At 49.1% G+C, this 139,570-nt stretch overlaps 6 protein-coding genes and 1 pseudogene across 11 annotated transcripts; 1 reads left to right on the top strand and 6 right to left on the bottom strand.

Annotated features, from left to right (window-relative positions):
- Positions 1–338: 338 nt before the first annotated feature.
- CMTM3 (CKLF like MARVEL transmembrane domain containing 3) lies at positions 339–6,872 on the bottom strand. Of its 2 annotated transcripts, none has more exons than XM_055305983.1 (5): positions 6,600–6,872; positions 4,000–4,155; positions 3,074–3,169; positions 2,565–2,685; positions 339–1,174 (listed from the first exon to the last, which is right to left on the bottom strand). In XM_055305983.1, the coding sequence occupies exons 1-5, from the start codon at positions 6,753–6,755 to the stop codon at positions 1,146–1,148; spliced, it is 558 nt and encodes a 185-aa protein (XP_055161958.1). In that variant the 5' UTR covers positions 6,756–6,872; the 3' UTR covers positions 339–1,145. The 2 variants fall into 2 exon arrangements, with proteins under 2 accessions (XP_055161958.1, XP_055161960.1); XM_055305985.1 differs by lacking the exon at positions 6,600–6,872 and adding an exon at positions 4,675–5,462.
- A 13,074-nt stretch (positions 6,873–19,946) lies between these two features.
- Positions 19,947–37,479, bottom strand: CMTM2 (CKLF like MARVEL transmembrane domain containing 2). Its single transcript, XM_055304778.1, has 5 exons — positions 37,467–37,479; positions 37,192–37,391; positions 36,892–37,068; positions 20,830–20,931; positions 19,947–20,401 (listed from the first exon to the last, which is right to left on the bottom strand). Exons 1-5 carry the CDS (start codon positions 37,477–37,479, stop codon positions 20,174–20,176), a joined length of 720 nt encoding a protein of 239 aa, XP_055160753.1. The 3' UTR covers positions 19,947–20,173.
- A 777-nt stretch (positions 37,480–38,256) lies between these two features.
- LOC129497479 (CKLF-like MARVEL transmembrane domain-containing protein 2) lies at positions 38,257–51,127 on the bottom strand. Its single transcript, XM_055306389.1, has 4 exons — positions 50,170–51,127; positions 47,472–47,630; positions 40,943–41,041; positions 38,257–39,165 (listed from the first exon to the last, which is right to left on the bottom strand). The coding sequence occupies exons 1-4, from the start codon at positions 50,626–50,628 to the stop codon at positions 38,701–38,703; spliced, it is 1,182 nt and encodes a 393-aa protein (XP_055162364.1). The 5' UTR covers positions 50,629–51,127; the 3' UTR covers positions 38,257–38,700.
- Positions 51,128–51,137: 10 nt separating this feature from the next.
- On the bottom strand, positions 51,138–68,209 carry LOC129497481 (chemokine-like factor). Of its 2 annotated transcripts, XM_055306390.1 has the most exons (4): positions 68,082–68,209; positions 64,516–64,674; positions 57,815–57,910; positions 51,138–51,293 (listed from the first exon to the last, which is right to left on the bottom strand). In XM_055306390.1, the coding sequence occupies exons 1-4, from the start codon at positions 68,157–68,159 to the stop codon at positions 51,177–51,179; spliced, it is 450 nt and encodes a 149-aa protein (XP_055162365.1). In that variant the 5' UTR covers positions 68,160–68,209; the 3' UTR covers positions 51,138–51,176. The 2 variants fall into 2 exon arrangements, with proteins under 2 accessions (XP_055162365.1, XP_055162366.1); XM_055306391.1 differs by lacking the exon at positions 64,516–64,674.
- LOC129497480 (cyclin-C-like) lies at positions 61,219–64,281 on the bottom strand (annotated as a pseudogene).
- A 2,596-nt stretch (positions 68,210–70,805) lies between the features above and the next one.
- Positions 70,806–101,316, top strand: TK2 (thymidine kinase 2). Of its 4 annotated transcripts, XR_008661991.1 has the most exons (11): positions 71,247–71,730; positions 71,894–71,931; positions 75,808–75,882; positions 79,656–79,709; positions 82,555–82,644; positions 84,914–84,987; positions 94,223–94,311; positions 94,879–94,958; positions 97,359–97,439; positions 97,809–97,921; positions 98,763–101,316. XR_008661991.1 is itself a non-coding variant. In XM_055306759.1 (10 exons), exons 1-10 carry the CDS (start codon positions 70,806–70,808, stop codon positions 98,859–98,861), a joined length of 795 nt encoding a protein of 264 aa, XP_055162734.1. In that variant the 3' UTR covers positions 98,862–101,313. The 4 variants fall into 4 exon arrangements, 3 of the variants coding, with proteins under 3 accessions (XP_055162734.1, XP_055162733.1, XP_055162735.1); XM_055306759.1 differs by lacking the exons at positions 71,247–71,730; positions 97,809–97,921 and adding an exon at positions 70,806–70,920 and having other exon boundaries at positions 98,763–101,313; XM_055306758.1 differs by lacking the exon at positions 97,809–97,921 and having other exon boundaries at positions 71,254–71,730; positions 98,763–101,309.
- Positions 101,317–119,870: 18,554 nt separating this feature from the next.
- Positions 119,871–129,424, bottom strand: BEAN1 (brain expressed associated with NEDD4 1). The gene is made up of 4 exons (XM_055304777.1): positions 129,415–129,424; positions 127,852–128,109; positions 121,226–121,376; positions 119,871–120,280 (listed from the first exon to the last, which is right to left on the bottom strand). Exons 1-4 carry the CDS (start codon positions 129,422–129,424, stop codon positions 119,941–119,943), a joined length of 759 nt encoding a protein of 252 aa, XP_055160752.1. The 3' UTR covers positions 119,871–119,940.
- Between the last annotated feature and the right edge of the window lie 10,146 nt (positions 129,425–139,570).

Below are 139,570 nucleotides of genomic sequence, written 5' to 3'. Positions count from 1 at the left end.
CCCGAGGCCCCCGTGCGGCCAGCGCCCGACCACGAGAGCCCCGGGTTCCGGCTGCCTCAGGGGGGCCGTGGACTGATCCTGACACCCCAGTGAGAGGCTCCCGAGCCCCTCAGGGGCTGTGGGGACCTGGCAAGTCCCCGAACCTTCTGTTCGTTTCCTGGGCCGTGACACGGGGTTGTGAGGAGCGGGTGCTCCCGTGCGGCAGACGCTCGGGGTGCCTGGGTGGCACAAGGCGCACGGCCGCTGAACCGGAGCGGTCGGGACGCCCCGCGGACAGGGCCGCGCTGCGCAGGCCTGGAGCGCGCCGCCTGGGGCTGAGGGTTCTCAGACACGTACGCTGCAAGCACATAGTCTGGTTTAATCCACTGTGGCTTTTACATGCAAGAGACGAACAAAGGTCACAGATGCCCAAGACACAGGGCCAGGTGAGGCCTTTTGGGTCACAGAAAGTGTCATGTAAAAAACTACTTTTGTGTAAAAAAAAAAAAAAATTACATAAAGTTACAAAATCCCGTTGAACATACACACACAGCACACGCCCTTGGGGGCACACAGAAGGCACATCGGGCCCCTTGCCTGCCGGGGGGCCCCGGGGAAAGAGGGTGCGGCCGGGCCTGCCGGGCCACCCAGAAGGCTGTCAGCGAGTTCACGGTTAGGCACATGGGTCTGCGCCCCGGTGAGCCAACCTACAGCTGCCCCGTCCCCGAGATGTGGCTCCGGAGCGTGACAGGCGCCTGTTAGGGGTGCCGTGGGAGCAAAGGTCGGTTTTCTCCCTGTTGCAAAGTAAAGCGGGAACTGGTGCTCCCTGAAGGAACTCTCGGAAGGATGGTTCTCGACAAAGTGCCTGGCACGAGTGGGACACCAAATGCAAACGAGAATCCTTGGGGCCCAGCAGGTTGGCCCGGGGTGGCTTCTAGTGCGTGCCCCCCCCCCCCGGGTGCTCCCTGCGACGGAGGTGCAGGCTCCATCCACTCTGTCCCCTTGTGCTTATTTTTGGCAGAGCGCTTACAAGGCTTCAGGTCCGTGGCAGACACGAGGACACGTGGCCCGACGTGCACGACACCCCGGGTGCCGCGTTCAGCAGCGCATCGTGTGCCTGGCACCGGGTGGCCAGCAGCTCCCACTGCTGAAGGCTCCGACGCCCCTCAGTCGGAGTCAGAGTCGGAATTCTCTTCTGGAAGGAAGACAAAGGGGATGCTTGACGGGAGTTTCTAGGCCCGGGTGCCCAGGGAGACCGGCTGGGTTTCCAGCTGGAGCCCCGGGCCGGGACCCCGCATGGGCAGCCGCCGTCACCTCCAGGGCACGGCCACGCAGAAGGGGTGCCCACGTGCCCTTGCTCTAGCCTCTCCCAGGTCTCCCTGGGCTGTTCTCCCCTGGGGGTGTCAGCGTGGCAAATCCACACCCCAAACCCTGCCGCAATTCAGCAGGGCACAGTGGGCACAGCCATTATTCTGGGACAAGAAAGTCAAATATGCTCGAAAATCAGGAATCCTCTCTTCAGCCACCTTAGAGTTTCAATCCCCTTGGCCTGAATCCTAATTTTATATGGTGATCAGACACATTTTATGATGTTCAGGGCCTACCTAAGGTGTGACTCAAGGGCTCCTCGAAGCCCAGCACCCCAGAGTACTCTGTAGAGCCTTCTGGAGGAGGAACAGCATTCAAGTCGCTAACCCTCTCGCTCCAGCCGCAGTGCCAACTGCTATTTTCAGGGAGGGACCCCCCTTCCCTGGCCAACCCCTGACTCTTGGAGCCCCAGTCAATCCTCATACTGTTGGGGTCACGGGTGAGCTCTGAGAGCCTCCATAAACCCTGACCCCCTAGCCCTGTGCCGAGGGCTAGACTGGTGGGATTTTGTGGTTTTGCTGTATTCATTCTAACACATGAGCTAGGAATCATTTTACCACCAAAAAAAAAAAAAAAAAAATTCTATCTCCAAATATTAAAGCCCACAATATTCAAATACATGTCTGCACTGCCACTTCCTACTTGCTGACTGGTTATCTCGAAGAACGCAAGGCAGGCAACAAAGGCCTGGGGAAAATGTCTAGGGACGTTAAACCTAGGGTTGGTCCAAGTCCAGGACGGGGAGAGAGGAGCCTCATATTTTTAGCAGAAGGATGGTTTCTGCTGGCTCATAAATCTGAGTTTGCTGGCGCCGTGGAGAAGGGTGGGAGCTTGGTTCTCTGGCCCCTGAGCCATGGGCCCAGGACGCTGGGCAGGTGTCATGGGGGGTCAGGGCACGAGATCAGGGCAGGTGGCCACTCTGCAGCCCAGCGACTGGCTGCCTTGGGGGCTCATCCGGGAAGGTCCCACTGAGGAAGAGGTGCTAGGCCTGCCCTCAGCTTGCCCTTCCTGGAGAGGCAGAGGCCCCGGGAAGCCAGCTGGCTGCATGATCCGTGCCCCGTGAAGGGACGGACAACGCTTCCTGCCCTCCTGGGGGAGGACGTGCTCCTCCAGCTTCAAACTGGCTAAGTATCCCTGGGGGCGGGGGGAAGGGTCCCCAGCAACAGCCCTGGGTCGGCAAGCCGGGTCCCCGGGGAAAAAGCGGGGTGGCCACCCACCTTCCGCCTTGTCGGCCGTGTTCTCTTCCGCGGAGTCCCCTTCTTTGAGGAATTTGGCCACGTCGTTAAAGATCAGGTAGAAATCAACGGCAAACACGATGGTGGCAAAGAAGCCGAACACCTGTGGGACGGGACAGGGCGCATGGCACCCATCACGGGGAGCTGGGAGTCTCTGGGCCGAGGGCCCGGGACAGGCAGGGAAGCCGCCGCCCCACTTGACCGGCTGAACAGGCGGGACGGACGAGCACAGCCGCCTCCCAGGACCGGCAAGTAGGAAACTGCACTGTCGCCTTGGTGGGCAAGCAGCCCCCCAACCCGGGGCCCACTGACGCTCTGCTCAGGGACTCTGCAGTTGTGGAGACCTGCGTGCAAGTCCAAGGGCCTATGCGGGGACAGACTCTGCCCCAGACACTGAGTGTCCAAAGGGCATCTGGGGCTCCACCAGGGGTGGGGTGACCTTGAGGGGGCATCGCTGGGCAACCCCTTCCAGGGCTCGGGGGGCTACTCACCCCAGCTGCTTTGGAAGCCGCGTCTGAGTACTTGGCGACAGCCGTGATGGAGATGGCGAAGTAGATGAGAGCCGCAGTGACACAGCGCAGGAAGTCCTGGGGAGGGGGGGCGTGGTCACTGCCCTGGGCTCCCGGGACTGGGGCACAGCAGAGCACTCCCCGGACCCGCAGCTCTGGCATCCCCCGGGCTCCCGGCCTGTCCTGGCCCCACCGCACTCCCTGACCCTTCTCCACCCGTTCCTGCCCCTGCCCGGGTGTCCCCGGAGGCTGCCCTGTGCCCGGTCCAAGTGGCCGTGCCCTGTCTGGTGGACAACAGGACGTGGGCCAGGCTGCAGCTTGGCCTGTGGCTTCGCCCACATGCAGGGCTCCCTTTTTGGTGAGAAAGACGTTGAAAACCGGGTCACCTGCCGCCGGCTGGCTCTCCGAAGGGCCTCGCCGTGCCACAGACTTGCGGCAGGTCCATTTACGTGACCTGGTTTCTGCTCACCTGTCCCCAGACACGGGGACACAGTGCAGCTCATCAGGACGTGTACTGGATACGAAGTCACGAGACCAGGGTTCAATCGCAGCGTTTTTGTCCCTCCTCAGAGCAGTCTGAGGTGGGGTTTTGAGGGCTCCCAGGGGACCAGGCAAGTTGCCAGATGGCTGAAGTCTGGCTAAGCCCTGCTAGCCCTGGGTTAGCCTGTCCTGCTCCGGTGGAAAGGGCTAGAATGCCCGCGGCTGAGAGCACCAGCGCCACCTGGTGGCCAGGGCCAGGACGCCGGCTGGGGCTCCCGGCGCGGGGAAGGGGGGCTGCGAGGTGAGGCAGCCTGCGGGGGGCACAGGGCCGCTGAGAGCCGCCGCCTGCAGCTGCAAACAGTACCCCCCGCGCTGAAGGGCGACGGCCCCAGCGCAGCCACCCCCTCCGGCCCGGGGCGCGGCCTCACCATCATGGGCCAGCACAAGCCCTGCCACTTGTCATTCAGCTGCATGGCATCAGCGAAGAGGAAGTAGAGGGCCAGGAGGAACTCCAGCAGAGGCGCTGCCAGGAAGGCGGATGCCGAGGATGCCACATAGCAGACAAAGGTGATGAACGAGAGGCCCTGCAGGTGAGGGAAGGAAAGTCACACCCCTCGCACGCCCGCCCCCAGGGCTCTGCATCCAGGGACAGAGGCTGTGCCAGCAGGGGAGGTGACCCGCCCAAGGTCCTGCAACTGCCAGGATTGGAACCCTGTCCCGGGCCCTGGCTCACACCTGTGCTGCCCCCGGTGCCCCTGGGCACGGCTCTGCACCCTGACCCTATGCGGGGCCACCCCCCTCCAAGCCCCAGCTCCCCACATGCGCCCAGCCCCCCAGGAGGCTGCACCCCAGCCCCCACCCCAGCAGGCTCTCCGCAGAATCCATCCAACCCAGATGGGGCCCAACAGGGCAAATCAAACGTCTCAAAGGCGGCGCCCTGAGCAGGAACCAGTTTCTACAAATTACACCCAACACCCAAGAATGTGAATTTTAGCTGAAACACAGCTTACGAATTTTGAACTTTAATGACACGCGTGCTGAAGTGTTCGGAGTCGCAAGGTGCCCGTGCGGGCAATTTATCCTGCATCAAACACTAAACCGACCTGGTGCCCAGACAGATGCGTGAGATAAAGCAAATCCGACAACATGTTCACAACTGTGCGATCCAGGCGGTGGGTGTTGGGGCCTTAGCAGTGTAACTCTGAGTTTTCTACAGGTTTGCCAATTTCCCCAGGAGGAACAAGGCCTCCTGGGAGGGGAGTGTTCACTGAGGCTTCAGGCCCTGGGCCTACTCGCCCAGCCCTGCAGCCCTGCAGCTCCCCGCCCCCCCCAAGGGCCGGCTTCCGCACTCGGTGGGTGGGCACCGATGCCCCACAATGCTGCGGCCCTGGGGGTGTCCGCTGCAGGGCAGGACAGACCAAGATGGGGGGCTGTCCCCTGGCCAGGGCCCGCTGAGGCTCGGGGCGGCCTCGCAGCCACCTGTGCACAGGTGCTGCTCACGGCCCACTTGGCAGACGAGAAGCTGAGGCGCAGGCAGTGAAGTGGCTGCCCAGCGCCCTGGCGACAGGCATGTGGCCTCAGGGCTGGCTGACAAGTGGCCCTGCCCGAGTGTGGGCCGTCTTGCGTCCTGATTTGTCACCGTGGCTGAGTAGCTTGAGGGGGCTCAGGGGGCCCCGCAGGGACTCCTGGGTGCCCCACAGGAAACACTGTGGCTGCTTAGACAAATGAGCCGCAGAGATCCCAGAGAGTCCCCAGGGCACCCGAATCTGTCTTGAACAAGCCCACGGGGGTAGCTGAGTTCAACTCAACAGATGGGAAATTGAGGCACAGAGAGGGGCCTCCAGGGAGAGCCAGGCCGTGGGACCCTGACCCAGCCCCCCGCCGGGCTCCTGCTGTGCCTCCTCCACAGGGGCCCCTCTGCTGCCCTTCCCCTTCCTGCCTGCCACCCCCAAAGCCAGATTCTGAGGAGCCCCCCCACGCCTGCTCCCCCATTCCCTGACTCCTTGTGGCTGCTTCCTCCCCTTTCCTGTCCCGGTCAGCCTCCCCCTCTCAGGCCTGGAGCAGCCAGGGGTGACCAGCGTGGCTCCCCTGGGGTCAGCCCTGAGCCGTTCTCCCCCCCCCTCGTTCTCCCCCCCCCCACTCGTGGGACCGCCTAGATCTGGATTCCTGACTCCTGTGGGCTGAGGGGCGCTGGGGCTTAAGGCTTCTCTGCAAAAGCGCTTCCCATCAACCTCTGGGCAGGGCGGGGGCGGCCAACCAGAGGTGACCCCCCGGAGTGTGGCCTCACCTGGGGGTTGGGCAGGCGCCGGGCCGTGACCTCCAGGCTGACCCGAGGGGCAGGAGTGGCAGCCAGGTCCCCTCCTGCCCGCGCCAAGGGCAGGTGTGGGCAGAAGCCTCCTTCCTCTGATGCCCCTCTCACCCTTGCTGTCACCCAGCCCGCGAGTGGCCCACCTGTCAAGTCCCCCAGGCTCCGGGCCTCAGCCTTCTTGTCCGCAAAGTGGGAATAACGACGGCCTAGGAGTCTCCCGAGGGCTCCTCCGCACCTCGCCCCCCCGCGCCGCCCCGCCCGCCCCCTCCCTGCCCGAGGCCCAGCACCAGCCCCGCCGCGCGCGGCGTCCCCGAGACAAAGGCCTGTCGGGCCGGGGTGGGGGTTGCGGGCAGGAGGCCGGCGGGGCGGGGGCGGGGGCGGGGCGGGGCGGCGGGATCGCGGCGGGGAGGGCCGCGGAGGGGGATGAAGTCACCGCCGGGCCGCCCCCGGCCCCCGTTCCCCGGCCCGCGGCCCCCGGGAGGGCTCTGCTCGCGCCCCCGCCGTGCGTGCGGCCTCACCCGACCCGGGGCCCTTCCCAGTCCCCCGGCCCCCGCCCCGCAGCCCGCGCCCAGAGCCGCCCAGGCCCACCGGCTCCTCCCGGGCGCAGCCGGGGTCGGCGGGCGGGGGGCGGCGCGGGGTTGGGGAGCGGGGGGCCGGGGTCGCGCCCCCGCCGCCCGCGAGCTGCCCCGCTCGGCCCCGACGGCGCCCGCCCGCACTCACCGACTCGGCCAGCAGGAGGCGGCCTTTGCGCGAGCAGAGGAAGGCGCGCGCGGGCAGGAGGGCGCGGAGCCCGGGCCCCGGGGCGCCGGCGGGGGGGCGGCGGGCGCGCGGCGGGGCGGCGGGGGCCGGGGCGGGCTCCTGGTCCGGGGGCCACATGGCGGCGGCCGCAGGGAGCCCGGCGCCGCCCCGCGCCCTCAGCCCGCGCCCCGGAGGGAAGCGGAAACGCCGGCCGCGCGGAAGGAGGCGAAGGCGAAGGCGAGGCGGGGGCGCGGGGCGCACCCCCTCCCCCTGCCCCGCCCCTCCCCGCCCCGCCCGCCGCGGCCCCCCTCCGCGCCCCGCGCCCTCTTCCGCCCGCCTTCCTCCTCCTCCTGCCCCCGCCCCGCGCCGCCCGGCGCCTCCTCGCGCCCCCCGCACCGGCCCCCAGCCCCGCCCGGCGCCCCGAGGCCGCCTTTCTGCCGCCCCTGAACGCCCCGTCGGGGCCCCGTCTGCCCGCCTGGAGCGGGGTGTGCCCTCGCCGCGGCGCCGCCTCCTGCCCGCGTCCCCGCGCGTGTCCGGGGCCCGGGAGCCTCGGCGCCCCAGGGCGAGCCCCCCCGTCGGGGCCTCCTGCGCCTCGGACCACGGCGCCCGCCCCCTTCTCCCCGGGCCACGCCTCCCGCCCCGCCCGCTGGCCTCGGGACCCGCAGCCCGGGCGCCCTGGGCTCCCTCAACCCGGAGACTCCCGCCGTCCATCCTTCCCGCCAGGATCCGAGACCGGGGGTGCCCGCCCTCCCCGCCCCCCGCCCGCGCCAGCGGTCCGGCCTCCTCATCTTCGCCCTCGAGTTTTCTTTGTTTTCTTTGTTTCTGTTCACGTCTCACCACCGCCAGGGCCTCCGCTGGGTCCCCGAGTGCTCCCCCCCCCCCCCCCCCCCGCGCTGCTATGACGGTGTCTTTAAGAGGCTGCTCTGCTTCCTCGTGCAGCCAGAAGGAGGCTTAAGGTCTCCATCATGATCATCTCCATTTCCCTTAGGCCTCAAACCTTGGGAGTTTCCATCTTGCCCGGAGTCTTGGTAGAGAGACTAAAAACATACCCCCTTGGTGTCCTCTGTCCCTGTGTCTCCCACTCGCAGACCTTCTTACAGTTTCGTGAACAAACCATGCTCCCTTCCCACTATAGGGGCCTACGGGGCCTACGGGGGCCCGCTTTCTGGAATGCTCTTCTCCACCTGGTTCTCTGATGAACCTCTTTTTTTATGTGATCATCCTCAAAAAAGATTCTGATGGCTTCTCCTACTGGGTAAGAGGCCTTCATTCACTCACTCATTTATTCAGCAGCAGGGCTAGAAAGACTGGCATTGGCAGGATGTAAGGAAGCCTCAGCTTAATTTGTGGGGAGTGGGTAACAATGTGTCCAGAGAATCCCCAATAAGATGATTCCCAGTAATAGATGTCTGACTGGTTTAAAGGGTTGCAGGGAGCCTTTGTGGAAGAAAGGACTGAGCAAAGGATGGTGGGGAACCAGGCCCTGGTGTTTGGAGCTTACTCTAGATCCCCTGGGCGGAGGCCAGGTGAGGGTTAGAACAGAGGACAACCTGATGTTGATCGGCGTTAATGAAATCATGGCTCAAAATTGGAACTCCATAAATAGGAAGCAACCCAATTTTTTTAATAGGTCAAAGTTTTGAACACACAATCCAACAAAGGTATGTGAACGTCCAGTGAGCACAGGAAACAATATTCAATATCATTAGACATCTAGGAATGCAAATTAAAGCCACTGTGAGATACTGTTTTACACTCATTAAAATGGCTTCATAAAAGAGGGCTCTACCATTGAAGTGCTGGTGAGGATATGGAGCACCTGGAACTCTCACACACCCCCGATGGCGGTGGGAGTGATGACCTCCACTGTGGAAGACAGTGTTGCGGTTTCTTAAAATGCTAAATAAAGACATAGCGCGTGACCCGGATATTTTACTTGTAGGCATTTGCTCAAGAGAAATGAAAGTACAAGCCTTTGCAAAGGACTGGATGTGAGCTTTCACAGCCAGCTCTGTTGTTGTTGTTTTTTTTTAATTATTTATTTATTTATGATAGTCACACAGAGAGAGAGAGAGAGGCAGAGACACAGGCAGAGGGAGAAGCAGGCTCCATGCACTGGGAGCCCGACGTGGGATTCGATCCCGGGTCTCCAGGATCGCGCCCTGGGCCAAAGGCAGGCGCCAAACTGCTGCGCCACCCAGGGATCCCCAGCTCTGTTTTTAATAGCTCACACTGCACACCGCCCAGTGGTTCATTACAGCTGAGAGGATTACACCCTGGGCCGAAGGCGGCACCAAACCGCTAAGCCACCTGGGCTGCCCAAACAACCCTCTGTATTCTTTTCTTTCTTTCTTTCTTTCTTCTTCTTCTTTCTTTCTTTCTTTCTTTCTTTTCTTTCTTTCTTTCTTCTCTTTCTTCTCTTTCTTTCTTTCTTTCTCTTCTTTCTTTCTTTCTTTTTCTTTCTTTTCTTTCTAGATTTTATTTTTTTGAGAGAGAGAGCCAGAGAGAGAGCACGAGTGGAGAGGAGGGGCAGAGGGAGGAGCAGACTCCCCACTGAGCAGAGAGCCTGCAATCCAGGGCTTGATCCCAAGTCTCTGGGATCATGACCTGAAACAAAGGCAGACAGTTAACCAACTAAGCCACCAGACATTTTCTTCTTCTTCTTCTCTTCCTCCTCCCCCTCCTATTTTTTTTTTTAGGACTTTTTCATTTATTTGAGAGAGAGAAAGAAAGAGAGAGAGAGGGGAAGTGCGTGATTGAGCAGGAGCTAGGAGAGAGGTATAGGGAGAATCTTCAGCAGACTTCCCCGAGTGTCGAGCTCACCACAGGGCTTGATCTCTGGACCCTGCAACCATCACCAAACTGAAACTTGTGTGATGCTTAACCGACTGTGCCACCCAGGCACCCCTATATTTACCTTCTGTTGCTTGATGTATTGACTTACTAAAAGAGGTATATTAAAACTTCACTAAAGTTTTTTTTTTAAGTTTTAGTTTTATTACTTTTCCTTGGATTTCTAATAGTCTTTTTTATTGTTAGATGAACAAAAGCTAACATTTTTAAATTTTGTTTTTTTAATTTATTTTTTATTTTTAAAAGGTTTTTATTTATTTATTTGACAGAGAGCAAGAGCACAAGCAGGAGGAGTGGGAGGAAACAGGGAGCCTTATGTGGGGCTTGATCCCAGGACCCTGGGATCATGACCTGAGCTGAAGGCAGTTGCTTAACCTACTGAATCACCAGGTGCCCTCGTATTTTGTTTTGTTTTGTTTCTTTTAATATTTATTTATTTATTTATTTATTTATTTATTTATTTATTTATTTATTTATGACAGAGAGGTTGAGGAGGGGCAGAGGGAGAGAGAGAATCCCAAGCAGACTCCCCATGGAGTGTGGAGCCCACTGAGGGGCTTGATCTCACAGCCCTGAGATCACCATCTGAGCAGAAACCAAGAGTTGGAGGCTCATCTGACTGAGCCGTCCAGGTGCCCCAAAAGTTAACATGCGTTTTGTTCAGTAGAGTGTAGCAATGGAGAGCATAAATACTGGGTTTAAATCCTGGTTCTATTGCTTTCCTAACTTCTCTGTCCTCAGTTTCTCCATGCACAAAGTGACAATAATAAAATTACCTAAGTCATAGAATTATTGTAAGGATTATATGAGTTAGTATATAAAAATATCTTAGAGCAATGCCCAGCAAAAGAAAAAAATAGAATAATGCCTGGTGTATATTTTTATTAAGTATCATTTTAACATCTCTGTTGTCCCTAGTGAAAGCCTTGAGCTTTGAATTCTATTTAATTTAATATTAATTTTACCACACCCACTTTCTTTTTTATGGCTTTTATATTGCACATGTTGTTTATGCTTTTCTCATATAAGCATCTAATGCTATAAATATCTAAGTACTATTTTTGTTTCATCTTATAAATTTTGATATGTTGTATTTTCATTTTTGTTTACTTCCAAATATTTTCTAATTTCTCCCAAGATTTTATCTTTGAACTGCAGATTATTTGGCAGTATATTGTTTAATTTTTAAACATTTGGAGGTTTTCCAGTCATCTTTCTGTTATTGATTTCCAGTTTAATTCCATTATGGTCAGAGATTATGTATGATAATGTATGATTTTAATTATTTTAAATTTAGGGACATTTGTCTTATGATTCAGGATATGGCCCATCTTGATGAATGCTCTCTGTGCACTTGAAAAGAAAGTGTATTTATTGAGTGAAGTGTTTTATAAATGTCACTTAGATCCAGTTGATTGGTGGCAGTATTTCTTTTATATCCTTGCTGGTTGTCTCTGTGCTTGTTCTACCAATTACTGAGAGAGAAAAAATGATGTCTTCAACAATATGTATAGATTTATCCATTTTTCTCTTCAGAGTTCTATCAGTTTTTGCTTTATGCATTTAGAGGCTCTGCTATTAGGAACATCTAGCATTGTTGTATTGTCATAGGATAAATTATTTTTTCATTACGTGGTGTCTCTTTTATCCCTGGAGATTATCTTTGTATGATATTAGTATAACTATTCCAGTTTTCTTTTAATATTTTCATGGAATATATTTTTCTATTATTTTATTTCTAATATACCTATACCATTATTTTAAAGTAGGTTTCCTGCAGATAATTGGGTCTTTAAAAAAAAATCCATCTAACAATCTATGTATTTTAATTAGTTTGTATAGACCATTTATATTTAGTGTAGTTATTTGTATATTTGGATTTAGGTCTACAATTTTGTTTTGTTTGTTCTGTTTTTGTTCATCTCTTCTGCCTTCTTTTGGATTATTTATTTTTTATTTTATTTTATTTTTTTAGTATTCTAACATATATTGAGTTTTTTACTCTCTTGGTACAATTTGGTACAGTGTTTTCCATAGGGATTACTATATACATGCTAACTTTTCAGTCTACTTAGAATTAATATTTTACCACTACAAATGCCATACAGAAACCCGAACATCATATAGGTCATTTTATCCTCCTGGCTTCATGCTGTAGCTGTTACATACATTACATCTACCTATGCTGGAAATCCCATCAGATAATGTTAAGGTTTTTTTTTTTTTTTTTTAGAATTTATTTTTTAAGATTTTATTTATTCATGAGAGACACAGAGAGAGGCAGAGAGACAGGCAGAGGGAGAAGCATGCTCCATGTAGGGAGCCTGACATGGGACTTGATCCCGGGTCTCCAGGATCAGGCCCTGGGCCAAAGGCAGGCACTAAACCGCTGAGCCACCCAGGGATCCCTAATGTTAAGATTTTTGCTTTCATTGTCCACAATAGCCAAACTGTGGAAGGAGCCTCGATGTCCATCGACAGATGAATGGATAAAGAAGATGTGGTCTATATATACAATGGAATATTACTCAGCCATTAAAAAGAATGAATACCTACCATTTGCTTTGAAGTGGATGGAACTGGAGGGTATTACGCTGAGTGAAGTAAGTCAATTGGAGGTGGACAATCATTATATGGTTTCACTCACACAGGGAATATAAGAAATAGTGAAAGGGATTATACGGGAAAGGAGGGAAAATGAGTGGGAAAAATTAGAGAGGGTGACAAAACATGAAAGACTCCTAACTCTGGGGAACAAACAAAGGGTGGTGGAAGGGGAGGCAGGCAGGGGGATGGGGTGACTGGGTGATGGGCACTGAGGGGGGCACTTGACAGGATGAGCACTGTCATCCTGTTTGCAAATTGAACTTCAATTAAAAAATATATATATAAATATAAAAAACATGTTTGCTTTCAAACATCAAACATATTTTAAAGAACTTGAGAAGAATATACTATTTGTCCAGATATTTACTATTTTTTCCAGTTTTATTGAGACATAATTGACATATAATAATAATTGACATATAAGTTTAAGGTGTAGAGCGTGAGGAGATGACTTATATGTATTGTGAAGTGATTAACACAGTTAAGTTTAGTTAACATCCATCATCAAATACAAATTTGTGATGGAAACTTTTAGGATTTACTTCTTTATCAGCTTTTAAATATGCTATATAGCGGTGTTAACTATATTTATAATGCTATACATTATATTTCCAGTAGTTATTTTTCTTATAACTGGAAGTTTGTACCTTTTGACTACCTTCATCTAATTCCCCCTCCCTCCACCTCTTGCCTTTGGTAACAACATATGTAATCTCATTTTCTATGAGTTTCACTTTTTCTTTTAGATTCTGCATTTATGTGAAATCATACAGTATTTGTTTTCTTTTTTTTTCAGTATTTGTTTTCTCTAAATTATTTCACTTAGCATAATGCCCCCCATCTTGCCACAAATGGTAGGTTTTCTTTTTTAAGGCTGAGTAATATTCCATTGTGTATATATGTCATATTTTCTTTATCCATTCATCCATTGATGGACACTTATATTATTTCCATATCTTGGCTATTGTAAATAATGCTGTAATGAATTTAGGGGTGCAGATATCTCTTCAACAGGATGTTTTTGTTTCCTTTGGATATATGCTCAGAAGTAGGATTGTTGGATCATATAGTAGTTCTTTTTTTCATATAGTAGTTCTGTTTTTAATTTTTAAGATATTTATTTACTGTTTATGTTGCTCATCCTTTATCCTTGAAATAACATATTTCCTTCTAGTATAATTTCTCTACCATCTAAAGAACTTCCTTTGGCACTTCTTTCATAGCAGATCTACTGGCAATGTGTTCTCTTAGTTTTCCTCTTTTTTTTTAAGATTTCTTTATTTTAGAGAGAGTGAGAGCTGGGGGGGGCAGCGGGGGTGGGCAGAGGGAGAGAGAGAATCTCAAGCAGACTCCCTGCTGAGTTCAGAGGCCAATATGAGGCTCAATCTCGTGACCCTGAGATCATTACCTGAGCCAAAATCAAGACCTAGATGCTTAACAAACTGAGCCACCCAGGCATTCCAGTTTTCTTCTTTTTGAGAATGTCTTTTTTTTTTAAGCCTCTGTTAATGAAGGGTATTTTTACTGCGTATAGAATTCTGAGTTTGATGGTTCTTTTCTTTTCTCTTTTCAAGATTTATTTTATTTTACAGAAAGAGAGAAAACATAAGCAAGAGGGGCAGAGGGAGAAGAAAGAATCTGAAGCAGGGTCCACACTGAGTGCAGAGCCCAATGCAGGTCTTGATCTCACAACCTGAGATTACAACCTGAGCCAAAACCAAAAGTTAGACAATTAATCAACAGCACTACCCAGGTGCCCTGACAGTTATTTTCTTTTAACACTTGAAAACAGCCACTTCTTTCTGGGCTCCCAGGTCTGATGAGAAATTCTCAGTTATTAAAATTGTTACATCATTTTTCTCTAGGTACTATCAATATTTTTTTCTTCATCTTAGTTTTCAGAAATTTGATTAGAATGTACCCAGGTATGAATTTTTTGTTTCTTCTGTTTGAAATTTACTGATTTTTTTTTTTTTTTAGATTTCTTATTTAAAAATTTACTGAATTTCAGGGCAGCCTGGGTGGCTCAGCAGTTTAGCACCGCCTTCAGCCCAGGGTGTGATCCTGGAGTCCCGGGATCGAGTCCCACATCGGGCTCCCTGCATGGAGCCTGCTTCTCCCTCTGCCTGTCTCTGCCCCACCCCCTCTCTCTCTCGAATAAATAATCTTTTTTTTTAAAAGTAAAAAATAAAAATAAAAATTTACTGAATTTCTTGAATCTGTAAACTTATGCCTTGCTAATTTGGAGAAATTGTCAGCCATCATTTCTTCAAAAAGTTTTTGTGCCACACTCTTACTCCACTCCTTGTGGGAATCCAGTGATATATAGACCTTTTGGTATTGTCTCTGAACTTCCCAAGGTTCTGTTCATTTTTTTCAGTCTTATTACTCTTTTGTTGAATATTGATAATATCTATTCATCTGTGAAGTTCACTAACTCCTTCTTCTGTCATTTCCATTCTGCTATTAAGCACATCCAGTGAGATTTGTATTTTGATTATTGTATTTGGTTCTAAAATTCCATTTGATTTTTATATCTTGTATTTCTCCACTAAGACTTTCTATCCATTTATTTCACTTATTCTTAGAGCAGGATTATAATATTCTCTTTCAAGTTTTTGTCTAATCATCTAACAAACATTTGTGTTATTTTTGGGATTGTTATCTATTGACTATCTTTCCTGTCATAAAATGTTGAGATTTTTCTACTTCTGAGTACATCAAGTAATTATTGGTTGTATCTTGGACATTTTTTTTATTGTTTTATTTACAATAGTCACACAGAGAGAGAGAGAGGCAGAGACACAGGCAGAGGGAGAAGCAGGCTCCATGCACCGGGAGCCCGACGTGGGATTCGATCCCGGGTCTCCAGGATCGTACCCTGGGCCAAAGGCAGGCGCCAAACCGCTGCGCCACCCAGGGATCCCATATCTTGGACATTTTTAATATTATACTATGAATTCTGGATTTGTTTAATTCCTATAGAGAGCCCTGGTTTTGTTGTTTTTAAGCAGGCAATCAACTGGTTAGATTTAGATCACAATATCCTACCCACCATTGAACTGTGGCTCCAATGTCAGTTCAGTCTTGAAAAACTTTGCAGTGCTATCTGGGATAAATCCCACTTGGTCATGGCGTATAATAATTTTGATATGCTGTTAGAGTTGGTTTGCTAATATTTTGTTGAGGATTTTTACATCTATAGTCAAAACAAATACTGGTATATAGTTTTCCTTTTTGTGATATCTTTATCTAGCTTTGGTATCAGGGTAATGCTGGCCCCATAAAATGAGTTAGGAAGTGTTCCTTTGTCTTCTCTTTTTTGGAAGAGTCTGAGAAGGGTTGGTATTAGTTCTTTTTTAAAAGTTTGGTGGAATTCACCAGTGAAGCTATCTAGTACTGGACTTTTATTTGTTGGGAGGTTTTGGTTACTATTTTGATCTTTTGAGATTTTCTATTTCTTCTTGAGTCAGTTTAGGTAATTTGTGTGTTTCTAGTGTGTATGTCCATTTCATCTAATTTTTCGGCATACAACTATTATAGAGTTATCTTGTAATTCTTTTTAATTTCTCTATCATCAGTAGTTATGTTCTTTCAGTTCTGACTTTAGTCCCAAAGGACTATTCATCTTGTTGATATTTTCAAAGAACTAACTTTTGAATTTGTTGATTATTATTTTTCTGCTCTAATCTCTGTTGTTTCCTTTCTTCTCCTAGATTTGGGTTTAGTTTGGTCTTTTACTGGTTCCTCAAGGTGTAAAGTTAGGTTATTGGTTTGAAATCTTTCTTTCTTTTGAAGATAGGCATTTACAGCTGTACATTTCTGAGCACTGCTCTTTGCTGCATATCCTAAGTTTTAGTGTGTTGTGTTTTAGTTTCTTTTTTTAAAATATTTTTTTAAATTTTTATTTATTTATGATAGGCACACAGTGAGAGAGAGAGAGAGGCAGAGACACAGGCAGAGGGAGAAGCAGGCTCCATGCACCGGAGCCCGACGTGGGATTCGATCCCGGATCTCCAGGATCGCGCCCTGGGCCAAAGGCAGGCGCCAAACCACTGCGCCACCCAGGGATCCCTGTGTTTTAGTTTCATTCACCGTATTTTCTAATTTCTTTTTCTGATTTCTTCTTTGACCCATTGCTTGTTTTCCACATATTTGTCAGTTTTCCAGATTTCCTTCTGCTATTCATTTTTAGCTTCATTCCATTGTGATGAAAGCAGATACTGTGTATGATTTCAGCGTTATTAAATTTGAAACTTGGTTTCTTGGTTTGTGTCCTAATGTCTGGTCTTACAGACTGTTTCATATGCACTTGGGAAGAACATGTATTCTGCTGTTGTTGAGTGTAATGTTCAACATACATCTGTTAGGAGTAGATGGTTTATAGTGTTGTTCAAATCCTCTATATCCTTACTGACGTCCTGTCCAGATATCCATCGTTGTTGTAGCGCTATTCTGATCTGTTCTGTGTGTGCCCAAGTGTTCAATCTGAGACCTGGGTCATGGGCATTCCCTGGGGTCAGATCCATGCATCCACTGCTTGGGGGGTGTCCCAGGAGTTCATCTACAGCTCGATGGGATCTTTCTCTTGAGATCTTTCCTTTTCATGGTTTCCTTGACACTTTTAAGTTCTGAGGGGTCCTATATAAAGCTTGTTTAGTTTCTCTTTTTCTTTTAAAGGTTTTATTTAGTTGAGAAAGAGGGAGAGTACAAGTGGGGAGGAGGATCAGAGGGAGAGAGAGAAGTAGACTTCCCACTGAGCAGGGAGCCCAATGCAGGGTTCAATCCCAGGACCCTGAGATTATGACCTGAGCTGAGGGCAGAGGCTTAAATGACTGAGCCACCCAGGTGCCCCTCTGTACTCTATTTCATATTTCCTGCCACTGCTTTGGATACAGAGAGAAGAGATCAAGGGATTTTCTCCATACTCTTGGGACCATGGTTCTTCTGGTCAGAGAAGAAGCTTTCTATATCTTGGAGTTTGAATTTCTGCTTGTTTGGCTGCTTCTATCACTGCCATTGGATGCTGTGGTGTTGTCTGGAGGCTGGGGTAGAAAAGAATGGTAAAAATGGTAAAAAACAAAACCCCAGGGAATTATCCCATTCTTCCTCATCTACAAGGGCTCTGTTTCTTGTTTCTTGGGCTAGTGTGTTAGTCACCTTGGGCTGCCATAACAAAACACCACAGACTGGGTGGCCTGAACAACCAGAATTTATTTTCTCACAGTTCCCTAGGCTGGCAGTTTTAGAGGTACCAGTACATTTGGTTTCTGGTGAGAGCTCTCTTCTTAGCTTGTCAAAGGTCACTTTGTGTCTTTATATGACCTTTCCTCTGTGCACTTGTATAGAGAGAATGTAAATGAGCTGCTGTCTGATGTCTTATAAAGACACTAACCCTATTGGGTGAGGGTCCCACCCATATGATCTCGTTTAACCTTAATTTTAAATTTAAAAAAATTTCTAATGTTTTTAAAGTAGGCTTCATGCCCAGTGTAGAGCCCAATGTGGGACTCGATCTCATGACCCTGAGATCATGACCTGAGCCCAAACCAAGGGTTGGTTGCTTAACTGACTGTGCCACCCAGGTGCATCCCCCCAACCTTTTAAAAAAAGATGTCTTAAAAGTGAGGGGAGCAGAAGGAGAGTCAGTGCAGAGCCCAACATGGGGCTCAATCTCACAACCCTGAGATCACGATGTAAGCTGAACCAAGAGTAGGCCACTCAACCATGCCACCCAAGTACCCCTTCCTTGTCTTCTAATATCCAGGTGGCCTTTGATGTTTGGTTTTGTTCTCATGTCTATAATATCTTTGTGCTGTTTCTCTTGTTCTGAAAGCTTTTAGGATTTCCTCTTTATCTTTCAAATTGGTGTATTTTACCAAGCAATGTGGACTTTTCCATATCACTGTCCCTTCTGTTAAATTTTAAAATTTCTCATAATCCCTCCTCCTCCTCCCCCACTAAGAACTGTTGTTAAGTTATTGTCTTCTTTACAGTTTTTAAGCACACAGTATCCATCTTTACTCTGAATGTGCTAGTTAGGATTTTTCAGGATCTGCATTTTGACCAGATCCATAGGGGATGCATTCTCTACTAGCATATACTCACCTGATATAGTTTTGCTCCAAAGAAGCATCCTCCTGAAATCTCTGGTGACTACAGCCCTGTCCCAGGATCCCCTTCTCATCAGGACAGGTGGCTGCATCAAGTTGCACTCCATACCCAGCCCAGTCCCATGGCACCCTTCTCTGTCTGGATGTGGAGAACCTCTGCCTGCCCGGAGAGCCGCTTCCAGGGATTGAGAGGAATGGCCACACAAAGGAGTTCAGCAAGTTCTACCCTTTTCCATTAGATTCTGAACACAGTCCTGTTTAGCTTACATTTTTAAATAAAATTTACCATATGATGAAATAGACAGATGTATACAGTTGCTTTGACAAATGTATACACCTGTGTGACCACTTCCCCTAGTGAAAATAATCAACTTTCTCATACCCTTAGGCCCCTTTGTAATCGGTCCTCAAGCTCTACCTCTTTAGGCAACCAGTGTGTCCATTTCTTTCACTGTATTTTTCCCTGTTCTTGAACTTCATAGAAATAGAATCATAGGGCATGTCCTTCTTTTGTGTCTGCCTTCTTTCACTCAATATAATGAGAGTCGTCATTATGAATCTTTTATTTTTATCATTATTCATCATCATGCTGTTTCAATATTCATGTTCTTATTGCTGAGTTGTATTCCATTTTGTGAATGTAGTAGCACAGTTTACCTCCTTTTGAACATTTAGGCTCTTTTTTGCCTTTTGGCTATGATGAACATTCTAGTCCACCATTCCTCTTGGCTTCGTACCTAGGAGAGGACTTTCAGGTCACACGGCAGGACAGGGTGCACTTTTGAGTTTTTCTCTACAAGGTACTTCCCTCTAGTTGCCCCCACATTGTGACTCATCCTGCCCAGCCCACAGGGGGTACTGTGGGGGCTACAGAGGGAGTATGACTAGAGGGGTGGGGGCCATCCAAGCTCATGCTTTGCCTGCTCCCCACACCCCAAACGCCATGCTGCATCCTCTTCCCAGGCTCACTTTCTGCTCTGCAGCAGCCGAGTATGTGATCTCCTGGAGGAGTAGACCCTGCCACTTCAGGGATGCCCTGTGGAGCTCAGGGCAAAGGCCCGAGTCAGGACCGTGGCTCCCAAGGCCCAGTTGAGCCTTTCAGCCTGTTCCTCACCTCGTTCCTGGCTGGGCTGGGGGGTGCCTTGTTACTTCTCATCTCCTGCCCTACACCTGTCTCCTCTAGCTCCTCATGCATCAGTTTGGGACCTTGTTTTCTTTCCTCTCATGAGTATGACCCTTCTTCGGCCACATGGCTGGTCTGTTCAGTGAGCCTGGGGCCTTCACTGAGGCCTGCGTGTGGGAACTGTGGCTCCAACGCCCAGTTGAGCCTGACTCAGGGCTTATGTTCAGGTCCTTACTGGGGGAGATACCGCAGGTCCCAGAGGCCTGGCTCCCTCAGGCCTTCCTGTGCCCATGCCGCCTGACTCCCACTCTAGGAGGCCCTGAGCCCTGAGGGGATGATACCGCCTCTTTGCCCTCCTCCCGAATGGACCTCAAATGAGCACCCATGCTAAAGTGCAAAGAGTAAGGAAGGCCAACAGCCTATTTTTCTCATAGCGACTACCTGGGTGTTCTCAAAAAATGGAAAATAAAAATATCAATATGAACAAAATGTTCATTTTGTTTTCCAGTCTCATGTTTTCCTCTGGCCCTTTTGGCTGGTCACTGTTGACAGCCGCTGTCACCCACACCTCCGGTCCCCCACACCTTGTGTGCCCTGTGGCCTGCAGGCGGCCTGAGAGGCCCAGCTCCGGTCTTGCCCTCTGCATCAAAACTCTTGGGAACTTTTGTTGAATGAACAAAATAATGTTTACGTCAACTTTAGGCTTTAAAAATCCATTTAAAGAAGAATTTCTTTTCCAAGCAAAGGTGGTTATTAGGATGGAAAAGAAAACCATTCTAGAGAGAAGACAAGACACATAGTGGACATAAGTTTTGTGGTAAAACACATTGCTGGTTCTGACAGCAGGGGTCTCCTTCCCATCATTTCTTGCCTCCCTTTTCTTTATCCTTGGGCTTTTCTGCTTTTTCTGGTGCTTTTTCTGCTGCCTTTTCTGGTGGTTTTTCTCCTTCCTTTGGCTTTTCAGCCTTTTGGTCCTTTCCTGGAGGAGGAGGAGTCAGCACATTCCTTTTGATTCTCTTGCCTTTGAAATGTTTTCTTTGAAGACATATATCGATTAAAGCGAAAAGTCCAGCCACACCAATAAGGATCTGGAAGACAAAAGGATGCTGGTTACTTTTGCTTTTCATTCCAAAGCTGGCATAGTCCCTCTGTTTCGTATTCATCAGCAGGTGCTGGTTATCACATCCCTTGCTCCCCACAAACTTCCAGACCAGAGACATTCTAAGTTTGCCCCTCCCTTCACCTCAGCTTCCCAATCCCCAGCTTGGGTGTGGCCCTTTGCCTCAGAGATCAGGACAGCTAGGAAGAGGGAGCCCTGACCTCGGCTGGCTCCCTGGACAGCATCTTTAAGTGGCTTCTTCATTGGAAACATTTACCAACTTCACTTTTAAACTCTGCATGGGTCCCGAGATTTTGGAAAAAGAAAAGAAGTCCTCTCCTTAAGTCAGAGGAAAACACTCATTCTCCAGAAGAGGTGATTTCTGAGCAAATAAAGTACCCAACATGAAAGACTCACCACAGCAATGAAGTAGTGCATGGGCATGGTTTGTCGGCTTTTCACAGCTATGATCACGGCCCCCACAAGGAAAATGAAGGCAAACAGATCATTGAGAAGGTCCTGAAAGTGTGGGAGACAGGAGAGTCAGCCTCAACCAAGATCCCCCTCAGCACCCAACCTGGCGTAGACCTCCTCCAGAGGCGATGGTTTCCAAACTTCTGCCTGATTTAAAGAATATATATGTGAAGATAAATATACATCAGCTGGGTGGGCATGCTGTGGCCCCCAGGGCTGGCTCTTTGAGTTGAGACCCAAAGCTCAGGGTGCTTAGCGGCCTTCATGGGCCCCTTCTGCTGCCACCTTCTCTGAAAGGACACATTTAGTGGCTAGTTACACTTTAATTTCTTTTTTCTCCCCAATACTCATTTAAGTGAATGCACAACGATTCAAATTATTGGTGAGTACAAACCCCATCATCAGTCTGGGGAGGGGGCCAGCTCTTCCCTCTGGATCCCCGGTGGGCTGTGCTGCTTGCAGGAACTTCTGTTGGATTCTGGCCTCTCTGGTTACGACCCTGGCAGCCTCCTCCACCCCTGCCCCCACCCCTCTTGCCTTACTTCCTAGACACTCCCCTCTTTGCAAGTCCGCACCACTTCCTCCATCATCAACCTTCCTTCTCATCCCTTCTGGCCTCCATCTTACCCTTGCCCCATACTTGCTTCCCTTTCCTTCCTGACCAGGTCCAGATGTTCCCAGACTGAGCAGAAGGGCTGCTTTCCCCGCAAGTACCACACACTGCCACTCGCTAGCATAGCCAAGCTTAAAGTTGGCCAAAGCATGACCACAGTAAGCCAGCCTCCTCCCCTATCACTCCTGGGGTGATGGTGGTCGAGAGCTTGTGGACCTCTTAATCCTGTGGGCAACAGCCAGCTGGGCAGCCCTGGATGAGGCCCGCCCTTCCCCTTGGTTGCCGTGATGCTCTTTTCTCTTAACTGTCTTTCCCTGGTTGCTTGTCATGGGCCTTTTCTTTTTCAGGCTTTTAAATTTTATTATTTTATTTTATTTTTTTTAAAGGTTTTTTATTTATTTATTTACGATAGTCACAGAGAGAGAGAGAGAGGCAGAGACACAGGCAGAGGGAGAAGCAGGCTCCATGCACCGGGAGCCCGACGCAGGATTCGATCCCGGGTCTCCAGGATCGCGCCCTGGGCCAAAGGCAGGCGCCAAACCGCTGCGCCACCCAGGGATCCCAATTTTATTATTTTAAAAAAGATTTTGTTTGAGAAAGAGAGAGAGCGCGCGTGTGCATGAGAGGGGGGAGGGGCAGAAGGAGAAGAAGAAGCAGGCTCTCCACTGAGCACAGAGCCCAATGCGGGGCTCGATCCCAGAACCCTGAGATCATGACCTGAGCCGAAGGCAGACGCTTAACTAACTGAGCCACCCAGGTGCCCCTGGTTTTTGAATTTTAATACATTGCAAACATCCCATCCCTACTTCCACCTCTAGCAGCCATGAACCACTGAGATTAAACAGATTTTAACATCTTGCAATATTTACTTAGATCTCTAAAAAAAAAAAAAAAAAAAAAAGCCAGAAGTAAAACTTCATAGAGCCACAGTGTCCCTACTCTGCCCTTTCATGCCCCTTGCTCAGAGGCAGCCACACACATTGGGAGCTAATGGTTACTCTTCCCAAGAGTGTATTTGTATTTTCTTCCATATTATATATTTAGAAACAGTATATACTATTTTGTGCGTTTTGCATGTTTAGATTTAAATTTAAATAAAAGATTTCTTCTAGCATTGACCCCTCCCCCCCTTTTAAAGATTTTATTTATTTGGAGAGAACATGTGCATGAGTGGTGGGAAGGAAAGGGGCACAGGGAGAGAGAGAATGTCGAGCAGACTCTGTGCGGCACCCTACCTGGGGCTTAATCTCATAACCCTGACCAAGCTCTTCCAAAAAATGAGGAGGGGACCACTCCCAAACTCATTTTATGAAGCCAGCATTTTCGTGATACCAAAGCCAAAAGAGGACACTACTGGAAAAGAAAACTTCAGGCCAATCCCTGATGGCTGGAAATGCCAAAAGCCTCGGTAAAATGCCAGCAGGCTGAATTCAGCAGCACATTAAAAGGATCACCCACCATGATCGAGTAGGCTTTATCCTTGAGATGCAAGAATGTTTTACACTTATGCAAATCAATCAGTGTGGTAGGTCACATTAGTAGAATGAGAGAAAAGAATCATATGATCATCTCAATAGACAAAAAGTGTTTGACAAAATCCAACATCCATCCATCATAAAAACTCCCAACAAATTAGGCATAGAAGGAACATAACTCAACATAATAAAGACCATATATGACAAGCCCATAGCTAACATCATATTCAGTGGTGAAAGGTTGAAAGCTTTTCCTCCAAGATCAGACACAAAACAAGGGCGTCCACTCTCACCACTCCTATTCAACATAGTATGGGAAATCCACGGGTCAGCAGTCAGACAAGAAGACAAAGGTACCATCATATCCCTGATCTCATTTTTCTATTGGTTTTAAAATTTTTGTTTATGATATCTTCTGTTGTAAAGTTTTAATTTTAATTGATACATAGTTTCTCCCTCTCTCACATACACATTCCCAAGCAGGTTTATTCAATATTCTGTTCAACCGATTTATAATGCCACCTTTGCCATATACGAAGTTGCCATATGTATGTAGGTCTGTTTCTGAGTTCTCTTTTTATTCCTATGTTCATTTTCTCAGGTGACCTCAGCAAAATTCCATAGGCTGGGTGACTTAGACAACAGACATTTATTTTTCTCACGGTTCTGAGGGCTAGAAGTCCCTGATCAAGCTGCCATTATATTCAGTTTCTGATAAGGACTATTTCTGGTTTGCAGATGGCTGCCTTCTTGCTATGCCCCCATATGGCTTTTCTGTAGTGTGTGCAAGGTGGGGTTGTGGGGGGAGGCAGGGGGAGACAAAGAGGGGAGAGGAAGAGGGAGAGAGAGGGCTCTCTATTGTCTTTTCTTACAGGGACACTTCTGTTGGATTAGGGTCCTACTCTTTTGACTTCATTTAATCTTAAGTATTACTCTAGAGGCCCCATCTATAAGCATAGTCACTCTGGAGGTTAGGATTTCAGCCTATGAATTTTGGGGATACCCATTCAGTCCATAACAATTCCATTACTCTTTTTGTCAATCCCTAAGCTAGGACCAAAGCTTTATAGTAATTCCGGTATCTTGCTGAGTGAGTTAATCCTCGTAAGAATTTTAGAATAACCTTGTAAAGTTCCAGGAACAACCTCTGTCAGATTGAAATTTCATGTAATTTATATTATTATTATGGAATTAAATCAATATCATCTTTATGGTAGTACTTCTTCAAATCTGTGAATATGGGGTATTTTTCCATTTATGTAGAGTTTTCTTTTATGTCCATCAATAAACTGTGATCTCTGTGTAAAGTCTTACACATCTTTGAACAGGTTTATTCTAAGTTTCTTGTAGTTTCTGTTGCTGTTTTATTTATTTTTTTAAAAAGATTTTATTTATTCATGAGAGACACAGAGAGGCAGAGACATAGGCAGGAGGAGAAGCAGGCTGCCTACAGGGAGCCCAATGTAGGACTTGATCCTGGGACCCTGGGATCACAACCTGAGCCAAAGGCAGATGCTCAACCACTGAGCCGGACACCCGGATACCCAGGAGTCCCATCTGTTGCTGTTTTAAATCGTTTATTAAAAGTCACATTTTCTCATTGTTCACTGCTAGTATTCAGGAACTCTATTGTTTGCCTCTGGTTACTTTGTTGTACTCAAGCAACTCTGGTAATTCCACTATCGATCCTCTTAGATTTTCGATGTAGAGAATCATATCTGTGAATGATTCTAGTTTTTTTCCCCTTCCCAATCCATACATGTTTTTTCTTGTTACACTGTGACTGATTTAAGATCTCCAGCACAGTGCTATACCGAAGGAAGGCTAGTAGGCACTGCGAAGGAAATGCTTCTGAAGTTCTACCATGAAAAAAAAAAGTTTTACCATGAAATGCAATGGTTATTGTAGGTTTGGGGAGGTACCTACTATTAATATAAGTTCTCTTTTAAAGTAGTTTGCTAAGAGTTTTCTAAAAATTAATATTGAATATTACTTAACAGTTTGTATGAAGCTCATGAGATGATGATGTGGTTTTCTCCTTTATTTTTTTTTAAAGATTTTATTTGTTTATTCATGAGAGACATAGAGAGAGAGAGGCACAGACACAGGCAGAGGGAGAAGCAGGCTCTCTGCAGGGAGCCCGACGTGGGCCTTGATCCTGGGTCCACGCCCCAGGCCGAAGCCCCAGGCCAAAGGTGGCGCTAAACCGCTGAGCCACCTGGGCTGCCTGGTTTTCTCCTTTAGATACAAGATTGTGAATTATATTAGTAGAATTTTGCAGACTAAACCAGCTTTGCATTCCTGACACATACCCTGCTTGATCATGATGTATTACTTGCTTGTATATTACTTGGTTCAGTTTGCTTATATTTTACTGAAGATTTTTATAGCCACATTCAGATAAGCTAGGCATATATACTTTACTTTCCTTAAAATCAGACATTATAAGATCAAAAGCATACTAGATAATACAACATATTATCAAGACTTTAAAAAATGGGAAGAAAAAAGGGACCAGTGAAACTAGAAATAAAGTCTAGAAATAAACCCTGCATTTGGGATTTTAACATTTAACAAAAATGCCATTTAAAATCAGTGGGGAGGGGCACCTGGGTGCCTTAGTCCGTTAAATGCCTGCCTTTGGCTGAGATCACGGTCCTGGGATAGAGCCCAGTGTTGGACTTCCTGCTCAGAGGGGAGTTGCTTCTTCCCCCTTCCCTCTGCCGCCCCAGCCCTTTCATGCTCTCTCACTCTCTCTCTGACGCTCTCTCTCTCTCAAATAAATAAAATCTTAAAAAAATTAAATCAGTGAGGAAAAGATATACTACTTAATAAATGAGTAAATTGAGTGATAGGGGCAGAACAACTGGATAGGCATAAGGATAAGCTAGAGGGGCGTCTGGATGGTTCAGTCTGTTACGCATCGACTCTTGATTTCAGCTCAGGTCATGATCTTGGGGTTGAGACTGACCACCACATTAGGCTCTGCACTGAGCATGGAGCCTGCTTAAGTTATCCTCTCTCAGGATGCCTGGGTGGCTCAGTGGTTGACTGTCTGCCTTCGGCTCAGAGTGTGATCCTGGAGTCCCGGGATCGAGTCCCACATCGGGCTCCCTGCATGGAGCCTGCTTTTCCTTCTGTCTACGTCTCTGCCTTTCTTTGTGTGTCTTTCATGAATAAATAAATAAAACATTTTTTAAAAAGATTCTCTTTCTCTCTCTCATCCTTTGCACACCGCCCCCCCCCCATTGGTTCACATGGGTACTCACTCAAAAAAAAGTGGATATAAAGCTGGAGTTATGGTTCACACCATATGCCAAAATGACTCCAAATGAACCAAAAGATTTAAATGTAGAAAGTGAAACAAGTGCCAGATGAAAATATGGATGAATTGTTTTATGACTTGTTTTTCTATTTCTTTTTGAGTCAATTTTATGTTAATTTTTCCTAGGAAATTAACTATTATCTCAACTTTCCAATTTATTGGCATAAAAATTCATATTTTCCCTGTAATCTTTAAAAATTCACATTTTCCCTGTAATCTTTAAAAATCTCTTCTTGATCTTTATAGTAGTATTTTTCTTTGCTCATTCTCTCTTTTCCCTCCTGGGGATCCATCTACTTTATTAGTCTTTTCAAATAGCTAGGTTATTTGGTTTTATTAGTCCTCATTAATGGATCTTTGCTTCCTACTTCATGAATTCTAGTTCTTATCTTTGGCATTGCCTTCTTAATTCCATTGTTTTAATTTGGTTTTGGCACCTTCTTAAGACTATTAATTTTCAATCTTCTTTTCTAATTATATAGATTTGAATTTTAATAGTTTAGGGAGACTCTACAGATAGTATCTGTGAATGCAACATAAATACGAAATCTTCGTGTTTGGGGAACACATTAGATTTCCCCCCCAAACACCTGGGGATTTAAATTTTACTGATTGATTTCTAATTATATTACACTGAAGTTAGAGAATATGGTCTGGACGACATCAGTTATTTGTTAATTACTTACTTATTTGTTATTTGCTTTGTGTTCTTATTGAGAATAAATTTTTTTTAAGATTTATTTATTCATGAAAGACAGAGAGAGAGAGAGAGAGAGAGAGAAAGAGAGAGACTTAGAGACACAGGCAGAGGGAGAAGCAGACTCCTCACAGGGATCCTGATGTGGGACTCGATCCCAGATTCCAGGATCACGCCCTGAGCTGAAGGCAGATGCTTAACTGCTGAGCCACCCAGGTATCCTGAGAATAAATTTTTAAAAAGATTTATTTATTTAAGAGAGAGCATGAACAGGGGGAAGGGCAGAGGAAGAGGAAGAGAATCTCAAGCAGAGTCCCCACTGAGTGCAGAGCCCAGCACAGGGCTCAGTCCCAGGACCCTGAGATCATGACCTGAGCCAAAATCAAGAGTCAGACACTTAACCAACTGAGCCACCCAGGCATCCTGAGGATAATTTTTATGATTGTTCCAAGTGTACTTGGAAACAACACATAGCCTGTTCTGTTGGGTATAGGGCTCCATACGTTCTATGTATGTCACTAGATCAAGCTATCAATTGCTGAAGGAGGCATGTTAAAATCTCCCACTATGGTTGCTGTTTGCCAAGTCTTCCTTATAAATAAATAAGTTCATTAAAAAAATATTTATTTATTTATTTATTTATTTATTTATTTATTTATTTATTTATTTAAAAAAAGATTTATTTATTCATGAGAGACACAGAAAGATAGAGAGGCAGAGACACAGGCAGAGGGAGAAGCAGGCTCCACGCAGCCTGATGTGGGCCTTGATCCCGGGACTCCGGAATCACACCCTGGGTTGAAGGCAGACGTTCAACAGCTGAGCCACCCAGGCGTCCCTCCAATTCTCTCTTTAGTGTTTATTTAGGTCAATCCACAAGCGCACTAGGCTCTTTGCTTACTGTTCCTTTTTTACACTGCACAAATTTCTTTTTGGTTTAATTTCTTTCTTTTTGAGGTACATCTTTTAGTAGTTCTTTCAGTGAGGGTCAGGAAAATGAAATTGTTTCATTTGTTGTTTAAAAATATATTTTGGAGGCAGCCCTGGTGGCTCAGCGGTTTAGTGCTGTCTTCAGCCCAGGGCCTTATCCTGGAGACCCAGGATTGAGTCCCATGTCAGGCTCCCTGCATGGAGCCTGTTTCTCCCTCTGCCTGTGTCTCTGCCTCTCTCTCTCTCTCTCTCTGTTTCTCATGAATAAATAAAATCTTTAAAAAATAAAAAAAATAAAAATGTATTTTGGAGAATACCTGGGTGGCTCAACAGTTTAGCACCTGCCTTAGGCCCAGGGTGTGATCCTGGAGTCCTGGGATAGAGTCCCATGTCAGGCTCCCTGCATGGAGCCTGTTTCTCCCTCTGCCTGTGTCTCTGTCTGTCTCTCTTTCCCTCTCTGTGTTTCTCATGAATAAATAAAATCTTTTTAAAAAATTAAATAAAAATAAAATGTTTTTATTTTATGAATACCCACTATTTGCTTCGATGTGGATGGAACTGGAGGGTATTATGCTGAGTGAAATAAGTCAAACGGAGGACAATCATCATGTGGTTTCACTCATAGGTGGAATATAAGAAATAGTGAATGGGATTATAAAGGAAAGGAGGGGAAATGAGTGGGAAAAATAAGAGAGGGAGACAAACCATGAGAGATTCCTGACTCTGGGAAACACAGAAAGGGTCGTGGAAGGGGAGGTGGGTGGGAGGATGGGGTAACTGGGCGACGGGCACTAAAGGAGGGCTCTTGATGGGATGACCACTGGGTGTTACACTATATGTTGGCAAATTGAATTTAAATAAAAATGAAAAATGCCTTTATTTATTCTTGCCATCTCATCCCTTTAAAGAAATTATTCCAGTGTTTTCTGGCCACTGTCATTGCCGTTGAAATATATGAAGTTAAGTCTAGTAGTTTGAGGGTTTTTGTTGTTGCTTCTGTTTTTTTTTTTTTTTAATGCAAATAGTATTTTCTCTTGATTTTAAATTTTCCTTTGTTTCTGGTAATCAGCAGTGCCTCTATGACATACCTAAGTGTCGTTTTGTGTTTATTTTTCTTGGTACATCTTTGAGAATTCATATCTTTCATTAACTTTGATATTGGTATGGCCGCCTCAGCTGTCTTTTGGTTACTATTTATGTGGAGTAACTGTTCCCATTTTCGTTTTCAATTTATTTGTATCTTTGGACTAAAGGAATCTGTTATGTTCATATAATATCATTTAAAGTGGATTATTTTAAAAATCCATTCTGATCATCTCTGCCCTAGAGAGTTCAATCCATGTGCACTTAAAGTAATTACTGATAAGGAGTTATTTCCGTCATTTTGCTGTTTTTTTTTTTTTAAATATATCTTTTTGTCCTCAGCTCCTCCACTATTACCTTCTTTTGTTGTTTAATTTTTTGTAGTGTCAATTTCATTACTTATTTCTTTTTCTATACATTATTTAGTTAATTTATTAGAGGTTACCTTGGGGTTATAATTAATATCTTAAATTTATAATAGTCTAGTTTGAATTGATGCCACCTTAGGCTTACTAGTACATAAAACTCTTACTGTTATCATCATAAATTATATCTTTACATACAGTCCCATTAATGGAGATTTATAATTATTGTTTTATGCATTCATCTTTTAAATCATATCAGAAAAAAAGTTACAATCAAAACATGCAACAATAATGTATTTTATATTTATCTATGTAGTTACCTTTACTGGTGTTCTTTATTCTTTTATGGCTTCAAGTTACTGTCTAGTGTCCTCTCATTTGAGCCTGGAGGACCTCCTTTAGCATTTCATGTAAGCCAGGTCTACTAGCAACAAACTTTTATCTAAGAATGTCTTAGTTTCTCCTTTTTTTTTTTTTTAAAGATTCTATTTATTTGAGAGAGAGAGAGAGCACAAGCAGGGAGAGTGGCAGAGGGAGATGGAGACGCTGAGCAGGGAGCCTGAAGTAGGGCTCAATCCCAGGACCCTGGGATCATGACCTGAGCCAAAGGCAGACACTTAACTGACTGAGCCATCTAGGCACCCCTTCTCCTTCATTTTTGAATAATTTAAAAAGATTTATTTATTTGAAAGAGAGAGAATGTGTATGTGAGTAGGGCAGTGGGAAAGGGAAAGAGAAGCAGACTCTATGCTGAGTGTGGAGCCCGACGTAGAGCTCAGTCTCATGGCCCTGAGATCATGACCTGAGCTGAAGTCAAGAGTCAGATGCTCAACTGAAGATGCCCCTTGAATGGTAAATTTTGAAGGATGATTTCAGTTTTGAAGGGTATTGTTTTCATTTCCTGAAGATGCCATAACACAGTACCACCAAGTAGGTGGCTTACAACAACATAAATTAAAAATAAAACAAAACTAAAAAAAAAAAAAAGAAAAACCCCATAAATTTATTATTTAATGGTTCTGGAGGCCAGAGGTCTGAAATCAAGGTGTTGGCAGAGTCATGTTACCTATGAAGGTACTGGAAATGATCTGGCCTCTCTTCAAGTTTCTGGTAACTTTAAGCATTCCTTGGCTTGTCCCCTTCTATCCTCTTCCTGTCTCCTTACATCACCTTCCCTCTGAGCATGTCTATCTCTGTGTCCAAATTTCTACTTTTTATAATGATACTAGTCATATTGGATTAGAGCTCACTCTAATGACCTCATCATCGGCAAAGGCCCTTTACTCCAAATAAGGTCATGTTCACAGGTACTGGGTGTTAGGACTTCAACATCTTTTTAGGGGACACAGTTCAACTCATAACAGATAGCAAATATGAAAGATAGAATTCTTGGTTGACAGGGTTTGTTTGTTCTTTCAGGACTTTAAGTACATCATTCCACTGTCTCAGGTCTCCATGGTTTCTGATGTGAAATTGGGTGTTAATCCTATTAAAGTTCGTCTGTATGAGATTAGTTGCTTCTCTTGTTTGTGGCTTTCAAGACTTTGTCATTGTTTCTGGACAGTTTGATTATAGTGTGTCTCAGTGTGGCTCACTTAGAGTTTATCCTACTTGGTCCTTTTTGAATGTGTAGATTTGTATCTTTTATCAAATTTGGAAAGTTTTTTTTTTTTTTTTTACCATTTTTTCAAATATTCTTTCTTCCCCTTTCTCTCTCTCTTCTTTTGGGATTCAGCATATGCTAGAATACTTGATGGTGCCTCATAGGTCTCTTCAGTTTTTTCATTCTTTTTTTCTTTCATTTCCTCAGACAGGATAATCTCAATTGGCCTATCTTCAAGTTCACAGATTCATGCTGTCTGCTCAAATCTGCCGTTAAACCAGTCTAGTCAGTTCTTCATTTCAGTTATATTATTTTCAGCTCCAGAATTTCTTCCTGATTCCTTTTTATAATTTCTCTTTACTGATATTTTCTACTTGTTCATGAATTGTTCTTCTGGTTTTAGTTCTTTATGCATTTTTAAGACAATGGATTTTAACTCTTTGTCTAGTAAGTCTAATATCTGGGCTTTCTCAGAGACAGTCTCTATTAATTTTTTTTCTTTGTGAATGGACCATATTTTATTTCTTTGCATGCTTTATAATTCTGGGCATCTTGAATATTATAATGTAGTTACTCCGTAAACCATATTCTCCCCCTTCCCCAGGATTTGTTGTTGCTGATTGTTGTAAGTTGTAGACATCTGTATGTTTAATGACTTTTTTCTAAACTGTTTTTTAAAGACTGTATTCTTCTAGTCCTGCCACTGAAGTCGCTGTTTCACTAGATTAATGGTCAGGTAGTGATTTTTATTAAAAAAAATTTTTTTTAAAGATTTTTATTTATTTGACACACACACACGCAAACACACAGAAAGTGAGCACAAGCAGGGGAGTGGCAGGCAGAGGGACAGGGAGAAGCAGGTTCCCCACAGAGCAGGGAATCCAATGTAGGGCTGATCCCAGGACCCTGGGGCCATGACCTGAACCAAAGGCAGATGCTTAACTGGCTGAGCTACCCAGTCACCCCTTAATTTTTTTTTAAGATTTTATTTATTCATTTGAGATGCACAGAGAGAGAGAGAGGGCAAACATGAGCAGCAGGAGGAGGCAGAGGGAGAGGGAGAAGCAGACTCCTTGCTGAGCGAGGAGTGGATGCAGCATTTGATCCCAGGACCTGGAGATCATGACCTGAGCCAAAGGCAGATGCTTAACCATCTGAACTCCCAGGTACCTTCAGGTAGTGATCTGAAAGAGATTTCCTTAAATATCTGGAAACAAACAAAAGTACTCTACTAGTCTTTGCAAGTTGGCTTTGTGTTGAGGTACTCCTTCAACACTTGTCCAAGCTATTTAGAACTCTGTTTTCACCTGCTGCTTGTGCAGAACCTAGAAGTCTGCAAGGGGCACAAACTTAGGGTCTTTTGCGAGCATGTGTCCAGCCCTCGGCACATGTGTGGCCTTCTGGATTTCCTGGTATGTGTAGTAGCTTTGCATAGCTCTTACTCCCCACTGTATTTCCTTCTCCAGCCTCTTCCCAAACTCTGGTCTGTCTATTCCTTGCCTCATCTGATTTTCCTTGCCTCAGGTGGCTATGGTTAGGAGATATGCCTTTAAATAGTTTTGACAGGGACGCCTGGGTGGCTCAGCAGTTGAGTGTCTGCCTTTGGCTCAGGGCATGATCCCAGGATCAAGTCCCATATTGGGCTCCTTGCAAGGAGCTTGCTTCTCCTGTCTCTGCCTCTGTCTATCATGAATAAGTAAATAAAATCTTGAAAAAAATACTTTTGACAAATGATATCCAGGAAGCTGCTTCAGCCCTAAAAAAGCTCTGAGGCAGGTAAAAGAAAGTCAGGTTCCTGGGCCTGTCCCTCAAGGAGCCACCAGGCACAACCATCATTTATTCATTATTCATTTATTTATTTATTTATTTATTTATTTATTTATTTATTTATTTATTTATTATTTTATTTTATAAATTAATTTTTATTGGTGTTCAATTTACCAACATACAGAATAACACCCAGTGCTCATCCCGTCAAGTGTACCCCTCAGTGCCCGTCACCCATTCACCCCCACCCCCCGCCCTCCTCCCCCTCCACCACCCCTAGTTCATTTCCCAGAGTTAGAAGTCTTTATGTTCTGTCTCCCTTTCTGATATTTCTCACACATTTCTTCTCCCTTCCCTTATATTCCCTTTCACTATTATTCATATTCCCCAAATGAATGAGAACATACACTGTTTGTTCTTCTCCGGTTACTATGGCCAAGTTCAAAAAGGGTGTTGCCTGAGTTCTCCTCTGGGATTTTGATGGAATCTTGTCTCACATTTAGATCTTTCATCTATTTTGAGTTTATCTTTGTGTATGGTGCAAGAGAGTGGTCCAGTTTCATTCTTCTGCATGTGGATGTCCAATTTTCCCAGCACCATTTATTGAAGAGAGTGTCTTTCTTCCAGTGGATCGTCTTTCCTCCTTTATCGTATATTAGTTGACCATAAAGTTCAGGGTCCACTTCTGGGTTCTCTGTTCTGTTCCATTGATCTATATGTCTGCACAACCATCATTTTTTGACAATAGGTCTGTATTGTTCCTTCTGTTACCAGCGAAGAACGTGACCAGAAATGGAGCTGTTGTATTCATGGCTATGGACAAGCTGGGATGTGAGGGATGGTGGGTAGTTAAAATGTCACAAGACTCCTTTACCAAATTCAACAGCTTCTTTCTTCCTTAAGCATTCTTCTGATTGTTATAAGTTTTTTTTTAAAAGGTTGATTTATTTGAGAGACAGAGAGAGAGAGAGTGGGGTGGAGGGGCAGAGGCAGAGGGAGGGAGAAACTCAAGCAGGCTCCATGCCCAGGACAGAACCCAACAACGGGGCTCAATCTTACGACCCTGAGATCACGACCTGAGCTGGAACCAAGAGTTGTATGTTTAATCCACTGTGCCACCCAGATGTCCCATAAGTTTTTAAAAATTAGATTCCAGAGTCATGAAAAAGTTGATTCTGACAGTTTTTGACAGCCAAATCATTATTTTAGTGGAGAGACAAGAGTTTTGGTGTTCCCAACTCTGCCATTTTTAGTGGTTATTCATTAAATCTGGAGATTCTTGAGGCACCTGGGTGGCTCAGTGGTTGAGCATCTGCCTTCAGCTCAGGTCGTGATCCCAAAGTCCTGGAATCGAGTCCCACATCAGGCTCCCCATGGGGAGCCTGCATCTCTGTGTCTTTCATGAATAAATAAAATATTTAAAAATAAATAAATCTGGAGAGTTCTCAGTCATTTTCGCTCTGAGTATTTCTACTCCATTCTTATGAGTGAGTCTCTTCTTCTAGAAGTCCTATTAGGCTTATGATGGACTTTCTCATTCCATTTTCTCTGACTCAGCTTCTCTCATATTTTCTGTCTTTATCTCTCAGTGCCATATTCTGGGTAATTTCCCCACATCTCCCCCCCCCCACATCTTTTGGTTTGCTAGTTCTCCAGCTTTGTCTAATATGCTTTATAGCACATTATTGACAGTTTTATTTCAATAACTATGTTTAATTCTAGATACCATATTTTATATTTTAAAAAAGATCTTTTTATTCTGTCTTCAGAATGTCTTATTCTGTTGTTAGGGCTCTGTTTATTTATTTTTTTAAGATTTTATTCATTTATTCATGAGAGACACAGAGAGGCAGAGACACAGGCAGAGGGAGAAGCAAGCCCCCCCGCAAGGAGCCTAATATGGGACTTGATCCCGCATTCCGGGATCATGCCCTGAGCCCAAGGCAGACACTCAACCACTGAGTCACCCAGGCGTTCCTCTGCTTATATCTTTAATTATTTTAAGTATATTTATTATTTTAAGACAGCTCTTCTATCAATCTCATATTCTCAGGGTTCTAATCCTCCCATTTGTTAGGTTTGCTGATTCTCAATTATTAGACATGGGGATTTTAAAATCAGGCATTTTGTAGTTTTGAACTGTGAACTCATTTTTGACAAGTCTCCCCCTCCTCCCCTGCTGCCTCCACCTCTCCTATGGGTATCTCTTTATACTTCGATTGTGACTTTGCATTTGTTTCTGTCAGGAGTTCCAAGGACATCATCAGAACATCATTAAATTAGAATTAATTTTTATGCTAATTCCCAGGCACAAGTCTTCTAGGCTTGTGCCTACATTTAAAGATGAAAGTAGTAAAAATTCAAACCAAATCTGTACAAAATTCAGGTTCAAAATTTCTGTTTTCTCAAGGTAAGTGTGTGTGTGTGTGTGTGTGTGTGTGTGTGTGTTTCAGTTCAAAGCTCAGACAGAAGTGAACATGCCTTCTTATTCTTCTGTGTGGGGGAAAGGTATCTTCTCTGCCTGTCTTTTCCCTAAGGGGGCAGTCCTTTCAGGGTGCTGGCTTATGCAGGGGTCTCAGTTCTAAATCCCCATTTTGCTTAAGACCAAGGCCTCTCACCTCCTGTAACTTATGAGTGCATGAAAATCCATATGGGGTAATACTTTGTGGGCTGTTCACAACCACACTTCAGTAGCTTATTTGATCACTGCCCTGTTTTTCATTGCTGGCATTTGTTTCTTTTCTTCTTTTTTTTTTTTTTCTTTTTCTCTTTTTTTGCTGGCTCGGTCATTCAGCTACAGCAGTTGTGTTTACATTTTCCCTAGTCGTTTTAGCTAAGTGCAGCAGGAGGATTTTCAGAGTTTATTGATTTTTCATTTCACTGGAACTGAAAATATCTTCTCAAGTTCCTTGGAGTCAGCCCTCTGCCTTTCTACTCTATCTTCTGTTTATTCCTTTTCCCAAGAGTCTTATTTGGTCCTCCTCTCCTTTCTCCCTGTATTGGGGGGTCCTCACCTACCCTGCTGATACCTATGAATCCCTAGGCCCTGATCACTTTTGACAAGGAAGCAGGACAGAATGCAGTTAGGGACTCAGACTTTACTGGTAAAGCTGGATTTGAATCCTTTTTCTTGCCGCTTACTAGCTGAGTTATCTGGAGGTAAGTTACTTGGTTATCCTGAGACCATTTTATGTGTAAAGTGCGTGAAGCCTTGAGTTTAGGGCTCTGGAGGCATGCTGGGAATATGCAGTGACATGGGAGTTTGGTGGATGTGCTCTGTGATTACACAGATGATGGGTAGGGATTCAAGTCCCTACACCCTCAGGCACAGCATCAAGCACTTTGTAATTATTTCTCAGGCACAATCCCATGAGAGATTATTACTGTCCTCATGTTACTGATGAAGGAAACAGGCTATAGGTGGTTAACTTGCCCAGCTCCTGTTCCAATGGATGACTACTTTGGGCTGAACATTCTTCTGGGCTTAACATTATTTTATTTATTTATTTATTTATTTATTTATTTATTTATTTATTTATTTATTTATTTTAAGAAAGAGAACACGTGCATGGCAGGGGAGGGGGCAGAGGGAGAAGGAGAGAGAATCTTAAGCAGGCTCCATGCCTACTGCAGAGCCTTACAGGGGCTCGATCTCAACCCTGAGATCATGACCTGAGCAGAAATCAAGTTTGGATGCTTAACCGACTGGGCCATTCAGGTGCCCCTACACTTAACATCTTTGGTTTTCTCCTTTGATTTCTGGGGGTGGGGTACCTTCTGGGGTGATCTCCCCATTCAAATGTGAGCTGGCACAGAAGAGGGAGGAACAGCTCGTTGCTGTACCTCACCTGCTGTGGTGGAGAGCATAGCCTCAGGAAAGCAAAGACCTCTTCCTTTGACCACTAGATACATAAGAGCCGCCACCATCCCCACCCCCAAGCTGGACTTTTTGAGAGCCTTTTCTACCTAACTTCAGCTGCCCTATCCCGGCTCCTAGCCCCACCGGAGGTGCTGAGCTCATGCCCTCGGCACAAGTATGTTGGGGGGGGGGGAACGAATGTGTTGCTCTGTTCACAGTCACTTCCATTTACCAAGACACATGCGTGAAGGCACAGTAGTCCCACGCACTCCCTACCTCCTCACTTACCGAAATCGGCCACAGGATGAAAGGCATGTATCTGTTGATGGCGAAGGTGTAGATAATGAAGAAGAAGCAGAAGACGGACAACTCCATGGTGATGATGAGTGTCAGGAGAGGGTGCACGGTGGTCCCGGTGAACATTATCATCGAAGCTATTAGGCAGCTCTGCTGGGAGACATGCACCTGAGCCATGGCAAAGGGCTCTCCTCAGCCCTCCAGCTCCTCGGGGCCCATCTGGAGCGAGCTCCTTCTCTCTCCCCATCGTTCTCCACCACCGCCCCCCCACCCGGTACCAGCCCGACTTACCAAGCTCAGGATCTTGACCTCGGCGTGCCCCATAACCCAGAACTCTCTATTGCTGTCCTTGAGTTCCCACTTGTAGCGACGACACCCCTTCCTCGTGCCCACTTCATCCTTGGGCTGCACCGACTTCTCCTTTTTCTTGGGCTCCTCTTTCTCGTCCTGGTCCTGGGGTTTGGCGCCCGGCGGAGGGGGCGGAGGCGCGGCTGCGGCCGGGGCGGGGGCCGGGGCGGGGGCCGGGGCGGGGGCCGGGGCGGGGGCCGCCGCTTTGCCCTTCTTGCCTTTGTCAGCCATCTTTGCGTGGGAGTTGTCACCGCCTGCCGGATCTCTCCTGCTGTCCCCGGACAGGCCTGGCCTCTGAGCCAGCCTGGTGCCACCACCCGCTCAGAGGTCCCGCTCGGCCAACGGCCAGGCCCGGCGAACGCCAACGCCCCGGCGCCCCCCACGCGCCGCGGGTGCCCGCGCGCCCTCACCTGGCTGCGCCGTCACCTGGCTGCGGCCTCACCTGGCTGCGCCGTCACCTGGCTGCGCCGTCACCTGGCTGCGCCGTCACCTGGCTGCGGCCTCACCTGGCTGCGGCCTCACCTGGCTGCGCCGTCACCTGGCTGCGCCCTCACCTGGCTGCGCCGTCACCTGGCTGCGCCGTCACCTGGCTGCGGCCTCACCTGGCTGCGGCCTCACCTGGCTGCGCCGTCACCTGGCTGCGCCCTCACCTGGCTGCGCCGTCACCTGGCTGCGGCCTCACCTGGAAGCGCCGTCACCTGGCTGCGCCCTCACCTGGCTGCGGCCTCACCTGGCTGCGGCCTCACCTGGCTGCGCCGTCACCTGGCTGCGGCCTCACCTGGCTGCGCCGTCACCTGGCTGCGCCGTCACCTGGCTGCGGCCTCACCTGGCTGCGCCGTCACCTGGCTGCGCCGTCACCTGGCTGCGGCCTCACCTGGCTGCGCCCTCACCTGGCTGCGCCCTCACCTGGCTGCGCCGTCACCTGGCTGCGCCCTCACCTGGCTGCGCCCTCACCTGGCTGCGCCGTCACCTGGCTGCGCCCTCACCTGGCTGCGCCCTCACCTGGCTGCGGCCTCACCTGGCTGCGCCTTCACCTGGCTGCGGCCTCACCTGGCTGCGCCCTCACCTGGCTGCGCCGTCACCTGGCTGCGGCCTCACCTGGCTGCGGCCTCACCTGGTTGCGGCCGCCCCGCGCACTGCGAGGACCCGGGCCGTGTCGGGCGGGTGCCGCCAGCGCCGCACACCTGCGAGCCGGAGCCCCCGCCCCGCCCTGGCGCCCCCCCCCCGCCCCGGGTCAGGGCCTTGGCCACCCGCCCCTGGGCAGCCTCGTCCCGCGCCGCGCGCGGGCTCAGCGGCCGCGGAAGAAGGTAACTCGACTTTTACACAAGGCAACACGAGGAAGCACATGTTCCCAACTTAGCAGCCCTGACTTTATGATGACATGTGGGCCGGGATGGGTGACAGCATGCAAGCTCAGTGCTGGGATTAGCGAGAGGGACGAAGCACCAACGTTTATGTCCGTGCGGGTGTCCGCAAGGATGGCCGCGAGGATGGCACCGAGGATGCTGGCACCGAGGATGGCCGCGAGGATACCATTGAGGACACCTGGGGGGGTGTGCGCCTGGCGTCCGAGGTGGGGGTTTTCGCGGGTGCTTTCGCAGGTGCTCTCGCGGGTGCCGGCGTGCCCGCTTTTGCGGGTGCCTTCTCAGGTGCTTTCGCGGGTGCCGGCGTGCCTGTTTTCGCAGGTGCTTTCCCAGGTGCCGGTGTGTCTGCTTTCGCGGGTGCTGGTGTGGGTGCTTTCGAGAATAGCCTCCAGAATGACTTGGTTTCCTGTGCTTTCTCAGGGATGGGTTCCAGGAGCAGGGAGGCATTGGTGTCTAATTCGATTCCCAGGAATCTTTTTATTTTCTCCCTCATGATCTTGGTGGCCAGCATCGCATCCAGGACACACACCATTGCCGCCATGAGACACTGGATCTGTCAGGCATAAGACCATATGTGGGAGGGGAAAGGCTAGGTTATTTTGCAGCTTAGCCGCAACCTTTTATATTCCATCCCAGGATGCTGCAGGTGGCCGCCTGCCCCTTCTGCCCCTGCACTATCTCTTGGTGTCTGCCTAGCTGATGCTGTGGCACATTTTGCCATTCCGAGAAAAGGATTTGGAAATGGTAGCTTTGCTGCCAGTAATGACCTCTCCTGATGCCCGAGGCACCAGGGAAGGACCAGAGGAAAGAACTGGCCTAGGAGGCTCTGGATAGGTATGAGGTCCTGAGGAGGCCCTTAGTAGAAAAGACTCCTGGGCTGTGTTTGAAAAGGGCAGGAGGGAGTTCCCAAGAGGACCAACGGGGAGGAAGAGAACTTCAACTACAGGGCAGGAGTCTCCAGAGAGTGTGATATGGCTGAGACCTCTGGGGCTGGTGAGGGGAGGCACAGAGTTGAGGCTACGAAGTGCAGAATTTGGGACCGTCAGAGGAGATACCAGGTGCCAGATTCAGAAAGCCCACTTGCAGTGGCCATGAGGTGAACAGAACCAGAGGCAGGGACACCAGTGGGGTGCGGTGGGGGCTCCTGCCATCCAGGTAGGAATTGATGAGGAGACCAGAGGGTGGGAGCCCCTCCCAGGTAAGAGAAGGCTGGGTGGCTGAGTTAGCTGATGGGGAAGAGCAGACCATAGCACCCAAGATTCTATATGCTCCTCAAATCCTGTCTGCTCTGGATGTTTGTCTTTACTGTCTCTTAATCTTTGGCTGCTTGAATGAACTTTTCCCAGATAGGTCTTGTCCCAGCTAATCTGTGAGCTCCTATAGGGATAAGGGGCTCTACCCCCAACACTAAGATTGAGCCTGGCACAATCCAATGGGACTGACAGATATTTACTGATTATGGAACAAATTCAAAGAATTCAAACTTTTTTTTTCTGGATTAATTTCTGTTCCCATTGCTTAAGTTCTTGAACCAAAGTCTCACCTCCCCACTTCCCACCCTCCATCTTCAAAGCATTTAATCAGCCACTTCTTGTGCTCTTCATAGGGTGAGGATTTGAGTCCCACCTTGTCCCAGGCTTGTGAGCCAGGGTAAACTATTTAACCTCAGTTCTCATATCTGTAAAAATGAGAATTGTAAAGATTAAGTCAGAGCATGCCTGGCATGTGCAGGGCACATGTTGGGAGCTTCCTTCCTGAATAGGCTCGGCTGTTCACTTTTTTCCCCCCTGTTCATCTGCTTTTCTTTTTATGTGCTTTTAAAATATAATTCTCTAGTCCAAAAAAATCAAAGTCCCATTTGGAGACAAGAACATTTTGTTGCAACATTTCAAAAAATAGTGTGTACATTTTTCAAAAGAGGAGTCTGTACCTATTTGGAGGATGAGTATTAGAATGAAGATTTTCATGAGTTTAGAGTTTATGCAGCTTCACATCTTCTGAAGAAGTCAGTGCAAGAAGGAGAAGGGGTAAGGATGTTATGTAAATGAAGTAATGATGGTCTGCCAGTTTCCCATTGCAGAGTTTTGAAATACTGATCTTTTTAAAAAGATTTATTTGAGAGAGCCAGCACAAGTGAAAGGGGCAGAGGTAGAGGAAGAGAATCTCAAGCAGACTCTGCACTGACCACTGAGCCCGACATGGGGCTTGATTCCAGGATCCTGAGATCACAACTTGAGCCGAAACCAAGAGTTGGATGGTTAACCAGCTGAGCCTACCCAGGCACCCCTAAAATACTATTCCTAAATGGGGTTATGAAGTCTTCAACTTACCCCTCCAACATAGAATAAATGCCTTCTTTCCATTTCTTGCATCGCCAAGATGGCAACTATTAAAAGGAACATAGCTGTAATGATACTGTTGATAAGATCCTGTAATACAGAATTGAAAACTATCAACTTTATGTAAAAAAGTAATTTCATAAAATATTATTTGTTTTTCATAAAATGTTTAAATTGGTCAATTACCCATCTAAGGATGGATGTCTTTTTAAAACTTTCTCTTTGATTAATATTAAGAGGAACTGTTAGTATAGTTCTTGCACCTTCCATGATGAGTTTATGTCATTTTAAGGTACTGGATAGGACTTTGTCAGCATAACTGGGTTTAATTTCATTAAAGAATCCCATTGAAAAAAAAAAAGAAAAAAAAGTTGACAACATTCCCATCACATGTTCCTTAAAGTCATTAGGGAAGTGAGTGTGAAAAACACCTACCCAAATCAGATCTTCATAAATATTATTTTCAAAAATCTTATATTTTAAATTAATATCAGTTCTGTATTCTACTCCATAATATTTTTTTAATATAAAATTAAATTTTAGATTAGTACTTTACTGATTTAATTGCATTCCCAAACCTGCAGGTAGAACAGATACCCTGGAAGTTAGTTGGGTCATATTTTTTCTGGAGGGTCACATATCAATTGCAAGAAGGCAAGAACCCATCTGAGAAGCAGGCCTGGTATTCTAGAGTGAATGCCTATGGTATTGGCTTTTGTTCTTTCCTAAGAAATGGCCAGAATTGAGTCTGCCCTGGCATCTATAGGCTGCCTTTGTCCTTTCTTCTGGATTTCAGTACTGAGTTCTTTAACTGCTAGCACAATCTTCTGTTTTGTGTGCTAAATAAAGGGTGAGGATAAGTAGATGGGGGGCACTTCTGAAGATAAGCAAAGGCTGGGCTTTGGTAATAGAGCAGTAATGGAAAAGTGGGCACTCAATGTGTCAGTGGCACCAGTGTGGGGAGATAAGTCAAAAGTCCAGGGTGATAGAACCCTGATAGGGCCCAGATATCTAATTGGAATACATTTTAAGTCCTTAAGTCTTGATGTCTTGACTTGGTAGTGTCAGTCTGTCTGGTGCCCCTGCCCAAAATATAGCAAGGAGCCCTGCCATCCAGTGTACAGAATCATAATGGCTCTGATGAAGCTCTTTTCAATGTGGTATTTCCCAGTCATTACCTTATTTAACCCTCACAAGTACCCTCCAAATTCAGTATTGTTATGATCCCTATCTTAAGAGGACATAGCAGAAACTTAGAGAGGTTTATTAAATTGCTTAACATTCAATATCTGCCAAGGAGGGAAATTAGAACTCATCTCACTATTGCCTCCATCAGGGACACTCAAATAAGGAGGAAATGAACTATCATCCCCAAGGTTGGAAGTACACCATCCATCTTGGACATTTTCTGTGAATAATGGGTTATGGAAGGTCAAAATGGTAAGGAACATGTAAGGTGGGAGTGTGTTTTGTTGGTGAACTCTTTTGGCCTGCCAGTTCCTAGATGTGTGACCTGGGACACGTTTTATCATTCCTCTTTGTCAACATGTTCGTTTTTAGATGGGGATAGTGACTGGGATTGATTGGATTGATCTGAGGATTAAATGGTATAATGAATCTGAAAATACCAGCTAAGTACCTGGCATCGTGGGTTGTGGGAGTGCATTAAAGTGTGAACTTGTGATATCTGCCTTCAAAATGCACACAGTTGGTAAACTTTCTGCAAATTTCAGGTGTTCTTCCTGTTGATATTGCTGAGCAAGGAGCTCTAGCCCTATCTTTTGACTTGCCTCTTCGAAGGGCGCTAATTATTTGGACACCCGGTGGGTAACACTGGAAGGGGGACAAAGAGCGGGGCTGGTGAAGGTTAGAAGTAAAATCCAGCTGGGTTCTGTGGGCTGAATGAGAGAGGTCTGCCAACAGTGGGGCGGGTATAGTGGTTTATAGTTTTGCAAGAAGCTTAGTCCTTTAGGATGGTGTAAACCAAGATATTAAAAAATGTGAACAAGGACTCTTACAACTAAGAGGCAGAATGTAAACTCTTTAAAATAAAAATTAGCTGTGGCCATAGATGGTTGAGAATTTAGATGATAACACTATAAACCAAGTGTAGACTAGGCTTCGCTAGCCAGTCATTGACTCCCTATGATTCCATCTCCTCACTGGAGTACTAGAATTTACTCTGTCCTTATTAGTGTTTACTCTGTCCTTACTAAAGTTTACTGTGGTCCTTGCTCACAAGAAAGTGCTCTCCTGAACTGTCCTTTGGAGCTAATGTGTTTGCCTTGTATCTAACAATCTATTGTAGCTCACTTCTCTTGAGCACTTCCTGTGTCACATTCTGTGCCAGGGTGTTAATCTCATTTGATTCTCACAAACTCTCATTATCCCCAATTTACAGGTAGCTAAGCAACATCCCTGGGCTGCTCAATCAGTAAATGGCTAGGACCCACTGCAGCCTGACTTGAGTATCCAGAGGTCTTCTCTGGACTAACCCCCTCCTCCTTTTTGACTTAGACACATCATTGTTGTTGGCCTCATCTTTGACAGGGGTGGGGTGTGGAGGAGGGGAGAGAGAAAGAGATGTTCTCTTTGATGGAGTAAAATTGCAGCTGAACCTTATCACCTGCCGTCTTTACTCATCTTTTTCTTTCCTCTTGACTAAATACCTAATTAACTCAGGTAGCCTCCTCTGATTAAAATGAGAGACGGATTTGTTACTTGACTATTATTTTTCCATAAAGCTTCCAAATTGTTGAGATAAAATTGTGTAGAATTATAACTGGGAAAGAACAAGGTGCTTTAATGGTGAATGCTTATTTTTAAATATTGCTGAATATTAGAGAAAAATGTAAACATTTACAACTCGTTTCACAAAATGTGGTATTTGTAATAAGAATTTGTGTATGATAAACATTATATAGTATTCAACTTTCTGCAACTCCCACTGATTCCATTTGTGCCTGGAGTTCTCCAAACACATGGCATAGCCTGATCAGGAATGACCAGAACTGTGGTTTTTCATTAAGCTTATTTGAAGGGGATATTCTAAAGCTGATGCTTCCTCCTTATAAATGTAAAGATATTGCTGGTAGTTTTGGAATCATCACTTCTGTAGAGTTTTAGTTTAAAATATTTATTATGTTCTTTAAAAAAACAAACAAAAAAACCCCCCAAACCCCCAACTTTCTATTGGCAAAAACATCTGCTTGACCAGAACACAGTTTCTCTGACCATATTGGATATTTTTTGTAGTGTAGAAGTGTTAAAAATATGAGCTATTCATACGATAATTACAATTCATACTCGTCTTGGGGATGTTGACAGATGACACAAGATTAATGGGTAAAATTTATAATGTATTATAAAAATGAAGACCGTGACCCCACCATGGGGGGGGGCGGTGGGTAGGGAAAGCTGTATACTCACTAGCTCTGATGCAGACCCATGATGTCAAGTCAAGGGCTGGCTAAGAGATGGATGGACCCATGGGTGTCAGGGTTGCTGGCATAGCCTTCACAGAACAAGATACAATTGAGACTGGAGTGTGAGTCCCCCAGCTTAGGCTCCATCATCTCTCCAAAGAAGGAGGCCTTGCCAAAATATGGTCCCCGAGTCCATAGATCTCTGCAGGTCTGTAAGTGAGGCCAGTAGTCTTTGATGCTGCCCTGCTGAGCATCTGAAGCCCTGATTTATCAGATTTTCTGTTTTCCTGCTGGGAGTTTTCATCATTAGCCCCTTGCCAAACAAGAATGGGAATAGAGGAATAAGGAACTCTATACTCATGTGAACCTTTAAGGAAATTGCCACCTAAAATCACTACTATTTACCCTAATGCTATGCCTTGAGGGCACCAAACCATCTTGCCAGGAGAAAAGGGCTGAAAAAGTGGCAGCTGTGCATGCTGGATGCCTCTAGTGTATGGGTGGGCCTTTGAGCCTACACGAAGCCCTGAAGCAGGGACAGTAGGAAATAAGTTCTCTGGCTTCCCACAGTTCCATAAGGTCCCAAGGGACTTTTGCAGCTTGATGCCAACACATCTCCAAGTCCACCTACTCTCTGAAATGACAAGTAGTCTTTTCCTAGGCACCAATCCTGTCACTAAACCAGCACATCGCTTCCCGTGCCAAGACCTCCCTGTTACCACCCAGTGGTAACTACCCTTCTGAGTAATGTCATATGTACATGTCCTTCTGCGCATGGAATCTGAAAGGGAAGATCCAAAAGAAAGGGACAGGACAGGAGAACATAGTTTTGGATCCTATTTTGATGGGTCTTTAAAAAAATCCTTCCTAGTCCATCAGATCACACACCATCTCAGCAACTATGTTGGTTAGTATGTGTGCTGCTAGTGAATTGGGCATCAGAAAAACTGAGTGACCTTCATAGTTTCCCAACCATGAAGCTCCTAGGAGCTCACCAGGCATATCCATGTGCTGTTCCAGACTCTGGGCCATAGATGGGAGGATAGCAGTAAGAAAAAGGCAGGGGCTCTGAATCACTCTTTGGGCTCCCAGAGTCATCCAAAGGAAAGGGAATGCTGTGACCCAAGGGTGGAGATAGCAAAAGAGGGCCTGGCTTTCTCAGAATTGACCAAAGGCCTGCAATTCTATAAAAGCTGGCCTGAGCCATCTGTGACCACAGTGAGAGCAGTTCCTCTTTTAGGATTTTCCGGGCTCATTCTTAGGAGCCCCCAGTTCTTTCCTTTGTCTGAGACACTTCCTAGATGCTCTCCCTGGACCCTACAGCAAAGCATGGTGCTTTGAGGCTCCCTCTAGCTTTCCAGTTTTCCAGTGTGTGGGGTTTTCCTCAGAGGGCTCTATTCCTCCTGGCCACAGTGCTGACCTTGCTGGCTGTGAAGTCCTCAGTCACTTGCCCCAAGGACCTGGACCCACCCTCCAGGATAATCAGTTCACCTCTGGGTCCCATTTTAAGGAAACCACGAGGAAACAGGGGAAATTACAGAGAACATAAAATTTAGAGAATCCAAGGAGGATAACAATGAAAAGAGGATGGAGACAGAGAAACCACCATAAGGCAATAGGGCAAAAAGTCTGGAAAGAGTCAGGGTGAAAGCTGGGCCTGAGTTTTCCATATGACTGCATATGGCCATGGGCAACTTCATCTCCTTCATCTAGTCTTTTTATCTGTTCAGCTACAACTTCACTGGGTTGTTGTGAGGATTAAATAAGGTAACACATATGAAAAAGTATCTGGTACATGCTGTGTGCTCAAAATGGTTAATTTACCTTCCCTTCTTGAAAATCTCCATGGTCAAAGATTTTAGTTTCCCCTCAGAAACCTCTTTATCCTTATGTAAGGGCTCCATAAACTAAGAGGGTCTTCCAAATGTCCACTTAGAGTTGCTCATATTTTGCTTTGTCTGCTTCCTGTTGCTCTGCATTTTGTGGGATAGAGAGCTCAGCAGCTTTTTTCAGAAAATCCTTCACACACTTCAAGAACATATTTTGAGCTTTAGCTGAATAGCAACCAATCCTACATGGAGACTAGAAGAAGGTACCACTACTAGAAGAAGTGGGATGTAAGAGAGGCCCAACCTCTGAATTAGGATTGTTTACGGTGCATGATGAAATGGTAAAAGCCATCTGACTACTTTATGGGGTCTGATGGACACTTTGTGAGTGTTGGCTTTATGCTGAGCATTGTGCTGTTTGCTTTAAACACATTTACATGTTATAGGAACTCTATGAGGTAGTTACTGTGATTGTTCTTTTCCTCCACTGAATTTCCTAGATGGAGAAACTGAGGCTAACATTCACACAGCTAGGAAGGTGCTGGGGCCAGTAAGTGGGCCGGTGTTTGTATTTGGACAAAATGGTAGTCCTTCTCTAGTGTGTGAGGATGCCGAACCCCATGCTCCGCAATAAATCGGATTTATCTGAGACCTGAGGGATTAGCTTCAGGAATTTGTCAGTTGGTAAAGAATATGAAGTTCTGGAAAAAGCTACTGAGGAAGGCAATGCAGTGTCTTTTCTTGAATACTCCACCATGTGGCACCCCCTTGGGACTATGGACCCTTACTATCCATGAAAAGATTGACTCTTGCAATCTTTCAGGGTGTATGTGTAACAATTTTCTACAACTTTACCATTCCAACTCTTGTTAATGCAGGGGGGGAAATGTTTATAAATCTGTTAGAGTAGCTGTAGAGTAGTTTGGAAAGTAGAAGCATGTGCTGTTTTACAAGCAATAGATGAGAAGTGTGTTTACCTACTGAATATACTAATTGAAATTTTCTTTAGGTCAGGCTGCAAAGTACCATGTGTTTAGTGCTATAAGTGATGGAAGCAGGTGTGTGTATTGGTGGTGCTATGGACAGAGGTGGCCAAGGAATCTTTCTGAGTATTAAGCTAGTTTCTCCCCTGTGACCAGGGCAACACTGTCGCCAACTCGAGTTTTCTTGTACAGAGAGATAGCTCTTTTGTTTTCACTTGAGGAGTGACTTTACTCTGGGACCGAGCGCAGAGCTTATATTTGAATTATGAAAATGAACACTTACAAGTAAGGGCCAATCTAAAAAAACCAGCAAGTGGTGAAGGGTTAGCATATATATTAGAATAAAAAAAAGAACGATGCACATTTCCAGAACTGTGATGGCTATATACGGCTCATAGGCTTTGGCAATGATGAAACAAATTAATGCTCCTAGGATAAGACCCTGCAATAAAAGAAACAGGATTTGTTTTAATGCACATGGGCTAGTAAAAAACAAAGCAAACCCATAGACTGTTAGAATATAAATCTGATTATATTGCACTTGCCTCTTTTGCTTTGCACATACATTTTATTGGTCAAATTTCTCATATTTCCAACCAATGAAATAATACATGGAAACAATAAAAGTGCACATTAAGTATGGAAGAATGAAAAATAACTCGTTTCTTTCTTCTCCCTCAACCCAACCCTAGTCTAGCTCCTGAAAAGTAACCACTGTTCACAGTGTATATTTCATATTGGAAAGAAGTATATACAAGGATATATGGATTTTGATAGAAAGAAGTAGAACTCCCCACTTTTCTCTTTCCAAGTGGTTGATGATTATCCCAACATCATTTATTGGGAAACACCAGCATTATCCCCTCTTATCTGAAATTCAACCTTTATCATGTACTAAATTAGTAGAAACTATCTTTTTTTTTTTTTTTATCTATCTATGATAGTCACACACACACAGAGAGAGAGGCAGAGACACAGGCAGAGGGAGAAGCAGGCTCCATGCACCGGAAGCCCGATGTGGGATTCGATCCCGGGTCTCCAGGATCGCGCCCTGGGCCAAAGGCAGGCACCAAACCGCTGCACCACCCAGGGATCCCAGTAGAAACTATCTTGTTCTAAATTGCTTCCCAGTTGATTTTGAGTTTTTTAGAAATACAGTGATATCAATTGAAAAAAATGATATATTTTGCCTTTTCTTTTCAACCATTATTTTTCCTGTCTAATTGTGATGATTAGCAGTTCCAGAAAATACTGAATAGCAGTATTGATAAGGGCATCCTCTTTGTTCCTCATTTAATGGGAATACTTCTGATGTTTAATTATATATGATGCTGACTTTTGGGTTTATTTTTATAATGTCAATAAAGTACCTATGTATTCCTATTTTAATGGTCTTTCTTTTTTTTGCAATCAGAGGTGAAGGTTAAATTTTGTCAAATGTGTTCTTTTTTTTTATTTTTTATTTTTTTTTTTTGTCAAATGTGTTCTTTTCCTTATTTGATATAATCTCCTAATTTGTTCTCCTTTTACCTATAATATGTTGGGTTAGTTTAATAAAGTCCTAATATTGAATCATCACAGTATATTTTTTAAAAGTACTAAAGAAAATTTTCTGCTAATATATTAACACTCGTGATGGGAGAACAGAAGACTAGCTGAGGACAAGGCATAAGCTCAGGATAGCACATTGACAAATTCTTGAAACAGGCAGAGGGACATTCATTCCTCTAGGGATTCAACTGCCTTGATGTTTATACTTTGCTAAGGGCAAAAGGCCATCTTAGACCCCCAGGATCCTGTAAGTCAACTTTAACATATAAAAACTCCTTTAGAAATTTCCTTTATCTCTAAACCCTTCAAGATACTGTTGGCAATCATCCCCCAAGCACATGACCCTCAGATATACATCTGAAGGGTCTCCTGACTCAGGTTTTATTAGACAGTAATGAATGACTTTTTCCCAACAATAGCTGGCCCACTCAGGGTCCTGGAAACCTTGCTTCCAAAATTCCTTAGGGAGTATACTATCCTCAAACCCCTCCCAACTCCCAGGTATATAATCAGTCACTTCTCACAGGCCTGGGGCAGCAGCTCTTCCTGCCCATGGGTCCTGTCCCTGTGCTTTAATAAAACCACCATTTTGCACCAAAGATGTCTCAAGAATTCTTTTTTGGTCATTGGCTCCAGACCTCACCTATATTCCAAAACTTGATCAATTGTTGCTTTGATACAAGTGAAATTTCTATTTTCTTTTTCTGACTTGGTCAGTTTTTGATATCAGTGCTATACTACTTTGAAAAAATAATTCAGAAGGGCTTCTTTTCTCCATTCTTTGAAAAAGTTTCAATAGTATCAGAATTACATCCTATTGAAAGTTTGAAAGAGTTAATGTATAAAAAAATCTGGCCCTGATATATTTTTGAAAGATACTCATTTGACTAATTCTCATTTTACTCTGTGTTTACATCGGTCTGGTTAGGTTTTTCTCAATTCTGGGGTCAGTTTTGATAATTATATTTTCCTAGAAAATAAGCTATTTCATTTAGGTTTATTTGTTTTGCAAAATACTCCTAGGGATCCTCTCAGTTTCTTCATCCTTTGTGATTATTTTCCCTGTCGGGTGCATAACTTTAAATATATGTCTTCTCTTCACCCTTTTTTCCCTGTTATACTGGCCACTGGTTTTGGACAGTTCTATCAATTTTGGACAGTTCTGAGTTTTGTATGCTATTTTATACATTTCTGCTCTTATCTTCACTGTTTCCCTAATTCCCTTTGTGAGGGGAAATGTGAGAAATATAAAGTAAGACCGGCAAAGGAGCGCTGGTTTAGTAATAAGGGTAGAGTGGGGTAAGGAGCAAGGGAAGAAGGGAAATAAAGGCGAGGCAAATGGAAGTCGGAAAGCTTTCCGCAGGTGGCGCCCCCTGAGACTCACTCCCCAAGGCTGCACCCACCCTGCAGCACCAGCTCTTTTTACTCACCAGCCTCAGGATCTTCAACATCCCCTTGGGCGAGAAGAAAAAACGCTTGAAGCTGTCCCTGAATTTGAGCGGGACTTTGGCCCGTCCTTCAGCACGCTGTTGGATGGAGGACTTCTCTTGGCCCTTGGGTATCCTTGAGGCTGCACCCTGCTGCATCCTGGGTCCTGTATTCTCCGGTTGCTTGGATGCCCCTTGGCGAGAGGGTGCCGCGGTCCCTGGGCGAGAGGGTGCCGCCGTCCCTGGGCGAGAGGGTGCCGCCATCCCAGGGCGAGAGGGCGCCACGGTCCCAGGGCGAGAGGGCGCCGCCCCAGGGCGAGAGGGCTCCGCCCCCGACCCAGAGCGTGAGGGTTGCACCGTCCGCCCAGGGCGTGGTGGCACCGGAGCTGTGGAAGCTCCTGGGCGTGTGGGACGCTGCTGTTGCAAGCTCCCTGTGGGGTTCTTGGTGGTTTTGGCATCCATGGTGGGCCCCGGGGCCTGGCTGTGTCAGGCTGGCCCTGCTGCTCTGAGCCTGCACAGCGGCGTCAGTCTGTCCCCTGGGAACCAGCAGCGTGCCCCCAACGGCCGCCTATCCCTCGCGCGCACTCAGCTCTCGCTGCCGCACTCAGCTCTCGCTGCCCGAGTACAAACCCGACCCTCTGGCCACCCTCGTCACTACCTGATTGCGATGCCACTGCCTAGCCTGGAACTTATTATCCCTGCAACTTCACTCCCCCATGCTGCCAGCAAGCCAAGGAAGGGGGCTCCGGAGACCATTTAGGGAGGTCCGGGTGCATTCTTCTCTGCCACCCAGGCCCAGGAGGAGGAAAATCCAACCCGATCAGGTCCTGGTGCTACTGGCGCTCACTTGGAAGTGACAGTATTGGTGAGCGCTGGGCAGATTTCCCACATCTCTTCTTCCAGTTTCCATATTGAGATTAAAAGAACAACCACAGGAAATAGGTGGAAGAATAAAAAAATATATTTAATACTTAGGATCAACTAAAAAGTAATATAAAATTACAAAACTTTTATATTTTGTCATGAATAGTACGTTTCTGATAAGGACCACTTGGATTAAATAGAAGCTTCCGGTAAATAAGGACCCCATCGGCAATACAGCACACTGCTACTAGGAGTCCAAACACCTGGAAACAAACACACTTTGTCACTGCTGTCCCGGCGGTCTGGACCTCCATCATTCACACAGGTTTTATTTGGCCCGCCCACTGGCTTCCTCTCCTGCTAGGATATTGAGATTGCTCCATCCACTTCCACCTAATGCTAAACTGGGAGGAAACTTCAAGGATCCTTTTATTCTCATTCTCAAGTTCCCTAGCTGCCTAGAGAAAGGGAAAAGAGAACTTAGGTGAGCAGAAATAATACTGAAGTGGTGTGGGCTCTGAAATTAATACTTGTCTGGATCTCTTGACCTGCCCTCAATGTTCAACTGCCTTTCTTATTACAAACTCTACTGAAGAAAGGGCCAAAGTTAACACCAGCTCAAGATTAAATCATTGCAACTGTAGCTGTGATAAACACTTTTGAGAACTGGAATGATAAGATGATCCAAAGTGAACTCTTAAAGGCTAGGCTACATCCACTTAAGAGTGGGATTCTAAAGAGGCCTCAGGAGAAAAAAAAAGGTAAAGGGAATAAACTAGAACCTGGTCTTTAGGTACTCTGAAGGCTATCTGAGAGCTGGCACCCGGGCTAGAAAAGAAGAATATACCTTGCATGCTATTTGGTCAGTTCCATCCAATGGCCAGGAAGTCTGGCCTCTTGTCTCTAGATACCATTCCATTTTCCATCCTGAATCTCAAACTCAGCTTCCTAGGTTCTGACCACAAAAAGTACCTCCTACCTATCCTTCCATAACTCTGGTACTCTGCATGTTGCTGGTTCTTCTACCTGGAAACATCTCCCTTGTCTACCCTTTATTCCTAGGAAGTTGCATTTCTACTGACAGAGCAAGGTAGCTGCTTTCTCTTTTTTGTGGCCTGCAGTACTCTATCAATGGCTTATATACAGTTGTTTGCATTTCTGTTCTCTGTATTAGGCTCTAAGCAATTTGAGGATAAGGTGGGCTCATGTTCTAGTCCATGCTGTCAAAAGAAATATAATGTGAGTCACCAATGTAAGCCACATAATTTAAAATTTTCTAATAGCACATTAAAAAGAACAAAAAACAAGTGAAATTAATTTTAATAACATATTTTGTTTAGTCTAGTATATCCAAAATATAATTTTAATATGTCATCAATATCATAAATTATTATGAAATGTTATACAGTTTTTGGTAAGTCATTGAAATCCAGTGTGTATTTTAAATGTATAGATCATCTCAATCAGACCAGCCACATTCCCAGGGCTCAGTAGTCATATGTGGCTAGTGGATACTGCACTGGACAGCACAACTCTATATTTTGTCAGCATCTACTAAAGTGCATATTTTTAAACAATGAATCAGTGAATGAATAAGCAAATGAGTAAAAGTACAGTTGACCTTTGAACAACATGGGTTTGAACTGCATAGGCCTCTTACATATGAATTTTTTTCCAGTAATTATAGTACAGTACTGTAAATGTATTTTCTCTTATGATTTTCTTAATAACATTTTCTTTTCTCTAGCTTACTTTATTGTAAGATACAATGTTTGATATATATATAATATAGAAAATATGTGTTAACTGTTTTTATTTTCAGTGCTTCTTGTCAGCAGTAGGCTATTAGTAGCTAAGTTTTTGGGAAGTCAGAGTTTAAAAAGTTTCAAGTGTGTGTGTGGGGACTGATGTTCAAGGGTCAGTTGTAAATCCTATGCCTTGTTCCTCTTTCTCCATAGTAGAGGGATAAGATTATCTTTTTTTATTCGTAAGTTAAAAAAAAATATTTAAGAGGCGGGGCAAGATGGCAGAAGAGTAGGGTCCCCAAATCACCTGTCCCCACCAACTTACCTAGATAACTTTCAAATCATCCTGAAAACCTACAAATTCGACCTGAGAGTTAAAGAGAGAACAGCTGGAATGCTACAGAGAGAAGAGTTTGCGCTTCTAATAAGTACAACTCGTTTTTAGCCACTCTTCACTGAGCAAAATGACTAGAAAGAAGAACTCACCACAAAAGAAAGAATCAGAAATGGTACTCTCTGCCACAGAGTTACAGAATTTGAATTAAAATTCAATGTCAGAAAGTCAATTAGGAAGTACAATAATAAAGCTACTGGTGGCTCTGGAAAAAAGCATAATGGATTCAAGAGACTTCATGACTGCAGAATTTAGATCTAATCAGGCCGAAATTAAAAATTAATTAAATGAGATGCAATCCAAACTGGAGGTCCTAACGATGAGGGTTAATGAGGTAGAAGAAAGAGTGAGTGACATAGAAGACAAGTTGATGGCAAGGAAGGAAGCTGAGGAAAAAAGAGAAAAAGAAAAAGACCACGAGGAAAGGTTAAAGGAAATAAATGACAGCCTCAGAAGGAAAAAAATCTATGTTTAATTGGTGTTAGGGACAGAGGACCAGAAAGCATATTTGAACAAATCATAGCTGAGAACTTCCCTAACTTGGAGAGAGAAACAGGCATTCAGATCCAGGACATAGAGAGAGTCCCCCCACCCTCAATCAATAAAAAGCATTCAATACCTCAACATTTAATAGTGGAACTTGCAAATTCCAAAGACAAAATCCTTAAAGCAGTAAGAGACAAGAGATCACTAACTTATATGGGGAGAAATGTTAGATTAACAGCAGACCTCTCCACAGAGACCTGGCAGGCCAGAAAGGGCTGGTAGGATATATTCAGGGTCCTAAATGAGAAGAATATGCAGCCAAGAATACTCTATCCAGCAAGGCTCACATTTAGAATAGAAGGAGAGATAAACAGCTTCCAATATAGGCAGAAACTGAAAGAATATGTGACCACCAAACCATCTCTGCAAGAAATATTAAGGGAGACCCCGTAAAAGAAAGAGGAAGCCCAAAGAAATAATCCACAAAAACAGGGACTGAATAGGTATTATGATGACACTAAATTCACATCTTTCAATAGTAACTCTGAATGTGAATGGGCTTAATTATCCCATCAAAAGACTCAGGGTTTCAGACTGGATTAAAAAAACAAGACCCATCTATTTGCTGTCTACAAGAGACTCATTTTAGACCTAAGGACACCTCCAGCCTGAAAATGAAAGGCTGGAGAACCATTTACCATTCAAATGGTCCTCAAAAGAAAGCTGGAGTAGCAATCCTCATACCAGATAAATTAAAGTTTACCCCAAAGACTGTAGTAAGAGATGAAGAGGGACACTATATCATACTTAAAGGATCTATCCAACAAGAGGACCTAACAATCATGAATATTTATGCCCCTAATGTGGGAGCTGCCAAGTATATCAATCAATTAATAACCAAAGTAAAGACATACTTAGATAATAATACACTAATACTGGGAGACTTCAACACAGTGCTTTCTGCAAATGACAGATTTTCTAAGCATAACATCTCCAAAGAAACAAGACCTTTAAATGATACACTGGACCAGATGGATTTCACAGATATTTACAGAACTTTACATCCAAACTCAACTGAATACACATTCTTCTCAAGTGCACGTGGAACTTTCTCTAGAATAGACCACATACTGGGTCACAAATCAGGTCTTAACCCCTGCATATTTTCAGACCATAATGCTTTGAAACTTGAACTCAATCACAAGAAGAAATTTGGAAGAAATTCAAACACGTGGAGGTTAAAGATCATCCTGCTAAAAGATGAAAGGGTCAACCAGTAAATTAGAGAAGAATTGAAAAGATTCATGGAGGGAGATCCCTAGGTGGCTCAGTGGTTTAACATCTGCCTTCAGCCCAGGGCGTGATCCTGGAGTCCTGGGATCAAGTCCGGCATCGGGCTCCCTGCATTGCATGGAGCCTGCTTCTCCCTGTGCCTCTCTCTCTCTCTGTCTCTCTCATAAATAAATAAAATCTTTTTTAAAAAAATATTCATGGAAACTAATGAGAATGAAGATACAACCATTCAAAATCTTTGGGATACAGCAAAAGCAGTCCTGAGAGGGAAATACATCGCAATACAAGCATCCCTCAAAAAATTGGAAAAACCTTAAATACAAAAGCTAACCTTGCACCTAAAGGAACTGGAGAAAGAACAGCAAATAAAACCTACACCCAGCAGAAGAAGAGAGTTAATAAAGATTCGAGCAGAACTCAATGAAATAGAGACCAGAAGAACTATGGAACAGATCAACAAAACCAGGAGTTGGTTCTTTGAGAGAATTAATAAGATACATAAACCATTAGCCAACCTTATTATAAAGAAAAGAGAAAAGACTCTAGTTAATAAAATCACAAATGAAAAAGGAGAGATCACAACCAATACCAAGGAAATACAAGCAATTTAAAAAACATATTATGAGCAGCTATCCACCAATAAATTAGGCAGTCTAGAAAAAATGGACGCATTTCTGGAAAACCACAAACTACAAAACTGGAACAGGAAGAAACAGAAAACCTGAACAGGCCAATAACCAGGGAGGAAATTGAAGCAGCCATCAAAAACCTCCCAAGACACAGAAGTCCAGGGCCAGAGGGCTTCCCAGGGGAATTCTATCAAACATTTAAAGAAGAAACAATACCTATTCTACTAAAGCTGTTCCGAAAGGTAGAAAGGGATAGAATACTTCCAAACTCGTTCTATGAGGCCAGCATCAACTTAATTCCAAAACCAGACAAAGACCCCACAAAAAAGGAGAATTATAGACCAATATCCCTGATGAACACAGATGGAAAAATTCTCAACAAGATACTAGCCAATAGGATCCAACAGCACTTTAAGAAGATTATTCACCATGACCAAGTGGTATTTATGCCTGGGATGCAAGGCTGGTTCAACACTCGTAAAGCAATCAACATGATAGATCATTATCAACAAGAGAAAAAACAAGAACCATATGATCCTCTCAATAGATGCAGAGAAAGCTTTTGACAAAATACAGCATCCATTCCTGATCAAAACTCTTCATAGTGTAGGGATAGAGGGAACATTCCTCAGCATCTTAAAAGCCATCTATGAAAAGCCCACAGCAAATATCATTCTCAATGGGGAAACACTGGGAGCCTTTCCCCTAAGATCAGGAACACAACAGGGATGTCCACTCTCACCACTGCTATTCAACATAGTACTAGAAGTCCTAGCCTCAGCAATCAGGCAACAAAAAGAAATAAAAGGCATTCAAATTGGAAAAGAAGAAGTCAAACTCTCCCTCTTTGCAGATGACATGATACTGTACGTAGAAAACCCAAAAGACTCCACCCCAAGATTGCTAGAACTCATATCGGCAGTGTGGCGGGATACAAAATCAATGCCCAGAAATCAGTGGCATTTCTGTATGCTAACAATGAAACTGAAGAAAGAGAAATTAAGGAGTCAATCCCATTGACAATTGCACCCCAAAGCATAAGATACCTAAGAATAAACCTAACCAAAGAGGTAAAGAATCTATACCCTAAAAACTACAGAACACTTCTGAAAGAAATTGAGGAAGATGCAAAGAGATGGAAAAGTATTCCATGCTCATGGATTGGAAGAATTAATATTGTGAAAATGTCAATGCTACCCAGGACAATTTACACATTTAATGCAATCCCTATCTAAATACCATGGACTTTCTTCAGAGAGTTGGAACAAATAATCTTATGATTTGTGTGGAATCGGAAAAGACCCCAAATAGCCAGGGCAATATTGAAAAAGAAATTGCTATTATAGCACTATTTCATTTCTAGAATAATTCTTATCCCTTATGAAGTTGCTTGGGGCTTAATAAGGAGATGAAAAACCATGGACTGACATACATGGCTATCTGAGAATGGTTAGTTCTCCTAAGTGGCCCATACTATGGAAAGACAAGGAAGTAGGAGGGAGATTTATTTAAGAACTTTCTGATTCACATCTCTAGATCAGAATCTAGAAAAGCCAAATGATTTTGAACCTCCTATAAGAAATCTCAGAAGAAAAAAAAAAAAGAAATCTCAGAAGAGAAAAAAAAAGAAATTTCAGAAGAGTATCAGATGGAACTAAAACTCAATTATTTGATTCTTATTTATTTTGGCTTGCCTTCCTGGATAAAGTCTGATTAAACTGGCTTGCTTCTCTTCAAGTAAAGTTCAAAATAAATTCTTTAGTTATAAAGCTTCCTACCACCATGTCATGAGACATCTTATATTCCATCTGAAGAAAGATCTGGACAAAAACAAAACGAAACAAAACTGAGTTCAGAGCAATCTGTCTCACCTTAACAAGTGGTATGTAGCCTTTTCTTTAAAAGGGAGAGCTATGAGACTCATCCATGGTCTTCTGTTTGACATCAGGTTTCTCAGAGCTAATTGTAACAGATCAGTCTAGTCTAGCCCTGAATATTGATGCAGAATATATAGGAACTACAGCTTGGTTAACTTCAGTTTTAGGGTGAAATCATATTCTTCCATGTTAATCAGGATATGTACTCACACAAAAAATATTAAGCCACTAGGGACTATATACTGGCCTAAGAGCCCCAAGGATGAATACAGTGTAGATTTCTGTTCTTGTATCTATTTTTCAAGGAAATTTGAATACTAATTAAACCTAAAGCAAGAAATCAGAAAAACCTATACTCACCCCTCCAAGGACTATAAATGTTGTGGTTTCTGGTAACAGTGCCAACACAGATATGATTATCATGAATATTGCTGCTATCGCTGAGTTGATAATATCCTAAAACACAGAATAGCAAGGTCAGCTTTACATGAAGATCACCAAAAAATAAATCAGCTGCCTAGAGATTTTGAAATTTTCATTTTATTAAATTTAGTGGTTTTAAAAATTATTTTAGGAAATCCAAGTGCCACAGTAAAATGATGCCTATATTGCATTTGGTCTACAGCAATGCCTAGTGTTTTTCTTGACCTATGATATACCAATCATTTAACTACTTAGACTTTCCTTTTTATTTAAATGCAGTTGGAAGGAGAACTCATCTGGTTGGGACTGGATGATGTATTGTGTGGAAGGTTTATAATAAAATGGTACAGAATGCTAAGAGAAAATGTGGAGTTGTTTACACTGTAAATCAGACAACTTTATAATGTTACTAAAATGCAGTTAATGCAATTCATAAAAAAGCTGCACCCACTTGGCAGAAAGTAGTAATTTTCAGGAAAAAACTTTCATACATCTGCATGCAATGGCTGGCTGATTATGCTATTATTTCTGATCATGTAGTTCATTTCTTTAGTGATTTCTAGAAACAAAGTTTTTGCCCTCTGAACAATGGCTTTAAGCTAGCATTTGAATGGATGTATACTGTGGGAAACGTCAACTGTCTTTATTCTGGAATGGTTTATATCTGTTTACAGGGAACTGTAGGCAGGAATGTATTGTTAATATACAAGTATCAGACCTTAAACTGGTAATTTAGAAATGTGGTTATTAAAAAGAAAATGGGGGTGCATAGGTGGCTCAGTAGGTTGAGCATTCACCTCTTGATTTCAGTTCAGGTCATGATCTCAGGGTCATGAGATAGAGCCCCATGTTGGGCTCCACGCTCAGCACAGAATCTGCTTGAAATTCTATCCCTCTGCCTCATTCACATTCTCTCAAAAAAAAAAAAAATAGGAAGAGTTCCATGGGGACCGGGCAAGATTAGATGCATGTAGGAAGAAAAAGTTCTCATTTGCAAGAAATATTCAGACTGTCATTGGTTAATGTTCCTCTGTGTTGGATATTTTGCTGGCCTCAAGGCAAGCCACACATCTACTTCAGACAGACAGCCCTGCCTCCTGTGAGTAATTCAGGAAAGTGTATATGAATGGCTTATGGGTAAAAGTGGGTTCTAGGGAGTGTACCACTCTGCAGGGACCTTATTTTGTTCATTAACCTTCTTTGTCCCTGGCTAGCTTTCCTCAATGCAGCAGCCCTCTAGTTATGGTTGTTTCTCTTCCTCCGCTCAGTCTAACCATACTTTCAGCTTTCTGGTCACCTGTCCACTTGAGGGACACCAATTTGGTCAAGGGACCTCCAGGAATACAGTCTGTGAATATTTATTTCTTCCAGGACTTATTTTGCTCTCTTTACATGTGCCAGTGTTCACCACTCCTTTTTGAAATGCTTTCCTCGCTTGCCTTCTATGGCATGGGTCTCCCTTGCATTCTTTCCTGCTTTTCTCTGGCTCCTCCTCCTTTTCACCCAATATGTGGGCGTTTCCGAGTTTTACCTTCAGCTTGCTTTCCATTCTTTCTTTGCCATTTAGGCCAGTCCCGGAGCTCATCTACCATCACAAGGTGATGACTTCCAAAGTTGCAGCTTTAAGTCCTCTCTCCCAAACTTCAGACCTGTTTTGAGTATTTCCATCTGAATATTCCATAAGCAACTAAAACGTAGTATTTCTCAAACTGAACTCATTGCATTCCTCTCCCTGGCCCTTCCTTAAACCTATTCTTCTTTCTGTAGTTCCTATATCATTATCATCTCAAGATACTTAAATGTCAGATATTCTTTTTTTTTTTTTTTTTAATGTCAGATATTCTTAATTCTTATGTACATAGTCCTATCAATTCTACCCTGTTAACCCTTTCTCTACAACTGCTGTTATTACTGTAGTTCAGGCCTTTATAATTTTCATGCCTGGATTACAGAACCAACAATTTTTTTTAAAGATTTTATTTATTTCAGAGAGAGAGAGAGAGAGGCGGAGACACAGGCAGAGGGAGACACAGGCTCCACACAAGGAGCCCGATGCAGAACTCAATCCTAGATTCCAGGATCAGGACCTGAGCTGAAGGCAGACGCTTAACCACTGAGCCACCCAGGCGTCCCTAGAACCATTTTTTTTTTTTTAAGCTGGAGAACTTTACTTTTATTCTTGAAGTTTTATACTAGGAAGTCAACATTTAATAATCCATTGTTCACAATTGATTTATAAAAAATTAATCCTTAAATTGTACATCAATATCCTATGACTCCAAATTTTATCACTCTCCTTCAAATCTGAAGAAAATGATTATTTTAAGTTCCACAGATAGCACAGTCCCACTGACATAACATTTAGTTCAAAGTCCTACACTCATGAGGATTAAGAACAGCCAGTATCAAACTGGCCTGAAACCTGATTGTGTTCCTGGCTCAAGATACCTGTAGTAAATTTGTAAATCCACACTAAGACACAAAAATAAACTAGGGTGTGATGTAATATAAAAAACTTAAAAAAAAAACTTTTCACAGCAGAGTAAAAATTAACATTAAAATGTTACCAAATTTCAACCATATTATGATGTTTTATCCAATTAGCTTTCAAAATGCCTGATTGTGAATCAAATGCAAAGAACATCATGTAGGATTTTTTTTTTAAGTTTTCCCAGCACTTCAAAATGGTTATGGAATTAATAACTTTTAAAATGTCAAAGTATGGGATCCCTGGGTGGCGCAGCGGTTTGGCGCCTGCCTTTGGCCCAGGGCGCGATCCTGGAGACCCCAGATCGAATCCCACGTCGGGCTCCCGGTGCGTGGAGCCTGCTTCTCCCTCTGCCTGTGTCTCTGCCCCCCCCCCGTGTGTGTGACTATCATAAATAAATAAAAATTAAAAAAAATGTCAAAGTATGCTATACATATTGCACTTTTCTGCTAGGCTGGGCTAGTATCTTCCATGGCAAGATACTAAAACTATTGAATAAAATGTACTTTTAAGTAAATAGGTACTTGATTAATTTCCCTGAAATTATCAACATCATTACCAAAATCTTCCAGGATTTTGTAAGATTTGATTCCTAAAATACAGTTTTAAAGTTTAACTTAAGGAGGGAAAAAAAACCCTCATATATTTGACTTTTTATGTCCTTTTTTGGTCCTTCAATGACCAAAGAGAATTTTAAACAAATTATGCTTTATGTTTCTTGGCTTAATAAAAAGTTACAATTTCTATTATCCAAATTAAGAAAAAGTATACTAATCAAAAGCTATTAATTTTGAAATATCTATGTAAGGTTGTCTGTAGTTCCCTTTAGAAGCTTTCCAAGCTTTTATAATCAATTATAATCAATTTTAATGAATTATGTACTAGAATCAAATTAGGTAAAGAAAAACTTATTTTGCAAAAATAAAATCACTTCCCAATATGCTTGACAGAAGCAAGCTATTCATTTTCATTTGTGTTCCATTGAAGACATAACTGAAATCTGTCCAATGGTTTATTTCCAACTGGTCCACTATGGAATTCTTCAGAATGTTTTAAGAATGGCTGTAGCTAGAGTTCTGACTTCCATTTGGACCCTGCTCTCCACTGTTTGGAGGAGGTTTTGGCTTTGGCATCTTACTAAGAATAGTTGCCATCTCTTTTCGCTCATCAAAATTCTTCCACTGCTCATACAGTTTTAAAATAACCCTGATTATTTCTAAAATCTTCTCCATATCCACAGAAAGCTCAGCAAACCACTGTCTGGCATCTTTCTGCTGAACAACACAAGCTACATGTAGACAAGCTAAAGCTATCATGAAAGGAGGATAGAGTAGGCAAAGATCCGTTCTGTAGGTATCATTCACTATCCTCCATGCAAGGGGAAGCAACATGTCTTCTTGGCCCACGTCCTGCACATACTGGAGCAAAGGTCTGTAAGGATGATACACTATCAAGCAATAATCCATTAGTTCTAAAAGATAGAATTCGCATTCTAATATATGGTTCATCCTATAAGGAAATTCCTTTGGAAAGGCATATGAAAATCTAGTTTTTAATACAGAAGTAGCAGCAGAAATCAATCTTGTATTTGAGACTACTCCAAATTCCTCTACTTTGGATGCCAAAAACACACAGTAGGAGCCATTAACACAAGATTTTTTTTTAATACAAGATTTATACTTTTCAGAGAATACCTGGCATAGAATCTCTTGAAATAGACTGTTCAATAACTTGTTGTCTTAATTTTAAGATGTTCACCTAATGCTTGAATAACATTTGTAAAAAATATTTGTAATTTCCAATACTCTTCTTCTGAGAGAAACTTTAAGTCCCTCTGGCGTTCCTTCAACAGATCTTGTTTATCCAAAATCCACTGCAAATAATGGGAGCTCTGCCAAAAGTTCCCTGCCATGGAACACAGCTTGCCCTGATAAAAAAAGCACCAGCCGGCAGAGCGGCCCGCAGAGCGACCATAGACCCAGCCCGGTAACCGTGCTCCTGGATCTCTAGAACCAAATTTTTAAGTGGTCTCTGAGACCTACGTCTAGTTTTGTTCCTCTTTAAGCCATTATTGACACTGCCCATGGCAATTTCCTAAATTGTAAGCTGTTCATGTGACTGTCATTTAAAACCCTGAAAAGCTTACAATGCCCTTTGGGTTAAAACCCAGGGCACATAAAGGCTTGCAATGCTTTGACCTCCTACTGCTTCTCAAGACTCCACTCTTGCCCCCTCTCTTCCACAACTCAGTATCCCATCCATTCAGAACTACAGGCAGGTCCTGGAGTGTCATGCTCTTCCTTCCCCTAGACTCTCACATATACTGCTTCCTCTACCAGGAAAGCCCTCTGATCCCCATACCTGCTAACTAACTACTTTTAATCCTTCAGCCCTCGACTCAGGCATAGTTTTTTTCAGGAAAGCCTATGATGATTTGGTTCCCTTCCCTGGCTGGATGCCTCCATATGATTCTGGGTACGCATCTATCCCAGCACCTATTACCTACTACTGAATTACTCATCTGTCTTGCTTTTTGGCTACACTGAAAATTTCACAGTCATAAGATTTGTATTTTATCAAAGAACACATTACAGAAGCTGGGATTAGCAGACGTGTAACACTTGCTGAATAAATGATTCTCCTAGATCAAGAACAGAGAGGAATCTGGGTTTCATAAGGGAATAATCCCATAGTTGACCACATAGCACCATTTCTCAGCAAAGTTTGATCCTCAGAGAACTGGAAACAAAAATTTCAGTCTACACATAGGCCACTCGCCCTCTCAGTGTAGTTTGTTAAGCTTAGGGCTCCAAGTTTATTGCTAGGGTCTATAAGTTCTAGAGAATTATAGTTTGGAGAAAAAATACTAAAATGCATTAGGTTTATTAACCTTGGAAAGCAGAATGTGAAGAGCAACTATACAACTTGTTGAGTAAAGAGGATATGGACCATGCTTATGTCCTTGAAGAAATTCCTAGAATAATTTAGCCTAGCTGTTTCTGCTACTAAAGGACATTATATACTCTGAGGGCCAGCTGAAGAGGGCATTGTGATCTCTTTTCCTAGACTTCCCTCCAGTCAAGTCCAGCTCTAAAAGTGTGATCAAGTAGAAGTTTAGAGAATTGCTATGAAAATCCTATTTCCCAGATTTCTCCTTTTGGGACTTTTTCAGCTTGTGATTAGCTTGAAATGTTCATCATTGGCCTTTGAAGGTGGTTCTAGAAGGTACCACTTGAAGGCATGCTTATGGTTTGAGAATAGCTCTAAAGTCCTCCCTTCTTAATAGCGGTTACTAGCTTGGATATCAGCACTTTGGAATCCAGGAAGATGGGACAAGTGCAGCAGAGGAAGACTTAACTGCAGCTATCAGTCCAGCCAAAGGTGGGAGTGGTAGCAAGGGGTCTTAGGAGGGAGACATACAGAGACAGGATGCTGGGGACAAAACTTAAAACAGGAGAGAGAGGTAAGGTCATTCAGTTCATCCCAGAACTGGATAATAGTCCAGGCTAAAGGGACATGTTCACCTTAACTAGCATCTTCAACTTGCCTATTTTGGCTGTTTTCAGAACCATGTAGGCACTCTACTGGGCAGTTATTCTCAATGCTATAAGTAGAGTAGGCAAGTTCATATGCTATTAAATAAGGTTGTATAAGATGAGTTAATTATTTAGCATTAATGATTACAGACATTCTTACGTAAGATAACCCTGTACTTCATTTCCCAGATTATTTTTTTCCATTTAGAGATCCGAGATATGTAAGATTTGGATACTTGTGTATCTGCCTCCATCTCTTTCCCCAATTTTGAAGCCATCTCAATACATACTTAAAAGGGAGATAAAGATTAAGAATGCTCTATAATTTTCTTAGCATAATCTTAAATTTAAATTTCTTTAGAAGATAAACACTTAAGTGAATTCTCCTAACAGAAGGGTCAGTCCCATCTACTGGTAGGTGGGAGCTCAGAGGAGAATTTATGCTCTGTGGTTGCACCAGTAACAACACAGAATATGGTAGCAGTGGGTAGATTTCCTCCTTCTTAAGCCTATCAGACATTCCATAAAGGCTTAAAAAACTAAAGACTAGTTTTTAAAAATGCCTATGATGGGAAAAAAACTAGTTAATTTTAATAGTAAAACTGAGCACTTACAAGCAAAGGCCAAAATAAACAGTCCATTATTCGATCAAGCCTCAGAATATATAAAAGTATGAAAAAGAAAATAACAGTGACTTCAAATCCAGTGATGACAATGTATGGTTCAGGGGCTTGTGCAATGATAAAAAAGGTCATGGATGTCACATTTAGTGCCTATAAGGATAAAAAAAAAAAAGATTCATTCAATGATTACTGAATGCAAGTTTAAGCTATAAAAATGATCATTTCTAAAGTAATAAATGTGTTTATGCCATATATATGCACACCTAAAAGAAGAATTACTAAAATGTATGGATATTGCCTTTTTTTGTGTTTTAGAGGACTAGGCGTCCCTCTCTGTCATTCCACTTGTATAACTAATACCATCACTTTCTCCCTTCATCTTTTCCTACTACATATCTTTTTTTTTTCTCTCTCAGACCTTCCAATCTCTCCTCACTGGCTCCTTTCCTTATCATAATACAAACATATCCAAGTTCTCTTCTCTTAAAACACACACACGCCTTCCATTCATCGTGGTCCCCAAAGAAAACTCCTGTTTTCTACTTCTCTCTATAATGCTTTGCAAAAACACCTGTATAGTGACTGTGTAATTCCTTACCATCTGCTCATCATCACTCCTTAACTCTTAGCAATCTGGAATCTACTGTCAAATTTACACTTAGAATGTTGCCATGAAAAATACTGGAGAAAAATTTAAAATAAATTGTTAGAGAAAAACAATTCTCTGAAGAACCCTGTGGGGGAGAAAAGGAAAAAAAAAAACTCTCAACAATACTGATGCTTCACTTTTTACATATTTTCTCTAACCTAAATAGAATGCAATCAGAATTGATGAATATTTTGAGTTAAAAAAAGCCTTGAAGATAATCTAATTCAATCTCATTTCCAAAGGAAGATGATATAAAACACAGAAATGTTAAGTGACCTAAAGGAAAAATAAGCTGATAGGCCTCAGGGAGTCTGTCAATGTCATGTTCTTAGAAGCTGTCATGTTACAGCTCTACCCCAAATCTCTATATTTTTGGAAAATGGTTTTGTCAAGAGTTTCCCCTGGCTAGACTTTTATGATTGGTCTGTTAACTAGTAGCATCTACATTCACTTTTATTTTTTTTAAATATTTTATTTATTAGAGAGAGAGAGAGAGAGAGAGAGAGAGAGAGAGAGAGATGCAGAGACCCAGGCAGAGGGAGAAGCAGGCTCCATGCAGGGAGCCTGACGTGGTATTCGATCCCAGGTCTCCAGGATGAGGCCCTGGGCTGAAGGCGGCGCTAAACTGCTGAGCCACCCAGGCTGCCCTACATTCACTTTATTTTTTTTTTAATTTTTAAGTTTTTAAAAAGATTTTACTTATTTATTCACTTTAGACACACAGAAAGAGAGGCAAACACAGGCAGAGGGAGAAGCAGGCCCCATGCCAGGAGCCGGTCGCGTGGGACTTGATCCCGGAACTCCAGGATCACGCCCCGGGGCCAAAGGTGGGCGCTGAACCGCTGAGCCACCCAGGGATTCCCCACTACGCTCGGGCGGTTTACGGTTTGCGTGTATCGGAGATGGTGGATGTAGGGGACCAGGGGGGATTGACTAGAGGAGGTGCCGTTTTTGTGAGTCAGGGGGTTTCGGCGTTTGGGGGAAGAGGTGGGTGGGAGGATTTAGTGTAATGGTTAGTTTGTTGAAGGGGAGGGTGTTGGGTTGTGTTGGTAGAGTGTGATTCATGGGCTCCGCTTTCCTCCGGATGGGTAGCGTAAGGTTACTGTTGGAGGGTGGGCTGGGTGTGGTATGCGGGAGGGGGTCGGGGTCTGGCCTCATGCCGCGAGGCTATACGGGGGGATTCAGGGTATGGGGACTTGGGCAGTGGTTAGAGTGGGGCGGTTTTTGGGACTGTGGTTGGATGGCTCTAGTGGGGCGCACAATAGTCTGGAGGGTCTGCGCGGGGGGGAGCTGGTACGGGGGTGCCGGGGGGCGCCTGGGCGGGGTTTTAGGTTTTGTAAATTTTTTTATATTTATGATAGTCACAGAGAGAGAGAGAGAGAGGCGCAGAGACATAGGCAGAGGGAGAAGCAGGCTCCATGCACCGGGAGCCCGATGTGGGATTCGATCCCGGGTCTCCAGGATCGCGCCCTGGGCCAAAGGCAAGCGCCAAACCGCTGCGCCCCCCAGGGATCCCTCCAGTTCTCTTTTAAATATCCCACCGATATCTCACACGTTTCTTCACCACTCTGAAAACTACTTTTGCTCAATGATTTTTCAGAATTACTAAACTTCATGAACATTTTTTTAGCTCTTATCCTATGGGACCCCATGGCCTAATTGCCATTGCCTGTCTTTTTCCTATTTTTCTTTGCACGTCACTTTCTCCTAGTCCTTATACCCCTGCAGCGATTCTCCCTTGCTGGGCTTCTCTCCTTTCACCCATCCTTTTAAGATGCTGGCGTTCCTTTGGCTTCCGTTCATGACTCGGTCGACAAGCGTGGGTCCGTGTCCCAAGTCAGTCCTCAACATCTCACACATAAAATAGTCATTTGCAATCTCTACCTGAATACCTACAGGAATCTCCAATTCACCGCATCCAAAACTGGGCTCATCTTGCTTGCTCCTTGCCCTTAATCGTTCATACCACTCTCTATCCCGTCACCCACCCTAGAGTTAATTCTGTTATCGGTGCTCCTCACCACTCCCCACAACGTATCAATCCCCAGGTCCTGCTGATTTAACGCTAACCGTCTTGGGAACCCATCCCCTCTTCACCCCTACAGCTACAGCCCTTAGGTATCTTCCCTGAGCTACCAGGACAAAGGTATTAGGGGACAACTTCTAAAATGCAAATACGTGGGCGGCCCGGGTGGCTCCGCGTTTAGCGCCGCCTTCAGCGCGGGGCGCGATCCTGGAGACCCGGGATCGAGTCCCACGTCGAGTCCCACGTCGAGTCCCGTCGAGTCCCACGCCGGGCTCCCTGCGTGGAGCCTGCTTCTCCCTCTGCCTGTGCCCCCCCCCCCCGTCTCAGGAATAAATAAATAAAATCTTCAAAAAAAAAAGATGCAGAAGCGCTCCTCCGCGGCTCCCCGAGGTCTTGCGTCGTTCAGCTCCTGCTTCCTCACGCCTTGCCCACACGACATCCCCATGCGTCGGGTGCTCTTCCTACATCTGCTTCACTCGGGTTCCCAGGGGTGCGAGCTCCGTCCTTCCCGTTGCTTGGGCCCAAGCCTTTGGGGCCGCCTCGACTCCTCTCCTTTTCTTACAGCGCGTGTGGTTCACCAGCAGATCCCAGACACCGAGATTCCCCGCCGCCTGCCGGGCCCACCCCGTGCCGGGCCCCGCGGGCCGTCCCCGGGCTCTCCCTCCCCCGCAGCCCTTCGGCCCCTCCGACGCGGTGGGTCAACGCAGCACGGTGCTCCCTGGGCCGTGCGAGCGCGTCCGTGAAGGCCGCGGGCAGGGGCCGCCTCCGGGCGCACAGCGAACCGCCGCGCCCCGGGCAGCCCGTCGGGCCTGGGCGCCGTCCCCCGCGGCCCTGCGCGCACGCCCAGCACGCCCCGCCCCGCCCGGCCCGGCCCGGCCTCACCAGCCGCAGCATCTTCACGTGGCCTTTCACGCTGAAGCAGAAGGGGCGGTGCTTCGGCTTCAGGTTCAGCGTCGACATCACGCCTGCGGGCGCGGCTGCAGCGCTTCCCCGCCCCAGGCCGCCGCCTCAGCGCCTCAGCGCCCCGCTCCGCCCGGCCTCGCGCCGCCACCGCAACCGCCGCGCCGGCCGCGAGGCGCCCCCAGGGTTCCCGCCCTCGCGCGCGCATGCGCACGTCCCCGCGGCTCGCGCTCCTACGCATGCGCTCCACGGGGCCCGGCCGCTCGCCGCCGTCGCCTTGCAGGCCGCCCGGGGCTCGCCTGGGGCACTTCCGGGGTGCGGCGGGGAGCCACGCGGGCGGCTCCTCCTAGCACCGCCTTCCTCGCACTGTCAGGCGCCGAGGACCCCGGGGCTTCCCTGCCGGGAGCGTTTCCGAGGGGTGTGCACGCGGGGCATGGGGGGGTGCGCCGGAACCCCTTGCAGGGCCACCCCGGGACGCTGAGCATCTCTAACACCAACTCAGGATTTCCCCTGGTCACCCCGTCTCTCTCCCTTCATGGCACTGACCACTAGCTGACGTGCATCTTAAGAATACAAATTGCGGGACGCCCGGGTGGCTCAGCGGGTGGGCACCTGCCTTTGGTTCAGGTCTGATCCCAGGATGCGGGATCGAGTCCTCACATCAGACTCCCTGCGAGGAGCCTGCTTCTCCCTCTGCCCGTGTCCCTGCCTCTCTCTCTCAGTCTGTGTCTATCATGAATAAATAAATAAATCTTAAAAAAAAAAGAATATAAATTGCACAAAAGCAGGAGCCTGCCAGCGTCCTCTACTCTCCCTGAAGGGTTGCCAGGGTCTGGCACATACTGGATGTAGAATATGTGTATTCTGAATCAATGGTCTGGGCCTCCTGCCCTGCCCCTGCCCCCAGGGGATCACAGTCTGATCCAACAGCCTCACCCCAAGTCACAAACACGTGGAACTTAATCATGAAGTTTTTTTTTTTTTAAACAGCTCTTTTTTTTTTAATTTTTTTTTTTATTTATGATAGTCACACACAGAGAGAGAGAGAGAGGCAGAGACAGAGGCAGAGGGAGAAGCAGGCTCCATGCACCGGGAGCCCGACGTGGGATTCGATCCCGGGTCTCCAGGATCGCGCCCTGGGCCAGAGGCAGGCGCCAAACCGCTGCGCCACCCAGGGATCCCTTAATCATGAAGTTTATGGAGGACACGTGTTCCCTGTACTAGGTCTGTGGCAGGTATTACAGAAAGCATCAGCTGGGGGTGTGGTTTTCTGGTAGAGCTAGAGACTGAGTGAACCCTCTGGCAAATGACTTCTCTGTCCTAGAGGTGACTACTAGCATCTTGTATTTCTGAGAAAGGTAGGAAATGCTTCCACCCAAGCACTAGGATGGGCATGCTCACACAGTTCTTACTGCATCAGCTTGGGTTTCAGGGCCTGGGCCTGTTGAATTATATATATATACCCCATCTACCTCACACCTGGGCTGAATTTTTGCTACCTGACTATAGATGAGATTTACAGACTGCCTTCCCATCCCTAGTTGTCTGTTCGGTTGGAATTTGGTTGTGCCTTTCTTAAAAGAGAAACTGAGGTATATTAATTTTTAATAGTTTAAACACAATTTGGGCAGCCCGGGTGGCTCAGCGGTTTAGCGCTGCCTTCGGCCCAGGGTGTGATCCTGGGGAGCGGGGATCGAGTCCCATGTCGGGCTCCCTGCGTGGAGCCTGCTTCTCCCTCTGCCTCTCTCTATGTGTCTCTCATGAGTAAATAAATAAAATCTTAAAAAAAAAAAGTTTAAACAAAATTTGATTCAGTCAGCATCCAATCTAGTGGATAGAAAGGAGCTCCAAAGAGCTGTACAAGATAAAAGAACTATAGGCAAAAGGAAGCCAGAAGAAGAAAGTCACACTGGCAAAAAAGCTGGCTGGCTGTTGCAAGGTAACTTTGCTTTAGGGGATGGCAGGGGTATATCAAGCAGCCAAACTAAATAGTATTGATCAGGCTATTTCTGATGGACTGGCCTAAGCTTCCATTTCTGGAAACAAGATAACAGTTAAGTCTTGGCTGGGGGAGGGGGGGCTTAGCATAAGCAAACTCTATTTGAGCCTGTTGTCTGTTTTTTGTCTGTGTTTTTTAACACTTTCTTGAGTTATCTAATACATTGACAGTCTAGACCCTGGAAATGTCAAAGTTTGGAGGAAAGAGCGTAGGCTGTGAGGCAAGAAGGTTGGCTTGAGTTCCAGCTTCACCCCTTAATGAATACTTCTGATTTTAAACAAGTTTCCGAAGTTTTCGGAGGATCAGCTCAGCTAGGATTCTGGGAGTGACAATATCCACTTGCAGGATTGTTGGGAAGAATAAATGACACCCCAAGTGTGTGCCAAGTGCCTGGGGAGAACACGTGCCAATCACGTAACCACCACTCATTAATCAAGCGACGGTTTGGGGGTATTGTTGGCCATCCCGACCCCTCCGCCCCCGCCCCAAATCTGCGGTTCATCCTGCGGGCACCCCGTTAGAGGCAGGTTTCCTGGCTCCGCCCTCGCCAGGAATTGCTTCCCTCCTCCCACCGAGGGTGAAACGAGCCCCGGTCTCTTTAAGAGCCGGGCCCGGCGGGCGCGGCCGGGGGGGGGGGGGGGGGGGGGCGGGCGGTGCGCGCTCGCGGCCTCGCGCAGGAAGCTCCGGGCCGCGGGGTGGGCCGGGCCATGCTGCTGCGGCCGCTGCGGACCTGGGGGGCCCGGGCGGCGCGGCGCCAGGGCCCGGGGAGCCCCGCCTGGAGCCCGGGGCCGCGGGGGCCGCCGCGCCGGGCCCCGCCTCGCGGTAACGCGGCTCTCCCTTGCTCGCGGCCGCGGCTCTCGCTCCCTGCGCGGCGGCCCGAACCCGAAGCTACCCCCGGGGCGGGGCGGGGCGGGGCGCGAGGGCGGAGGGGGCGGGGGGAGCCGGGCGCGCGGGAGCGGAGGGGGGCGGAGGGGGGCGGAGGGGCGGGGCGTGGGGGGCGGCCCTCGGCACCTGCTGCACCTGCCGCAGACGCCCGGGCGCGGCGAGGGGGTGGGGCGGGCAGCCGGGAAGCGGGGGTGGGGGGAGGGGAGGGGAGGGGAGGGGGGGAGGGGGCTCCAGAGAGCAGAAAGACCCTCCCACCCCCGCGGGCGGGCGGGCGGCTGCTCGGGTCCGGGTCCAGCTCTCGGCCTTGGGGGAAGACGCAGGCCGGGAGCTGCACTGCAGTCCGCAGCCCCGGGAGGGTGGGGGGTGGTTTAGTCTCTGACTTCCTGCTCCCACTGGGTGGAGGCTGCCCCTTTCCGAGAGGGGAACCGCGGCCGTCGCAGCCAGGGTGTAGCGTTCTCTGGTCTTGGGCCGTGCGGGGCACCTCCAGCGTCCGTGTGATGTCAGCCCCGAAACCCCGAAACCCACGCACGCTGCCCACTCTTAGCCGCGGGGTCCCTGTGGAGGCCACCCTGTGTCTTGACTTGCCGGACCCATCTGTGAGGATCGTAAATACGAAATGCATGGAAAGTGGAAAGTATGACCTACCAGGTGCAAAAACGCTGAGCACAGTTGGGGCCCGGCGGTGCCAACAGGCCCCGGGCCGCCGCTGCGCAGTGTGTCTCACGTGTAGGTGGAGAGCAGTGGCAGGTGTGCCTCCATCCACCCGTGGGGGGACTCCCATGTCGATGGAAGACAGGCTTAGGCCAGGGAGGAAGCATAAATATTACTGTTTCTGTGGTGGTTTCCAAAATTAGGACTAAGAATGAATTACTCAAAGCTGACTTTAAACATGGACTTCTTTCTTTTGTAGATAAAGATAGAGAAAATGAAAAAGAGAAAAAGTCAGTGGTAAGTCCCTCTTTTATGTGCATGCCCCAGTGTAGGATTATATGTATGTAAACAGAGTGGGAGATTATATCTAAATATATATAGAGAGAGGGAGCGCTGAGCTGAGAGCAGGAATATGTGCACATATTAAAAACAGAAATATAAGAGGAACTCCGGGATGAGGAAGTCTGTCTTCACCCCTGGGCCTCAGACCCCCTTCCCAGAGGCCACCTGTTACCAGGTTCTAGTATCCTTATCAAGAGTCTTTACATGTATTCGTAGCCTTTAGGTGGATTGGACTGTTAGCTTGATGAAAGATTACAAAAGGATTTGAAAAACGCTTACCTTCTTGGGTTAGTGGGTGGCAGCCTGGCTGTGAGGGCAAGTCTGCTGACTCCTGCCCCCTGCCCTCCAGTGCTGAGACTAGTGGGGTGCATGGGGGTTTCAGAGAGAATCCGTGGGGGTCCACAGACATGGGTTCAGCCAGTGTAGTGACTTTGAGATGCCAGCTGTGGGGTTTAAGGGCCTGGGGCTGGTATGGGGTTTAAGGTCAAAGAAGGCCCAGCTGGACGTGCTCATGCAGATGTTGGAGTCTTTTTTTTTTTTTTTTTTTTAGATGTTGGAGTCTTTAGCTGGCTAGGGTAGGGAGCAACATTTTGATCACCGTCAATCCAGAGGCTCAGTTCCTCGAGGGAGCTAGAAGTTGGTAGCTTCTGTGGATCAGGAGGGAGTGGTTTGGTGGGTGATGTCAGGAATAGCTTGGATGGGATCTGCAGAGGGCAGAGAGGGTGGGTAAGCCCTCTGGGGTATTTAGGGTGATGGAAAGGGCCTGGGAAGGAGTAAAGTTGCATGAAGGTGATCGATGATTGAAACACTTGAGATGGGGGATCCCTGGGTGGCTCAGCAGCTTGGCGCCTGCCTTTGGCCTGGGGCGCGACCCTGGAGTCCCGGGATCTAGTCCCACGATCTAGTCCCGCGTCAGGCTCCTGGGATGGAGCCTGCTTCTCCCTCTGCCTGTGTCTCTGCCTCTCTCTCTCTCTCTGTCTATCATGAATAAATAAATAAATAAATTAAAAAACAAAAAAAAGAAACACTTGAGATGTGTGGAAGTGTGTTGAAATGAGAGGTGGGGTGGGTTCTGATGATAGATAGGCACCGCAGAGGGAGAAGGGGTATTATGTTGAGCTGGCTGAGAATTTTTTTTAATTTTTTTTAAATTTTTATTTATTTTATGATAGTCACAGAGAGAGAGAGAGAGAAAGAGGCAGAGACATAGGCAGAGGGAGAAGCAGGCTCCATGCACCGGGAGCCCGACGTGGGACTCGATCCGGGGTCTCCAGAATCGCACCCTGGGCCAAAGGCAGGCGCCAAACCGCTGCGCCACCCAGGGATCCCATGGCTGAGAATTGATGCATTATTGTGCTATTAATTGAGCTAGCACTGATGTGAGCCAGGCCTATCCGGGGTGCTTTCAGGCATGCAAGTAAGTCCATGGGAGGTGGCATATAGCCTGCATTTAGGCCTGGGGCTACTCTTAATCATTCAAGTCCTCTGAGTTCCTGGGGACCAAACAGCCCCTGTCATTAGTGAGTGCCTGGTCTGATGGGGAGCAAGGCAATCAATAGGACCCTGGTAGTTCTAGAATAGCAGTGATTCTGGGGGCTGTGAGGAGGGAGCAGGGCTTCCAGAGGACAGGGACTGAGGGGAGCCTGGGGGAGCCTTGAAGCATCCTGGGAAATGAAGCAAAAGGGGAGGCAGGAGTGTTGGAGCAGAGGAAGTTGCAAGTGTGAGTCATAGAAGGAAGAGAACCTGCAGGCCCGAGACTCCAGTCAGTCCCCAGAGAGCTGGCGAGGAGGGACTGGAGACAGGTTCCCAATACCTAGGGCCCCTAAAAGACTTGACCGGATGTGATCTGGTTTGCCTCTCAGGAAGAGATGGTGGTGAGGGATGCCTGGATGGCTCAGTGGTTGAGTGTCTGTCTGCCTTTGGCTCAGGTTGTAATCTTGGGGTCCTGGGATCGAGTCCCCCATCAGGCTTCCCACAGGAAGCCTGCTTCTCCCTTGGCCTACATGTCTGCCTCTCTCTATCTCTCATGAATAAATAAATAATCTTAAAAAAAAAAAAAAGAAGAGATGGTGGTGGACCATGGGTGGGGTTGAGAGGTACTGCTGGGCCAGACTGGAAGGCGTAGAGGCCAATGGGAGGCTGCTCCAGCCGTGTAGGGTAGAGGCTTTAACTGGGGGCTAGGGAGACAGGCCAGTTTATGCAGATGATTGGGAAGCAGGGCCTGGAGAAGTTGCTGGGTGAGGGCCGGAGGCACCCCGGGGTGTTGAGGGGTGGATGACGCAGCCTCTCCTGAGGACTGGAACAGGAAGAGGAGCCGTATGTGGGGGCTGGGAGCTGACGAACTGAGGTGCCCAGAGGACGTCCCATGGGACAGAAGTCGACTATCTGTGCTGAGCTGCAACGGGAAGTCAGTCACCACCACAGAATAGGAACAGGAAGTTCTGGATGACGGTCTCCTCTAATCACTCTGTTCCCTGCAGTGAACGGGAAAGGAACCAAGTCTCTGCAGAACAATGTCTAACTTGAGCTCTTCTACGTTTTCTAGGAAGAGAAAAAGTCCTTTCCCTTAAAGAACAGCAATAAGACAACAAATACATTAGGGCCCTGATGGGATCTACGTTTTGTGTGTCTGTTAGGTTCCTTCTGCCATTTCTTGTTCTGAGGGAGTGAGCTGGGGGCCCGGACCCGGAGGGGGGCTGGCATCTGTAGAAGTGGGAATGTGTGGTCTCCCAGATACCTGTTAGCATCCTGTTAGCATCGAGGTGGGAGGGAACATTCACAGGTGACTGGCAAAGTTTATAGTGGGGGGAGCAAGGTGAGACAGCCCGCTGTGACCCCGCGTGGGTTATGTAGGGGATGACAGGCTTCCCTGGGGTCATGAAAAGGGTCTAACAGACCTATGTGCATTTCCATCTCTTTCCTTGGCCAAGCCCTCTGACTTGGGCAAGCCATCTACATGGCCCATGTTTCTCTGCCTTCCTCCAGTCTGTTTTTTTTTTTTTTTTTTAAGATATTATTAACTTATTCATGCAGAGACACAGGCAGAGGGAGAAGCAGTTTCCTCATGGGGAGCCTGATGCGGGAGTAGATCCCAGGATCCTGGGATCATGACCTGAACCAAAGGCAGATACTCAACCGCTGAGCCACCCAGGTGCCCCTCCCGCCTGGGTTTATAGGTCACTGTGCCCTGATGGCTATGAGCCCTCTCTCTCAGTTAGTGTGAGCAGTGTGGGTTCAAGCTGTCCTTTCTGCTTAAGTCCTTTCTACAAGCCTCATTCTTCTCTTCTGTGAAAATGTTAGGACTCACTGCTTAGCTGTCACGGTCAAGTGTTGTAATGGTCTACGTTACCCGTCTTATGGCCTGGCCTGAAGCAAGGTGCTCAACCAAGCCCTCTCCTGCCCGATTACTTTGCAGTCCATGTTTTCCTGTGTAAAGCAGTGAGTTAGGTACCACATAACGCATAGGTACTCTGGTTAAGGAGGCAGGACACTTGGGCCTAAAATCTGTCTGAGGGGTTGAGCTAGGGAAGGGCAGAGCTATGGTGGGCACAGCAAACTGTGTACGGTAGGAAGGGATTTTAGGCGGGCGGTGGCTTGGTGGCCATCCGTAGTGGGCCTGGAGCCAGCCACCAGGAGTGGGAATCAGTTTGTGATTCCCACTGCTCATGGTGGGACCTTGGAAATTTCCCATGGGGGAAATTTTGTGTGCACATTGAAGACTTGAACTGAATCATTTATGCTGTTTCACCTGAGCCCTTCCCTAGAAATTCTTCCCTGATACTCCCCTCAGTGCTTAATTTTTTATTCTAATGTGCATTTATCTTTTGTTAGATCTGTGTTGAGGGCAATATTGCAAGCGGGAAGACGACGTGCCTGGAGTTCTTCTCCAACACAACAGACATTGAGGTATGGCCTCTACACTGGGTTCAAGACAACCTGGAAAAGCTGGATGGAAGTGACTTATAGAGGGTGTAGAGCAGCTGTATCTCAGAAATATAATGCAAGCCACATAGGTAATATACAATTCCTAATAGTTTTACTAAAAAAAACCCAAATCCCAAAAGAATATTTAATTTGATACAACATATTCTAAATGTTATCATGTCAGCATGTATCTGTATAAAAATCATCAATGAGCTGTTTTTATTTTTTTTATTTTTTTATTTTTTTAAGATTTTTATTTATTCATGATAGCCACACAGAGAGAGAGAGAGAGAGAGGCAGAGACACAGGCAGAGGGAGAAGTAGGCTCCATGCACCAGGAGCCCGACGTGGGACCCGATCCCAGGTCTCCAGGATCGTGCCCTGGGCCAAAGGCAGGCGCTAAACCGCTGCACCACCCAGGGTTCCCAATGAGCTGTTTTTAAAAAGGTGTTATGTATTTATTCATGAGAGACACACAGAGATAGGCAGAGACACAGGCAGGGGGAGAAGCAGCCTCCCCGTGGAGAGCCTGATGCAGGACTTGATCCAAAAATCCCAGGATCGTGACCTGAGCCAAAGGCAGGTGCTCAACTGCCGAACCACCCAGGTGTCCCTCAATGAGCTACTTTGTATTCTATTTTTCACACCAAGTTTTTGAAATCTGGAATGTATTTTAGACGTATGGTGTATCTCAATTTGGCCTGGTCACATTTGAAGTTTGCAATAGCTACACGTGGCTCATAGCCCCTGTGTTGGACACTGTGGGCATAGGCTTCCTGTCGGCTTAGGAGGGGTCTACTGTGGAAAGGAAGTCAGGCTGGTAAGAGTGGCTGGAATGTTGCAGTGTTAATCCGACGTATCTGTGTCCAGGCTGGGGAATGTTAGCATGGGTAGCCAATTAACGTAATCTCTAGTTTATTTATAGCCCAGTCAGTCAGAATAACCTCGTAGATTTTGGAGAAGTGCTTCTACACTAAGACCCTGACTCTTCTTCTTGGTAGATTTTAGTTTAATGGTGTCATTTTTTTTTTTCAATTTTGGCTCTTTTTTGTTACTGTAGATCTTACAATTTTCATACATTTAGAGGTGTTTTCTTTCCTTCTTTCCCTTCTCTGCTTTTTACTTCTATTAAAAATATATATGGTCTGAGGGGCACTTGAGTGGCTCAGTCGGTTAAGCATCCGACTCTTGATTTTGGCTCAGGTCATGATCTGAGGGTCCTGGGATCGAGCCCCACATGGGCTCCTTGCTCAGCCTGGAGTCAGCTCGTCTCTCTCCCTTTGCCCCTCCTCCTTTCTCTCTCTCTCTCTCTCTCTCTCTCTCTCTCTCTCTCTCTCTCAGATAAATAAATAAATCCTTTAAAAAATATATGCCTATGGTTTGATAAAAAGAATAAACATTCTGTAGCCCTCATCTTGTTTGTACAGAAAAGAGTTTGCAGGCCCAAGACCACTGTCCTCAGACAGGCTCATGTGCAATGTTGGCCCTTGGCTGGCATGTGGGAACTTAGATTTTGGGAGCGTTCCATCGTTTCCTAACTGATAGAAATGGCTCTCTGTGCCTAAACTGCTTGTGCAAACCATATGGTTTATCCCGGACACCTGCTTTCTTTCTGGGAGCCTGGAATTTTTGCATGTGCCGGCCAGAGCCTGCCTACATGCGTGGACTCTGATAAAATCCCTGAACTGCTGGGCTTAGGCCAGCTTCCCTGGTAGACAAGACCTCACACGTGGTGTCTCAGCTTGCTGCTGGGGGAGTTAACTGCTTCCTGTGTGACTCCCCTGCAAGAGGCCCCTTGGAAACTTGTGCGTGGTCTCCCTGCAGACTTTTTTCCATCCACTCTTTTCTCTTTGCCAATTTTGTTTTGTATCCTCTCCCCGTACAAATCTTAGCTGTGAATACCACTATGTGCTGTGTCCTGTGCATCCTCCTAGTGGGTCATCACACCTGGGGAGGCAGGGGTCTTAGGGACTCCGGACATGCCTGTCCTGAGTAGTGTAACTCTGCATGGCATTTGAGGAGCACTTATGTTCTCAGCTAAGACCTTGGAGCCAGGGAACAACAACAGAAATAATAACAAGAGTCCGCATCTAACGAGGATAACTATATACTGGGCACTGTGTTAAGGCTTCATTCTACCGTCTAATTGGCTTTGCAGTCTTTTGAGAGTAGTCTCTATGAGGTAGGTACAGTTATTCCCTCGGTAGCAGAGCAGGAAACAGGCTCAGTGAGGTAAATGAATGGCCAGTGTCACACTGCTAGCATGTGGTGGAGCCAGATCCCAGCCTGGGCTCACTGGCTCTGGGGACCTCACCTCTGTAGCGTAAAGAACTTCGATGGCTTTAGGAAGACCTCACTTAACCTTTGGATCTCAGCTCATTGCTCTTGACCTCCCCAGCTAGGTTACCCTTCTTGGTGTAGATTCTTCTGGTCCTTCTATACCCTTGTTTCATACTACTTCTCAGGGCTTTGAAAATATGTGATTTCTGTGATGATTTGATTAAGGTCTGCTTCTCACAGTACGTTTTTTTGTTTTTTTTAAGATTTATTTATCTTAGCACGAGTGAGTGTGCCTGAGTAGGGGGAGGGGCAGAGAGGGAGGGAGAGAGAGAATCTCAAGTAGATTTCTTGCTGAGTGCGCAGCCCACGTGGGGCTCCATCTCCCAACCGCGAGATCATGATGTGAGCTGAAACCAAGAGTAGGACGCTCAACCCACTGAACTGCCCAGGCACCCCAAGGTGCCCCAAGTTTAAAATTTCATAAAAGCAGGGACTGAGGGACACCTGGGTGGTTCAGAGGTTGGGCATCTGCCCTCAGCTCAGGGCGTGATCCCAGGATCCAGGACTGAATCCCGCACTGGGCTCCCTGCCTCTGCCTATGTCTCTGCCCCTCTCTCTCTGTGTCTCTCATAAATAAATAAATCTTAAAAAAAAAAAAAAAAAACAGGGACCGAGGTGGGTTTGCTCTTGCCTAGCATGGCACTTAGCACAGTGAGTCCTCAATAAGTGTTGGATGGTAGAGCCATAGATGGAGCACAGGTCAGGGCCACCTGTGACCAGCCTCTGGTCAGGGGAGTAGAAGGGTGGGGGGAGTTACTCTTCCTGGGTCCCATACATTGCTTTCCTTTGGTCTTTAGTGACCTATAGAACCTGCTTACATGCCCTTTCAGGTCCCTGGATGGATCCAGCTACTCTCAAAATCTTGGCCGCAAGAACCCCATTTAAATCCTTTCTAGCATGTACCTATACCCCTAGAGAGGCTCTGGCACAGTTGAGGAAGTGAACTAATGAAACCTGACTCTTACTGTCTGCATGCCCAATGCAGAGACCCAAGGGAGGAAGTGGAGGGGGGTGTTGCAAATTGCTGAGGTCACAGGAGAGCCCCCAGCAGGGCAGCTGGGCTTCAGGCCACAGCTGGAAGTGCTGCCAGTAGCTTCCCTCTTGGCTTCTGTCCCCTGTCTGGCCAGCCTGACATGGGCACAGTACGGGCTGGGATAGAGCACATGGAGGAGAGATCGAATGAACTGCCTTGCCCTCAGGGAGGGGAGGGAGCTGCCAAGGCAGCTGGAAGGGCGGCATGTGTAGACTTGCACTCAGGAAAGGACAGTGTCCTCAGGTCACTTTGGAAAGTCACGTGAGAAAGCCACTCTGGTGGAGTTGTGGCTTCACAGAGATGGTTGCCTGGCTCTCTCGGTCCACCCTGGGAGCCCGTGTCCTGAGGAATGGCAGAGCTCTGTTGTTTTCTTTTCTTGCAGGTGTTACAGGAACCGGTGCCCAAGTGGAGAAATGTCCGTGGCCATAGCCTTCTGGTGAGTGTGTTGTTTCTTGCGTGAACTACCTGCTTCCACCTGAGTGCTGGGAATGGTGGTGCTGGTGCCTGAGCCTGCCCCCTCCCTGCACAGGCCTTTGCTGGCTCGAAGCTGGCCTGGAGGAGAAGAGGGAGGGGACAGATGGAACATGACAGCGTATTTGTGTTCTGAGGTCAGCGGTCTCTGAGGCCTGGCTGGGCGTTTGCACATCACAGGGTCCACTGTCCCAGACCTATCCCAGTGGTCAGCCTTGGCTACCAGGGGTGTCCATTTCCTGCTGCTCATTCCACCCCTGCCCTCTCCTAGAAGAAACTGTTGGAACTGAGGTCTCTCCGGGCCCAGCCCCAGGACCCGTCTCTGAGTAACCAGCTTCCTTGGCAAACCTCTGATCTGGGTTAGCACTTGGCAATGTCCTGGGGCTGAATCTGCCTCACGCTGGAGGCAGGTGGACCAGCCTAGTCTGGGTGGACCTAGCAAGCAGGGGCTATGCTGTGCTTGCACCCCTTCCCCTTCCTGCCCCAGGGAGAATGCTCTGCTCTGGCTGCTTGAAAGAGAGGGGTGGGGTTTGAGTCCGCTAAGAGGGAGCTGAAGAAACGGATGCTGCTTCTGGGCTCCTGCCTGTGACGGAGGGATGATTAGTTTTAGTTTTCAGGTGAGAGAACTGTGGCTAAAATAAGTTGCCTGAGGAGATACCATTGGCAAATGACAGATCACGGTCTGACCCACGGACCAAGGAGCTTGTGCTATCATCTCCTCGTTTCCAGCAACACCAATGACATCTCCTTGTGTGGCTCTTTAGACTCTGAGTTCCACTAGAGGCAGGGACTGTGTCTAACTTGGTAACTGTAGTTTGCTAGAACATAGCATTCTGTGAAGCACTTAGTAGGCGTCCGTTCATTCGTTCGTTCATTCATTCATTCTACCTATATTTACTGCATTCCTCCTATGTGCCGGACACTGTCCTAGGCACTAGGGCAGCGAGCACCTCCAAGCTCCTGCTCTCTTGGCCTAATATTCTAGTGCAAGAAGGCAGAAGACAGTTTGCTGTATGACTTGGTGGGTGGTGATAGGAGCTACAAAAACATCTAATGCAGGCAAAAGGATATTGTTTAAGGCAAAGACTCTTCGAGTCTTTGAATAAAGAATCTTAGAGACATAAAAAGAGTTGCCCCTCCATGCATGTGGGAGACGACGATGGAATGCCAGTCATTCTCTTTGGACATAACAAAGAAGCCTCAGAAACACTCATATTCTCTGGGAACCAGGACTGGATTATTAGGTCAGACAATTGGGTCATAGACCTTAGGGCTCAGAGATGACATTTCACAGGACACAGTCCCAGTCTCAGGAGTTTGAGGCTCCATGATACAAAGAGCTTTTTCTTTCTTTTTTTTTAAAAGATTTTATTTATTTATTCATGAGAGACAGAGAGAGAGGTAGAGACACAGGCAGAGGGAAAAGTAGGCTCCATGCAGGGAGCCCGACGTGGGACTCAATGCCGGGACTCCGGGATCACACCCTGAGCCGAAGGCAGGTGCTCAACTGCTGAGCCACCCGGGTGTCTCACAAGAGCATTTCCTTTTTTTTTTTAATTTTTTAAAAAAATTTTATTTACTTATGATAGTCACATAGAGAGAGAGAGAGAGAGGCAGAGACATAGGCAGACGGAGAAGCAGGCTCCATGCACCGGGAGCCCGATGTGGGACTCGATCCCGGGTCTCCAGGATCGCGCCCTGGGCCAAAGGCAGGCGCCAAACCGCTGCACCACCCAGGGATCCCATCACAAGAGCATTTCCAATGACAGTTTTATAACACAGAATATTAAAGAATTAGATATCTTGACACATATTTTCACTCTGGACAGAAGGGCGAGTTTGATAGTTTTAGGAAGTCTTAATTCATCACTTTATCCGAATCAGCTTGCTGGTGCAGGAAAGTGCGTGTGTGTGTGTGCGTGCGCACGCGCGTGCAGACTTCAGACAAGAAGGAGGGTTTCTCCTAACTGTCTCAGATTTTCTTTCACCTGCAGGTAGGAATCCACAGTTTTCTAGGCAGAGCACTAGAATTTCATTCATTAGCATTGAGAGGGGAATAAAAGAAAAAGCAAAAATGCTGAAAAGGGCAGAACTTAAGATTATTAGCAAGTGGAATATGGAACATGGACTGCTTTTTATGTACAGGCAAGAGAGAATGATGGGCACGGGCCTGCTATTTTGGATAGGATAGTTGGAGAAGGCATCTCTGCTAAGGTGACATCGGAGCACAGACTTAAAACATCGGGATGGAGGGAGCAGTGCAGGTATCTGGAGCAAGAGTGGTTAGAAGGCACAGCAAATGCAAAGGCCCTCATGCTTGGGTGTTTGGGGGAACACTCAGGAGGCTCACGTGATTGGAAGCACATTGAGTCAGAGGGAGGAGGGTACTAGACAAGAGAAAGTGGCAGTGATTTCTAGGGCCCTGTGAGCCTTAGTAAGGGCTTTGGATTTTGTTCTGAATGTAGCAGGAAGTCCTTGGAAAGTTCTGAGTAGAGGAGTGACAAGAGCTGACTGAGGTTTAACAGGCTCACTTTGCTGGCTGGAGAAGTGACTTCAGGGAGCCCTGTAAACCCTGACTCATGGAGTGTTCCCTGAGGACTTCATAGAGGCTCCTCTCATGGCCATTACTTAGTTGTCCTGTCATTGCCCTGGTGCCTGTCCACTGTCCTGAGAGCCCTGTGACCACGTTGGGTTCATCCCTCACCTCACTGCAACCCCATTGGGTTGTCACGAGATGGCCGTGACTGAAGAGACCAGAGTCCTACAGCTAGAGCTCTTTGAGGTAACATGCTGCATTTTCCCCTGTGCAGGGTCTGATGTACCGTGATGCCTGTCGCTGGGGCCTCACACTGCAGACATACGTGCAGCTCACCATGCTGGACCACCATACTCGTCCTCAGGTACATTTCAGATGCTTGGCTTCAGCCTTCTGAAAGCGTTCTTCATGTGGGGGGTATATGGTAGCCAGGAAAGGAGACCTCAGGAGGAAGCTGCGAGAGACCTGGAGCTGCTCAGCCTCCTGTGTGTCTGGGGCCAAGGGCTCCTGTTCCTGCACTCTCCGAGGTCCGGCCTCCAGCGCCTCCACCCGGCAACCTAAGCTAGGTGTGCCACTGTGAGCTTGAGTCTTCACAACCTGACCACTCCTGCGCTCAACGTTATTTACCTCAGTTCTTCTCCAAGTGTGCCTGGATCTGGAGCAGCAGGAGCACCCAGAAACTTGTTAGAAATGTACATTTTCGGGCCCCATCCCAGACCTGGTGCACCAGAAATTCTGGAGATGAGGCCCAGCAATCTGTGTTTTATCAAGCTCTCCAGGTGATTTTAACGCATGCTTTTGTTTGTTTGCATGTTGAGAACCACTGATCTAACCTTCATGAGGTCTGGCTCTTGGTTCATATTATTGGGTGAAAGAATTTGATTGGCTCAGCTTGGGTCCTGTGCCTAGCCCTGTGCCAGTCAGGTGTTGGGGCAGATCACAGGGCACAGACCTGTTGCCTCGGCCCCTTCCATCAACAGGCCTGGGAATGGGAGCAGAGTCTCTTAGCAGAGAGACTGGCTGAGGAGAGCTGCATTGGCTCCTCTGGTTCAGCATTGGAAGCCCAGCCCAAAAGGCCCGCTTTGGGTGCTCTCCATGAAGGAGACGGGAGATCCCTATGGCCAGTGATGTTGCCACGCCCACTCTGCTGGATGGTTTGATCCAGGGCTGGGGGGTTGTGACTGTAGCTATCGTTCTACAAATCTGCATCTTTTTATTTATTTATTTATTTATTTTTTATTTTTTTAATTCTTTTATTTATTTATGATAGTCACACACAGAGAGAGAGAGAGAGGCAGAGACATAGGCAGAGGGAGAAGCAGGCTCCATGCACTGGGAGCCCGACATGGGATTCGATCCCGGGTCTCCAGGATCGCGCCCTGGGCCAAAGGCAGGCGCCAAACCGCTGCGCCACCCAGGGATCCCATCTTTTTATTTTTTTTAAAGATTTTATTTGTTTATTTGACAGAGCATAAGCAGGGGGAGTGGCAGGCAGAGGGAGAGGGAGACCCCAGGACCCTGGGATCATAACCTGAGCCGAGGCAGATGCTTAACCAACTGAGCCATCCAGGTGCCCCTAAATCTGCATCTTTTAAAAATGGAAAGATAGGAGCAGATCCATATGAATTTCTTTCTCCCCAAATATCTGTCTCCATGATACAGATCAGAGCCTCTGAGGTTGGCACTTTTCGCCTTTGCCCACCCTGCTTCTCCTGAGCAGGCACTCAGTTGCAAATCTAAATTGTATCTAAGGTCTGAATATAAGAGGACGTATATGTTTTTATCTATTTAAGGAAATCTAACATGAAGGATGGAGAGAAAGAGATGGACAGACAAGGAAAGAGGAGTGGAAGGAGAGATGGCTGAGCGGGGAGCTAGTAGATGGGCAGTAGAGAGTCATAGATAAGGAGACGATGGAAAAAACAGAAAGGAAGATGACAGATAAACACAAGGAGAGAGAGAGCCAGGAAATTCCTGGGTTATAGCTTTGAACGTGCCTGTGATTTGCTGGTCCAGGTCCCATGGGTGCTGTGGGCCAGGCTGAGTGAGAGCAGGGTTTGCCAAGTTGGGCACAGTCCTTCCCAGTTTCCAGAAGGCTGCAGTGATCCTCAGCCAGCCCTGTGAGGAGGCACCAAGGTCTCACATCTTTGCGGGCCCTCGGTCGCTGATTTGCAGAGTCCCCCGGAATGTCACCCACATCCCAGCCCTCTTGGGGCCCTACCTCCGACATATAGATCCGTCTGCTTAAGCAGATGCACACTGTGTGGCTCCATAATCACCACACTTTTCACCTGACGACACTCTGCTGGACAGCCCTTGGCAGTTTTTCCAGCACTTCCCCAAGTCGACAAGCCAGTTGAGCCTCACCTCTCCCGTGAAAGGCTGCGGATGCTAAACCCATCAGTCCCTGCCTTGTCGCACTGGCCCCTGAACTTCAGGGTGTGGGGAGGGTCCTGGACTGAGGGCACAGTGCAGGCGAGGCCCGTGTCAGACCCACACTTCTGCTTTGGTGTCTGCCTCACTCCCACGGCTTCTCTAATCTTGTATTTGGCAGAGACCAGAGGCAGGGGGAGCAACACGCATTCTTCAAGCCTTCCTGACCTGAGTCGGTGAATCACTTTGTTTTCTTTTAGACATCACCTGTACGGTTGATGGAGCGGTCGATTCACAGCGCAAGATATATTTTTGTAGAAAACCTATATAGAAGGTACCGTAGTTCACACCATTGATTATTTATAAAATCATTAATTTTGTAGAAATTAAACTGGAACGTATGGATTCATGTGACAGATATTGAGTACCTACTGGGTTGTATCTGTTAGCTCCTGCCACAGTAATGCTCTGTAACAGCCAGCCCCTGGACCTCGGTGGCAGACAGCTTTCTGCATTGATTGCTCAGGCATCTAGGGCGTTTGGCCAGATGACTCTGCCGACCTTGGCAGCTGGGCCCAGTGATATGTCTGGGGGTTGTCTGGTCTAGGATGGCTCTGGCAAGGGTGACCGGGGTGACTCCTCTCTCCTTGCTGCTCATCCTCCTTATGGGACCAGCAAGCTAGACTGGACACTTCTCATGGTGACGATGGAGAGCAAAAGGCACCAGCAGAAATGCATGAGTGCTTTTCAGGCCTCAGCTTCACATATGCTAACGTCCCACTGGCCAAAGCAGGTCACGCTAGCCGACCCCAGTCTGCCAGGTTGGGAGGGCCCATGTGGGTGACATGGGAAAGTGGGATGTGGGGCTGGGTGAAGACCTAGAGCAACAGAGCATTCAGTCTAGGACGTTAAGCACAGCGTTTGTTATAATTTCACTCCAAACTGTCCTCTGCCTTCATGGGAGTGGACTCTTATACAGACATAGTTAGGGGACTTCTGGTGGCCCTCAGTGCTGAGGTGTCAGAAGCTTGGGACCCTCCTGATTTCTGTGCTCAGTTGACTGCTGATTTTAGGGGTCTTGGGGAGATGGGCTACAGGATGCTATTTGAAGCTTCGACTCCTTCCACACCCCTCTCTCCTTGGTAGCTGGGTGCCTGGTCGCCCTCTCCTTGCCAACCTCTGCGTTACTGCTTCTTCCTGCCCTGAGCTTGGGGTGCTGCTGTCGCTCCCTCACAGACGGGTCCTGATGTCAGGTTTGTCCTGACATCCATCTTCCACTCTCTACATGCTGGCTCCCTGCTCCTTCTCATCTGTCCTGAGTGTTGCCTCTTCCAGCCCTCCCCAGCCACACTGGCTAGATGGGTTGGACCTCTTTCCCATTTAAAAAAAAAATTATTTAATTTTTTTATTTGAGAGAGAGCGAGTGAGAGAGCATGAGCAGGAAGGCAGGCAGAGGGCAGCCCGGGTGGCTCAGCAGTTTAGCGCCTGCCTTTGGCCCAGGGTGTGATCCTAGAGACCCGGGATCGAGTCCCACGTCGGGCTCCCTACATGGAACCTGCTTCTCCCTCTGCCTGTGTCTCTCATGAATAAATAAATAAAATTTTTTAAAAAAAAGAAGAGAGGCATTTGGAGAGGGAGAGGCCGACTTCTCGGCCGAGTAGGAGCCCAGTGTGGGGCTCAATCCCAGGACCCTGGGACCACAGGCAGATGCCTAGCTGGCTGAACCACCTAGGTGCCCCTCTTTCTCATTTTTAATTACTTCTTTCTGTTGTTTTTCTTCATGGTATATAAGACAACTTTTGAGTAGGTTGAACCATATGAAATTATTAACATTTGACCAATTTTGACCTACAAGAATGGCAGTTACATGTGGTTCAACTTGGTTTATGTTTATTTGTTCAATTGTCTGTTGTGTCTCCCCCCACACCCCCAGCTGAACCATAAGCTCTTCGAGGACAGGGGGCATGTCAGCTGTACTTGCCTAGCGTGAACCCAGCATGGGGCCGCACCTGGGCCATATGGTTAGCTGTTGCTGGGTGGGCGATGGGATGTGTGACCGCTCTTGGGTCTCCAGCCAGACCTGTTCCCCAGGCTCTGGCCCCAGCTGTTTCACACCCTTTCCTTCGAGGGGGCCCCTATAAAGGCTTCTCGCATTGGTCCTGAGCTGCCGTGGATCATGCCTATTAGCCTGTGTGGCCCCAAAACGAGAGCCTCTGCTCCCATCCATTCGGAGCATTAGACTAATGCCATGGGGTCAGGACAACGGCCAGGGCAGGTTCTGACTGTAGCTTTGTCCTCCCAGCTTCCAGCAGGAGTGGTCCTGATGCTAGAGCCCCATCTTCCCCCAGCTGCCTGAGATTCACCTGTGGGGCCGAGGTGTCCACCACAGGTTTACCCAGCGCTTCACTCTCCTTTGCTCCCTGCTCATCATTGTCTCTGCCAGAGGGAAGACAGGCAGAGGAGAGACGAGAAAGAACAAAGGAGCCTCACCGGTGTTTGCTTATTGCTCTGATGAAAGTGTAGGCCGAAGAGTGGACCATGGGCAGCGGGGTGGGACTTCTATGCCCTTCACCTAGCGAGACTCTCTGTCTTGTAATTGCCATCAGCTTGGCCACTTCTTTGTGGCCGCCACTGGCTCTCTTTGAAGAGGGTAACTGGGAATATAATGACCAGAGGCCCAGCGGGGAGAGTGAGGTGTCAAGTTCGGAGAACCTGGGTCCCATCCTGGCTTTGGAATTTGCTGTCTTTGTGAGCATGGGCAAGTTCCTAAACCTCCCTAAGCCCTCCCCTTCTCTAATTCCTGTCGTCTATCTCTGGAGATCTTATGCAACAGTTGCCTAGTTTAGGGTTTGTGCCCCTTATGCAAGTCCTGTCTACCCTGCTCTTCACAAAATTCACCAGCTAACCCCCTACCCCTTACCTGCAGGCTGCCCAACACCTGGCAGATTTCCCCAGGAGCCACTTGTCTCTGTTTTCTCAGGAGGCAGTTTTAACTGATGTCCATGGGCTTTGGGTACTCACGTCTGTAGTCTTTCATTGCAGCATTTTTTTTAAAGGATTTTATTTATTTATTCATGAGAGACAGAGCAAGAGAGAGAGAGGGAGAGAGAGGCAGAGACACAGGCAGAGGGAGAAGCAGGCTCCATGCAGGGAGCCCGATGCGGGACCTGATCCCGGGACCCCAGGATCATGCCCTGGGCCAAAAGCATGTGCTAAACCGCGGAGCCACCCAGGGATCCCCTCATTGCAGCATTTCTGATGGGTGGTTCTCATGTCCTGATATCCGTGGCTATGGTTGAGGTCGTAGGTCCCTTGCCCTGGGCTCTCTTGTGGGGAGTGTAGGAAAAATACTATAGCTTTTAACTTTTTAGAGCTCTTCTCCTGCCTTGTTAACTTCATATTTATGCCTTAGCTTGGTATCTGTAGTTAGGATTTGTGTGGGGCAGTGAACCACAGGAGAGGTTTACTGTGTCCCTGGAAGTTTCTGTTCTCGGGATCTAATTGGCTCAAGTTCCTGCAGCCTCGGGAGAGCATGGATTCCCCTGCAGACCTTGTCGGAGCCTGAAGATTGGTCTCTGGTATCACTTGGTGCAGCCCAGAGGCTGCTAGTTGATGGGTGGCCTTGGGCACTGCAGAGGCTGCTGGGAACACTGCGGCAGCCTGGGGGGCGGCCGTCTGCTGCCTCAGTTTCAGGGAGATGAGGGAGGCTGTGCTCCTCAGTCCGTTCAGCGTAGTCCTCCAGAGGCCAAGGAATTGTCCCGCAGGTGGCTGCCTCTCCCCTGCCCTCCGAGCCCCTAGAGCCCGAAGAAGCCGGCTAACAAACCGGAAGCTGCTTCGAGGTCTCCTCTCTTGTCTTAGAAATGTATGTGGACTTTGCAGTCTGCTCTATAATGTGTTCTGGTGTCTGCGTCTCTAGCAAACAGCCTGCTCAGCGTGTGGCATGGGAAGTACCCCCTCCTTGGCCGAGTGTCTCAGAGTCCCCAGGTTCAGAAGGTGCCGAGAACTCAAGGGGGCGCAGGTGCTTCCCCTGTGACCTGGACCCGTTATCTGTATTCCCTGGAAACAAAGGTGTTTGCTCAAGTGGTTGAGGGGCAGGCCAGGCGCCACATTTATTGTCTGGTTCTTCACACTCCTCTGTGAGCCCTTGAGGCAGCCCTGAAGTGTAGGCACCGTTGAACCTTTTGGCAGAGCAGGGACTGAGATGGGATCCGGGGCCAGTGCCCCTTCCTGGCCCGGCAGGCGGGTGAGCAGGGGGAGCTGCCCCGCGCTCTGCTGTGTGGGGCGGCAGGAATGAGGGGGTGGTGAGAGGCTTGGAGCCCCCAAGGCGCCGACTTAGAGGAGCCAGGCCTCTGTCTCTTTCCACTTGTCCTTATGGTGGGCTCCTCCCACAGATCACTGTGTCTCTTGGTAACACGCACATGCTGCTTTGCTGAGGCCAGGGTGGGGCCTGAGAACCTACATTTCTAACAAGAGCTCTGGGTGGCAGCCATCCTGTTGGTTGGGGAGCACACCTGGAGGAGTAGGACCTCAGGAGAAGCCAGCAGCCAGAGGCAAGGAGCTCTGTGCCCAAATGCCAGGCCCTTTTCCCTGAGAGTTTTGTTCCTGTGGCTTCCTTGGGGTCAAGAAGAGTAAGAGCCCAGTCCTGCGGGCTTTCCTGGCGGCAGCTGGCCCACCTGGTGCAAGTTCTGTAATGCGTGACTTCCTATTGCCTGCACTGCCCATTATTTCTTCATTTCGCATTTGTTGCTTCAGGTTTTAGTTGTTGGGGTTTTTTTGTTGTGTTTTCTTTGTTTTAAGGGTCCCCAGATTTACTCCTAGGCCAGGAGAGGTGCAGTCATAGGCCAGGGGTTCTCTGCGTGGAGGCACAGTAGTGTGTTTTTAGCCAGAGCTGACGAAGCCACAAGTGCAAGGTAGTATGGAGTGTGGGCTCTCCTCGAGGTCACTCTCCTTACAACGCCAGCTTTCCTCGACACAGTGGGTCAGCAACTGTGAAGTGTTATCAAGAAAGTAGGTGTTTTAAGAGGTTTCTGCTCCCCCCAAATGCAGATGACTGTCATTTTGAGCCTAAATCAAATGTGTCCTAGAACGGAGTTTATCTGGATCCTTGGCACACGCCTAAAATAGGATGTTCTGTTTCCCAGGGGGAGTTGAGCTGGGCGCTGGGGACCCTAGGATAGCGCGTGTGGAGTGTCGGCTCCTGCCTGAGCTCACGTCTCCCCCCCCCCCCAGATGCTCAAGGAGAAGGCTTCCTACCGTGATGGACACGGCCCTTTCACAGGGCGGGGGCAAGTTGCTGCTGACCCTCAGTGTTGGGGTTGGTCCTCTTCTCTTTCTCAAAAGCTGTTGAGAAACACTCCAGTCTTGGCTTGGAATCTGGGGAGGGAGGGGTGGAAGGTACAGCAGGCCACATACTGGCATTCTGCAGCTCCCTAAAGCAAAAGTTCTCGAAGGTGTCCTTGCCGTTTGGGCCTCGAACAAGTGGGGAGTTTTCCCAGGGAGAGACCTGGCTCTTCTGGGCCCCCCACAGCAGCAGGTGTGGGGTGGGCACAATATAAGTGCAATTACACTGGACATGGGTGTGAGAACAGCATGGTAATTGCTAAAGAGGAAGATTCCAGTTACATTGCCTCCTCAGTGACTGGCGCTTGTGAGGCGTGGGCACTGCCCTGAAATGAAAAGCTGAAGGTGGTGAGAAGGCCTTGCAGTGCTAAACCAGCGGCCAGGCAGGCAATTGTGTGGCCCAAGCCCCTGAGCTGAGTAATTGAATGCAAAGGCTTTACAGGATTGCTGGTCACCTTTTCCTAAGAGCAGAAGTAGGGGGATTGAGTGGGGCCCAGCTGGAAATGACCGCTGACTCAATAGGGCAGGTGGACGTTGATCAAGACCCTGCGTTTGGAACAGTAGGCAGGTCCTCCCATCTCCCTGGCTGGCCTGGGGGCTTGGCCTCCCCTGCTCTGGCCTAGACCAGACGCTCAGGCCTACGTCATGACCCTGAGAGCTGTGCCTTTCCTCAAGCTGAGGCCAAAGAGGCGCTGCAGTGTCCAGAGCAGCCCCTTCTGCAGACGGACCAGGGAGGGCAAGTGATGTCATGGTCATGCGGGTTTCGGGGGTCATGGAGCTCCAGGCTTCAGTTCCTGCTCAGACTGAGTTGGGCTTCACTACTCTGGGCCTCAGTTTTCTTTTTCCTTCTCTTTTCCTTTTTTTTTTTTTTTTTTTTTTTTAAGATTTTATTTATTTATTTGACAGAGAGAGAGAGCACAAACAGGGGAAGCGGCAGAGGGAGAAGCAGACGCTGCCCAGAGCTCACGCCTGGAGCCCAAGGCAGACGCTCCACCACTGAGCCACCCGGGCGCCCCTCATTTGGGTTCTTAGTTGACATTGTGCTCCCCGTGTTCTGTGCTGTGACTCAGTTTGGCAATGGCAGCTTTGGGGACTCTCCCAGCAATGGGATCTGGCAGGATGTGCCTTGACCCTTGCAGACACAGATGAAGTCCTCTAGGGTACAGTCTGAGGCTGCCTGTCCCTCCTCAGGGACTCTTGAGACCCCCGCCGCAGGCGGCCCTCCCCTGCGCGCTGCCCACTGGCCCGCCACCCTGAGTCGCTCCTCTGTTCGGGGGGCCTCCAGGCCACCCTGCGTGTGTTTTAGTGGAGAAGGGAAGGGGCTGACTAGCAGCTTCCATTTGGGAAATCCTCATTCCTTCAGAGTCAGTTTTGTTCTCCAGAAGAAAAGCGAAGGGAAACCTGTAAAGAGAGTGGTTTGGTTTCCTAAAATCAGCTTCTCTTAGCTACGACTAACCAAAACCCAACTCAACAACGAGGTTGTTACGGCTGTTTTTTTTTTTTTTTTTTTTTTTTTTTTAAATTTTTTTTTTTAATTTTTATTTATTTATGATAGTCACAGAGAGAGAGAGAGAGGCAGAGACACAGGCAGAGGGAGAAGCAGGCTCCATGCACCGGAAGCCCGATGTGGGATTCGATCCCGGGTCTCCAGGATCGCGCCCTGGGCCAAAGGCAGGCGCCAAACCGCTGCGCCACCCAGGGATCCCACGGCTGTTTTTTTTTTAAAAGATATTATATATTTATTTGACAGAGCACAAGCAGGGGGAGAGGGAGGGGAGGGAGAGGCAGGCTCCCTGCCGAGCAGGGAGCCCGAGGTGGGGCTCGATCCCAGCACCCCAGGATCATGACCTGAGCTGAAGGCAGACGCTTACCCAACTGAGCCACACGGGTGCCCGGGTGCCCGTTACTGGCTGTCTTAATGACAGGCTTCAGGGTCGCTTTCATTCAGTGGCTCTGGCCCTGTTTTCCTACTCTGTCTTGTGTCCTCAATACGACTGCCTCCCTCATGGTGACAAAATGGCTGTGGCAGGATCAGGCCTCTCATCTGCCAGCCAGAGGGTAGGTGTCTTGCCAGGGGCTTCCTCTGAGTGGGAGTAAGCGTGGCTTCCATCAACCCCTGCAAGCCTCCCTCGGGTCTCACTGGTCCAGGCTGGGCCCTGTGGCCAGGGGATGCCTTGTCCTGATCGGCTCAGCTTGGTGAGGCGAGAGTATTTCTCTTAGGCCAGCTGGGCCTTCCCTGAAGCTTAGAGTGGGGTCAGGTTTCCCTGGAACCCGCAGGCCTGTGGATAGACCCTGAATAAATAATGGGCTACTCTGAAGGAGGTAAGAGGAAAGAACTAGGGGCTGGGCAGCCACCTGTCCCCCCGCCGTACCAGCCTTTGGTTGTGATGTCGTTCGTTACCTTCAGTTCTTGGATTTCATTGGCTTGGGTCCCTTCTGGGATGTTGTGGGAGTTGTCCCCTCCACTGCCCTCCTCTACTCTTTTGGGGAACCCTCACATGTTAGTCTGCTCTGGTCTCCTGGCCGAGGTCCGATGCCTGAAGACCTCTAGGACGCCAACAACTGCCCCTCTGCCCCTGCTGTTCTTTATCAGGCGCTGTACTTTTCTTTAATTTGTTGTTGTTGTTTATTTTCTTACTGCTCAGCCTGAGCACAGCTGGTCTCTCTTGAGGGCACCATGACCATCTCAGGGACCAGGGCTGGGTGTCCCTCTTCAGTCTGTGCCATGCCCTGTCATTTGGACCCCAGGCAGGGCTGCTTGTGGCCTCAGTCACCCAGAGATGCTCCCCTCCAGCTGTCTGAGCTTCTTGCCTCCCTCCATGCCCATCCCTGCACCTCTCCTCCCTGCTAAGTGGAAGTCCAACTCCAGACCATCCTTCCAGTGGGCTCTTCTCTCACCCCAGCCATTGATAGGCAACCAGAAGCCCCCTGTGTACTCTGGGCCCAGGCACGACCTCTGTCCCGTAGCTGGTCCTGCCAGATTCTGTGGATCCACTCTGAGTGGATCCAAGATGGTATCCAAGGTGGGTGAGGTGTTAAAAGGAAGACTTCTCCTGGGCCTCTGAGGATCACCCAGCCTTTGACAGATCTCTGTTCTCAGGTTGCCCATCCTCTGGCTCTTTGCCACTGGTTTCCTTTTGGGGCAGGGGAAAGGTGCAGGAGCCGGGGGGTGGTGGGTGGGGGGAGAGATGCCAGGCCTCTTGCATTCTTTTTTTAATTTATTTTTTTAATTTATTTTTTTATTTTTTGGCCTCTTGCATTCTTAGTCTCTTGTCTTGGTTCATTCATTCGTTCGTTCGTTCGTTCCTTCTTTTTCAGTTAACATTTTAAATATGTAATTGTTTCCCCACCTCCCAACCCTTGATTTGAGAACTAATATGTCACCGATTTTGGAAATACAGGAAGGTAGAAAGAAAACACTAAAATCCCCTATAGTCCCACAGCTCAGAGAAAAGCACTGTATTCATTTTGTTTTTCTTTCCAGTCTTTTTTTTTTTTTAAGATTTTATTTATTCATTAGAGAGACACACACACACACACACACAGAGACAGAGAGAGAGAGGCAGAGACACAGGCAGAGGGAGAAGCAGGCTCCATGCAGGGAGCCCGACGTGGGACTCGATCCTGGGTCTCCAGGATCACCGCTGAGCCACCTGGGCTGCCCTCCTTCCAGTCTTTTTTAAAAAATGTGTGAACGAATTCTCATGAAAATACAGTGGGGTCAGACTACACACAATTTTATGTCCTGCTGTTCTCATTGAACATTCCATTGTGAGTGTTTTCTGTGTCATTAAGTATCATTTTACAACACCACCATTCAGTTGCGGCACGGTTTGCTGCTGTATCAGTGTGCCAAGATTTCATTTTTCATTATTTTAGGCAGTGCCACAGCAGGCACCTGTGATTATTTCCACAAAATAAATTTCTAGAGGTGAAACTGGTTTGCTGCTCCACCTGCCAACCTGAGCACTGTCCCTGTTCCCTGGGGACAGGCTTCAGAGCCCCTTTCTCTGCTTGGAGGTCAAATCCCGTAAGTGCTCTCCCATCAGCAGGTCTGTGACACTTGCTGCGTTAGACCGTAAACCGTCCCCCGGCGGCAGAGGGTCAGAGGTGTTCTGGGTCCAGTATCATATGGATGAGGCTGTGCCACGTACCCTGTGCCATGTCCTTTACGTAGAAGGACCCACAGATCCTTTTGATGAATAAAACCCCAACAATTCTCGTTATAGTGGGAAGATGCCTGAAGTGGACTACGTGGTTCTGGCAGAATGGTTTGATTGGATCCTGAAGAACATCGACGTGTCCGTTGATTTGATAGGTGAGGGACCCCTCGGACGTCCCTCCCAGGGCCGGAAGGAGGTGCTTGGGGGGCTGCCAGCCAGCAGGGGTGCGGGCAGGGCCCTTACCGCTGGTGATTCTTTCACCTTCTCCCCAAGGGCAGACAGGATCGGGCGCTTCCGGTCCCTCCTGGCGGAGCACCCTGTCCTTTGTGCCTCCCGGGTCTGTTGTGATTTAATGGGGGTTTTTTAGTGTGCAAGGAGGGGAGGAGGGACAGAGCCGGGACCTTTACTGAGACCCACGGGCCAGAACCCGCGCTAAGCTTCTTGCACATACAGAGCCTCTTCAGCCTCTCAGCAATCCTGGGTGGCTGGTGACATGGAAAGAAAAACGGAAGTTGGGATGAGGGTCAAGATGACTGGAGGCCCCACAGCCGGTCAGCGGTCGGGCTGGGAGCTGGCTGTGGTCTGCGTCTCCTGCTCAGAGCTTCTGGCAGATGGTTCTCTGCACGCCTGGCCCACATGCCTACCTTCCCCCTCTCCCCGGCCTCCACTTCCAAGCCACAAACAGGGTAATTAGAACCACATATTATTTTTTTAAATTGCAGTTTATCTCCGGACCGCTCCTGAGACCTGTTACCGGAGGTTACAGATGAGATGCAGGGAAGAGGAGACGGTCATTCCCCTGGTGAGTGTGCCCGTGAGCCCGCAGAATGACGGGGATGACGGGGAAACCACCTCCACCCCAGCCCGGCCCCTCCCTCCGTGAGATCATTGTGCCCGTTGCCGAGAGAGAAACAGGAACTGAGCATAGACTCTGATTTCCTCTGTGGGTGGAGACCCTGCATGAAGTCCAGACCTGCCTCAGTTCCTGGGGTCCCAGACGCACAGACGCATCCCTGCTCCCCCTCCCCACCCAGGTGTCCCCAGGGCTTGTCCTGTCCACCACCTGAAGATTGCTTGCTTGTGCGTCCTGCTCTGGAGCCTCGCTAGAGCTAGAATGTTCCCTCCCACTGGCAGCCACATCCCCCGTGCTGAGTGTAGTACTGGGCTCGAGGCGGTCCTCATCGGTGCTTGCCCGGTGCCTCGCCCTTCTGGGTTCTGGCTCAGGGCCACAGGGACTCTGGTCAGGACTCTTGTAACTGTTGGGCTGCTCTCCTTGTCCTGTTCCTTCACCCCTCCATGTTCCCTCCGAAACCTGGCCTCCACTTTGCTGCTTGGGTGCAGCTTCCAGTACAGAACGCCACTCATGCAATTTCCCAGCCACAGACCCTTTGATGTCTTGCTGCAGTCTGGGGTCAAGTCCCCGCCGGTAGCGTGCCATCCCGGATCCTGCCTCATGGACGTTATCTCCCTCCATTCCCTGCCTTTCATGTTCTGGCCACAGAGACCAGTCGTGGCTATGCTCACACTCACACTCACTATGCAGTTGCACAAATGTGCCTTTGTGTAGTGATTTCTTTTGCCTTCAGCTCAGATGTTACCTTTTCCAGGAAGCCTTCCCTGACCTTCCCTCCATTGTGCTCCCTTAACCTCTGGGCTCACGGTGATCACAGCCCTAAGGACAAGCATACCGGAACTGTTTAGACATTTGTTCCCCATCCCTCATCAAACTGTGAGCTTTTTTTTTTTTTTAATTTTATTTATTCATTCACGAGAGACACAGAGAGAGAGAGAGAGAGAGAGAGAGAGGCAGAGACACAGGCAGAGGGAGAAGCAGGCTCCTTGCAGGGAGCCCGACATGGGACTCGATCCCGGAACTCCAGGATCACACCCCGGGCCGAAGGCGGCGCTAAACCGCTGAGCCACCCAGGCTGCCCAAACTGTGAGCTTTTTAAGATTAGATCTTATTGCTTCTGCATCCTCAGCATGTTTCCCAGAGCTTGGCACCTAGGAGTTCTTCAGTACAGAACTGAATGCCCCATGTGAATGCCACTGGGAGTACACAGACAGCAGCTGGGCAGGCATTTACAGGGATGTCTTGGGGGTCTGAGCTCAGGATGGGCTGGACTGGGAGCCCTTGAAGACCTGTTGAGTCTGCAGGACTTGACCCTGAGGCCCACCCAGCCTTGTCTTCCCCAGGCACCAGCAAGGTTGCTACCAGCTGTGAAGGTGTAGGCCTCCTTCCAGGTAGCTCCTTTGAAATCCGGAGGTAGGAGTGATTGGAGGAAGGGCACAGTAGAGCGGGGCTGGGCCGGGCTGTGGTAGGACACAGCCATTCTATGCAGTGACCCAGATGTCCCGAAGAAATGACAAGTCCGGAGTCCCTACAAGCTGTTATTAGCCAAGCCATTATCTTAACATTTCTGACAAGGCCTACAGGACAAATCTGTCGTTGCCAAGGGAGAACTCAGTGGTGGATGAGAAAGTGGCCGTGAGGCTTTCCTGAGGGCTTCCGGGCTGGCTATAAATTACTGCTTGGGGAGGTGGTTGTGTGTGTGGCCTGGGCACCTTGGCCTGTGCATGAGAAAGTGTGCGCCGTCCAGTCCTGCCTGGTGCAGAGGCTCTGATGGCTTAGATTGTGTCTGGGCCTGTTTCCCCCTGGGTTCCCCATTGTGGTGCTTTCTGAAGTTGATCTTCATGGTCTAGGGGGCCCACATAGGTCACAAGTTGTCTGGTGGGGTGGAAGCAGTGGGAGTAGGTCCCCTAGGCCAGTCAGGGCCGCAGTCCTTTTCGAAGGAAGGACAGAGGGGAGGGTTCAGAGGCTGCCTAGGGCTAGGGATCCTACCATGAAGGAACCGGTGGCCCTGCTGATGGCGAAGTGGCAGGAAGTGTGATAAGCCCAGTGGGAGGGTGTGGACGAGGCAGCAGTGGTACAGGGTGGTGCTAGAGGGATGGAGTAGGGGCTGGAGTGAAGCTTCTCACTGTCACGATGCCCAGGCTGCCTGGTGGAGGGAGTGGCTGCTTTTAATGCTATCCACCTGAGCCAGGATGATGGTTGCAGACTCCTTCGTCCCAGCCACTGCTCCGTGGTCGTGAACAGTCAACCCCCTCCCCTGCCTGAGATCCTCGGAGGAGAGGTTTGTTCCCCTCCCTGCTCTTGACAGCCTGTGTGCCTATGTGTGTCTGTGTGTGTGTTCCCTGGCAGGAATACCTGGATGCCATTCACCACCTCTATGAGGAGTGGCTCATCAAAGGGAATCATTTCCCTGTAGCAGCCCCTGTTCTGGTAAGTCCCCCTGGCAGGGCTGGCGACTTTTCTGGAAGGAGGAGTGCCCCAGGGAATGTCAGCCACACTGCAGTCTGGGGAAGGGCAAGGTCCTTCAGAGCTGGAGGATTTAGAATAAGGAAGCAGGGAGGGTAGAAGGGGCCCTTTCTCTCTCCCGGTCCTCACTGTGGATGAGTCTCATAGTCAGCTGGACAGACCTGAGAGAAGGTGGCCTGTCCCAACGTCCTTATACTGATGGCCACAGTAACATCTCACTTATCCAGCATTGTCAGTGAAGGAGTATTCCAGATGGGTGAAGCCTCCAGATGTGGGTTTTGGTTTTAACCACTTGGGATGGTGGTCTTTCTGATGCAACCATCCCTTCTTCAGTGGCTAGCAGGCATGGAGCCTCATTGCCCCTCTTCTCGGTGACCCAGGGCATCTGAAGGAACACCACTTGCTGTCTGGGCTGTTACACAGTGACGCCCTTAGGAGGTGCTGAGGTGTGTAGGACTGTTTGCCCCAGACCACTCATGTCTTTGAGTTCCCATGTTGGCTTCGTGTAGCAGCCCTCTTTTCTCCTGCTGATACTCGCCACCTCTAACTGTGTGTCATTTCCATCCGTCCCTCCTGCCTTTCCCAATTTGCTGCTGCTGAACTTCTTCAGATGCGCAAATGGATACTGAGACATTTTGGGAGCGTGTGTCCAGCGTGGGATCTGAGAGAGGGCTGCTCACAAACTTTTGTGCGTGGCCTGAGGGATATCTGTTTGAATTGCTCAGACACTTCTACTCATGGTGCTTCCAGGCCATGAGGTTGCTGGAAAGTGAGATATTACTGTACTGGATTTTTAAAGAAGTAAAATCTATCTTTCCCCCTCATTAGGGGAATATTAAGATGATTAAGGGGAAAAGGGGGAAAAGTCATTTATGGGCTGGCTGCAGGGACAGCCGTAGTGGATTCTTTTTTTTTTTTTCTTAATTTATTCATGAGAGACACAGAGACAGAGACACAGGCAGAGGGAGAAGCAGGCTCCATGCAGGGAGCCCGATGCGGGACTTGATCCTGGGACTCCAGGATCACGCCTTGGGCTGAAGGCAGGCGCTAAACTGCTGAGCCACCCGGGCTGCCCCGGATTCTTAAGTGGAAATGTAGTTGAGAATGTGAATTGACCTAGAACCTGGCGCTGTTCTGCTCTAACCCTCCTTTGTATCTGCCTGTGACCTTGGACTTCTCTGCCGCTCCTCACTGCCTCCTGCCTCCATCCTTCTCTCTTTCCCTCTGTGAAGGGAGGATGATGTTGAGGTCAAGTGCAGCCCTGTGACCCGTGTGTTTAATTTCCAGGTGATTGAGGCTGACCACGACATGCGGAAAATGCTAGAACTCTTCCAACAAAACCGGGACCGAATATTAACTCCAGAGAATCAGAAACATGGTTCATAGGATGGAAAGATCATGCCAGGAAAATGCCCGCTGCTACCAGCTTAGCTATTAGGAGCAATTTGGAAATATCTCCTTTCGGGAGGGCTTTATATCTGGCCGCATTTGTATTCCTGACGGTCTTTTCTTCTTTACCAGTGTCTTCAGCCTGGGTCTCTGTTCCTTGTGGGTAGATGACAAATGGGACCAATGGGTTTGTCATGCCCTTTGGTGTTTGCAGGCTTGCACTCCCCCAGCCCTTCTCCTGGTGGCTTCCCACTGCTGGGTCCATGTGAGTAAGGGAAGAGCCACCTGAAGTTATGCTGGGCTTAGGGTCTCTAACCCTTCCCACTACTCAGGAGGGTGAGGTGGTGGCCTCTGAGAAGCTCAGGCTAAGGGGTCACACATCCAGGGACAGTGGAGTTGGCACAATTCAGACTTTTGGTGACTCCAGAACATTCTGTGCCTCATCCTGAGAGCCTGTCTTCCCTTGCTACAGACCTCACAGCTGTATGGGGAGAGCCAGCAGTGCATGGAGACAGTATCATCACTTTCTCATTATCCGAGTAGTTCTCGAAGGCCATTGATGATCTTAGACTTTCACAAAATTGTGCTGTATTTGGCTTGAGCCTAATGTTCAGTGGTTTCCCAGCATGAGGCCGCTGTGCCATTTGCCACCTCAGCATCTGGGCTTCTGTGTCCTTGGGAGAATCATGCGTTGGCTCCTGAATGGTGTTTGGTTTCCTTGGTGACAAAGGCCTTGCCTGAGCTGCCGCCAGTGCCATGTCAGAGAAAGGGCTTTTGGTGTGTGGATGGTTTGCCCAGTGCCAAGCTGGGGCAAGGGGCCATCAGCCCTGGATTCCGAGGCCGCCTCAGTCTATAATGGCCTTGTGTGAAGAGCTTTGCCTTTGGAATTACTGAGAAGTTGTGGCCTGGGGAGGAGACACAAGTGGCCTTATGTCTTTTTGAAATGTTTTTCCACCCAAGGAGACACCCTGGGCCAGAGAGCATGAAATCATCTTTATTGGCTCAAAATATATCTTAGCTTCACTGAGCTGTAACAATGCATCAAAGCCACAGCTGTCTCTTGAGTCAAGTGGGAAGTAAGAGAAAGAACAGTCTCTTAGGGGGCGATCTGGACAGGAAGATGAGAGCTTGCAAGCCAAGGCTCTTAGAGCACTCGTGCTCCTGATATTTTGGAGGCAGGCCGAGAGAGCTTCAAAAAGCCTGGCTGTAGATGTGGGGCAGGGTCAGTTGTGACCTTTGGGGAAACAGGCCTCAGCCTCTCCTGAGCAGCGGTTGTTGTAAACAGGTTGGAAGGCCTCGTCCCAGCCTCTGCGTGAGTGTGGCTCCTGTGCACACTGTGGCTGACAGGCATCCTGCTGGTCCAGTGGTCCAGTCCCAGAGGGAGTGCTAAGGGGTCAGGCACTGTGACTCCCGGACCAGTTCTTGGGCCACATGGTCAGGATGAGGGGCAGCAACCCAGTGGGGATGTGTCTCTCAGCCCAAATGTCAGTGGTTGACCAGAAGCCTGGGGGAGGCAAGAGCCTGTACTGCCAGGTGTCTTGACAAGCCGGGGAAGTCTTTGGAAATTTGTAAATGAACAGTCCAGTATCCCCACAGCTCACTTTAAGCATCTGTTTTGGGGGAAATATGATTTAAAAATAGTAAAGTATTGCCCTGTGGTAGCCAATAAATCCTTCACCTAAAACCTGTTGTTAATTTTGGAGTGCTTCCTAGGCCAGTGATTTTAGCTCCCTCCAGCATCCTTTGCCAGTAGCATAAAGTGTTTCATTTTGTAAACTCCATCTTTCCTAACATGGGATGGATGGGCTCGAAGGAGCTCACCATCCTCTTGCTCTGGCCCTGCAGAGGATGCTGTGTATCTGCAGAGGCCAGAGCAGGTGGCAAAATCTGTCAGCCCAGATAGTCACACGAAACACCTGGTGCCCAGCTTGCATGGATGAGGGTTGCTTTCCCCACGTGGCAGGCAGGGCTGGTGGCTTCAGGGGTCATGGAGCAGTTACAAAAGCCAGGGCAGAAGAAGGGCAGATGGCACATGGGAGGCGGGGGGGCCTAGTGTTAGCGCAGAAGGAGGTGATCCCCAGAGGCTCAGGAATGGCTGGGAGGAGCCTTGCAGGGGCTTGCATCTCTGACCTGTTGACCTAGCAAGCCAGAGCAGTGACATTCCAGATTTGCCAGGGTTGCCCCATTCTTACTTTGAGGTGGGGTTCCGCAGGGCATAACGTGAGCATACCCCAGAGCTGCCTCGGCTCTTTGACTCTTAGCAATTAAATTTTTTGAACAGCATATACATTGTTTTAGTCAGCATTTTTAGTGAAATAGTTCTAATTTACACTTCAGGTTTTTAATTTTATATGCAAAATACATGATTAGAATCATTCAGAAATATCTCATGTACCTGACGATTAAAAAACGAAATGAGATAGGAGTGTATTTCTGTGTCACATAGAAGCGTGGAGGTGGGTGATCCAGGGCTGGTGTGGTGGCTCCGAGGCCATCAGGATCCCGGGTTCCTTCTGCTTTCGGTTCCCAGTTCAACTTCATGGTTCGTGGCTTCCTTCCTCCCTCCAGCACTTCCCTGTCCAAGATGGGGCCAGAACTCCTGCTCCAGCTAATGTTGGCCAGGACATACGGTCCCTGACATACTGTCCAGAACGTGCTGTCCCCCACTCACACGTGAATTCTAATGTTGATGATGACCTTTGCAAGGCACAACTGAGATAAGCTGGAATGTTCTTTTTTTTTTTAATTTTTATTTATTTATGATAGTCACAGAGAGAGAGAGAGAGAGGCAGAGACACAGGCAGAGGGAAAAGCGGGCTCCATGCACCGGGAGCCCGATGTGGGACTCGATCCCGGGTCTCCAGGATCGCGCCCTGGGCCAAAGGCAGGCGCCAAACCGCTGCGCCACCCAGGGATCCCCAAGCTGGAATGTTCTAACGGGATTTTGCTAGAGGCCTTGGGGGTGGGGCAAGGGCAGGAGGGACGTGGGGACCCACAGGCTGGACCACAGGTCCGGCATTCGTGCTCTGCGCCCTCTGGCCCCACGTGTCCCTCCCTCCTGCCCTCATGTCACCTCACATCCTCCTCACCGGCCGGTGCTAAGGTGTCCCCTGCTCAGCCTGCCTCTGAGATGGGCAGAGACCACCAGTCTGACCTACTCCCACAGCGTGGCTCTCAAGGAAGCCCTCCCTAACTGTGGACCCCAGGAAACGATGTCACCTTTCCGTTTCTCTCCCTCCCTCCTTTCATTTCCACCTGAGCGCCTCACCTAAATGAGAAGTGCTCCCCGCAACCTGTGGGGTACCTCAGTCAGAGACCCTTCCTGGGACTCCTGCAGACTCACACCACCAGACCTGGGGCAGGGGCGGGGTGTCGGGGAGAGGATTGAGCATTTACTACTCTGAGACCAGGTAGATGTTTCCAGAACCTGCCTGCCCCTGAATACGTTGAATTGGTGTCATCTTGTTGTCCTAGAGCCCTGGAGCCGGATGGGGGCGCCCCCTGTAAGTACTCCCACATCTGTGGAATGAATGAGCTTCGTCCCTGCGGTCTCTCCATCCCGAAGAATTCTAGTTATTAGAGTAACTGACGGCTGCTGGAAACAGCCCCCCTTGTGGAGCGTCTAGTCACAGTAACGTCCCCCCTGGTGCCTCTGGGCTTTGGCGGTGGATCACTCACCCGGGGCCGCAGGGTCACTGGCAGGGCTTTCTTCTCCTAATAACCCCAACCCTGCAGCTCCCCTAAGGCCGAGTGAGCTCCGTGCTCCCCTAGGTTACAGACGACTGAGCTTGCCAAAGGCTGTCAGTCAACAGAAGCCGAGGGAGAGCCAGTCTTGTGGAATCTGGAGTGGGTTTCCACGTTTACTGCTATCGTCCTGAATTTCTCCATTTCTTGGCTTTTTCTTCTGCAAGGCTGGGGTCCATGGAGCACAGGGGTCCTGGGAGGTAATAATAGGTGTTCTGAGAACGGAGGGTTCCGTAGTCCAGGAAGTTTGGGAAGCGCCACCTGGCTACTTTCTCTGAGATGCACAAGGTTCAACTCCAGCAGTCCCGTGATAAAGAACCCTTTCAACTTTAAGCCAGGGACTCTCAAACTCTTTGACAGTAGAACCCCTCATTGGGGAATAGCCATTAACAGTCTCCAAGAGAGTAGTGTTCCTCGGAACACATATGGGGAAAAGGACTTTTAGGGGACCTGCAGCTGCTTTTGTGCTCTTGGGAGTCTCTGGCTCCCGGTTCTCCAGTTTCGGCGCATCTGAATCTCCTGGAGGGCAGGTTAAAACCTGAATTGCTAGGCCCACCCTCAGTTTCCAATCTAGGGGGTCAAGGGTGGGCAGGCCCGAGAATCTGCTTTCTAACACTGTTCCAGGTGATGATGAGGCTATGGTCCAGGGGCCACCCTTTATGAGCCACCTCTTGAGATTGACACTTTCTAGAATCAGACATCCCGGAGTTCGTAGAAAACCAGGGATCTTGTTGATTGTTGAACATCTTGTGAGCGTTGGTTATCTTGTCTGTCAAATGAGAGAATTGCTCATTTCTCAGGGCTGCAAGGATAACTGACCTGCCACATGGGAGGGGTCTGGTCCAGGGCCAGATATGCAGCGAGTGTCCCCATAAATGTTTGTTCATCCGATGTAGCCCAGAAAATGGGGCCATAATGCAGTTGCTTGGCTGAGAAATGGAAGCAACTGCAGTGGCCGGCACCTTCCATCCGAGTGGTGTGGATGCGTGCTCTCACCAGTTAATCAGGGGGCCACCTTGACTGATCCGTTCAGTAGGCACAGGCTACAGCCCTGGTTAGGACTGGCCTTTGGGACTGTGCCTCTGAAAAGTGCCTCATGGCTTTTCTGGAATAAGAGAGCACAGGGCAAGCAATTGGCCTTTCTTTTCTTTTTAAAAATGTTCCTGTTTCTTACGAGGACTCTGGATCTGCGTCTGGCATTCTGTGGCATGAGAGGGCTGGAGAGACAGCTGCTTCTCAGGCCATGGCAATGGACACCGCTCCTTGTACCAACAAGGCCCTGGATTCCTTACACGGTAAACTGATGGTTTTCTAGTCTTCTTGGCAGATCTTCTCCATGGGCTTAGGTGATCTCTCACTAGTCCTTTCCCTAATGCACAGAGCAGATATATTTGTAGCCAGGGATGGGTAGATGTTGGCAGTTCTGGGCTCATCTAAGAAATGCCCGGAAAAATGGGCAATGGCCAATTGTTAAGTTTTAAGTGAATCTTACCTTTTGGGATCCATTTGGCTTTGTGGGTGGGACATGGGCTTTGGGGTCAGAATATGGGCTGAGATCCCAGTTTCCCTTGTTATTGAGTACAAGACCTTTGGCAGGTCCCCTCACTTCTCTGGTCCTGTTTCTTCCTCCCGTGGACACTGGGGTGTTTTTCTCCCTCATGAGGAGAGAGGCTGCACAGTCTACGAAGAGGTAAGTTAAACGTAAGATGAACACAAAGGGTCTGGAGCTACGCCAGGCTACTCTCTCCTCCTTCAAACTCCTTCCAAGTCTCTGAAGTTGGCTGGAGAAGAGACCGACTTCCTTGCACCTTCCTGGAGGGAGAAGCTGTTGGACTGCTCAAAGCCTGAGTGGCAGAGATCTTGTGTTTTCATTTTTAAGACCTGCTTCTTCATCAGGGGTGTGGGGGACCTAATAGTTCAGCATCTTCACCAGCCATTTGCTCAGTCCAGAGTCCTCGGGCAATCTGTGAGCAGGCCTCTATTCTCTGCCTATATTTCAACAGCACTTATGCAGGTTTATGCATACACCCTGTGGCAGGCCCTGTGCTGGGTGACACGTGCACACTGATGAACAGGACAGACACAGTCCCTTCACTCATGAAGCATATAGTTTAGCTTCTCATAGAGGCCCCTGTCCTGAAATATTCCTGAGAAAACCCCCACTGAGGCAGCAGGGCACCACCAACCTCAGCACTCCCTTCTGCTGGGGTAAAGAATTTAACACCATGATATATCTCAAAGAATCAGTGATAAAACTAACACAACAACATTTTCATGAAGTAGTAGGATGCAAAATTAGCATATGCAAACAACAAACAGAGGTCACAATGGTAGTGAAAATCCCCTTTACCATGGTAAAAAGATTAAATATTTTGGAATAAATTTAACAAGGTATGTCCAAAAACATAGAAGAAAGATGCCAAAAATTCTCCTCAAAGGCACCAAATAAGACTTGAACAAATGTAGAGACATCTCATTCATGGATGGGAGGACTCAACATAAAGATGTCAGTTCTGCCTAAGTTACAAATTTAATACAGTCTTTGTAGAAGCACCACAATCTATTTTATGGAATTATTATTATAATAATTATTCTAAAGTTTATATAGAAAAACAAACACTAAGAAAGCAAACATTTAGGAATAACCAGGAAACCACTGAAAAAGGAAAACTTTTACGATAGAGGACTAGCCATACCCGACATTCAAAAGTACTCTAAGACCTCTAGTATTGAAACAGTGTGGTACTGCTGCACGAATAGATAAATAGAGCAGTGGAATCGAATGGCCCAGATAGAGAACTAAGCACACCTGGAAATTTAGTATGTGATAAAGATGTCCTTTCCAATCACTGGGGTAAAGATGGACTTTTTAACAAATGATGCCAATGTGGCCATTTGGGGAAAGATAAAGACAGATCCATATCTAACACCATAGCCAAGAATAAACTCCAAGTGGTTAGGGATCTAAATGTAAAAACTGGAACCTTGCAAGTACCTGGATTTAGGGAAATCCTAACTACGACTTAAAATCCAGGGGCAACTGAAGGTTAATGTGCCTAAAATAAAAATTTTTTAGATTGGGTGATAACACCTGTCATGAACAAAGTCAAAAGACAAGAAACTGGGAGAAGATGCAACTTACGTAACAGACAAGGGACCAATATTCCTAACTACCCATGAAGAATTCTTTATAAATGAAGGCCAAAGGACCAAAAATCAAAAAGAAAAATGAGAAAAAGATGTGAAAGACAACTTACCAAAAAGATCTAAAAATGACCCATAAACGTAAAAAAAAAATCAAATTCTTTCAGAGAAATGCAAATGACATGGTCTATTTGCGTGTCTCCCCTCCCCACCATTCATATGTTGAAAACATAATGCCCCAGGCGATGGTATTTAGGAAGTGATTAGGCCCTGAGGGCGGAGCCCTCCTGGGTGGACTCAGTGCTGTTATAAAAGGGACCCCACAGAGCGCCCATGCCTTTTCTAACCTGTAAGGACAAAGCAAGAAATCAGTAGTCTGCAAACTGGCCAAGGGCCATTGCCAGGACCCGGCCATACTGGTACCACATTGGACTTCCAGCCTCCAGAATGGTGAAAAATAAATTTCTGTTGTGTATAAGTCACCAGTGTGTGGTATTTTGTTATAAAAGCCCAAATGGACTAAGCAAATTAGAAGAACATTGACATACCATTTCTCACCTACCAGACTGGCAAGAAAGCAAACCAAAACAACAAACATTCTGTTGGTGAGGTTGTGGGGAAACAAGTATTCACATATATTGCTGGTGGGAATTTAAATTTGTACAACCCTTCTGGAGAAAAGTTTGACAGTACCTAACTATATTGGCACTTACACTGCAATCCCCCAATCCCACTGCTGGGATCTAATGTGTACTTCCTACAATATGAAAATATCTACGCACAAGGTTATTTATAGCAGCATTGGTTTTTCACTGCAAAATAATTGGAAACAACCTAAAGATCCTACATAACAGAGTGGCTAAAATAAACTATGGTACAGCCGTACAGTGGAGTAGAAAAAAGAATGAGGAAGCTCTCTCTGAACAGGTATGATTTCCAGGATGTAAGGCAATCTTGAGTGGAAAAAAAAAAAAAGCAATATCCAAATGAGTATGAGTATCTACTACCCTTTATATAAAAAGAAGAAACCTAAGAAAATATACAGATGGAGAGGAAATACAGGGAGGACAACCTGTCAACTAAACAGACTGGAGAGAAGGAAGGATGGGACGATGTTGCAGGGGGAAGGGGTTGATACTTGTGTGAATGTGTCTTCTTGTATAACTGACTCTTAGAACCACGGGGATGTGTTACCCCCTAAATGAACAAGATCACCTCGGCTGTAGGGGGAATGGAACACAGAATACAGACGCAGCTGACCCGAGCAGCACCATGAGTGAAAAACAGCCATGCTGGAGAGACGTAGCCTAAGTAACTAGAAAACAGTATATTGAATGGTTGCAGGAAGAGTGAAGGCAAAAATTACTCTTCCTAGATGCTATCCTATCATTTTAAAAGTATTTCTCATGGAGGTGGTTAGCGGTTCTGACACCACGGTAATAGACTTGAACAAACAAGTAGACTGTAGATTACGAGAGCTGGGTTTCGTTCTCTTCTAGAGGAAGGAGTTCTAAATAAAAGGGGACAGCTAGAATAAAGCCTGTGATGTTGGATTAGAAGCAGAGGTATCAGTATAAACTCATGGTTTAAAAAATTGTGTACAGATATGGAAATAGAGCCGCCTGTGTATATGCATGAGTTCCTATATGTCCGTATGTTTCCTGACTGGTCTCCTGAGTAGGCTTGGAAGCAGTGACAATAACAGTGAGCACACCTGGCACCTGGATCTTGGTATCTAAACATCATTCTCCTGTAAAGGGACCCAGGGCTCCTAAGACAAGTAGTTTATTCCAGGGATGCAGCAGGTAAATATCGCCAGTAATAAGACATATTGATATGAACCTTTTGATAAAACTCACCAAGCACACAGCACCATTTCTTTCATGATTTTTTTTAAATAATAAATTTATTTTTTATTGGTGTTCAATTTGCCAACATACAGAGTAACACCCAGTGCTCATCCCATCAATTGCCCCCCTCAGTGCCCGTCACCCATTCACCCCCACCCCCCGCCCTCCTCCCCTTCCACCACCCCTAGTTCATTTCCCAGAGTTAGGAGTCTTCATGTTCTGTCTCCCTTTCTGATATTTCCTACCCATTTCTTCTCCCTTCCCTTCTATTCCCTGATATTTTGCCAGAAATGCATAACCTCACTCCAGCCATAAAAAACAAACCCAGACAAATGCAAATTGAGGGACATTCAATGAAATAAAAGGGATCAGTATTCAGTTTTGACCCAAAGCATCAAGATCATGAAAGACAAGGAAAAGGCTGAGGCGGTGTTACAGACTGGAAGAGATGATGGAAACATAACAAATGCAGTGTGGGATCCTGGGTAGGATCCTGGAATAGAGAAAGGTAGTCATGGGAAAACTGGTGATATTTTAAAAAGGTTTGGAGTTTAGTAATGCTGTATCAGTGTTAATTTCCTGTTATTATTTTTTTATTTTTTAGGATTTTATTTATTCCTGAGAGACACACACAGAGAGAGAGAGAGAGACAGGCAGAGGAAGAAGCAGGCTCCACGCAGGAAACCCAATGCGGGCTCGATCCTGGGGCTCAGGGATCACGCCCTGAGCCAAAGGCAGACGCCCAACCGCTGAGCCACCCAGGCATCCCTAATTTCCTGTTCTTGACAATCGTACTGTGGTTCTGTAAGATGTCCTCTTCAGGGGAAGCAGGGTGAGGACTATAAAGGGAATTCCTCGCACTAGTTCACAACTTTTCTCTAAACCTAAAATTAGTTAAAATAACTCCCTTCATGGGAAATAAAAGCAGAACGCAACAATATAAATACTACAATCCCACATTTATAAAAAAGACAAGGGGCACCTGAGTGGCTCAGTCGGTTGGGCATCTGACTCTTGATAGGAGCTTGGGGGATCCCTGGGTGGCGCAGTGGTTTGGTGCCTGACTTTGACCCAAGGCGCGATCCTGGAGACCCGGGATCGAATCCCATGTCAGGCTCCCGGTGCATGGAGCCTGCTTCTCCCTCTGCCTATGTCTCTACCTCTCTCTCTCTCTCTCTCTGTGACTATCATAAATAAATAAAAAATTAAAAAAAAAAGAATTGATAGGAGCTTGGGTATTAATCTCAGAGTCGTGGGTTGGAGCCTACACATTGAGCTCCGTGCCAAAAGGAATTATACTAATACCTGGTGGTGGATATTATGATAACTTCTGCTTTTGTTTTAATATTCATCTGTATTTCTTTAAAGCTTTTATTTATTCATGAGAGACTCAGACTGAGACAGGCAGAGAGAGGCAGAGACACAGGCAGAGGGAGAAGCAGCCTCCTCGCAGGGAGCCCAATGCGGGACTCGATCCCGGATCCTGGGATCACGACCTGAGCCAAAGGCAGGCGCCCAACTGCTGAGCCACCCAGGCGTCCCTGTGTTTTTTTTTTTTTTTTAAGATTTTATCTACTTATTAGAGGAGAACGTGAGCAGGGGAAGAGCAGGAGAGCAGAAGGAGAGGGACAGCAGACTCCGTTCTGAGCATGGAGCCCGACGCACGGCTTGATCCCAGGACTCCGGGATCATGACCTGAGCTAAAATCAGGAGTTGGACACTCAACTGACTGAGCCTAGGATGGCTTGGGTGAGTGGAGCCCGCATCTGTGTCTTCTAAGCTTTCTACTCATTCAAAGGTTTCTACTCATCCATTTGATGGATCCTTGGAGACAGCGGTGAATGAAACAAGGTGGAGTTTCTCAGCTTATGTTCTAGTGGGGGAAATGGAAAACGAATAAATGAAATGTCTCTCTGTAGAAAATTAAACTAAAGCTGATGTGATAGATGGGTGGCCAGGGAAAGTCTCTCCCAGAAGGTAACATTTAAGGTGAGATGTGACTAACAGGAAAGATGGGACAGGGAGCAGAGTGGGAAGTGAGCAGTTTGCACAGAGCCTGGGAGGTTGGGGTTGGCTTAGCTTGTTCGGGAACCTAGGAGAAGCCAGGGAGTCTTGTCTGCAGTGGGCTGGGGTGGGGAAGGGGCGCAATATGCGGTCAGAAGGATAGTGAGGGGGCTAGCCTATGGGGCTTGGTATGGCCTTAGGGGCCCCTGGAGAAAATTGAACAGGAGAATCATGGGACTTGGTTTTTAGACAGGATCCTCCGGCTTTAGTTCGTGCATAGATGGGGTCGTTTGCTTAGGCGGGGAATACCGTGGGGAGAGGGGCACCTCTGATGTACCCACTTCTGTGCAGGCGTGGGTGCCTATGTGTACGTATGGGGGCAGGGATGGGTGGTGGAGGGGCGCCCGCAGCCCAGGTGAGTGAGCCCCCGAGCCCTGGATCGGAAGCCAGCATATGATACTAAGCTCCCAAGTATGGTTTTGTTCTCTGTTAACCAGAAGTTAGTGGAAGAAGGGAGGCTGACTGAGGAGTCTAGGCCAGTGAAGGGTATGTTACGTGTCTACACAGCTGTCTTTTCATCTGCCCTGTGACAGGTGCCTTAAGGATGCTGAAGGAAACTGCCCTTTGGAGATGCCCAAGGGGTGGGAAGGGGCAGGAAGCCCCGAGGGAGGCAGTGAGGCCACTGTGCACACCTCACCTCTCTGACTCTTCCCGGCCTCCTGTGAGTAGGTCTGACCACGCCCACTTTACTGACGAGGAAACAAGGCTCAGAGAGATGGAGTAAGTGGCCCAAAGTCACAGTCAGCAGGTGGCAGGGCTGGGACTTGAGACCAGAGGGGCTGATTAGCACATTGGCCCTTGGGCCTGAGACCTGCCACCTCTCCGAAGTGGTCACCTGCCTGGTTGAAAGAGCAAGCTGCTTAGTTGCGGTGTCTGTCTCTGTACCATCCAGGGGTGACGTTGTCAGCTGTGGCATGGGCGGTGGTCTTGGGTGAGAACTGGTACCTCCAGCTCCCACAGGAGGGGCGTAGTGTTGGGGGCTCTTGTACATGAGAGGGGGTCGAGAGGCCTGCAGGGCTGAGTGGCCCTACTGTCTGTGCTGCCTCCCTTGCCGGCTGGCTGGGGCCCCATTGAGGGGCTCTGGCTGTCCCTTGTCCTCACCGCTGGGGCCCGGGAAGCCCCTCAGATGGCCTGCTAGAGCTGGGGGCCCAAGGAGGTGGGAGAAGTGTTCACAGAGCTCATCCACTTCAGAGGAAGTGTCTGGAGGAACAGTGTCTGTGCCGGGGGTGGTCAGCTCCGGCTGGGCTTCGGGCTTCGGGCCAGGGGGCTTGCCCGACAACTGGGGACCCGGTGTCAGGCAGAGGTGGCCAGGTACGGTGACAACTCGGTTCTCAGGAGCTGCATCAGGGGCCAGGGACCACTCAGTGCTGCAGCCTGAGGAGGTGGATGCCTCACCTGACAGTAGGCTGGGGCCAGGCTGGGCCCGGGCTTGGTTTCCCTTCGGGCTGCTCAGGGCATGGTCCTTGGGGGACAAGGGTGTCCCGTGCAGAACAAGGTCACTGTAGCAGGTCACGAACTCCTCACTGAGCGTGGGCCCCCGAGGAGCAAGGGGCCAGCGAGGGGCTGCGGAGGGATGCCAGGACTCAGGCTGACTCAGGGCGCTGGCGCGGCCCTCTGACGGTCAGGGCCCTCAGCCGGGGCCCTCTCAGACCCCGGCCTTTCTGCGGGCCTTGGGCCAGGCTGGGCCCCCTCGGGGCGACTGTGGGCCTTCACCAGCCTTTTCTCTGAGCTGCGCCTGGAGTGGGGCCTGGCTGGTTTCTCTCTGCCCAGTCCCGGGACCTGCTTGTTTGAAGTTCCCAGAATGGCTTCGCATGCAGCTCTTGCCAGGAAGATCTCCAGCACCATCTGCTTGGCGTCCTCCACGCTGATGGCTTGGACAAGTGACAACTCTGTTTCGGAGGTGGCCACAGAGCCCAGCCTGCCCAGAAGGTGTGCAGCGTGTAGGCAGAGCCCAGCCTGCCCAGAAGGCATGGCTGCACCTGGTAGGCATAGTTCCCAGCGTATGTCTGGAACAAACAGGAGTATTAGAGATACTCTAAACAGGAGTATTAGAGTATTAGAGATGGGACACAATGAGCAGAGTGGCTGGGAGTCGCCAGGCAGGACCAAGGGCTGATGCCCCGGGACACTGGAGGCTCCTGAGAAGCAGTTGGGCTGTGGCATTTGGCCAAATGGAAATCTGGTCTGTGATCATGTTCCCCTCTGTCCCATTTCACAGAAGGGCACACTGAGGTCCAGAGACAGGACAGGTCCTGGTCTCAAGTCACACAGCAAGAGAATAACTGAGCTGGAGTGAGGCCCCGATATCCTGACTGCCCACCCAGGGGTCCTGGCCTGGAGCCAGAAGAGAGTAAAGCTTTCCTTCCAGAGCTAGACTCCTCCCTTTGTTTATTATGAGCTCGGGGGTTCCTCCCTTTGGAGAGACAATATAGTCAAGCGGCTGGAGGCTGTGTTGCCTGAGTTTGAGGCCTGGTGGTGCCACCTACTGACTGGTGACAATAGAGAAGTTGCATTAACCTCTTCATCTCTCAGTTTCTCCAACTGTGAAATGGGACCAAAGTCAGCGGGCGTGATGGATATGCTGCTCCCCCCAGAGGCAGAGCTCTGGCCCCTACCCGAGACCCCCTTGCTCAGAGGCATGGTGGTGCCTACCTTTAGGGACCTGATTTCCTTCCTCCAGGGAAACAGAGGTAGGTTGACAGACGTGAGCTCCAGGAACTCTAGTGCCTGCACCAGTTGGTGGCAGACGGGCCGGGCAGGGCTGGGCGCCCCCCAGGAGTGAGTGGCCCCCGGGCCGGGCCGGAGACCACAAGCTCAGGCGGATGCAAGTGAGGGCAGGCCCCTGTGTCCGAGCCACCGGGCCCTGTGGGTGAGGCTGCTGGCCTGCAGCCCCGGGCCGGCCGCCCCTGCCTCCGCTTGCTGGTAGCTGAGGAGGTGGCCCAGGAGGGTCTGCAGAGCAGCCTCGCCGGGCCTGGGCCTGGGCCTGGGCCTGGGCCTGGGGCTGGGGGCTGGCTCCTGGTGGCTCCTGGAGGCTGAGGGCCGAGGAGAGCAGGGAGGGGGGGGTGGGGGGTGGGGGGGTAGCTCCCCAGGTGCTCAGTCAGGAGGCTGGGGAGGGAGTGAGAGCAGAAGAGAAAGCTGCGCGCAGCCCGCGCCTTCACTACTTGTCACTCCGGGGGCTCAGACCTGAGTGTGGCTGGGGCTGTGCCATGTCCTCCCAGTGGAGCAGAGCTGAGGTCAGGCTCGGGCATTGCCCTGTACCCAGAATGGGAAAGCAGACAGAGAGGCACCCACATCCATCTGTGCCAGCCCGTCCCCTCAGCCCACTCCGGATGTCACCAGCCAAGGTCGTGATGCTCCTGCTTGAGAACGGTCTCCGGCTGTAGGAGTGTGCTCTGCTGGTGTGTGGGACAAACTGCAAGTGCCAGGTGTCAGCACCCAGGGCCAGCCCTCCAGCAACCAAGGAGGGTGAGTGAACAGAGCCCCCAGCTTCTTGCCCTTGGAGGGACAGTTCTGAGGTGTGTCCTCCACTCTTTCACAGGGTCCCCAGCGGGGTCAGCCCCGGGTACCTGCTGCAATAAGCTGCTCACGAATGCCTGCTTTGTTGGCTCTTCTCCCTTCCTTGTCCTAATTCCCTACTCCCCTTGTGCTTCCTGGGATCACCTCCCAAATAAGCTGGACGCAAATCCTTGGACTGCTTTGGGGGTAACAGAGCCAACTACCTATGTGCTCTCCCCTCTATCCTTCCTCTCTGCACTCACCATCTTCCTCCCTTCCCGCCTTCCTCCATCCTTTTTGTTTTCTTTTGTTTTTGTTGTACAGTCCGCTGGTTTATTCTCAGACTGGAGATGCGAATTATAAGCCCTATGGGCCTGGAAGGGTGGGCTTCATGCTAGAAGCTCACCACACCTCAGCCTTCCCTCAGGAGGCAGTAGATTAAAATTATAATAGAGGAGACTTTCCCTTTTCATACAGACCCAGGTATTAATGGGGCAGCAGCATTAGGATCCTCATTCACCCCCAAGTATCTGAGCCCCCGTGGGGCAAGGTGCATTTGGGGAGATACGGGTGGAGGCCAGTATTTGGAGCTGGGCTTCCCCTCCCCCCTCTCCCTTCCTTCCTTCCTTCCTTCCTTCCTTCCTTCCTTCCTTCCTTCCTTCCTTCCTTCCTTCCTTCCTTTCCCCTTCCTCCCTTCCTCCCTTCCTTCCATTCATTCACCCAATAATTAAGTCATGATTCATTCAGCCACTCAGTGACTCACTCCTTCCGAGTGGGTCAGCATTTCTCAAGGCGTGCTCCACGAGGAGCACTTGTTGGGGGTTCATAATCAGTCTTGTGTGAGTAAAAGTTTCCTGTGGTCAAATAAATTCTGTTGGGCTAATTAAGGTCCCCCGGTTCCTGGGTTTCAGGACTTTTCATGGAGCAGGTGTGTAGAGGTGTGAATTTTTGCAAGGGGGCTGCATGCGTGCATTATTTCCCAACTTCTTAGGCGCTGGGTCCCCTTTCATGTCCTCCTGTGGTGTTTGGGGGAAACGCTGTCCTTGAGCATCCAGCGTGTGTCCCCGTGCAGGCCAGCCTGGAGGCTGCAGAAGCAAATGAGCTGAAGTCCCTGCCCCGGGTGGCTCACAGCCTGGAGAGCCCCGCTGAGGGCGTGGTGTCATGTAGTAGCACGGCCCAGGATTCTTGATCACTGGTTTTCTAGGACCCTGTGCTGGCCTCCCGGCCTTCCGGTCACCAGGAAGGGCATCTACTCGGAGCTGCCTCAGCCCCAGGCTTGTCACATCTCGGGGCCCTCTGCTCCCGGCTCCTAGGCTCCCCTGCCTCCTGCAACCTTCTGGAGCTCCATGGCCAGGGTGATTCCTGTCCCTGTGCTCGGGAAGTCCCTTCCCGTTTGGAGAACTACTTGAAACTGGATCCCTGGGGGTGGCAACTCTCCTCCCAAGGCTGCCCTGGAGTGGAGCAGGTGTAAACCTCTCGGTTCTCTCTTCCTGCCACTTCAGTTCGTCACATCTTCTCTTACTTTGATTCTGTGGCCTCTCTCTGGTGAGGACCCTGGTGATCGTATTGGGTCCACCTGGGTGACCCAGGTTCACGGCCTCCTTTCAGGGTCCTTCATCATGCCTGCAAAGTGTCTTTGCCATGGAAGCTACCGTAGTCACGGGTTCTGGGAATTCGGACCTGGGTATCTTTGGAGGCTGTTGTTCGGTTTACCAGGCCGGAACTATCCGAGACCCCAGGCCATGCTTTTTCCTTGATGCCAAAGATTTATAAGAGCGCCGAGTGGGAGTGGCAGACTCGGGGGAGGGGGCCTGCAGAGTTCCAGGCCACTGAGCTGTGCCGAAGAGACAGGCGCCAGGCCAAGGAAGGTGGTGCTGGGCGATGTATGTGCGTCTAACACAGAAGGGCCTTAATTCTCGTGGTCTCTTTGTCTCTCTATCTCTGTCTCTGTCTCTGTCCTTGGCCCCAGGCAGATTTGCTCCCTGAGGAGAGGGCTGGAATGGCCTGCATTTTTTCCCCCTACTAATAGCCAAAGTTTAACAATTTGGTTCTGGCAAGTTAGTCTCCACCCCCACCTCCCATCCCGCATATGATTCTTCTATTGCTTTTAGTTACTTACTGATGTAACCACTTCACTCATCCTGGACACCTTGTTCCTCAGCTCTTGGGAACCCCATTATGCCCCTGTGCCCGTGGACTGTCTCTCCCCTGGGTGGCCCAAGAGCACGGTGGCATAGTGCCTGGGCAGGTGCCTGGAATCATTCCTCTCGCGCTGGGGTCAGCTCAGCTTTTCCAGGACCAGTTTCCTCCCCACTGGACCTCTGGGGCCTCTTGAAACTGTCGGATTTCGTGTTATTTGCACCCACGCTGTCTGGGCCCTTGGGGGAGTGACTGGCTTAGTGAGAACCTTTCTCTGCCTGCCAGGGTGACTAACTTTGATGACAATACAGGGGGCAGGAGGAGGTGAGGAAGGGAGCACTGGAGATATGCAGGAGCTATGGGGTGGGGGGGTGGGGGGTGGGGTTGGGGTCCTGAAGTCCAGAGAAGGAAAAGAACCAACTCAAAGTCACAGTGAGCTGAAGATAGAAGCAGGGACAGCCATGCATCTGGGGGCCTTGCTCCTAGCCTTCCCTTGCAGCTGTCCCTGCTGCCCAAAGGCTCCCAAGTACCCCACAAAGCCACAGAGGCCGAAGGGAGTACAGCTGTGGGTGCTGTCCGGTCAGGGACCCCAAGTCTAGAACTCTGAGTCTAGGCTCCTCAAGGCTGTGACAGAGAGAGAGGAATTTGTTGCCATCATAATTGCCCGTTGTCCACCCCATAAGCCCCACCCCCGGGGTTCCCCACTCAGAGAAGAACCAGCTTGAGTCCTGCCCTGGGACATCTGCCAGAGATGGTTCAAACACACAGGGTCAGTCCTGGGAGGGAAGGGCTGGGAAGAGGATGAGCTGTCAGAGCCCAGCAGTGACATAGGCCTTGGGGCCGGGTCATGGGCCCACCGAAATAGGCTTGGAGCACCCACAGCTGTCACTCCTGGGGGACAATGAAGGTGACATGGTGGGCAGCAGGGCCAAGAGAGGCAATACTCTGGCCTATGTTCCCGGACCTCCTGGATCCAGCCAAGCCTGAAGTCAGAATTCTTGCTTGGACAATTCAGTTACATGAGTCAATAAATATCCTTTCTTGCTGAAGAAGGTTCGAGTTGGGTTTCCATCTCTCGTAATTGAGTCATCGGGATGCTAATGGGCCTTAGAGCTTCCCAGGACCCCAGGGCTCAGGACGCTGGTGAGGAGTCTGCGAGCTATGGGTAGGGCCCTGGGATCCCCCAGGAGATGCTGAGCGGCACAGCTGGGCTGCCACCCTGGGGGCATAGCTGCCCCCCACACACACGGAAATACCTGCCCGACCCAGGTAACTGGCCCCTGTTGGGAGTCCTCCTGAGGACTCACTACGAGGCAAGCAGAGCGGCCCCGGGCGGAGGAGTCATCCTCAGGGGGTGCAGCTGCCGCCCTTCTGCCTCATACCCCGCCGGTCCTCAGCTGGGCCCCCAGCGGTGACACCTCAGTAGGGGCGGTGGCCTTGCAGTGGGCGTGGGGGGCCCTGCGCGGGAACCGAGTGTGCGCTGGCGGGTCGCGCCAAAGTCACCTGAGCTGAGCAGGCTGCTCCCGACCGCAGGTGGGGAGAGCCAGGGCCCCCACATGGGCCTGAGCCTGGGGGAGTCAGACCCCTGGGCTGTGAGGGACCCTGCGTGCAGGGGGGCTCAGTCGTTGCGAGCCCACGGCTGTCCCAGGGTGGCCCTCCTCTCGACTGCGGGTCATGGTGGTGGCGCGCGTGGCCGGGGTGCCCTGGGCGGGGTGCCCTGTGTGGGATGCCCTGTACGGGGTGCCCTGTCAGGGATGCCCTGTCGGGGATGCCCTGTGCGGGGTGCCCTGTCGGGGACACCCTGGCCGACCCGCGATGCGCCGCGCATGCCTACTGCCTTCCCCACCAGCAGCCGCAACTCCCGGGCTGGATGCCTCTGGCCAGAGGGGCGCTGGGCTGCACGAGAGGCAGGAGTGACGTTCTCTAGAGGCAGCCTCGAATGATGGCCCTGGGGAGTCTGGGAGCCGGTGTGAGTAATCCACCCCGTTCGCCACCCTCCCGGAGGGGGACCTGTGGACCCTCAAGCCCTGAACTGGCTCCCTTGCCTTCCTCGTTTCATTGCCCACACCCCGTGGCGCTCGCGGACTCATCTCCTGCATCAACCCTTGGCACCTCGTCCTGTCCCCGGTCCTACCCACTCCGGTTCCTGGCATGCCCACAGTTGTCACCTCCCATCTCGGGGTCCTCCTGAGCCCCCGGGCTGAGCCACCCAGGGTGTGGTGGGCGGGAGGCAGGGACCGCCGAGCCAGCAGCCTCCTGGGCCGGGGCGGGGGTGGTGGGGTCCAGGTGCTGTTGCAACCGCCTGTTGGTGTGCTTCGGGTGCGGCGGGCGGCACCCTGCCCACCCTGCCGCCAGGGCTGCTGCGCTGGCTCCAGACCAGAGGCCGCCGGCCGCGCAGCGCGGCGTGGACAACAGGAGAGGTCGGTTGGTGTGCGGCGGGCGGGGAGCTGGCCGAGGGGCAGGAGGACGCCTGGGCGCGGAATGCCTGCGGGCCGAGCCCCGGAGCGCCGCGGGTGCAGGACCAGCTGGAGCCCGGGCCGGCCGCAGACGCAGGTGCGCACCTGGAGCACCGGCAGCGGCCGCCGGCAGGGGGCGCTGTGGGCTGGGGCCGATGCGCGGGGGGTGGGGGTGGGGGCGGGGGGCGCTTTCCTGGGATCCCACCCGCTCTCGGGGTGCGGGGCACCGGGTCTAGGGCTGTGCGGCTGGATGCCGCTCGAGTTCGAGTGGGAGGGCAGGGCGACCGAGGAAGGGAACCCAGGCACGGAGAATGTTCGCTTTGCGACATTTTTATTGATACGATATACTTGTTTTGAACACAGAAAAGATACATTGTTGCTTATTTAGCGCTTCATCCAGGAACAAGAAAAGCTGTTAGCTCCATCCCTCAAACACTGATGAGTCCTTAGGGATTTTTATCTTTTGTCCCCCCTAGTACTCTCTGGGGTTGCGGAAGCAGGATGCATTTCTTAAAAGAGTCTCATCCCTGGAGTGCATTTAAAGGCTGTTACAGTACAACAGACAGAGATTTTTTGCCTAGAAAACAGTACACCACAGAGGCGGACAGAACTGCTTGTAAACAAAGTCCCTTTCCTGGCGGAGTCGGGTGCTCCAGGATGCCACAGGACCTCTGGACGGATTTCTTTCCGTTCTGCACCAGAAGAAATCCTAATTCTACAGAAAATAAAATTCACGATTGCCATCCTTGTCACCCTCCTTCTCAAGAAAGGGATTACTGAAATGTCTTAGCCCTTCAATAGAGAAATGGAAATGGGGAGAAGAGGATAGGTGCGGGCGGGGGAGGCAGGGTGGACGTGGACTCCACTTCCTGCCGCTGGCAATGCTGGCGGGACACTCCACAAAGATATTCAGCTGCCAGCCTCCGGCAGGCTGGGTCTTCAGAAATCAGCTCTGTTACTTGCATGGTCTCTGATGGAAATTGTTGGGATTTGTGGGCCACTCTAGAAGCAGGCAAACCTATATATCTCTCTCTGGGGTGCCCTTGGCAGTGAGGCCCAGATACAGCCTCTCGTGGTGGCATGCTAGTATTTAGGGGGGCCCACTTCCCCTTCATTTCCGCAAATACCCTGGAGGGCAGGGCCAGAACACATCAGCTCACAATTCCCAACTAGGAGCTGCCACCGTGGAGGACAGCCCAAACTCGGGCCATGATGGTCAGCTGGGCACACACTTAGCAAGGGGCCACTTCTCTGCTTCAGAGCCGTGCCCAGGCCACCCTTCTCTTCTTTGAAGACCCTCAGCCCTGGGCAATGGTTGGGCTGATATGGGGACAGCTTTAACCCACCACCACCACCATCGCGTGCCCACCAAGGACCCTGCGTATCACCTGTCGCGTGGGGTGGGGGCCTCCAAAATAACTCCGCCAGCACCACGAGGCTGGGGGCACTGGGTTAGGGAAGGGGCAGGGTGGGTGGTGAGGGCCTGAGCCCCCAGACTCGTGTCCCTCACCCCATAAGTGGCAGAGTGGTGATGTTGTGGCTGCCCTGGAATTGAGGGAGAGGTACAGTGTGTAGCTGGACCTCACTGAAGCCTGTCCCACCAGCCAGGAGGGCACGCCGCCCTGGGGTGGGAGGGGCAGGCGGCTGACCTGGGATGGTCGAGCAGTTTCGGGAGGCAGAATCAGAGTTTGGGCACAGCCTGCCAGGTGAAGGCAGAGGCAAACAGGCCAGGGAGAGGAAGGAGCAAGCCCTTGTCCCTCTCCACCTGTCTTCTCCCAGCATTGTCTGCAGAGGCATTATCAACAGGCTGGGGAGGAGACGGGAGGTCAAGAAAGCTTCATTTTTAATGAAACCTTAGCAGTGGGTTTGTGTGGATGTCGGGGGGGCCTGTGTGTATTCACATGTCTGTACATGTGTGGTGCATATCTGGATGTGTGTGTACAGATTGTATATGTGTGGGGGGGGCGAGTGCTGTGTGTGCATATCTGCATGTGTATGTGTGTGTGTACAAACTGTGTATACATGTGTGCATGTGAGAGTGCTGCGTGTGCACATCCGCGTGCGTGTACGTGTCCGTGTGTGTGCATGCCCTTGTGAGCCCGTGTGTATGTGTGTGTGCATGTGTGTGTGCACGCCCTTGTGGCTCAGCCCGAGGGACCGGCAGGACCTGGCTGGCTGCATCTCTCACAGAATCCTCTCTGGACCAGAGGCCAGCGCCCGGGTTGGGGTGGGTGAGCCCTGGGAGCTCCTTAGCCCTGGTTCTGGTCCAGGCAGTGGCAGCAGACCTGATGCGGGGTTGACCCCACACACAGCCTCATAAGGGGGCAGGGTATCCATGGAGACGGTGCGGAGGCCACCAAAGCCCAGGATCCTCTGTGCCTGCTGGTATCGGCCGGGGCTGGGGCCGCTGCCTACATTCATGGCGCCATCCAGCACGGGGTAGGAGTCGGTCAGCGAGTAGGGCGGTGGGGCATCGGTCGGGATGTACAGCTGAGTGGCCCCTGGTCCCATGCACTCCTCATAGCTACAAGAGAAGAGGGTCTCTTCAGGGCTCTGTGGGACCTGGCCTTAGGGTGGGCGTGGAGGTCTTTCCCCAAGGGCTGGGAGCCTGTCTACAGTGACAGCTGCCCTGGTGTGGACCAAGCCAGACCTCTGGCATGCTGGCTCTAATGAAACCCCTCGACTCCCCCCAGGATGGGCACCCTGGAGCCACTGAGACTGGATTCTGGTCCTGACTCAGCCTGTGTTCCGTGTGACCCTGGTGAGCAAGTCACTGAGCTTAGAGCATCTCCCCGGCTGGCACTCAGTGTGGGTGGCGCTAGTGGCAGCAACCTTAGGCTGACACTCCTTGATCTCAAGTCACCCAAGTCTACCTTCCAGTTTTAAGAAGGAGAACCCCAGGCTCCTCTGAAACCCACAGCTGAAGGACAAAAAAGTACCCACTGCCCCCCGGGGGGTAAAAGGTGATGGGGGTATGGCTGTTTGTGAGGCCAGAGAGGTCTCCTGTGGGGAGGAAGTGATGGAGGCCTTTTCTTCTTTTTTCAAGTACTATCCCATGGACGATCTGCCTGAGGGTGGCAGGGAAAACCCAAATGGCCCCCAGAGAAGAATTCTCTAATGGGACAGGGCCACCTGATGGACATGAGAACAGTTTGGTCACAGTGATCCCTGACCCAGTGGATGTGATTTGGGTTTTGGGGGTGCATACGAAGGAGCTGGGGCCTGGACCCCCGCTCCACCCCTTGGTCCCAGCCTGAAGGACCTGAGCTCTTCTCTTCCTTCTTTAGTGACATCTGTTGTGTCATGCTCTGCTTCACTGGGACCTGCTTGCTTCCACACCCAGAGATATTTTGCATTTACACCATTTGGTGTAATTTGGAGATGGGAGTGCTATTTCCCACGGGGGGGGGGGGATTCACACCCAGTGCCCCTCCCTCTCATGCCCTCCTCCCCCATGCAGCCTCCTTACCCTGGTGGAGAGTCTGGGTACAGCTCTCGAAGCACTGTGGCATCCATGTCCCCATCAGAACTGAGCTCCAACGGTGGGGACCAATCCTCGACAGGACTGCAGGTATAGCGTATCCTGTGGCTCGGGTGGCTGTACGTGTACCCATCGGACACTGCAGGGGAACGACATTCAGCCTGGGCGTTAGGCCAGAAACAGGGAGGTCCTTACACATCCACCTGAGGCCCCCGAGACTCTTCTCCAACTTACCGCCTGGCAGCTCACCAAGCACGCTGCCTGTCATTCTCTCAGAGATAGCCCTAGAATGTAAGCACCCAGGCTGTGCTGGGCATGGGGGTCTGAGAGAAAGCAGAGCTGGCTCTGCCCAGGTGCAGCTCCCAGGGTGGTGAGCAGCCCGTCCTGGGGACAGCCCGGTACGGAGCAGTGTGTCATGAGATTTGATAGAGGCAGCACTGGTCCTGGGGGAACACCGATGAGCTGACCTAGCCTGGAAGTCAAGGAGGGCTTCCTGGAGGAGGGGCTCCTAAAGCGGAGTCTTATCTAGGAATTAACCAAGAGAAGAGGGACAGGCTGGGCAACAGACACAGAACAGCTTGAGCCAAGGAAGGAGATTAGAAAGAAGAGTGTGGTGCGAAAAGGTAGCTTTGAAACTGTGGGGAAGGCTGGGGCATGAAAGCTGGGGAGTCAGGGAATGAGGGCGGCAGAGGTCTCTGGGGTCAGGCCCTCCTACTCCCTGTACCCAACCACACATTATTCCCTTAGTTATCGCAGGAGAAAAGGCACTTTTGTGATGAATTCTGGTGACTCCAAATACTGTATTCTCTTCTCTTTTGATTGTTTACCGTATACTAGCCCATCAAAGGCTCTGAAAAGTCCTGCACCGGAGAAATACGTTTGACTGTGCTTATGCAGCATTTGACCAGAGTCTTCTTTTCGTAGATCTAGCAACACTGCTGAGGAGGTACCGATAGAACAGAATCTCTTTATTCTACAAGTGTGAATCAAGAGGGGGGTCAGGGCCTTGCCAGACGCCACACAAACAAGTTATTGGTAGGACCAGAGGGCAGCTGGATATCCTGGCTCCTCACCCTGTGAGCTCTGCACCTCCCAGCTGCTGACAGTTCTAATAGCGGCTACGGGACAGTGGGAGCCGCAAAGATGGGCTGAGCCACGAGGTCTCCCCAGCCAGTGGGCTCCCCGCTGGCTCCTCCCCTCAGAGATCAGGACTCACAGCGGGGTGGGCTCGTGGCCTCAGGTCAGCGCACGCTGCGCCCCATGCTACATTCTACAAGCTGAGGCTTCGGTGTAACTGTACAGCCTGCTCTCTCCACTCCCCTAATCTCTTTTTCCAGCTCCTGATACAACAGAGAGAAGAAAAATCTGGATTTTTCTTCTGTGGGTATAATCCCAGGGCTATCTGTGCACATCGAGAAAGCTCTCAGAAGAAAATATTCCAAACACGTTAACAGTGGCTCTGTCTAGATGACGGGATTGTGACCCTTATTTTCTTCTTTATATTTTCTGTATTTTAAAGGTTCTCCACGGCGAACACATATTACCTTTCTCGTAGGATAAAGGTACCCAATAAAGCATGCTGTAAAAGGAGCTGAAATGAGATTTGTTTCCCTTTAGGGCACCAGCTGAAGGGGAGACTTTCTGGAAAAATTTGAGGAAGAAACTTGGGAAAGAAGGAAGCACGAAACGGGGTGAGGACAGAAGTGGAACGTGGGCCTCTGCGCTCCAGTGCCAGGGAGGGTCCCGTCCACCTTGCAGGAGGCTGTGGCTTGTCTAGACCTTGGGAGAGCTAAGGCCGTTTCCTGGACGGGGTGGGGTGGCCCTGGTAGGCATGCCTTCGAGCTGATGGAGCCAGGCCACACTGCCTCTCTCCTCTCTCCTTGGGCTGCTTTCCTTGGGCTTCCCAGAGGCTGAGCAGCTTAGGGAAGCTGAGGCATTCAGCTAGCTCGGGCCCCAGTCCTGAGATGACCCAGCTCAGCCCAGACCGAGCTCCCAAGGAACAGCTGGAAAGGCTCCCCTGCCCCTCATTTCAACTCCTCAAATTTCTTTCTTATCCCTCTCTTCTCTATACTTCTGTGTCAGTACAGACCCTGATGGTCTAGGCTTCCAGAAGGCCCTCTAGCCACCTCATGGGGAGTGAGGTCTCCCTCCCCCCTTTTTTACCAAAATTGAGAAACACTAGCTCATTATTTAACCCAAATCCGAGGTTAACACCCCTTGACAAGCCTGGGAGTGGGGAGCAGGAATTGGCATCCATGGGCACCTACTGTGCTCTAGCCTGGTGATCACACTCACCCTCACAGCCGTGAGAGGCACTGTGGCCACGTCCTGCTCTCAGACAGAGAAACTGAGGGGTGGGGCCACTTACCCTAAACCCCAGCAAGTGACAGGAGACCAGATATGCCTCCTAAAGCTGAAGATTTCTCCATCTTATAGAAACACAGTTTTCATTCATTCATTCATTCATCCATCCATTCATTCCCAACCATTTATTGGCTCCTCTCTCTGTGCCTGGCTAGACTGCAGAAGGGCTCTGTGGGCAAGCAGAGAAGGGCCAACTTTGTCCTGAGGGTCATGAGGAGCCACTGAGGGGGTGCTGAGCAGAGGATGGAAGTGTTCACAGTTCAGTCACTTGGGGCACCTTGTGGAGAGTGCCTTGCAGGTCCCAGATTGGGTGGCTGGCAAGTGGCGGTGGCCAGTGTCACTGAAGTGGCCCTGGCTCAGGTTTTCTCAGGGGAGAAAGAATGGAAAGAGTTAACATGTATTGAGCATGCACTCAGAAGCCAGGTGCCGTGCTAATTTAGTCCTCACAGTAACTTGCAGGGATGGCCCCCGGGTACCCATTGCATAGGTGGCCCACTTGACGTACACAGCGGTTGGACAACGTTCCCCAGGTTGTGTCGTAAGATGTGGAAGACGAGGGCCATTTGGATCCCCTGGCTCTGAGGAGGGCCTGTGAGACCAAGGAGAGATGCTGGGGGATCCCTGGCCGAGGATGATGGGTGGAGCCCAAAGCTGGCAGGTGGCTGAGATCGAGCAGGGGGTGGGTATAGAGAGAGGACCCGGGGCCAAGGGCTGGGCTCTGAGGGACCTTGATATTCCTCTCCTTGGAGACCAGGAATCAGTAAGAAAGTCTGAGAAGGAGCCAGCAGAGAGGTGGGAGAGAGACCAGGAGGGCCTCAGTCACTGGAGCCAGGGGAAGGGGGTGTCTGGAGAACTGAAGGGTCCCCAGGGCCAATAGCGGGTGCTTGTCAGCGCTCTGCTGCGTTCTCCCGGCATGCACAGTGTGCTTCCCTTCTCCTCCCCGGCACCCTTCCAAGGCTCCTGGCCCCCTGCGCACCCTCCAGGAGGCTGGAGGATGCTGTGGAGGGTGTCGGTGCCTCTGGGCTCCCCACTGAGTCCCCACAGAGGCGCCAAAGCAAGAGCTGAGAACAGAAGTGGGGCAGGGAAGTGGAAACCCCACAAATGGGTGCCTGCGGTGACAGGGCTGCAGGGCTGCGGCTGGTCAGCATGGGGCAGCAAAGGCCAGACTCCAGACTTGGCCTGGCTGTGACCTGCTGTCACCCCGCCTACTCCAGAGATCAGGGCCAGGGCCTTGCCCATGTGGCACCTTGAGCAGGCTCGTCTCTCTCCTTAAGGCCAACGTCGCTCTCTCAGACTTCAGCTAGGGATTTCCCGTGGGCCCTCTCTCATGCTCTCCGTACCGGCCCAGGCGGGAACTTGCAGGCCATTCAAATGGGTGCTTTGGCTTCCCAGTCTTTAAAATGGGCTAGGGGCGCCACCTGGCCGGCCCCGTTGGTGGAACATGCAATTCTCAATCTTGAGATTGAGTTTGAGCCCCACATTGGGCGCAGAGATTACTTCAAGAATATATATATATATATATATATATAAGTAACATAAGCTAACACAGCTCTCGAAGTGAGGAGGAAATGCGGTGGTTCCTTCCTCCACCCGGGAGCATCTTCTCTGGGTGAGATCCTGTGCTGGGCTGTGGGCTTGGCCCCGTGAGAGCTACACACAGCTGTGCCCTGCTTTCCCTGATGCAACCCAGACGCCCCATGACAGGGCCATGTTAGGGGTGTGGATAAGTGTCAAGGAAGTACAGGGAAGGGCCATGCAACCCTGACTGGCCAGAGCAGCTCCCAAAAGAAAGTGGCACTTGAGCTGGGCCTGGAAGGACAAGTAGGCTCTGGTCAGTTGGGGAAGTACGGGGAATAGCGTTCTGGCCTAGGAAGAGCATGTGCAGAGGTGTGGAGGTGGGGAGGAGCGTGAAGGAGGTGCTTGGGGACAAGCTGGGGCGGGGGGGGGGGGCGGCAAGAGTTGGGCCATGGGAGGCAGGCACGCTGTCGTCCTGGGCTTGACCAGCAGCACCCTGCTAGCAAGGGGGAGGGTGAGAGGGGGCCCTGGCTCCTTGTTGGGGGTGGGCCATGCTGGGCAGAGCCTTGCAATCCTTAAGGGTCAGGCTGGCAAAGCAGCTTAGAAACAAGCCAGGCCTGGTCTGGGGTGCTCCTGGCTTGTCTTCTTGGGGGACTCCTTGGCTCCTGGGGACTGGGGCTGGCTGAACTTCAGCAGCTGCCTTATTCATGCTGTTGCTTCTCTTTAGTTTCCATTGTTGGGCAGTGAGGGCGAACCCCTAACCTGCTGCACTTTTCTTCCATTGTAGCCATGTGTCCCCCGCCATGCTGATGTCTCTCTGGGTCTTGTTCAGAGGCCAGCTTCCTGCTCTTCTCTTCTCCCAATAGCATTGACAGAGGAACGACATCTGGGTCTGCAGGGCCGCCTAGGTCTTAAGTGCATCTGCCAGACAGGGCCCTGAGCCCATGGGGTGCCCCTGCTGCTGTCTCCCCCACACCTTCAGCTTCCCTCAGGGGTGTGAGCACCGGGCCCTCCAAGGCAGTGCTGTGCAGTGAGTAGCCTACAGGAATCCGGATCGGGTGACCTGGGCTCAAATCTGGGGTCCCCCTGCTTGGGTGACCCTAGGTAGGTTACTTAAGCACCCTGCTATGGTCTGAGTGTTTGTGCCCCCCTCCCCAATTCATATGTTGAAATCTGAACCCCCAAGGCGCTATTACGAGGTGGGGCCTTTGGGAGATGATTAGGTTAGGAGGGTGGAGCCCTCATCATGGGGAGCAGTGCCCTCATGAAAGAGACCCTGAGAGCCAGCTCGTCCCTCCTACCATGTGAGGACATGGCGAGAAGCACGTGAGCCCTCACCAGACACCAAATCTGCAGGTGCCTTGACCTTGGGCATCTTCAGCCTCCAGGACGGAGGACTAAATATCTCTTGCATACAAGCCACTCAATTTAGGGTGCATTTGTCACAGCAGCCTCACCCCCCAACCTCAACTGCCTTATCTGTAAACCGAGAAGGTAATAAAGAGGACCACTGTAAGGATTAAACGAGGTTGTGCGTGAAAAGTGGCCGGCACGCAGGGAGCTCCTGCGGCCCAATTCCCACGTGTTTCGCGTCCCCACCTGCGGGTGTCCCTATTGCTAAAACGTGGCCCCTTCCCCAAGCAGTTAACTCCGCGTGGGAAGAGGGGAGGGGGTGGCACAAAGCTGCCGGATGGTCAGGCCGTGCTGGGAGGGGCTGTGGCTTTCAGGCCTTCCAGGGTCCAGGCGGGAGGAGATCGCACCCAACCAGGCTTTAAATTTTTCTTTTCTTTTTTCCTCTCAAGCTCTGCCTGTCCCGGAGGAGGACAGATTCTCAGCTGCTGCCATGGTTCCGGAGCCTCCAGACGGCTTCACCTGCAGTGGGACGGTGGCCTCTGGGCAGACCCCCCAACCCAGGCAGAGGCCCCCGTCAGGCCTCAGGGCAGGCTCTGAGGGTTGAATGACTCGAGCTCCTTCTTGCTGCTTTCAGGTAACTGGTCCTTTCCAGGTGTAAGACAGAGTCAGGCGGCTGCACTCTAAGAAGTTCAGGCCTTCTGGCCGGATGGGCACTTCCGGGACTGCTTGGCCCAGGAATTAGCCACCAACTCTGCGTTAGGGTAATTGCACTAATTGGGAAACTCTCACGTCGGTCTGTGTGCACTTTGCAGGCTGTCTGGGGATAGATTCATTCACTCGTCATTCATGCCTCACTCATCCATCCACTTACTCGTATGCCCATGTCACCCCCCACCTAGCCACCCCACTACCCTCCTGTTTAGGCACCTTTCCTCCTATCCACCCACCCAGCCCATCCATCCACGTACTCACACATCTACCCAATCCACGCCTGTATCTATGCACCCTCCCCCCCAGTCACTCATCCTCTCTTCATGTGTCCTTCTGTCCACCATCTCCCATCCCATCCACTCATCCATCTTTCCCTTCAGCCACTGCTCCTTGTCCCACCCTGTCCCCTCACCTCTCCATCTCCTCATCCTCCTTGACCAACACTGGCCGAGGCTGGGGAATAGCACTGTAGCCCCCCTTTGACCTTCAGCATCACCCTTGGCAGACTACTGGACCTCTCAGGCCCCTGAGAATGTTCTGGAGAGTGCCTCCGATCTCCTCCTGACCCCACTTCTGGGATACCTTCCTGACTACCCTGGCCCACCCACGACAGGGCTGGGTTGTAGTGACAATCACACAGGAGGCCGGGCCCGGGGCGGATGGCAACTCACCGTATCCTTGTTCATACTCTCGGTGGCGGCGGCGGTGGCGATGGTGGTGATGGTGGCGGCGGTGGCGGTGGCGGTGACGCTGGAGCCGGGCCTGCCGGTCCCTGCGGATACTGCCTACGATGATGGTGATGCAGGAGAGGATGATGACCACACCTATGACAGCACTTGCCACCAACACAGGAGACACAAGCAGGTGGCTGTGCTCTGAGCTTTCTGAGAACGTGGGGTAGAAATAGCTGGTTCGGTTGTACCGAGCTACTGCGAACAGAGAGAAAGGACACTGAATTGAGGCCGAGATCCTATGACACGTCCTCCTCCAGCCTTGCTGCTCTGTGAATTATTTGTGCCTGAACAAATGGAAGATAGTCTGAGGTCAGCCGCATGGACCATGTCCTGGCTGCTTGCTCCAGCGAGGAAGGGAGCAGTAAGGATACGCCTGCAGGAACCTCTGCGAGTGGGGGTTGACCTCCCCCGTCTCCTCTCCAGCCTCTGGCCTGAGAGCTCAACTAACCCACAGACAGGAAGAGAGGGACTCACAGAGGGCAACAGACCTGCCCAAGATCACACCGCAAACCAGTGGCAGAGCTGAGGCTTGATCCCCAGACTCGGTACCAGACAGAGACTCTTCTCCACCGAGCCTGAGGTGGGAAGGTCAGCACAACTTGGCCAAGAGTTTGGAAAACGGCAGGTGATGGACGGGAGTGGGGTCACCGAATGAGGACCAACTCCGTTGGCCTCCAGCACTGGCCTCCCACGCGGGGCGTTCCGGGGAAGTCAGGCGGTCACTGCCCCAGATGTGTCAGGGGGTCAGATCAGATCAGAGAAGGCTTCCCAGAGCGGCTACACTAATATTAGACAAAGTAGACTTTAAAACAAAAAAATGTCATCAGAGAGAAGAGGGACGATTTACAATGAAGAAAGGGGCAATGAGGAAGTTTTAACAATTATAAACCCTCGTGCACCTCGGATGCCGGGAGCAAAAGCTGACACGCTGGAGGTAGGGACCGACAATGCGACGGTAAGAGCTGGAGCCCTCCAGACCCAGCTGTGGTGAGGCACAGGGTTTCCGTCTCCCTTTGACTGGTTGTGACTGCTGCTTGTTTTTATTCCCTTGCCTGTCAGCTATTACCCTGAGCTAAACTTCTCCATTTTTCTTCAAGACCCACAGCTGAAAGGTGGCGAGGTGAAGCTCTACTTTTGTCTTTCCCTCAGGCCGGAAAGATCCATTTACATTGTCACTCTGACCTCAATTTAGGAGGACTTGAGTCCTCCAGCCGTGGACGCAGGGCATGCCTGCCACGTTTTCCTCAATCGAGGCCGGCGGCAGACCTTACTAAGTGACAACGGTCCTCGCTCCTACTCGGTGCAGGAGGTGTCCTTTCCAACAGCCCTCCACCTGGTCGGGAGGTGGAACTTGGGGCCCCACTCATCCGGTGTGACCACAGTGCCCTGTGCTACCACGCTGGAGCCTGTGGCCGGTGGCCCTGGCTTGGCCTGGAGCTGAGCCCCGGTCACGCTGCTACTGGATTGTCTCCAGTGAAGTCCAGGCTGGCCAGCTGTCACCTGACGTCATCGTCTCGCCCCTCACCATGTGGCCTCCCCCTCGGAAGCCCAGGGCAGGGCTGCGGGTGCCAGGGACGTCAGCTCTCAGGAGAAGGTAGGGGCACGGGGAGTCCGTGCTGCCGTCAGATGAGCGCCTGGCCCTCCTGCCCCGGCGGTGCCAGTCTCACTACCCGCTGGGCGCAGAGACGGCATCACCCGTGCCTGCACATGGAGCAGTCGGCGCCAGCGTCCACCTGCGTGGCTGGTTGAGAAATTAATCTTCCAGCCCCCACGACCGGCAGAGGTAGGTGCTGCCTTAAATTATGAAGGAAACCCTTCCAATTCCTAAGTGCAGGGCCCATTTTATCAACGAGATATATGTGACTGTGGAGAAATAGCATGATGACAGCCCTCCTTCCCACCCCCGTCTCCCCGTCCCCACGCCAGCTGCGGCACGGACAGAGGATAAAGCAAGCTTTGCCTCTATTCTGGAATTTCTTCCCAAGGGTCTTCCACAAGGGGGCCCACGGTCAAGAGGAAATTGATCCCCAATGTAACAGGTAGAGAAACTGAGTCCCAGACAGTTCAATAATTCACTCCAGGGCACGTAGCCCACAGAGAGGGACCTGGGTCAGTGGGCAGCGTAAGGCCCATGCTCTTAGCCAAGGTTTCTTTCTGTGACTACCCGCACCAGGCTTGGAGAGCTCATGTTTTTTTGGATCTTGGTAAATTAAAACGTTCCTATCTCTAAAACGATGCTTGGCTTCTTCTGGATCGCTTTATTGTAATCCAAGCAGGCCCTGACCTACAGCTTATGCAGGGTGAAGGCATATCAGCAGCTGAACATTGCTGATAAGACGCCAGGATTCCAGAGAAGGAGCCGGTGTGTGTGTCGGGAAGAGACAGATGGTGGCAAGAGGAGGGCCAATCGGTCCAGGGCTGGCAGAGGGGACCCCTCCTCTGTGTATCTTCTATCTCTGCATCTCTTCCAGGGATGTGCCTGGGACCGTGGGGAGGGGACCGGGGCAATCTCTCCACAGAGGAACAATGTGACAAATAAGGTAGCTCTCACTGAGAAATAGAATAGCCCCAGGTCGGGCTACAGCCTTTACAAGCACCAGGAGCTCATTTAATCAGCACAGCAACCTGAGGGGGAGGTGTGTCTTCCTCTCCCATTTTACAGATGGGGAAGCCCAGGGCGGAGCTAGTAAAAGAGGTGGAGCCAGAACTGAGATCCAGCCTGTTCTGTGCAATTCCGGAGCCTGCACTCCTGCTCCCTCTGATTCCACATGGGCTGAGGCCCCTGGAGGGCAGGACCTGTGTCCTCTGTCTTGTCACTGGGTTTCTTCAGTGCCTCGGGCATGGCCAGCATGGAAAGGAAGCTCAGGAGCCACTTGAATCCCAAGAAGGGAAGTCAGGGATTGGTCGTTCTGTGTGCTTGGGTTCGTGGGGGTGGGCTACGGGGTGAGCTGCTCTCCATCCTTCTCACCCACTGGCATTTCGTTCGGCCCGTCACTCACCCCACCATCCAGCCCACACGCAGGACCACCCGCCCCGCCATGCAGCCCACACACGGGATTCGCAGGCATTTACAAGCACCGGCAGGTTGTTGGAATGAAAGAGGTGCTGCCGTCTAGGGGAGCAAATCAGGTATCAACCGAGGAGTCTGGGTCTGGGGTCGGCTCCAGGTTGACGGTAAATCAGTCTGGCAAATGCCACCAAAGGAGAACCTTGGGGCTCCCAGTGAGGGATCATGATTTGAGGACTCATGAGAGAGGTGGAGGCTAGGGGATCCCTGGGTGGCGCAGCGGTTTAGCGCCTGCCTTTGGCCCAGGGCACGATCCTGGAGTCCCGGGATCAAGTCCCATGTCGGGCTCCTGGCGCAGAGCCTGCCTCTCTCTCTCTCTCTCTCTCTCTCATAAATAAATCTTAAAAAAAAAAAGAGGGAGAGAGAGAGAGGTGGAGGCTGAGATCGGAGGGGCTGGCCGTGGCCAGACCACAGGGGTCTTGAACATCACATTAAGAGACTGTCTATCTCAAGGGCACAGAGGAGACATGGGAGAAGGAGTGCGGTCAGAGTGTTTTAGGGGACCCCTGTGACTGCAGAATGGGGGGCAGGATGGGAAGTGGGAGACCAGGATGGAGGCCGCTGCCCACATGAGCATGGAGATGGGGGAGGAGGCTGAGGCCTGTGGCCCCACACTATGCAGAGCTGAGTATGGAGCAGGGCTCAGGTGAATGCATCTGATAGGCATAAGGCCACTGCAGAGAGTTTCTTTGCCTCTCTGATTTGATGTGCTCTGGGCAGGCCTCAGAGGCAGGCTAAATGCTTCCCTACTTGGCAGATAGGGTCCCAAGGTCCCCCCGTTGGTTCTGGGCTGGTACCCGGGTCCATGCGTCACCACTGTGCCAGGCAGGAGTCTTTGCCTCCAGACTTCTGGTCCAGGGCTGGGACTGGGAGCCACAACTGAGTCAGAAGGTTTTATGTGACCCAGGCCTGCATGTGGGGCGGGGTCAGGGGCTTGCTTCTTTTCCATGCAGATGCCATTGCCATCCTCATTTCTAGGTGAGGACGCTGGATCTTGGTGAGCTGAAGATTTGCCCCAGTTTTGTGGCAGATCTGGGATTTGAACCCAGGAGTGTCTGATAATTCATCAAATAGGGCAGAGAGCAGGGACAGAGAGCAGGATGTGGCGGGGGTGGAGGCAGGAGAGCTGGGTCTGTCACTCACTCACCGTGTGTCCTTTGGCATCCCCCTGCCTTCTCTGGACCTGCTGGCAGTTTGTCTAAAAAGATACTTTTCTTGAACGTTCCTCCCTCCAAGATGGGTGAATGGGTCTGAGAAGAATGGGGAGGGGGAGAAGCCAGGTGAACGCAGCGGGTGTGAGGGGAGGTGACAAGATCCAGTTGCATGCCAGGGGGACATGGTCAGGGCTGGCTCCAGTCTGGGAAACATGCAGGTCAGGGAAACTGAGGCAGATGATCACTACCAAGTCGTTGCTGGGTGTAGTGTACAGGCAGCTCTATGGTCCCTCTGGGTACAGGGAAGCAGTCTTGGCAGCCTGAAGCTACCCGAGGAGCACTGACAAGGGAAGGACATGAAGACACTGGAGGTGCTGAGCCAACACCTTTAGACCTCTAGTCCTCTCCCTCGGAGACGCTGGCTAGAGGGGAAAGGGGGGGCCAACGACTCAAATCTGACAGATGGCTCTTGTCACAGAAAAGTCTGAAGACATTTGTCACAGGTCCACTTCCCTGGCAAGTCTGTCCTCAGCACTGCACTTCTCCCTACACTGCTGAGACCGCCAGGATGAGGCCATGAGGTCATCGGAGGGAATATGGGGAAGAGGATTCCGGCACCTTCTTCCCTCTGCTTGCTGGTATCTGGTCCCAGCCTCCTGGCAGGGGTGTGCAGAGGGGCTGGGGTGGGGGACATGGCAGGGTGGGCTCACTTGCTTGGGTGTTTCTGGTTCTCCTCCTTTGCTTTTGAGGTTAGCCCTTCAGCCCACTTGCTGGTACCCATCTTCTGGTTGCCAGGCATCTGTGATGGAGAGACGTCAGAGTGCTGGGGGTGGGTCAGGGACATCCACACAGTGGGGCTGGGCCTTGGAGGACAGGCCAGAGAAGAGCATCAGAGGAGGGAGGAAGCAGCCCAGAGGGGGTGAGGTCCCAGCAGAACTCAGGAAAGGAGGAGATGCTCCTGGGGTGAGGCTGTAGGATGTCACCTTGATGGCAGCAGAACTCTGGGCTTATGGAGGTGAGGGGAAGGCTACTTGGTGTTCAGGATTCTTCTTACAATGGGGAGGCATTTCTACAAGAAGTCAGCTAATGTAATGTCAAGGTCCTGAAACCTTTTACTTGGTCATTTGTGGCAATATAAGTGGGGTAGATTATAGTGGAAAGGAGGATTGGAATCTACTATCAATCCTCTATAAATTCACTCAGCCAGCCAATCATCCACCTGCCCATGTATTTGTCTACACAGGCATCTATTCAGCACTCAATCTCAATCATCCACCAATCTGCATATTCAAGCATCCACCCATATATTCAATCATCCATCCATCCACCCATCCATCCATCCATCCATCCATCCATCCATCCATCCACCCATCCATCCACCCATCCATCCATCCACCCATCCACCCATCCATCCATCCATCCACCCATCCATCCACCCATCCACCCACCCATACTCACTAAGCGCCTATTCCATGCTGGGACATGTGCTAGACACTGGGAACATGACATGAATCAGACTAAAATGAGCCTCTCAAACTGTGGGAAGCAAGAGGTCCCACAAGGTGCCCCAGGGCTTAGAGGAGAAGCTTGGGTCTTTATGTGGCCCACTGCTCAGCTCTGCTTCCATCCGTATTACAGATTAGTCTTCATAGGAGAGCGCTTCCCTGCCTGTAGAAGATTCTCAACCACTACACTAAAATATGACTGGAAAACATAAGTGACTACCCACAGGCCTTTCATGATTCCATAAATATAAGATGAAAGTGATTTATTCCACTATTAAGATGCCACTTAAATAAATTCACCAAAATTAACTCAGATGTACTATCACTTCTGCATATCTAAATTCCGTAAGTTTACGGTCTTGTCATTCTTTAAGGTTTTATCTCTGGTTTGATGGATTATTTATTTATTGGCTGGTAAATACACCGTAACAGTGTCACAAACCACTTTTCCCTATTTCTACAGAGCAAATAAATGGTGAACTGACTCGCATTAAAGAAGCAGAGCCATGACAGAAGTAGACTTTCCACTTGAACCTGCACCAAACTCTCATTTTCTTACTAGAATCATCACTGGCCTCAACCTCCTCATTTTCTCTCCTCTTTTGTCAACACCTAAAGTTGGCTCTAAGGCTATTTTCCACGAAGAACACACACAGGTTTTTATAAGACCAGCTGAGTCACTGTCATGCTGGATGAGTAGGAAATCATGTAATTGTGATGGGAAGCAGATGCTGGGGGGCTGGCTTAGCCCACCCATCAGCTAGGGGGATTAGCTCCCACATCCCAACCTGCATTATGAGACTCAAATTCACGGCTTGGAAAAATGACCATTTACTACAACATGGACTTTGCAGGAAGTTCATGAATAATTGATATATAAAATATTAAATTATGAATGCTGCATATCCTCAGCTATCCCCCCACAACCTGGTCAGGCTGGAGCTGTGTACTTGGGCCACATACTACATTACCTTCCTCGAGTTTTGCTTTGGCCTTTTGCTATCGTGGGTTCTGATTCTGGAAAAATGTTAGAGGTGATGGGACATTGTCCCCTGCTCCACAGACGTTCCCTCAGCTCTCAGAATTTATGAGGGCATCTGGGAAACCAGCACCAGGGCAACAGTGCATTAAAAAAATAATATCCCAGAAGTAGACAGGATTATTCTAGGAATAATTCTAGGCTTACTCGAGGAATGCAAGAATGGTTTAAGACCAGGATATCTATTAATATGTCACTTTAGTAAGTAGGATGAGAAAAGCCAGTAGAATAGGCAAAGGCAGAGACCTCTTGGCCATGATAAATCCTGGTGACCTTAACTGATGGTTAACATCACACTGAGCCATGGAGCTTCGGAATAGTTTCTCCGCATGTGGTTCACGGGACATGGAGTCCTAAGAACATTATGGGATGTTTGGGAAAAGCCTTTTATATCCTCTGAACCCCCAAGATTCCCTTGGGGGGAAGCCCTTAGCGGCATCTGGAGCAAAACCAGCCTATTTATTCACCAGTATTCTGAGAAGGGTCACTCTTCAGCCACTTTTGCTGAGGGAAGCCTAGAGCTCCTCCACCAGCACATCTTGTCCTAGTCTCTGGCTAGGTAAGACAGACAGTGCTGGGTTCAAAGCCTGGCCCTGCTTCTTGCAGGCAGCGCCCTCTGAGCAGTTCGCCCCTCTGAACTCTATCACTTCATCTATAAAATGGAAACAGCAATCTCTGCTATGAACTACTCAAAGCACACTGCCTTGCAAGATGCCTAGCACACAGTGTGTGCTCAATAGAGGACAATGAAACCTTAAAATCTTAAAAATATCCCCTAGACATAGATCTGAAGGTGAAAGGTAAATCGGTAAAGCTTCAAGAGGGAAAACACTGGAGAATGTCTTCATGACCTTGGGTTTCTTAGACAGATATGAAAATACTAACCATAAAAAAATTGTTAAGTTTGACTATATTAAAATAAAGATCTTTGGTAGGAGTTTGGGCTTCAGGGTGGGCAGGGAGCCAAAGAACTCCACAGGATTGAGATGTGAACAGAGTCAAGGCCATGGCTGGAGCAAGCAGAAGGTTTTGAGGACTTTCCAAATACATGCATCATTTGCAACCTGCCCCAGGATATTGGAGACTGCTTCCCATGGAGGTTCCTGTCTGTACAGGTGCCTGGAAGTGGTTAAGAGATTCTCAAGACACAAAAGGGTCCTTCTCATCTTCGGGCGGGGAGGGGCGGGGGGAGGGCAATCCACCTGCTCACAATCAGTTATTTCCCTCTAATGGGTATGTTCTTTGCCCTGGACCCAAGAGAGCAGTGGCAGCATCAGTTACAACAGTTCAATGTCAAACAGGATTAGCAGAGTGTAATACGTCCTGCGATGATACAGGAAACCTAATTTTGCAACCTAGGCCTCATGTTCAGTGAAGGGACCTCAAACAGCCTTTCTTCAAACAAGTGATAAGTAAAAAGCCCTGCAGGATTCCTTTTCAGTTCGAAAAATGCAAGTCTTAGCAGCAGCTGACAGGAAATGTGCGATATTTACCCGGCCTGTCTTTTGATGATGACTCACATGACCAGAGCCTTTGGTGCCTCTGATTACCTACATTTCAACATCAGTGTCCCTTTCTACCTCCAGCCTGCAATGGTTTCTGCCGCAGAACTACCGTCCTTGGTTACTGAGTCAAACTTAGACCCTCGTTCTGTTTCGATAAGCTGTTTTTTTTTTTTTTTTTTTTTTTTTTTTTTTTTTTGCTTTCCGCTCTCAAAGCCAGTGCTAAACAAAGGGGAAAACACTGTTCGCACCTTTCTCCTTTTACACGTGTTTGTCAGCTTGCCAGGCCCGTGGCTCTTGTAATAAGACAACGGCGTAGAGCTGGGCCTCTCGTTCCTGTGCACGAGCAGATAAAGCCTCCTGCGGGAGAGATGCTGGATGTGCCCGCGCGGAGCAGGAATTGAGATGGAAACGGCGGGCAAACGTTCGTTAAACCAGAGCCTGAACCTGCGCCCCGACTGTGGCTACGCTCTTTAGTTCAGTGTTTTTATTTAATACTCAATATAATTTATATTTTAAAAGAATTCAAAGAACACGCCACAGGTCTCTGAATATACAAATCCCGTTATAAATTACATAGTGTCTGAGAATTTGATAGTCATGTTGTTTCAGATAATTGGATTTTACGCTTGGAGGACGCGCCGGTGCGCTGCTCTCTCGCAGGTGTCATTGATCATCCTGCTCCCTCCTGAGGGGGCCGGGGGGGGGGGGCTGCGGTTCCCATTGCTTAGGGAGTGGCAAGGACACGCCGCTCGTGCCATGGTCACACGTGTCCTGTACTAACAGTCCTGAAACTGCTAGGACCACTGTCGCTATTTTTAAATGTTGGACGGAGGCTTTTGCAAAAAGTTTTCATTATCTCATGAGCAACCCTTCACCTTTCATTGAGCCGAAAATCTGAGAGTTCAAAAATAGACAAAAGCTCTTTAATACGGCAGCTGTCCAACTTAAGAGGGGCCCACTTTGGCTTTTACGTTTATAAAATTTTATTCTTGCTGTTTTTATTGCACTAACAGTGAGGATTAGAGGTCTAATTATTTGTCTCCCTTCCTAGGGGCTGAAGAGCCTGCGGTATGGGCAGAGAAGAGCTCGGGATGATGGTCTCTCGCAAGGCCTAGAGATCACCTGCAGACATGGAGTCCAGGTGTGGTCGGGTAGGCAGAGGGAGCAGCCCCTAGAAGCCGACTGCTAGGGGGCCGATGCAGGACAGAAGCAAATAGAGGGGACTCTGGGAGGTGAAGTGTACTCGAGCTCGCAGGGGGGTCTTTGTGGCCAGTGCCCTGGGCTTAGATCCAGAAGCCCTGCTTTTGAATCCTGTCTCCTCCTGTGGCAGGTCCCTGGGCATGCGACTTGTCTCTCTTGGGGCCTCTCTCTTCTCTCTGGAAAGCAACCAGGCCTGCCCACTTCTGCAGTGACATCACAGAGGACAATCACTTTTCCCCAGTCACCCTGGGCACAGTTCCAGGTGCAGGCACAGCTGAGTTTGGGGGTAGCTAATCTAGGGTAGCTCTTGGCAGAGAAATGGCAATGTCCTTACACCTTCCCGCTTGCAGGAAAACCCATCCCCTCTCCTCTCAGTGCTCTTGGCTTTGGGATGCCACAGGCGACAACTCTGAGGATCATGCTTTCCTTGGCAAGATTTCTAGATACAGAAACCATTTTACCCTCCACCAACCCTGGGCTCAGTTTCTCAGTTTTTCCTTTTCCCACACTCCCTGGTTGTGGCAGAAGAGGCTGGACAGTGGTTCAAGTGATGCCAGTGGTATCTTCGTCCAGAGGGCAGGATGGAGTCATACTGGAAGGTGAAACCATTACATGGAGTCGGCAGTGGATGAGATGGAGAGCAGTAAAAACTGACAAAGTTCGGCGCCTGAGCCCAAGGAAGGACTGAGCTGTCATTTAGTGAGATGGGGAAGATGATGGGCAGGACATCTGAGATGTCCTAGAGACCCTGAGTGGACATCTGAGTGGAGATACATGTGAGTGGGGCAGACAGCTGGATATAGGAGTCTGGAGCTGGAGGTATAAATTTGGGGGCTGTCAGTATATGGGTGCTGCTCGATGCCATGAGGCTGGATGACATCACCCAGGAAGCTCAATGCCGGGTGGGGTGGGCAGTGAAATGCAAGAACGCTGCCAGCCAGGAGTGCTCTGCAAAAGCTGGGGGTACTGCTGCCATCACAAGAGTCCCCCGCTATCTGAAAGTAGAGCGTTCGTTCCCATGAAACCTTTCGTAAGACAAAATGGTGTCAAGTGAAGAAGCAGTTATCAGTAATTTATTTGGAAAAAAGTTCTAGCATTCCCAGACCCCAGAAACATAACCTCTCTTAGGCTTTTCTGATACCTTAGGATACAACTTGCTAACGGATGCGCAAAGTTAATTGAGATAAGGCACAGATGCTCACAGACCCAGTCCAAAGCTCTGGTGGTTGGATGTGGAGCTGCTGCTACGTGTGGTTTTGGGGAAGGAGCTTGGTGAGGCCACTGTTGCTGCTTGGGGTGTGCGCGGCCTCTATAATGGCTTGTTTTGAAACAAATGTTGAACGGTCTTTACTTTTCATGAAAGCAAAATTGTCTTCCGATTTCTTTTGATTAGGGAAAAGAGGTACTAATCTAGGTCTTCTGTAAAAGTGAAGTGGCGTAACCCAAACTTTCAAAACGTGAGGTATGCCTGTAGTATGACCACATCAGGTGTCCAAGCTGAAGTGTAAACCTTCCTTCCAGGGACTCTAATATAAAATGTGCATAAAATTAAGATTACCTTTCAGATGCTGAGCACTCGCTATAGTCAGACTCTGCTAGACCAGAGAACTCTGAGGACGTGCAGCCAGGACATTCGTGGGGCCATGAAGACCTGCTGTAGAATGGGTTCTCCATCCAAGGGGTGGGGATGAAGTAGTTGACTTGACTCCACCCTTGTCCTTTTGGCCATCTGTGGTTTTAGCTAAAATTGAGCCCTGGAAAGCCTCACCTGGGGTATATCCCTGGCCCTGCCTTTTTCTTACTGTGTCACCTAGACTAGTTTCTCCGTGTCTGTGAGGCTCAGCTTGTTCATGGGTAGAATGGGCACACTGACCCTTCTCTTGTAGGGCTGCTTTAAGGAAATCATGTGAAGAGATGATCATAAGGCCTTAAAGGCACTCTGAGGTGAAGTCTTGTATTGGCTCCCATTTTACAGATGAGAAAACTGAGACTCAGAGAGAAATGTCTAGCTGATGTCACTTCTTCTAGTCCCTTGGTCCTTCTGAAGTCAGGCCACAGCGAGGAATGAACAAGGGTTTCATGTCACAGGGCAGTGATCATGGGGTGGTGCTTGTCTGTGTTGCAGGGAGCCTGAGATTGCATCGAGCCTCAGGAGGAAAGAGTGCTGCAATTGATTGACCGTGTCT

Source organism: Nyctereutes procyonoides, unplaced genomic scaffold (assembly GCF_905146905.1).
Source record: "Nyctereutes procyonoides isolate TBG_1078 unplaced genomic scaffold, NYPRO_anot_genome, whole genome shotgun sequence".
NCBI lineage: Eukaryota > Metazoa > Chordata > Mammalia > Carnivora > Canidae > Nyctereutes > Nyctereutes procyonoides.
Note: the sequence above shows the minus strand (reverse complement) of the source record. Positions and strands in the feature narration are given on the sequence as shown.

Bases quoted from the DNA above. Each gene is read 5' to 3' on its own strand.
- CMTM3 (XM_055305983.1), bottom strand. From the start codon at position 6,755: ATGTGGCCCCCGGACCAGGAGCCCGCCCCGGCCCCCGCCGCCCCGCCG. The intron at 3,170-3,999 runs GTGAGGCCGCGC...CCCCCTCCCCAG, and splicing joins GCTTGTGCTGGCCCATGATG to GACTTCCTGCGCTGTGTCAC. The intron at 1,175-2,564 runs GTGGGTGGCCAC...TCTTCCTTCCAG, and splicing joins CACGGCCGACAAGGCGGAAG to AAGAGAATTCCGACTCTGAC.
- CMTM2 (XM_055304778.1), bottom strand. The intron at 37,069-37,191 runs GTAAGTCGGGCT...GCCATGGCTCAG, and splicing joins AGGTCAAGATCCTGAGCTTG to GTGCATGTCTCCCAGCAGAG. The intron at 20,932-36,891 runs GTAAGTGAGGAG...CCACACTTTCAG, and splicing joins TCATCCTGTGGCCGATTTCG to GACCTTCTCAATGATCTGTT.
- LOC129497479 (XM_055306389.1), bottom strand. From the start codon at position 50,628: ATGGATGCCAAAACCACCAAGAACCCCACAGGGAGCTTGCAACAGCAG. The intron at 47,631-50,169 runs GTGAGTAAAAAG...CTTTTATTGCAG, and splicing joins TGTTGAAGATCCTGAGGCTG to GGTCTTATCCTAGGAGCATT. The intron at 39,166-40,942 runs GTAAGTTGAAGA...TATGCCTGACAG, and splicing joins ATTTATTCTATGTTGGAGGG to ATCCAGTGTCTCATGGCGGC.
- LOC129497481 (XM_055306390.1), bottom strand. From the start codon at position 68,159: ATGTCGACGCTGAACCTGAAGCCGAAGCACCGCCCCTTCTGCTTCAGC. The intron at 64,675-68,081 runs GTGAGGCCGGGC...TTATCCTTATAG, and splicing joins ACGTGAAGATGCTGCGGCTG to GCACTAAATGTGACATCCAT. The intron at 51,294-57,814 runs GTGAGTATAGGT...GTTTGTTTCCAG, and splicing joins CATTTATAGTCCTTGGAGGG to GTGTTTGGACTCCTAGTAGC.
- TK2 (XM_055306758.1), top strand. From the start codon at position 71,481: ATGTCAGCCCCGAAACCCCGAAACCCACGCACGCTGCCCACTCTTAGC. The intron at 94,959-97,358 runs GTGAGTGTGCCC...GTTCCCTGGCAG, and splicing joins AGGAGACGGTCATTCCCCTG to GAATACCTGGATGCCATTCA. The intron at 97,440-98,762 runs GTAAGTCCCCCT...TTTAATTTCCAG, and splicing joins CTGTAGCAGCCCCTGTTCTG to GTGATTGAGGCTGACCACGA.
- BEAN1 (XM_055304777.1), bottom strand. The intron at 121,377-127,851 runs GTGAGTTGCCAT...GTTCCCCTGCAG, and splicing joins AGAGTATGAACAAGGATACG to TGTCCGATGGGTACACGTAC. The intron at 120,281-121,225 runs GTAAGGAGGCTG...CTTCTCTTGTAG, and splicing joins TACCCAGACTCTCCACCAGG to CTATGAGGAGTGCATGGGAC.